Source organism: Chelmon rostratus, chromosome 11 (assembly GCF_017976325.1).
Source record: "Chelmon rostratus isolate fCheRos1 chromosome 11, fCheRos1.pri, whole genome shotgun sequence".
NCBI classification, from domain to species: Eukaryota; Metazoa; Chordata; class Actinopteri; order Chaetodontiformes; family Chaetodontidae; genus Chelmon; species Chelmon rostratus.
In genome coordinates, this window is record NC_055668.1 from 7,065,100 (window position 1) to 7,186,739 (window position 121,640).

At 42.1% G+C, this 121,640-nt stretch overlaps 9 protein-coding genes across 20 annotated transcripts; 4 read left to right on the plus strand and 5 right to left on the minus strand.

Annotated features, from left to right (window-relative positions):
* The first annotated feature begins 19,956 nt into the window (after nucleotides 1-19,956).
* ikzf1 (IKAROS family zinc finger 1 (Ikaros)) lies at nucleotides 19,957-37,801 on the plus strand. 4 transcript variants are annotated; one of them, XM_041948144.1, is made up of 8 exons: nucleotides 20,120-20,266; nucleotides 24,832-24,885; nucleotides 25,055-25,168; nucleotides 31,313-31,582; nucleotides 33,211-33,378; nucleotides 34,896-35,021; nucleotides 35,535-35,669; nucleotides 36,221-37,801. In XM_041948144.1, exons 1-8 carry the CDS (start codon nucleotides 20,122-20,124, stop codon nucleotides 36,922-36,924), a joined length of 1,716 nt encoding a protein of 571 aa, XP_041804078.1. In that variant the 5' UTR covers nucleotides 20,120-20,121; the 3' UTR covers nucleotides 36,925-37,801. The 4 variants fall into 4 exon arrangements, with proteins under 4 accessions (XP_041804081.1, XP_041804078.1, XP_041804079.1 ...); XM_041948145.1 differs by lacking the exon at nucleotides 35,535-35,669; XM_041948146.1 differs by lacking the exon at nucleotides 31,313-31,582 and having other exon boundaries at nucleotides 20,121-20,266.
* Nucleotides 37,802-41,256: 3,455 nt separating this feature from the next.
* fignl1 (fidgetin-like 1) lies at nucleotides 41,257-44,674 on the minus strand. Its single transcript, XM_041947805.1, has 2 exons — nucleotides 44,546-44,674; nucleotides 41,257-43,843 (listed from the first exon to the last, which is right to left on the minus strand). The coding sequence occupies exon 2, from the start codon at nucleotides 43,824-43,826 to the stop codon at nucleotides 41,880-41,882; it is 1,947 nt and encodes a 648-aa protein (XP_041803739.1). The 5' UTR covers nucleotides 43,827-43,843; nucleotides 44,546-44,674; the 3' UTR covers nucleotides 41,257-41,879.
* A 785-nt stretch (nucleotides 44,675-45,459) lies between these two features.
* ttl (tubulin tyrosine ligase) lies at nucleotides 45,460-52,086 on the plus strand. Its single transcript, XM_041947604.1, has 7 exons — nucleotides 45,460-46,194; nucleotides 46,418-46,496; nucleotides 46,633-46,865; nucleotides 47,136-47,271; nucleotides 47,370-47,639; nucleotides 48,775-48,918; nucleotides 49,442-52,086. Exons 1-7 carry the CDS (start codon nucleotides 46,026-46,028, stop codon nucleotides 49,638-49,640), a joined length of 1,230 nt encoding a protein of 409 aa, XP_041803538.1. The 5' UTR covers nucleotides 45,460-46,025; the 3' UTR covers nucleotides 49,641-52,086.
* Nucleotides 52,087-54,702: 2,616 nt separating this feature from the next.
* LOC121613545 (cytochrome c oxidase subunit 5B, mitochondrial) lies at nucleotides 54,703-56,052 on the plus strand. Its single transcript, XM_041946987.1, has 4 exons — nucleotides 54,703-54,881; nucleotides 55,469-55,539; nucleotides 55,614-55,713; nucleotides 55,803-56,052. Exons 1-4 carry the CDS (start codon nucleotides 54,782-54,784, stop codon nucleotides 55,913-55,915), a joined length of 384 nt encoding a protein of 127 aa, XP_041802921.1. The 5' UTR covers nucleotides 54,703-54,781; the 3' UTR covers nucleotides 55,916-56,052.
* A 40-nt stretch (nucleotides 56,053-56,092) lies between these two features.
* herc4 (HECT and RLD domain containing E3 ubiquitin protein ligase 4) lies at nucleotides 56,093-69,718 on the minus strand. Of its 4 annotated transcripts, XM_041946985.1 has the most exons (24): nucleotides 69,547-69,718; nucleotides 68,315-68,585; nucleotides 68,075-68,234; nucleotides 67,844-67,920; nucleotides 67,520-67,741; nucleotides 67,351-67,442; nucleotides 65,916-66,046; nucleotides 65,629-65,783; nucleotides 65,309-65,385; nucleotides 64,719-64,843; nucleotides 64,485-64,544; nucleotides 64,082-64,193; nucleotides 63,157-63,346; nucleotides 62,868-63,040; nucleotides 62,651-62,770; nucleotides 62,462-62,560; nucleotides 62,114-62,281; nucleotides 59,856-59,999; nucleotides 59,411-59,577; nucleotides 59,123-59,189; nucleotides 58,937-59,019; nucleotides 58,167-58,350; nucleotides 57,703-57,805; nucleotides 56,095-57,597 (listed from the first exon to the last, which is right to left on the minus strand). In XM_041946985.1, the coding sequence occupies exons 2-24, from the start codon at nucleotides 68,538-68,540 to the stop codon at nucleotides 57,389-57,391; spliced, it is 3,144 nt and encodes a 1,047-aa protein (XP_041802919.1). In that variant the 5' UTR covers nucleotides 68,541-68,585; nucleotides 69,547-69,718; the 3' UTR covers nucleotides 56,095-57,388. The 4 variants fall into 4 exon arrangements, 3 of the variants coding, with proteins under 3 accessions (XP_041802917.1, XP_041802918.1, XP_041802919.1); XM_041946983.1 differs by having other exon boundaries at nucleotides 56,093-57,597; nucleotides 62,462-62,770; XM_041946984.1 differs by having other exon boundaries at nucleotides 56,093-57,597; nucleotides 62,462-62,770; nucleotides 69,692-69,710.
* A 2,980-nt stretch (nucleotides 69,719-72,698) lies between these two features.
* On the minus strand, nucleotides 72,699-74,388 carry LOC121614241 (androgen-dependent TFPI-regulating protein). Its single transcript, XM_041948057.1, is given in 6 exon segments — nucleotides 72,699-72,702; nucleotides 72,759-72,956; nucleotides 73,487-73,602; nucleotides 73,711-73,812; nucleotides 73,897-74,022; nucleotides 74,144-74,388. Coding segments are annotated over 6 exon segments (699 nt in total). The 5' UTR covers nucleotides 74,297-74,388.
* A 2,507-nt stretch (nucleotides 74,389-76,895) lies between these two features.
* Nucleotides 76,896-85,424, minus strand: fam83ha (family with sequence similarity 83 member Ha). Its single transcript, XM_041947829.1, has 6 exons — nucleotides 85,209-85,424; nucleotides 83,718-84,169; nucleotides 83,436-83,600; nucleotides 82,213-82,337; nucleotides 77,934-82,062; nucleotides 76,896-77,841 (listed from the first exon to the last, which is right to left on the minus strand). The coding sequence occupies exons 2-6, from the start codon at nucleotides 84,159-84,161 to the stop codon at nucleotides 77,830-77,832; spliced, it is 4,875 nt and encodes a 1,624-aa protein (XP_041803763.1). The 5' UTR covers nucleotides 84,162-84,169; nucleotides 85,209-85,424; the 3' UTR covers nucleotides 76,896-77,829.
* An 8,033-nt stretch (nucleotides 85,425-93,457) lies between these two features.
* mlh1 (mutL homolog 1, colon cancer, nonpolyposis type 2 (E. coli)) lies at nucleotides 93,458-100,281 on the plus strand. Its single transcript, XM_041948206.1, has 19 exons — nucleotides 93,458-93,712; nucleotides 93,970-94,060; nucleotides 94,550-94,648; nucleotides 94,763-94,836; nucleotides 95,768-95,840; nucleotides 95,930-96,021; nucleotides 96,118-96,160; nucleotides 96,332-96,420; nucleotides 96,538-96,650; nucleotides 96,754-96,847; nucleotides 96,932-97,085; nucleotides 97,310-97,638; nucleotides 98,666-98,802; nucleotides 98,989-99,097; nucleotides 99,178-99,241; nucleotides 99,320-99,484; nucleotides 99,640-99,732; nucleotides 99,820-99,930; nucleotides 100,028-100,281. The coding sequence occupies exons 1-19, from the start codon at nucleotides 93,606-93,608 to the stop codon at nucleotides 100,181-100,183; spliced, it is 2,193 nt and encodes a 730-aa protein (XP_041804140.1). The 5' UTR covers nucleotides 93,458-93,605; the 3' UTR covers nucleotides 100,184-100,281.
* A 568-nt stretch (nucleotides 100,282-100,849) lies between these two features.
* lrrfip2 (leucine rich repeat (in FLII) interacting protein 2) lies at nucleotides 100,850-120,994 on the minus strand. 6 transcript variants are annotated; one of them, XM_041948212.1, is made up of 27 exons: nucleotides 120,822-120,994; nucleotides 119,408-119,567; nucleotides 113,875-113,961; nucleotides 113,380-113,439; nucleotides 112,636-112,695; nucleotides 112,454-112,492; nucleotides 112,167-112,229; nucleotides 111,348-111,395; nucleotides 111,136-111,204; nucleotides 110,765-110,854; nucleotides 110,154-110,210; nucleotides 109,724-109,777; nucleotides 109,536-109,592; nucleotides 108,967-109,038; nucleotides 108,540-108,653; nucleotides 108,059-108,100; nucleotides 107,289-107,420; nucleotides 106,763-106,834; nucleotides 105,677-105,847; nucleotides 105,465-105,557; nucleotides 104,965-105,057; nucleotides 104,156-104,257; nucleotides 102,572-102,704; nucleotides 102,106-102,276; nucleotides 101,940-102,019; nucleotides 101,708-101,812; nucleotides 100,850-101,629 (listed from the first exon to the last, which is right to left on the minus strand). In XM_041948212.1, exons 2-27 carry the CDS (start codon nucleotides 119,495-119,497, stop codon nucleotides 101,519-101,521), a joined length of 2,265 nt encoding a protein of 754 aa, XP_041804146.1. In that variant the 5' UTR covers nucleotides 119,498-119,567; nucleotides 120,822-120,994; the 3' UTR covers nucleotides 100,850-101,518. The 6 variants fall into 6 exon arrangements, with proteins under 6 accessions (XP_041804146.1, XP_041804141.1, XP_041804142.1 ...); XM_041948207.1 differs by lacking the exons at nucleotides 104,156-104,257; nucleotides 104,965-105,057; nucleotides 113,875-113,961; nucleotides 119,408-119,567; nucleotides 120,822-120,994 and having other exon boundaries at nucleotides 113,380-113,689; XM_041948208.1 differs by lacking the exons at nucleotides 104,156-104,257; nucleotides 104,965-105,057; nucleotides 106,763-106,834; ... (1 more) ...; nucleotides 119,408-119,567; nucleotides 120,822-120,994 and having other exon boundaries at nucleotides 113,380-113,683.
* Between the last annotated feature and the right edge of the window lie 646 nt (nucleotides 120,995-121,640).

Genomic DNA, 121,640 nt, shown 5'->3' on the forward strand with positions numbered 1-121,640 from the left:
ACCTGCTTGCTGAACACTTTTCAAGGGGGGCTCAATTCAGCAGAACACTGCTGAGCTGCGCACATCTGCATAAGTTGCTGTCAGACTGGAGATAGTATTGTGGATTGTTGGGTTATCATAAAGGGAGCAGCTTTTGTGTCAGCCCTGTGGAATACTAAGTGTTTGTATTTGCAAGACAACATTCATCCTGGGGTATTGTTTTTTTTTATTATTTTATTTTATATGCCCCTTGTTTGGTAATTCATCATCCAGGTCTTGATGCATACTAGTGCCCAGTGCATGTATTAAACACTGGCTTACATGCTGCGGTTGATTCCCTTGGGATATTTTGTGTATGGAATCCAGCATGAAAACTATAAGGACATCAGAGTGATTTTTTTTTTTCCTTTTTTGCATTCGCAAAGAACATGAACAACCCTACTTGGCAGAGAGGAAATGGAGGTTCAGACTGTGGGCGACCACTCTGTGGCTTCTTTACTATGCTTAAGCTTCAAAAGCAGGTAATTTCACTTTGGTCAGAGGGAACAGAAACAGCCTAGGTGGGCAATGTGGTGGAAGTTTAATAATGGAAACCAAGGTCTTGAGGGACAAGTCCATCTTTCTGAGCAACAGAGAAAGTCCATTACCTTCAGTGTTTCTTTGCCTAATGCATCGTCTTATTCGTAATTGAAAATCAGAGGTGCGCACAGATCAAAAGCACAAATGTGGAGTGGTGTCCCGTATGTCACCTTTAGACACCTTGAGACAGAGCCCAAAATATCCCTGAAAGTAGAAGTGATCTAAAGCAGCGGCTGTCTTTCTTGTAAGGACGTACCCCCACATCCCTGCAGATGGGCTCACCCATTCACCACCCCTCATGATTTTAAAGTGGATGTTAAGTGACACCACATAAAAGTGGATGTTACATTTTTTCCCCACAGAATTGAAATGTCTATTCTAAGTTGGTGAAGTTTGCTTTCCTACAACAGTCTCGCTGCTGATGCTCGCTAATTATTTCTGTTGTTTTTTTATATTTAACTGTTTTATGAATTAATTTTAGGCAATTATTTCAACTGTTTTTTTTTCATTACTTTTAGCTATACATTTTAATTCCCTGCTCACTGTTGGCCAGTTTTCATGCATTTTCCGTGGCAAATTATGAAGTACTTGAGCTGACCTGGGTTAGTCTGAGGTATATTCTTTCCAGTCATAGCCGATTTTCTCCAATGTTATTTAATCAAATCATAATTTCCATTTTTTCGTAATTAGTTGAGCTATTTCACAATCTTTCCGCATCTGCAGTGTCTTTGCAGAGTATTTTTCTGTTTACTGTGTCAGTTATGTGTTTCTGTGCAAGTTAAATGGTTTAAAGCAGTCCATCTGAAATCGTTACAAATATGCCAAACCTTTGTGATTTGCGTGATTACTTGCCTCTGATTCTTTTGGAACGGCACTTGTGCTCATTTGCATTCATCTTTGGACCGCTCTGCCGCTATGCCTCCCTTTCATACTTAATAGTCCTCCATTTCTGGAAGCTCATGGGTGTGCTTCCCTGTAAACTAATTAATTACTGTAATGATGTGAGACCTGAATGGGTGACTCACAGTACAGTAAGAGTCCCCCCCCAGTTATTTCCTGTGCGGCTCGTCTTCTTTGCAAGGAGGACGGGCACTGTTATCCCAACGTGCTCCTGATTTACAGCTGCTTGTATATCTGCTGTAGTCAACATATTCATCATTGAAAGTGACATTGCATTATGCTGACTCTGCCCTGGGGAATGTTAACATTAAACATCATGCTCATGCAGCATCATGATAGCCCAGAGGGTGCTTTGCGGGGGAAGAGTGTGTGTGAAAACTTCCATATTAAAAGCATTATTAAGAGCAGATTTTTCACTCCCACCACCCTCATGAAAAATGTACAGCGGCATATTCATTACTTCATTGAGCTAACTGAGTGTGACAAGCGGAGAGCTGCAGCAACCGAGGGCAGGGAAGCAGCACTACAATAAAGCCTCTGGCCACTCTGTGAGGACATGGCTACCCCTGCCGCTCATGGGAGCCTCGTCTCTGCACTCTGTTTGGATTTTTCCGAATGGGTGAGGGTGCCACACACTGCATGAGATAGAGTTCACTTCAGCCAATTTGCCCTCTAATCTAATGCATGCATGGTCAACGGGCGGTAATCAATTCACTGCCTTTACAGTGTGATGAATTTGACCCGTGATGAATTTGACCCATGAGCTATGACTTAGGGCCCTTGTGCTATAAATATGGTCATGCATTTTCATCAGTTTACAAGACACGCAGACATAATCCCAAAAGTGGATGCATTGAAAATCAGAGATAAATGGGGCTCTTTGTCTGACCTGTACTGTATTTCATGGCTTTATATGGGTTTGACTTCCAATGACATATAGCTTTACAGGTATCTGCAGGCGCCTCATGCATCACAGCTTTATATAGAAATAACATTGAACATTAATATCTGTCAGTCATATGTTTCCATTTATCCGTTCAATTTCTTGAAGCGCTGATTTTCCAGCGTAGCTTGTGATGTAGGATGTTGTCTGTCTGTATTTTGGAGCGTCCTCTCCACTCGTGGATGATCAATTCCATGCACCCGGTGGCCATATCTCCTCCCGGCCCTGTCTGTCTGATCCTGAGGTGTCATCCTGGGTCACCCTCAGCCCTGTTGTCTGATTAACAAAAATAATGCCCTGCCCAGAGCAGCATCAGCCCATACCGTCTTCAGCCACAACACTACAATCGTGACTTTGCTTTGATGATCCTCTGCAGCAGCAGCAGCGGCAGTGACAACAATGCCTCTTAATACAGAGCAACAGTTTCCCTCAGATGAATGCAGCCTGCACAAATTAAAGGCTGCTGCACTGTGGCATTGGGCCTAGCACCATGGGCGAAATGTGAGATTTAAATAATTTCTGAGACTGTGGAGGAGTCTAGAGAATGGCAGACAAGCTGACTAATAACACAGGATTCAGTAACAAGGGCTGCTCCAATGGTAATGACTCCTCTCTCCAGAAATATCTGATTCCCTGTGAAAAATACAGTCATTGCAGACTGAGGTTGATATTTAAACTCCTGCAACGACAGAAAACTCCCTAAAATAATTGGGACAAAAAGCCATGGGGGAAAGTAATATGGTGTATGGATGAATTTCTGATATGGGAATAATTAATGGAGTTCAAATGCAATAAATCATGTGGACCTCTGGATCTATATAACCTCATTCATTAGAAATGAATATGAATAAACAATCAACGCAGATCTCATGAGACAGAAGACTTTCTGCCAACATCTTTTTTTAGTTCTTTTTTAGTTTTAGTAAACACACAAGCATTACAGCCCACTGAATATCCTCACATTCCCTATCCCTTCCCTCCAATGCCGTACACCAAAGTAGACAAAATGCAACAAGAACAAGATGAAAAAACAAAAACACACAAACAATAAACTGTGTACTGAAGCATATTTTCTGAAACTGCACTTTATATAGCTTAATGTAGCTCCCCATATGCAGACGGTACACTAAAGATGTGTTAAACTGACACCACTCAAATTGTATTTAATGTGTTGGAAGTTGTATTTGAGATGTGCTTAGATGTAATGTAATCATACTATTATTGTGGTCTTGGACTCTTCTGCCTACATAAGATTGATGCAACAAATGGTATGGTTTTTTATATCTGAAGAGCCGTTTCAAAAGGAGCCCACATCAGATCTCACAAGTGTCATTTTATGCTCTCCTTTTGTGGAGGCACATTATGTGGGAGTCGGGCATACGCACCACTCAGTTATCAGAATAACTCTAATTAGGCTATTTTTAACACATCCTTTTCAACAGCTCTTGGGTGTTTACATTTGCTAATGACAGCCTGAGTAAAAATCATCTTTCAGCAAGCATCACCATCATCGCAACTGACACATTAACATGGATCCTTTCCCAAGAAAAAGGCCACCTCGCCCGGGTGCTTTCACTATTTATATAAAGCGTGCATATGTAGCTCCAGAATGTGTGCCTATATATCTGTGTGGCATATTTACATTTGCACACTGCATCTCAAACAACCCAAGCAAACTAATTAATAGGCACTGAGGCACGTAGTATTTGGTGTTTTTTTGCTCCAGTGAATATAAGACAGCTCTTTCAAGCCAGCGTATTCACCAGATTACACCCTTTGTAAAAACACTTTTTACATCCATGTGATTTACATAATTTTCATTTCGCTTACTGCCAACATTCAAAACACAGCTTACATTTTAAGTTTCTCTGGCAACTAACACCACCTCTGGTTGAGAAAACACCTTGTTTAGCCTGCATGCACAAAGAAAAATCATTTTAATATTTCTTCAGCGACTTAAAATGTCACTGCGTCGGGTTTATGGTCACCTTGTTGTACTATAAAGATATTTTGAATCTCATAATGTATCATCATAATATCACAACAGGGACTTGATATTTGTGGACTGTCATTTAATTCATAAGGGACAGGGGAGGCTGGACAGGCCTGTTTCTAGTGTTACCTTCTAACAATACAGGCTCTATTACTCCATCTAGTGGTCACTTGGAGTAAAAGCAGACAACTGCCACTTGAAGAGGAGAATAAACAATTCCTAACCCATCACCAGAAATAATGTAGCACTCTCTCTGGGGTCAGTTCTCTAAACCCTGAGGCGGGGCCAAGCCTTCTCATTATTATTTCCCACCCACAAACACATTTGTGTGGAGTAATTTTCCAGGGGACAATAGCTGACCCTGACGACTGACAAAACATTTTTATTTGGTCAGTGTGATAAATTAGTAGTTGTAGGTTGCCAAAATATATAGCAGCTCAGAGGAAACATTATTGCTTGTGAATGCTCCCCTGAGGTGAATTATTGGTGTGTGGCATCCAAAATTGATACAGAGGATCTTTATTATATCTTTGTTCCCCATTATGATAACAAATATGGAGGGAATGTTCACACATAAATGCTGCGCTGAGGTATGCGGACCTCCACACTTCCACAGCCTGCAGGTCATGTTGCCTGCCTGCAAGTTGGTAATTTCATCCAAGCAGCAAACAAAGACAGTCTCTGGGCAACAATCGCTCACTGCATCATTATGGCTGACAGCAGATCTATGACCTACTCTACCAATCACACACACACACACAAACACACACACACACACACACACACACACACACACACACACACACACACACACACACACACACACAGACAGACACAAACACACACACATACTGAGTTTCTGGCAACAATGGCTGCAGTTTTGGATCCCTTCAGGCCATTCTCTGCAGAGCTACATGTCAAACAGTTTGACTCCAGCCTGTTCGGGGCTGGTGGTGGAACTGAACCTGAACCTGGAAATGCTTCTGCAAAGTTTCACCCCCCTACTGACCACGTCACCCTGGCTGCTTTACAAGATGACGTCCCCCTGCTGGATCCGTGCTGCGGTCAGCTGAGTGCCGGAGCAGAGGTGGACCAAGGGGTAAAAGGTCGAAATTCAGAGGTTTCAGTCATGTGGCCTCTGCTCTGTGGGTCCCTCCAGATGTCAGAGAGAGGGCACAAACACTCAAACTCCTCTAGTACCTGTGTAGACCTGTGTGAAGACAAGGCCTGGAACTCCAGGAGGATCTCTGATGCACTCTTGAGAGCAAGGCACAGCGGCAAAATAACAGAAGGTTATATTTACCTTCGCTCCAAATAACTTAATTGATATTAATACTGATTGTACATCCATTGCCAAAACAATTATATAATATGCTGTGCAGGACAGAGCTATGAAGTTTGACTGTGGTACTACTCTAAAGAAATCAAGGCTGGCTTAACTACAGGGCAACTGCCCCTAAGTAAAATAAAAAAAAAAAAAAAAACCTGAAACTAGACTGGAGCTGATATGATTTCTCTTATATGATAACAAATTGAATATTTTTGGACATTTTACAGACCAAACCGGTAATCGATTAATCAAGATAGTAAATAGCAGATTACTTCATATTGTCTCAATCGGTCACACCCAAAAGGGCAATCACATAGCATTGCTGTAGTTTGTTCTGTTGCACCTATAATGACGCACAACAGTGATGTCAGAGTGTACTGGAGTACACATGTATGTCCCATCAGCACCATCTCAGCATGGTGAGAGGTTGAATTGCTGGAGGTCAGCAAAAGAGCAAAAAGGGTGCCCTTAAAAATGTTAAACAAGATTTTGGGCACTGCAGTGCCCCCTCCTGGCCAGTGGACAGCATTAGTATTAGTGAACAGCTAAATACATCTTTTTACGTTGTTCCTTGGCCACTATTTTCTAGTGTGTAAGTATATTGCTTGCTCAAATATTAGATACCATAAGCAGAGTATAGTTGCCGTATTTTGTTGTGCTTCAAATTCAGCCTCAAATTGAGCTAGCTAACTGCTAGCTAGCCCAGGTGTAAGCTGGTAATTAGCTAGCAATGCTAGCCTCGTGACTCAGCATTTTCTGTCTCTAAAAGTTGAAACTTGAGCTCCATAATAATCAGTATGTAAGTATATTGATTTTGCTTTTATTTCTGTTATTGCTGTTTTACAGATATGAGTCTTAATGAGTATCTAGGAAAGGTTTGGCCTCGTGTTTATTGAAAGACCTCACACTGGTGGCTATAGCTAGCTTTGATAAGGAAAACTCAAATGCAGAATATTTACTGTGTGAGTTAATACTGTGCTTATATGTTGCATACATTTCTGTTTGATCAAACTATCACAAACTGACGCACAACAAACCTGGGTCAGGTAGCACTCCAGAACAGGAGTGCTAGTTGGTATCTGCATCTCCAGGCAAAACACTGAATTATTAAGCTGCCATTTGTAGTCCGCCATGCGCTCTGAGCCTGACAGGCACTAAAAGGCAACAGGATTCATACACAATTCACAGAGAGTGCAAGGAATAGGGGTCCAATAGTTTTGCCCCAGGGCCCCCTCCAGGGTAATCTGGCATTGAGAGCAGCTACTACTGTGCATAAGTATAGTTATAGTTCACAATTTGCCTGCTTGTCCCAGAGACTTCATTGTTGTTTTGTCATCCTAAGGTTCAAGCAATCCTGTTAGAGTTCAATCACAGTCGCAAAGACATCGACTAAAGCAACTTTGCACAGCAGCTTCCCAGATTAACACACTGGACCTCAGGTGAGTGATGACTGAACCGGCTCTCCTACTGACGTGTTTTGGAAAACAGCACTTATTTACTTGGGGGTATTCATATTTTCTCTCTCATACAAACTTTGTGTGAATCCCAATAGATTTTTGTTTTCATTTTCCTTCATTTTTCCTGTTTAACTCTCAAAGCACATGAGCCCTCATTGATTTATACATTCAATTTACTGCTGCACAGACACAGAAAACATTTGCTTGAACTAATGCGGCTTGGTTTCTAGACAAATTTGTTGTTATTGCATTTCATCACATCACTGGTGAATTAATCACTTCACTATCATAACACAAACTATTAAATATGAAGAAATAATCCATTAACACATGCGTCCCTTTGGGTGTCTCCACACATGTTAAAGCATCACATTTGCCCACAGTTATGTGGGCAGGTGTTCTCTGTGAGAGCATAATCATGCTTTATTACTGTGTATTTTGTTTCCAAGTCGGCTAATTGAAGTAGTCATAATTACAGACATAATTGATGAACAGCATTATGGTTTAGGAGAAGCTTTACAGTGCTCAGTTGAAGTGAAGAGTTTGAAGTGTTGTGTGGTGAATGGAGGCTTGATTGGTTGCAGGAGGAGAGTGGTGACAATGGTGCTGCCTGTTGGTGAGTAAAAACATCAGATGGTTTGATTGGCTCATTCAGATTCACTTTACAGATTATATCTGGAGTTTTGTCTTTACTTTTGTTTTGCGTTAGTTATTTAGACAACATCCTGACTTTTGGGGTTTCTCTGCACACTTGCAGCACGGCTCTGTGGAGCATTTCAACAAATATTGAATGGATTGAAATGAAATCTGGAACAGATATGCATGGTTCCCTGAGGATTAATCCAGATGACTTTGATGAACTCATGAATCAAATCAAGCAAAAATGGACTTTGTCTAATAATTTATGCAAACCTTTTGACATTCCCGCCAGCATCAGCGGTACTTTGTGTTCAGTGCTATAAATGTTAGCACGCTAACACGCTAAACTAAAATAACATGGTAAAAATAATAACTGCTAAATCAGCATGTTAACACTGGCAGTGTGAGCATGTCAGCATGCTTCCGTTTAGCTCAAAGCATCGCTGTGCCTGAGTGCAGCCTCACAGAGCTGCAGGCATGGCTGTAGACTCTTAGTCCTGTTTTATTATACATGCTGACATCTGATCTCAATATCCACGTGTAGTCATCTGCAGAGATTTTAACGAAGATGAATTCCGTCTCAGAGATCATTTGTAAGATCATAAGGCTGGTGTTGCAGGCATGACACTGCTTATATTAAAAACTAATGATCTACTTATATAAGAAGTGAGAAGTGATGTTTTTTTTCACATGGGTGCTAATATGGTGCTGGTTAAAAAGAATATATACACAGTATAAACAGACATATTAAAAATACCTAATCTTTATGTTAAATAATAAATATTTATGTAAGACATAAAGAAAGACAGGAGGGCAGAAAAAATGTCAACACTATTTAGTCACCAAGAATTTTTTTTTTTGCAGCCTAATCTCTTTTTTTTTGGCTGTTGCTGCCTTTTTTTAAAGGGACACAAGATGAAACCGCTGACAACATAATACATAATAATAATAAAAGATTGTTGTTTTTTAAGGATGGCCTCTCTTCTGATCTGAGACAGTGGATGAACAACTCACCAGCAGCTTAATGCTCCGGAAGCACTTCAACACAGAGGTCAGAACACAGTAACTTTCAATTGTCTCATTTCAATCATAAAGCAAAATGAAGCCCACCTCCCACATCATTCATTATGTACAGTCCACACACACACTGATTTTGCTTTTGTGGTACAGTGATGTCATCAGGGAAGAGCGTGTCCTCTTGTTTTGTTAATTGGTGCTCAATGAAATGATGTAGATGAACCGTAGCCTTGTTTAAAGCCGCTGGGAAGAATTAGCTCCCCAGTCAATAAGCTATCTAGTGTAGTTTGTGCAAAGAACTGGGCTGTTTAAGAATTCAGATCAAAGCAAACAACGTTTGGGAATCAAGCACAAATCAATTACACTCAAGGCGCTTTGTGCTGATGTTTAACGGCTGCAAATTTCCCATCCGTGTGCAGGAGTTATGAGGAAGTTGGTTGGGATGCACTTGAAGGCACAAGAAACAACCCTGGAGAAAATGGCAGACCCAGTGAGTGAGCGTCCCTCATCGAGGCGCCACAGGAGTCGACCTCAGCTGTGGCAGGTGAGCCTTGGAGAGCAAAGAGCGACAAACACCGCCAAGGCTGGAGCTGAGTTGTTTTCTTTTTCTCTGGCTGAGGCTCCTAAATCTTACATTCATTTCCACAGCTGGCTGAAAGAAACAGAAGTGCTGTGCTGAAGAAATTAAACAATGCTTGTTTTCAAGGTAGTAATTTACTACCAAGAAAAAACAATGTAATTGGGTTACTAGATAATTACTACAAGAATCAGACAAACTGAAAACCACCTTTCCCACCAACACATGCACAGGAATTTTATTGTATTTTTAAGTCAAAGGGATAAATGTGTTAGATAACTTTTCTGCATTACTTTCTCTCATTCCACCATCACCACAAACTCTGCAGTTCCAGCTGAGTCTGTGCTATTTGTGCTGTACGACTAATGCAGCACATTTACCAGGTGTGACCTGTTGGCACACAATATAAAATGCAGCCTAGAGACTAAGGGAGGCAGATGAAGAACATGTTTGGAGATGTTCTATGTTCTTCTTATTTCCGTCAAATACCATAAAATAGACCACCAACAATGAATAGATCCAGTTTTGTACTGAACGAGTCTTGTCTGCGTATCCAAGGCCTGATAAAGCTTATCAGGGGTAAAGTGGGGGAAAAGTGAAGTTGTCAGACTAGAGCTGAAAGGAAGACGAAAAGGAAGGAGAAAAAGATTTACATCTTCAGTATGAACAATGGGCTTGCAGCTACGAGCCACAGATGGGCTGGGAAATGTTGAGAGATAGACTAACAAGTTGGGGTTTTTTTTGTCTTTTCATGGATTTGTTAAAACTATGAAATCTAGAATATTACCCGGCTTATCTTTAAATGTCTTCAAGTCAATGTGGTAATAAGATACTGATGGTTAAACACTGCATGCAGCATTTTAAAAAAGCTCTGTCTCAGAGGTGACTGACTTCTCACGTTTTAATTTCTAAATTCAGCTCAGATTACAGATAACCAACGTTAACATTGTCACGTGTTTGTTTATGCAGTGTAGTTACAAGAACTGAGTTTCTTAATAAAGGTGCCTGATAAATTCTGCTTAAAGATCTGTTGTCACTGTCCTTTCCAAGTCTATTGGAGCTGAGTGGAACCGACAGCGGCTTCGATCGAGGAGTGATGCCAAGAAGCCCATTTCATTGTAAGTTTCATACATACTGACTTCTGTCTCAAGAGCCGCTGCATTGACGATGTTCCTCAGCTTTAAATCAATATTGTGAATATCTGGAGAATGTTTCTTCGTTGAAAGAAGAACAAAGAACGCCACTGAGGACTCTTCTCCATGGGGAAGATTATTTCACTCTTCTCCTAAATGACTTCCGTTTTGCTCTTTGGACCAACATGAAACTGAGGCAGACGATGCTCAGACAGTTGCTCCGTATTTGTTTCTGCCTCAGACATATTCTACACTACATTTACGCTGGTTGCAGAAATTGTGTACTAGAGCAAACGAGACGCATTTTATTTCTACGATTTAGGAGCTGATAGCAGATTCTCCTTGTAACGTTAATTTATGAACTCAGCAGTAACAGCACACAACACTCTGCAGCAGCTGATGCTGCCATGACGCTGATGTCAACAATCGAGAAATAAGCCACAATAAAACCACAATCATCTGGGCACAGGATCGCTGTGAATGATCTCCAGCTACATATTCAATATATAATGAATTTTAATAAATACATGACATAATAAAAAAAGATATTACATTCATAACAATTGGATTCATAACAAATAAGGTAACTGTACAGCCTCACATCCCTGTGTCCTGTAGGGTTTAGAGGAATAGGTGAGTTGGGGTTATATCATTACATTAACAAGCCCGTCTGGATAAGAGGGGTTATCATTGCCGCGATCAGCCCGTATATAGTGAGTTGAGGTTATCACTTTATTAATAAGCTTATTAAAGGATTCTCTCCCTACAGAATAAAAATAGGTTATCTCCTCCATGTCATGAGTATACCAGATCCTTTGGGTCTACAAACTGTATGTGGGTGGCTCAGCCTTTAATCACGTAATTGTAGTACATTTCATTGCTGCAGTTAGTAAGAGCTGCAGTAAATAATTTGCAGCTGGTATCTCTATGCCCTCAGGTTTTTCCCCTAATAAGGCAATCTGTGGGTCTTATATGTGTCTAAAAGCTCAGTATACCTAGAATGGTTTAAGTTTGGAGCATGATCAGGATATGTGGAAATGAGTGGCTATGTGTGCTTCACAATTCTCAATTCTCCAACATTTTTAGTGCGCATTGGGCCCATCTTTGCTGTTGTCTGTAGCGTTCAAAAATATGCTTATCTGGCAATAACTTTCCATTTGTTTACTTCAATGTGTTTGAGCTACTTACCAATTATGCTTCAGAGCATATTACCCTCCAGTCCTCCCTTGATACCTCTTGTGGCATCTCAGCCTCCAATCTTTCTTTAATTTGTACTGAATTATTTGTGATCATAAGCAAAAAATCCTGATCTAAGATAAGGATTTTCTACCCCTCATCATCCCCATTGTAAAATTAGAATTTCTCTGCTCCTGTAGGATTTTCAATTTTGTCCTAATCTTTGTGTTTTGCTTGAAAAAAATCTCATTTGTAAACCTAAAAAAGTCGTGTTTTTTTTAATTATTATTATTAACTGTTAGTATGCCGTCTGAGTGTCTCTTCTGCACAATTGGTTTTACATAGTTGAGTCCATATTCTGACCCTCTTTTGAATCCTATATCCAGTCAGGAAGCTGTGGATGTCCTAATTGAGCCCATTCTTGCCAGAGGAGAAATTGATCTGGGTAGCCTGAATGAGGATTGTATTTCTCTCCATATTCTTAAGGTTTAACACATTCCACTCTCCATTTCAGTCTTTTTCAGAGAACCATCTTGAAAGGGCAGCTCAGATAAAGGTTGCTGCCACTGGCGTTTTTCAGTGTTAAGCCACCGGTCTCTGAGCCACACTGTCAGAGGTTTTAGTTGTGCTGCCCAAAAGTAATATCCCGGGTTTGGGCCCTAGTTCTCCTGCCATTTTTGGAAAGCTGAACAGTTTTATGTCGAGCTCCTTTGTGTTTCCATCTATGTCAAAATAGCCATTATTAAAAGAAAGAAGAAAAACAATATAACAGGTGATTCCAAACGTTAGCATGAGTTCATGAATCCGACTCTTAGCCATGTTTCCTCAGAGCTGACCTTGCCTTACGTGTGTGTTCTCATGTATTTGCAGTGGTGCGATCGGCTCTGAGAACATGGATAGTATTGACAACATGGATGAAGTCTTCCACCCACTGACCCTGAAGAGGAGCATCATGCCCCCGTACATACCCACATCACGGTAAAACACACCTTTATCGCACACACATGCATGCTCTGTGGAGCTCGACAGCTGAAATGTATTTTGCACTTATAATATATTTTATCACCTTATGAAATCCTCTGACATGGTGAGGAGAGGATGTCTGAACTTCACTCCATGCCTGCTCTCTCTGACTGATGCTGCAGTCTCTGTCCCAGCTGTCTGCAGACCTGCACTCTCCTCTGAGTCTCACACACCATCTCTAAAGTGTGTTTTCGGCCATCGCTAGCAGTTATTTAATAAGTGTGTCATCTTCTTTTTGTTTTTCAATTCTCTTCTGTTGCATCCACTGCTGCACACTGGACAGTGAATATTTCTTCTCCCATTGAAAATTGAACAAGAATGATCATGAATGTCCACTGGAGGGCGTTCTAATGCACTTCACTGACATCATGCCTCAGGTTGTATTCTGACTTCACCATGTGATGTACTCATATTTTACTCCTATCCCTTTGAAAATTGAATGTTGAATGTAACTCAGCAATCATCAGCGGTTTACACTGAGTAAATGAAGAATTTAAAATGAGACATTTTTCAGCCAGTATTTAGTTTAACAGTCATATTAAGCCTTTTACGATATGGTGCTTTTAAAGATGGGAAAAAAGCCAAGTAGTCCTTTTACAAAGAGTTAAGCTTTAATGACAACCACTGCACAAGGTGAGACAGGTGTCTAATGTCAGATCAGTAGGCTTTGAATCCCACTTCTTTGAATGTTGACTGAACAACACACAGGCTACTCTTCATGGAGTTTTGATGGAGATGGGGATGGAGCTCATTCATTCACAATCGAAACAAGATTAAGCCTAAATCATTTTGCTCTAGTTAGAAGAAGGATGTGGGTGTACAGTAGCACTTCTGCCTAACTCAGGTCTAACAAAGGTACGAATAACAAAACCAGTTGTGTCATATCAAGAAAAACACATTGTGTCTGTTTCTTAAGAGAATTAAAAGAGAATAAAATGAGAATGAATAGTAATGCACACAGTGTTGTTGGCAAATGGGCACGAAAGATAAAAAATAATAATAATAATCACTTTTTTCTTCCTTTTAATTTTATTTGGATTTATTCTTAGCTTTCTGTCTTTTTTGTGCCTGTTTGTGTTTGAGTGTCATCACTTTGAGCTTCAAGTATTTGCATCAGCTAAACGTGCATCTTATTTTTTTTGGATGAGCGGGCTGGTGACATAACAAGTTAATGGTCAGTTGTTGAAGACTACAGTAATTGGAAATGTAAGGACAGACATTAAAAAAAAACAGTGGATGTCATTCCTGAAGACAGACAGGAGGGAAATTGGAAGTATTGGAAAACTGGGGAGAAAATGACAAGAAGGTTAATTTGAGGGCAAAATCACATTCTGGCATAGAGGATATTTCACAGCAGATTTCTGATTTCCTTAGGTGGCATCAAACGACACAGAAAATATTGCATGTCAGATTTTTTTATTTTAATTTAAAGATGATGACAGTTTACGTGAGTGAAAATGGAAAGCACTTTTACACGTCTGACTGTGCGGAGCAAACAACCCTCTGCTCTGGGAGTGTTGGTGTCTGTTAGGGAGGTGTAAACCTGTTTCCTAGTTGGGCCCCAGTTGAGCGAACTTTACCGGCTTTTGGAGCAGGCATCTCCAGATGGCTGAATCCAGAGCAGCTCGTGGTAATCGTGGTTTTTCACAACCTAGATCCATTTTCCTGGTGCCCGACACCCCCTGAGATCTGTTTCCTCTGCTGATTAGGCTGGCCTCCCATATTTTTTCCCCAAAACAGAAAAAAGACAAGCACTTGGATTGATTAACTGTCTGCTGCAACGGTCAGACGTCCTCAGGATTTTTGCTTGCCAAAGCTCTCTCATTACACAAGTGCCTATGGGTATTTTTTAAGTAGCTTTCTGTAGCAGTCTTAGTTATTTGGTGTTTCACTCGGAAGTTTAGTTTAGATTTTATTTCGAACAAAGTAAAAAAAGCAAAACAAGAATATTCAATAAAATTAACAGCAAACATGCAGCAAACTGACAATAAACATAAAAATTTAATTCATGTCCAAAAAGGAGGAGGAAGGAAGTTTACTGCTCGGTTCTTGGATTTTTGCTTAATCCAAAATGATTCATTATTTACTCAAGTGATGACTGTGATATTTTCACAGGACAATCAAAGAAGCGCGGCATGCTACTTTTGGCCATGCAGGGCCCCTGTCTCGAATGGTGACCACCATGACGTGACCCCCTCCAACCCCTTCCTGAGACCTGCACTTCCTGCCTCACACACAAACACACGAGGAGCCATTAGACAAAACAGATGAGAAAGTTTTGAAGGTGTCAGCCTTCTTTTTATGCCATCCAATCTGTTTATATGAATATGTCTATAATGATGTGATGTCAGTGACTGATTCAGAGTGAGTTGGAGAATAATGAGATGCCCCATTATCATAATTTCCCTGATTTAGATGAGTGGTTTTCTAACTCTGGGTAGTGAGCTCTTGCATTGTCCTTTTAAACATTCGCTCTCTCGCTCGCTTACTCTGTGTGTGTGTGTGTGTGTGTGTGTGTGTGTATTTCAGCCCATTTCAGTGTTTCTGTCATGAAGGGCAAAGAAAGGGGACCAACCGCAGAAAATATTTAGGGAAGTAAGGATTTACTGCATGTTCCATATTAAAAAGTATAAAAACTAATGTAGGTAGAATAGAGCCATTATGAATAACGTTTTGGTATTAACCTAAGCTCATTTACTGAGGAAATACATATTACTGCACTCTATGCTGCACACATCAGTTAGGGCTGTTGTTAAGTGTCTGCCAGCTATAGCTTTATGTCTGTGGTTTGTGCAGCTTCACACTTTGACAGGAAATAGGGATGAGCTGGTTTTCCTGTTTCTCTTCATCTATATTTTGTTTAGATTTACATTTAACAAGGATTTTTACTTGAACACACTGCAGACTTTCTGAGGAGTTAAGGTCGCATGACCACTAATGCATCATAATAGTAATCCACATCTGAGTCACATTATATCACATTTATAAGTTATTAAAGAGGCACTTGTCTGATTAAGTATTGCACTTTCATAAAGTTGGGGGTCTCACAAGTGACAAATTTAAAGAAGAATGGTCAAAAATGAAGCCGCACAGGCTGAGGTATCCTGCCTTTTAGTCTCTGGTATGGGTCAAACTCTGAAAGTATTATATCCTACATTTCCCATAATGCAGCTCAGTAGCACCTATCATTAAACATTATCATGGTTATTTTGTCAAACTTTGGAAAGCTCTCTCCAGAGCTACAGGACTCATTATGCACCTGTTTTCACAGGCTGTAGTACTCATTGTGAAGAGCTCAGTTGGGCAAATTACTTACCAAATGTAATAATTTACTCATTACATATTATGCACTGAAAACGTAATTACATTACTTTACAAGGTACTCAACAGCTGATTAGTGAAAGTATTTTTACTTTACTTTAATAAATGAGCGTGGCTGCACCAAAGATGCCTTTAAACAACTCGAAACTGAGACGAAACATGATTATGACAAGCAGTCTTAGTCAGTTTTAGAGGCATAAACTGACCATCAACAGCTAGCTTAGCACCAGTGGGTGCACGCAGCAGCCATGCAGTAGTCCTGTCCTCGCAGTGAGGCCACGGGGTTGTCCCAACCGTGAACAAACCCAGGCAACTCCCACTCATTTAAACACAACAACTTTGGAGTTCCCAGGAGTCGCTCCTCTCCTCTTTTGATAGACGATAACCGCAGCAGCATGTCCCAGACCAGTGAGTACAGAGAGGGAAGTGCTACCACAGCACACAGGTCCACTCTCAGACTGTCAAAGGAACATTACAGCGTTAAGTAACTAATAACTTTAACTAATAACTGTCACATTACTGTGTTAAGTATTGTGTTACTGCTGAACACTGTTGACAAGCAAACTGAACTTCATGTGGTAAAGATTTGGAATTCAGCCTTTTAATGGTTCAGAGCTATTAAACATACCAACATGCACTGTAGATTCATGACGATTTATCTGAACCTTCGCATTGTAGTGAGTCCAGCAAATCTAGACAGGGCACTCTTCCTTTTGGCATGATACCAGCTAACAGCTCCGCTGGTGATTGATGTCGAGCAACCAATAATTAATGCGCTGGACAGTGTTGACTTTAGGCCTAAATTTAGACAGCCAGCATTCTGTATTAACCACATTATTAAATTATGGAGGGACCAGACTTAGCTACTATTAACTAAATCATTTTCAAACTGATTAGGGATTATTATTTCACCTATTTAGAGCCTTTGGAGATGTTTTAGGCAAAAATATAGTTTGACATTTTGGAAAATGTGCTTTTTTGCTGAGAATTAGATGAGAAGATTGATACCACTCTTTTACTTGTAAGCTGAATAAGAAGCTACAGCCAAGAAACAGTTATCTTAACTCTCTTAGGCTAAGAAATAAGCACTTTTGGCTTTCTGTGGTATCAATCTTGTATTAAATCTTCTCATATAACTCTCAGGAAAGAAAAAAGAAAGAAATGGATTTCCTAAAATGTCGAATAGTTTCTTTAAAATTGCTAAATTGTAAAATGGTTAAAATTGTAGCCAAGTTTGTATGTTTTCCGTTGTGTGTAAAACCAATAAATCTGTGTAAACCTTCTCATAGCAATCATAACTCTATTTGCTAAAGAAGAGCCCCCCGCTTCCTCCCCCTCCTCAGATTTTCCAGCCTGTGGTCTGAATCTCATCACTGGCTCCTTTTCAAAACAGGCTCACAAACATCATGATTGATTCAGCCACTATCCTCCAGGATCTCTCAATGCCTGCCTGGGCTGGAGATTAATTTCCTTTTCCTCATCTTAATTTTTACTCATCGCCTCTCCATAAAAAGGCTAAATGTCAAGCATGCCTGACTCCTTCTAGTGACACGTCTATTCCAGCAGATAATTACCATAAGGAAATAGATGCTTTAGTGTGCAGAGGGGGAATTTAATTTACTCTGACATCCTCACAGCATAATGCATTCCTAAAGAAAGAGAGTTTTTCAGTTTGCAATTGACTTTTTAGATAAATTGGACTATTTAATGTGATTATCAGCCTTGAACGTCTTTGACTTATTAAGGTGTTGAAACCAATTAAGGGTTACATGCTGCTCATGCTTCCAAATGTGAAACAGTGAATACTGCTTAAAGATCCATGAAATAAGAACCAGCCACTGCCTTTTGTTCGGTAGTCGACCGGCTACATTGCCTGATGATGTTTTGAGACTTCCCAGGTAATGATATTAATTACAGCAACACGGCTTGCTTCAGGTTGTGGATTAACCCGAAGGAGCAGAGGGTTATGTTTAGTTTGATTTGCAGCCGTGGATTACAGCGCGTACGTGTGGTTTAATCTTAAATGCTGCAGAGTGAAGTAATCCTATAAAACCTTGAAGCCCTCTGTAAAAAATGGCTTTAATTTGTAGCCATTTCCACAATGTAGAACCAGTATAGAAGTCAGACGTTTGGATAATGATCAGCAACTCAGCCAGCGGTGAGTATCGAGCCCAACTCTGCAGTAACTTCTCGAAAACCTTGGCTGAATCATTGTCCTCACCGTGTTTTGCCTCTCAGACCCACAGTGAGTGAAGCTGCTGTGTCACTGGGACGGGACAGTATCTCTGGGTCCTGGAAGACCACAGTCATGATTGGACTCCTCTGCGTTCACTGATAGCGCTCAGACACATTTCAGTCCCAGTATTCCCTCTGCGTGGCCTCAGGAGCCTCTCGTCCTGCTGCTGTTTCATACCTGCTTGTGTCCAAAAGCAGCCCCTGACCTCACAGACGAAGCAGCACCGGCCGCGAGTCTTTGAGGAAGTCAGCGAGTGTTGCTGCAATCCACATTATGGCCGTGAAGACACAGCAGGCCACAGGGCTCCTGCCCAAAGTTCCTCCTTTTGCAACCAACTGCCTTAATGTTGTGCTTCTTAGGAGATAAGGGCAACCTCCCACGAAAGGTGACTCAGCAATCCAAGACACACGGCCTCTCCTGAGATAAGAGCTGCTCTGCGGGGCCTGAGGACAGTGGGATACCGGGAAAAACAGTCACAAGCAGAGAAAACAGTGCAAGGTACATTCAGTATTACCACTACTTATTCAGGGAAACTATAACTCCTTTAACTTAATCAGCGGTGGATATGTACATTTCTGGATGGCAGAAATCTTGACTTTAATTGCATAAAGTTTTGGCACATTTGTAATCTCAAATACAATAATTACAGCAAAGGTCCCCTCCATCAGATATTCGTATGAGATAATAATGACAGGACATGTCTGAAAATGAGGTGAGATATTTTAGCTAAAGCAGAGGTGTAAGTCATTATTTATTTAGAATTTCCATCAATATTAATCCACAATTTCTATTTCTTTGAATGATTTCAGACAGTATAGGCTACCGTGGGCACCCATCACTCTGTGGCTTTAACTACATGAGTGTGAGATTAACACTTAGATGGGCATTACAAGAAAATTGGAAAGTAGTTATTAGACATCTTAAAAGGGTGTGCAGCTGCTGCTGAGCATTGTCCCTGCATGTTCATACTATCAGCGTGAATGATAACGGAAGGGAGGGAGATGAAGAACTGCAGCTGATCCAGTTATACGTGCTGTGGACAGCGGGTCTAGCGTGTGGCGACGGTTTGCTTATTTACATTCGATGTTGTGTATCTCAGTTTCAAGTCACTTCCAAGCAGTTTTGAATTTAGATGATTGGCGGCAAGCAAAAACTCATATTGGAAGCACCTGAAACTGAAATATCTGTGATGAGTCTGGACTCACAGGTTTGAGTCCTGTGAGGAAAACCACATTTCAGTGAATATAATGCACATGTGGATGGTACTGCAGGACTCAGTAAGTCAGTGCAGAGGCACCTTGAAACAGAAAGTAACAAAGAGTACAATGTTGAAAAAGGACAGTTTGCTCAGATTCATGCATAATCTGGATTGTGGACACTTGAGGTAGGACAGGAGGCTTTGCCACCAAGGGGACACTCACTGGAGAGAAAGAGCAAAGTCAAATGGATGAAACATTGAAGAGAGAGAAGAAGAAAAAAACTCATTATATGGGAAAGAAAACAGTTGTGTTAATTTCATGGACTGCTTCAGCGTGCCAGAACAGGTGACAGAAGGGGAGCTGTCCAATATGCAAGTGAGGAGTGCCCCCCGTCAGCTTCCTCGGTGAGAAAGAAATAAATAAACAATGAATGGTCCACTCTCCTCGCGCGCCTCATCCCATCTCATGCATGGCTGCCAGTAATGGTCTACTGGGTGTCAGCTTTTATTGGCACGGCACAAAGCAAGTGCCAAGGGCTCGGTGGCTCGACTCCCCGCCGCAGACTCGGCCTGTGGATAAAAGCAAGCAAAATGCCCCAGCCGAGCTCAGAGACATAGTCATGTTGGGCTGGAACGAGGAAGTGCAGTGGAGAGGGGAGGGACTCAGGGCGCAGCTCCATGGGGCCGCCGCGGCGCTGCGACCTTCTGCACATGGAGCCGGGGAGAGTTGGAAGAACTTCATACTGCAAACTCAAGGAATAGCAGGTACAGTGGCTTCCACCGCGCTTTTTAGCTTTATACTGATATCAAAGATTAGTCCAAGACCTCTACATCGAGCTCGTTTCTTCTCAAGATTTATTAGGAGGCATTTGCACCTGACTGGAAAAGACTATCCTTTTAGTTTCGGTGCAGGTGCGCCGCAGCATCAGATCCCGTTGAGTGCGCGTTATTCTGCGCTGGTACAGGAAATGTAACGGAACAACAAACCAGAGCAGCTTTAACAAGTAAATACAGAAAACATGCTCTTTTTTACGCGTAATTTTTAACTAAATAGCCAGCAATTTAACGGAAATAGTGGAATGTTCCCCATTTTCCATGTGTCTTTTTCTTTTGGGAACATATGGATAAATAATTTCATAATCACTTATATTTACACAAAAATACTAATCTGATTTCTAACAGTTCCCACTAATTATCTACGGATGTGCGTATGATTTTAAATGTTAAATACCTTTTTGCCCTCCTGTTCTAGCACCTGTTGCAAGCGATGTGCGCACTCAGTAGACTTGAGGTTGTCTCTCTGTGTCTGAAGTTGGCCCAAGTTTAATAAAATATTTTGTTGTTTTTTTAAAAAAAAAACAAAAAAAACAAACACATTTACAGGAGAATAAAAACGCTTTTTGATGAAGACGTGAAGCTGTCGGGGCCAAACACAAAAGCGTATGTGAAAGTATTTTAGCGCTGCTTAAGCAGGAAATCAGTACGCACAGACTAACGCTGTATCTGATGTTTGTTTGAAGCTAATAGTCGATCAATCTGATCATTTCTCATACCGTTAAGATTTGTATTCACCTGTTCGAACCACAGTCTCAGTCGTTAAACGTCTGAAGGGAAGAAACACACACACACACACACACACACACACACACACACACACACACACACAGGGTCTGTAGTCAGGACTGATGAAACTTTTTACACCGATGGCAGTGATGTGGAAAGTTGTTCATCAACGCCACAGACGAAAAAAACAGAAAGATTCCCTCTCAAACTGTTGAGAAAATAAAGTGTTTTCATCTTTTTAACACGTTGCAAAACCTAAAGTTCCTGCTTGTAGAAGCTGAGCCTGTCCAAAAAAAAAAAAAAAGAAGAAGAAGAAGAAAAGAGACAATGAGCAGTCTTTAAGGTGGCGTTTGTGTGATGTGGAGTCAATGAGTTGCCAGTTAGTTTGTTCCAGTCAAACTGAAAGTGAGCATCTTCATTTTATACCATCTGTACTCTGTTTTTAACCAGTAGAAATGCATTTGAAGTTTAATTTTAATTCAAATGTTGTTTTTCTATGAGTGTGAAACATTTCTGGGAACTTAATAATTCTGTAAATCCCCTCGAATTAGACTGAAATGCAAATAAAAAATTAGCATTTGGCGAAAGGAGCAGAACAATACGTTTGATTTTCAGAATTTACATCTATTTAAAACTTGCAAAGGAACGGCAGTACCTGCACCAATAGGACTTTTTCATAGCTGGGTTGGAAAAAGAAGCGCTGAAAGTGCTGCAAACCTGCCTGTAGATACATCATCTTTCTTGTCAGGAGAAACAGAAGTAGGAGGGGGTGGGGGGCAGAGGAAGGCAGACAGTTATTAAAATGATTGTACTGTCTGAATAGCAGAGTAGTGAAGTGTGGCAGATGCAAATGAAGGAAACTTCTCTTCAGCGTACCTTTACTCTCCCCTCACCCCCTCGATAGGCTCCCAGAACACATCCGCTAACACTATCTCCCCACTTACACCCATACATTTCATGAATTACTGATGAGAATCTCTGTGTGTTTGGTAGTGTAGGATAATCTCTTCTTCTAATGGTTGATAAGAAAGCACCAATGGCTTCATTACGTCTCGTAAACCCACAACAGTGAAAATTATTAATTCAGATATTTTCATTAACCGTCATTAAGTCTGCTCAGTAACTGTCTAAAGTGGAAACTTTTAGTCGAGCCTTTGAGTATAAATGACGTGAAATATGATTCATCCTGCTTGTGCATGAAATCAGAGTGAGGTCAGCAATAGTTTGCGATGAAACCGGATTCACGTAGTAGTATAGCCCTGTGATTTACATTGTGCTGCATTTAAATGTTTTAACACGTTTAATTGCAGCCAAAAATCTAAATCGTCATAAGCAGAAACATATAAAGATGTTTAACGTTGGCTTCTTCGGCCTTAAATCACACTTTATTTCGTTTTTAAATGTTTAATCATTCCATGAAAGGCATCATGTTATCAAATTATGCTTTTCCATCATTATTAAAAAGAATTAAATGTACTGAATCTTAATGACATGAAATTTAATTTAATTATGACTGAAACACTCAAGAAATGTCTTTTTTTGTAACATTTCTATAGTGTTGCTTCATCAGTATTTATTGCTGATTTTAACTGTGTATTATGTATCTTATATATAGATATGAGACACACAGCAGTGTTTGCGCTTCCTCCTGGGTATCCAACCTCTGCTGGTGTGGTCCTCAGTATCTGTTAACGGTTTCGTTGTTTCTCATCTCCACCCTGCTCCCCTGCTCCCTGGTGTAGCTTTTGCAGCTCACTTTGAGCAGACGCCTCTAACCTCCCCCCTCTAACACACCACCACCATCCACCAAACACACACACACACACACACACACACACACACACACACACACACACACACACAGAAGGAGGACCGAGAATTCTGTCAACCCACAAGCCTCTTCCTGCCTCTCCTCACTTGACATACTCAGACCAAAACTTTTCCAGTCCCCCTGCACTGTTTGTCACAAGTCTTCTCTGTGACTTCTAATTCGCTGGCTAAAAGATTCCACCTGCCCCCAGTACACACACACCAACACACACTCATCTCTTTCTGGTTACAACCACAACATGAGCCATAAGGGGTAAAAAAAAAAAAAAGTACATTCTTGCTGTTTTCACAATGTCTGTTTGATTTGATTAAATGAATGAGAAAGAAGTTTTGACTGGTTAGCTGGATGAAAGCATTTAAATTGCACGGCACCTGCTCTCATCAAAAAGTATGTTTTCATGGTAAGATTTTAAACTCTGGCAAAGGAACGATACAGTACGGTGTGTAAAGATTGAGTCCCAACTGAAAACAAAATGGGAAAAGTTAGAATAGTTCCAGAAATGTCTGTAACATGTAGGAAATAGAAACAGAGTGAGAATCGTAGAGTGCGGTGCTCAGCAGCTACTTCCTGAATATTCTGCGTGCACCTTACTTTCCACATGCCTACACAAGTGGGTTGTGGCTGTATGTAGGATCTCTCTTTTTTATTTCTGTCGAAGCCCCCCCACCAACACATCCGTGTTTCCCCTCGCACCATCTGCCCAGAAAAAAAGGGCACATGAGAATATACCCCCCTCTGCCCCCGACCTTCAAACTCCAGATGCTGAAGAACGGCGCTGCAGAGCCGTAGCTCGGCAGAGTAACACGCAACACCCCCGTGTTGTGCTGAACAAATCATCTGCACCAGTAACCTTTGCCCCCCTCCTCGCCCCCCACCTCCTCCTCCTCCCCTCACACTTGCATCCTGGGCGTCTTCAGGCCGTCGAGCTCCTGACTTGACTCCGCAGAATGCTGCGACGTTGCGACAGAGCGGCCCGGTCGCTTCCCACTATTTGTTCCAAATGTGTGGAGCCATCTGTCAGTAAAACAGGAAGGCCTAGGTTCCCCTTCTCCCTTGGGCTCGTTTCGCTATTTTCGGGAGCTTCACTTCTCCCTGAGTGGTTGCTTGGACTGGGCAGCGGCCCCACCAAGGGCTTCTTGAAGTGGCGGAGCTGGGGCTGAGGCTGTCGGGCCCATCTGCTGCAGGCTTGAGGGCCATCCATTATTAATGGGGCCACAAGCACTGGTGACTCCTCAGATATTCAGCCCTGGCCGAAGGAGCGCTTCTAAAAAATAAATAAAGAGAACTTCTCTGTCCTTCGGCCTGCTTTTCTGTCTCTCGCCTTTTCTCTGCACCTTCCTGTTGCATTTCTGACTTCTTGCCCTCCCGCTGCTATCTACTTCTCTGCCTCTGCCTTCTCTCGCTCACTCTCCCTCTCTTTGTTTCATTGTGCCTTGCATGCGTCTGTGCTCAGGCCGCGGGCTCAGTGATGCATGCTCAGTAAATTAGAGAGAACATGAGTGCCGATCAGCTGGGCACGGCAAACGCCCGCATCCCCGTGACCCGGGGCCAGTTAATTTTCTGCTTAATTTTGCGGCAGTCAGTTTGCATTTTTGGATGATTACGTGGCAGGAAATTAACAATAAATAACAAATGTGGTCTGAAAGCCCATTCCCGGCAACCCCGCTCTACCAGCGGGCCCCATCAGCCGGAGCCAAGCCGCTCTCCAAGCTCAGTCTCTCTGTCAGACTTGTAATGAAAATGTCTGTAATTCTTTGTAATGTCGTGCGGGGGACAGTGGTGCGTCTGCAGCTGTGACAAGACTGATCTCACTGAGGTGACGAAGTCGCGCCGAGAAGTACACCTTTTACTCCACTCTAGCTTTTTATAATGTTGTTTTTCAGCCTGCACTTGATTAAACTTACACACATCTACATCTCCATCTCTCTCCCATTAGAGTACTTGCACCGCATGGAGACAGAGGAGGCCCAGGAAATGGCCCAGATGCCAGGTAAAAGACTACCTACTGCATGATTGAGCCATAGAGTGCAAAAGGTAGATACAATAGGCCCACAAACAGGCTCTTACACCAGCCGGAGGTAATTTTGCTTCTCTTGAATGAGACACGTTACAGGTTTGTGTGGTGAGTGATGGGTGTTTGCTGGTGTGTGTCTCCCCAGGCAGGGACAGCCCCCCTGCCAACGAAGCGTCCGAGGAGGCAGAGGAGCCCATGGCTGTCCCTGAGGACCTGTCAGCCAGCTCCACCCACCAGCAGAACAACAGAGGGGACAAAGGTACGAGGCAACATCTCTCCAAACGCACCCACAGCCAGAACATCACTGATGCTTGCGCAAATTATGAACAGATAAATTGCCACGTTAGGGTGAGTGTATCCTGTGAAGCAGCAGTCAGAATGAGTCAGATCCACTGCAGTGCCTTTCCCAGCAGTAATGTATTCATACCCAAAGCATCCAAATCAGAGTGAAATGGTTAAACGAAAGTGATGTCAGTATCAAAAGCATAACATATATATAAAAAAGCATTAAAATGTTTTCACAACTTAATCCCATACACATCCAGTGGGAGATATTTGCTGTTCCAAATCCCTTGGAAAAATTAATTTAAAGCTGCAAAGAGACACATTTAGGTCATTGGCAGAAAAGGTAAAAAAAAAAAAAAAAAATCCCTTTGATCCATGGCATGTCATTAATAAGCCGAATCTTAAGGAATAGCTAATGTGGCCTTGATTTGAGTTTGTCAGCATCAAGCCAGGGAATATCATGGTGAAAATAAGGATGAAGCACATCGGCGGGTATATTTATCTCAAGTCTCCTAACACGGGTGGCTCGTTCATGTTCAAGGTGGAATCATTACTGGTCATTAATAGCTCGTCGGTTTTACGTGACAGCAAGATGAATCAGACGCAACAGTTTTCACTGGATAAATATAGGTGTTATTTTGCTCGTTCCTGTTGCTTATTCATGAAATGCACAGCTTGTCAGCACTTTGAAACACAATGAATTTACAAAATGTTCGGGCGGCCACAGCTTTCAAGATGCTTTCAGCTCAGCTGTGAATCCACATGATTGTCATTTAATGAATTAATTTATTAAATCTTTACCAATCACAAGAATCTTTGATATAGGAAATAGAGATATAAAGAATTAGGAAGTTGGAGGAAATGTTTTAGGCAGTTAAATGTGCAAAAGAATGGGTGCAAATCACAAAGATGAGGGTTATATGTATTTTGTTTTCATCTACTTAATGGCAAGAAACAAGCATGATCAGACCATCCTATCGGTGTTTTTCCACTTATCCAGATAGCGGCATAGATTAGCGACACAGTCAAAAATAAAATGTTGAGAGGAAACTGAAATAGGATGTGTAAGAGTTTCCTAAGAAGAACTTGCCATCAGACAGTTTCAACACTCCTGGAGATAAAGAGTTCAGGAACAGGGCCAAGCTCAGAGAGATCAGCACATCACTGCACCACATAGGTCACACACCTGCACACACACACACACACACACGCTTACTCACAAAGGCTCTCTGTTTGACTTTACAACTGTTGAGCTGTGTGGCACCGAGCACGACGCAGGAAGGACTCTCTAACACTTCTGAGCAAGCGCTGCGATGACATCTGAACAATTAAAACAGAGTCATGGAGCGTTTGTACGTTTTAATCGAGATGTGCGTCTCATCTCAGTCGACTGATGTTTTTGTACAACATGGAAAGAAAATGGGAGATAGTCAAAAAGCAGATGATTTAAATGTTTGACTTGCATCAGTGGTATAAAGAGAGCAAAGAGGCCGCAGCTGGCGGCGTGGATGTATGACTTTGTGCATCATAGGTGGGTTTCTGTTCATTCCCTATACAGTCTGATCACTTCACATGTGCCTCACTGTGTCTATATAGGGACAGAGAGAAAGAGCCCCAAGAGCGATAGAAGGGAAGTGCAAGTATCTGGTACATCTATGCGTCGCTGCGTCTGTGATAAAAGCCAGAACGTGTTATAATTATCACTCAGGATCATGTGCTGCTCAGTTCTCTGTAGTGAAAAAAGGCAAAAAGCAGGGGGACTATATGTGGGACATGGGACCTCAAAGTATCGAAAGCTCAAAACCTCAAAACCCTGGTTGTTTCCTGTTGCAAATAAGGTGTTCACAGCCTTGGATCGTCATTGTTGCTATAATATTCACAATGCTGCAATCCACACATATGCCTCAGAGCGAAGGGAGGTTTGTAGTAGGCAGGTCCAAGCCTATTGTATTTTGTCATCCATCTTATTCTGGCTCAGCATGGCTCGTAAATTGTCACAAAAGTGCAAACTAAATTCATTTTATCGTGTTATTTAGCTTAAACTGTAAATAAACACAGAGACATCGTATTTTGTCGAAGTCCCGAGGCGGTAAATGACCTTCTTAAGATCCCAGTGAAATGATTTCTCTTTCACTTTCAGTGATTCAGACACAGTCTTCGCTATTTCAGAGACCTGAGAGGGAGACTGAGCCGAGTCTAGTTCCCGAAAACATGGAGGCGACTTTTTAAAATAAGTGTGAGGGGAAAAGCAGGCTGTTTTTGGTGTTCCTGCAAGTCGTGTCGAGTGTGTTGCTAGCGTGGTTTAACACATGTGGTTCCACTATCTTGCACACAGGGTTATTTTCAGGCAGTGAGAGCAGCACGAGTCAGTAACAGGAACCTCCAGCAGGCTCCCTGCGTTTCCACACTGCAGAACTAACACACTTGCTAAGTTCCCTCCTTTTTCTGCTATCGACCTTTATCAATATCACTTGATTATTACTTCTTTTTTCACCCAAAAATACATCTTTTACACTAATGCTACAGCTTTTTTATATGTATCAGTCACCTCTCCCATTATTTGTCATTGTTTCATTCTCTGTGGCAGAATTTGGTTCTCTCTCTGTAAACTGAGCATTAGATCCTCATCAGGTTATAACCATTTTATTGCGCCCTGCTTTGTTTGTCTACGATGTGATCTCACACTTGCTTCCCAAAACGAGCAAATCAGGATGTGTGACCGTGACAAACATGATATAAAGTAAAAAGCCTTCTTCCTTCTCCCAATTCAGTCACAACTTCCCCATATCCATGAGAAGTGGGTGGCAGCCCAGCGTTCATGGTTCCCTTCTGTCTGCTTTAGCCGACTGCCTTGCTGGTGTGTTTGGTGTCTCAGGAACTGACGACTACTGATCAACACAAAGGTTTTTTAGTGTATTCCAGTTGTGAAATAAGGGAGAATGTACAAGATGTGTTGTGCACAATATTCACCTGCTTTAGGGTTTAAATGGAGGAGATTATCCTGGATCAGTGGCTGTACTCCCATGTCTCTTTTGCTGATACTGAGCAAGGCAATAGTCTCATCAAGCCTTGTTATTGGTACATCATTTTACAACTCCCTGTGACATTACAAAAGTACCTCAGTCACCCAGAACACCATGGCAACCAGAGGTTTTGTGGCTAAAACCATAAATTGAATTAGGAGTGCTGAAGAGGTATAGCCGCTTTGTGAGTTTTGCTTTCGAGCTCTATGATATGCAAATGGCACTTGATCACTCAGAAAAAATCCCTCCAGCTCGTATTAATTTTTTCTGACACTTACATCATCACTTAAGTGCCGAGGCCTGACTGAAAAACCTTCGTGGTTCAAGTGAGAAATTCACATGCATGTTTTGCAACATTTGCAATGTAAAGTCTCCAAAGAAGACGCCAGCTGCTCGATGCAGGTTGTAATTCTCTCTCACCTCTGCACACACAGTGAGTGGGACACGTGCACAACTTGACTGCATTACACAAAATGTCACATAAGAGGTAAACAGGTCTTATCTTTAGCTCCCCAGGTACCGCTAAAGTAATTAAAAAAAAACATAGAAATTGAAAGTAGAATTCTATTCTCATGCTAATTTTTGAGAGTGTGTGTGTGAACTAGTGTGTGAGCAGTTAGCTGTAATGGATTGACTTAAAAGTAATGGACAAATAATTAAAGTAAATATCTAAAGGTAGTGGGTAAATGCTTAAATTAGTAAACTTTAGCTAAAACCAACAAATGCATGGTTAGAACAGATAATGTTAGCTAAAAGTAAAGGATAAGTAGTTAAAGTGGATCGCTCACATTAAGGGAAAACGAGTTGTTTGATCAAAGTAATGGAAAAATGTTTGAGATAAACAGTGGTGTAGATAACGGGGTACTCGGGTTAATCTGACGGGTTCTATCTGTTAATGCAGGCTGTATGAAGCCTCATCTTAACTCATGTGAAATGAAACTGAAAGCAGTGAAAAGAAGTGGCATTAAAGGCATAATGGCAATAATAGTTTTGTTAGTTTTTATACTAGGTCCCCACTCACGTATATTGTTGCCATCGTTGCGTTGCCATGACACTTTGGTTGCACATGTAGCACGTTTGGCAACTAATTCATCCACACTCTGTATCGTAACTCATCATCAGATTTTGCACTTTAATAGAATTTAAGCACCATTTGTGAAGCTTTTTCTTCCCTTTGCGTGCATGACTGGTGTCTCTTATCTCATCTGCTCACCAAAAGACAAGAGAGTTGGTCCAAAAAATTTCAACAGTTGAACAGATGAGCAGATTGTTTGTCATGCGACAGCAAATTTAGAAAGAAAAGATGTGAGGAGATGGACGCTCGGATTATGTGTCGACCATAAACAGCTCGTGATCCCCTTTTGCTCCACCTCCTGTTCTCTATGGCTGTCTGTGCATTGATGAGGGGATTTATGTTCCCCTGGTGGCTCTCAGTGAACACAAGACTCCTGTAAAGAAAAAAAAAAAACATGTTTCAGTTACAGGCTGTTTTACAATTCCTTTCCCGTGCTTCCCTTTCTGTCACTTCTCCATAATTCTTGGTATTTCAGTTAGGCAGGCCCTCTTTCTGAAGCTTCCCCTTTTCCATAGATTCCTATATTTCATGATTTCCACTTCTTCCTCTTCAGTTGTACAAACAGAGGTAGAGGCATGGGGAAATCAGGCTGCCGCCGTGACATGCAAACCACAGGCTGCTAGCTGTGAGACTTGCATGATCTGTCAGTTGTTTCTAAAGCTCTCTGCTGGGAAAAGAAGGAGCTGGTAGGTCAACACACTTCTCTTTTTCTGATCACTCTGGGAACACCAGACTTCGAGCAGACGTCTGATTGCTCCACAAATAATAGTCGGCACTCATCGATCCAGCATTTACACTCGCAGGACAGGAATAAGACCGCTCTGAAAGGCAGTGCGTGTGCTCATCATACTCTGCCGCTCTGATCGACGCCGCTGTCGTCCCTAGTTTCACACTGCTTCCTGTCTCTCTATTTCCTGTTTATCTTGCTGTCATTTGTTTCACCAAAGTGTGATGGTGCGAGATGATGCATATGTTTCTTCATCTCATCACTGACGTCCTCAAACAGCACACGTGTTCTCCACCTGTGTATCCTTGTGAAATACACCATGCTGCTTTGAAAAGAATGCGCAGTGGAGTCTACAGTTTAAATGAGTGGGCTGTGGGTTGATCTTATCTGATGTTTGTTGACTTTTCACAGGCTGAATTCACAACACTGCCTGAAATAAGGGGAAGTTTTTGATGCGGCATCCCGGTAAACATGAAAATGTATTGTGCACTAAAGGAAGTTTGCCATTACGAAGCCGTTATTGCTCTAGTTATCTTACAGTGCAGTTGCAGCGCTATTACACACACAGTGTCTATCCCGACAGGAGGAAGAGGGAATGAACAGAACCATAATGACTATAACACCGTGCTGAATGAAGGACATGTTAAAGTTCAGTTACTCATCAACACATTCTTTATAAAATGACTAATTTATTTGAACATGAAACAAAAACAATTTCCATATAATATGTCATGTCTCATTCAGAGGAAAGAATGGAATTGGCAGCATGAGATTGAAAAATAAAAGGTCAAACAATAAGACGAAGAAGAATTTAACAATGACAGCCGGTCAGGTAAATTAGGAATTAAGCATTAAAATTAAAACAATTAAAATAAAGAAAATAAGAACAATACCAAGCAACAATAATAATATCAGCATATTTTCACTCAGAATGAACAAAGGTAGTCCCAAACAAAATGAAACAGAGGGAAAACAAAATGTCTTTTACCTTTTTAAGAGTGATCAGTCAGGGACAGTGACCAATGACCAAACATCTGTTAGAAACATGCGTTCATTCAGTGAAGACAGTCAAAAAGGTTCCCGAAATCGTTTCACTTTCCTATTATAGAGCCTTTCAGACCAGGACAAAGGCAACTTTAAGGCTACATCACAATGTTACAATAAGCAGCTGTATCTATTCTTCTGTCACAGCATCAATATCACACTGGTAAATTGCCCATCTTCAGTATATAACATCATGAAAGAACCTTGCTCGTATTCTAAACCGTGGCCCCCCCTTGCCCTCTTTTCCAGCCTGTAACATTAAAGTTGAGGCTCGCAGTGATGAGGAGAATGGGCTGGCCTGTGACATGAATGGCGTGGAGGAGGAGGAGTGCGCGGAAGACTTGCGCGTGATCGATGCCTCGGGGGCCAAGGTGAACGGCTCACAGCCGAGCCCCGAAGCCAAGGCCTTCTCCTCGGCCGGCGGTATCCGGCTGCCCAACGGGAAGCTCAAGTGCGATATCTGTGGGATAGTTTGCATTGGCCCCAATGTGTTGATGGTGCACAAGCGAAGCCACACTGGTAAGCCGTCTGCAATACTTCTTGCCCTTCCTTTGCACCCATGTTCACTGTTAGTATGAGAGGATGGATCAGGGGTAGAAAGGTGTCTGCTGTGGCTCATGTTTAGAGCATTTCTTTAGACTTAAAATGGCAGAAATGAAGTGAGTGGTTGACTCCTGCTCTTTTTTTGGAATTAACACAAGCAGTATCACAGTGTATATGCTGTAGCTTTGTATTCCTCTTTGCCTACACACAAACATTAGCGATGGAGTGTTATAAATAAGCTGCAGAGCTGAATAAACTCTTCTTATGTTTGCAGCGACTCTTATACTCTGCAGCAGCAGCTGCAAAGGCATCCTTGTGTTTGGCTGTATGCATGTAGACCCTCCTATCGTGCGTGAAATAGGCTTTGAGCATACCATTAGCATCCATTATTGTTCATCTTAATGACTCTGAATTAGCACATGACAAGCAACGGTAACTGATCAAATTATTGTGCGATAAAGTGGCGGAGACGAAGTTGGTCCGAAAAAACACGCCCTCACTTCAGAAACAGGATATCTGCTGCAATTAAATGGAATCTCTATGAGCTGGCAATTATCTGGCTATTAAAAGTTTTTCAAATTTCAAAATTGATATTCTATTGTAGTGAAGCCAAACCAGTGGTGGGGAACATTTTTGAAAAAGGCACTTAACTGTCAAGCTTTAGAAACTAATGAAACTCAAAATGGAAGAAAGGAACACTAGACTAATGTAAATGCAAAAGAAAGTACAATAAAAGATATAATGAAGTGCCTCCTATTTAAATAGAAAATATTCTGTGGTGAGTCTTTGCTCCTGAAATGCATTTTTAATGAATTTCCTTTTTTATATATTTTTGCTGCTTCACTGGTGACTCTTATTTTATGGGGGGCCTTTGAAAAAAAAAAAGCCATATTAAAACGTTCTCACAGAATGCCACAACACTCGGAGAGGCTGGATATTGGTTTATTCCAGAAGCGCTGATCAGGAAGACTGGCTCTCAACACAAAGTGTTTCCTTCGCTTTATTCAAATGAGGCTGAATTTGCATTGTGATGTGCCGCTCTTATTTTAGAGACGAAGAAGGGGAAAAAATGAGATTTTCAGATCAAATTGACCTAGGCAATGGTGCATTACGGAACTGGCAGGCTGAGTCTGAAAGGCTCTTGTTCGATCAGAGTGCCAGAAGTCGGTGGGGCCGGGGGAGCATGGAGAGATGGAGTGTCACTCTGCTGTGGAACCCTCCCGCAGGCTGCTGGATGGCTCTCTGCCCCGGAGGCGCTCCATCATCCGGCTTGTTCTGGCGCTCGGGATGCTTGTAGCGCAGTGACCCCGGCATTCCCACCGCAGCAACGCGCTTTTTCACCCACGCAGAAAAGACAAAGACTTGCCACTCTTATTGTTGTCAGTGGAGGGATCAAACGTAGTGAGATCAGGGAGAGCAGTGCAATCGAGAAAAACATTATGAACATTAAATCATGAACTGCCTGGCAGGGTACATAAAAAACATATAAAATGGGGTGCCAGTAAATCATACAACTTTTTCTTTTTTCTGTTTTGCTTTTTTTTCGGTGTGTTTTATCTGCATGTCTTTACAGTCGTGTGCGTCTGTTGTGTTCTTGTCCTCAGGAGAACGCCCCTTCCAGTGCAGCCAGTGCGGTGCCTCTTTCACCCAGAAGGGCAACCTGCTGCGTCACATCAAGCTCCATTCAGGGGAGAAACCCTTCAAGTGTCACCTGTGCAGCTACGCCTGTCGCAGGAGGGACGCCCTCACCGGCCATCTACGCACCCACTCGGGTGAGTATGCAAAGCTCCCGCGCGCTGAAAACTGCCGCTCTCATGGTAATTGTAGGACCTCTGGGTGGAGGCCCTCACAAAAGGCATGACATGTTCTGCAGTACATACAGGCTCTGTAAGGGGAAGTTGACAGGGTGTAGATATGGTGTCACCTTTTTTTTTTTTTGCAAATGTTTTGCAGAAGTATGTGTTAAAGACATTTTTGAGTGTAAATTGTGCACTTACAATGGCTGCTCTGAATCCTTTAACTGAACAGTGCAAAATAATCTTTGAACACCAACTTCAGCTTAAAACAATTTGAACGTTCCGAAGCCTTAACTAGACAAAACAAGTGACAAATATTAAAGCGAGCATTTTGATTGCTGTGTAATGAAAAGCGTTTAGTTTTATTTTTTCTTTCATCAAACATACCTGTCAACATGTGAAAATACAGAAAATGTTGTGGCACCCTGCCTTGGGCCGTCTCACTACCCTGACCACTGTCCACATACCTTCTTACATTTAGACAATGCTGAACCACTAGACAACCATTTCTTTAAAATATCAGAGCAGCAAGGATGTGGGAGAATCCCCGGTAAAACAGGAGGGTTGACAGGCCTGCATCAAATCCCATGAAAGGCTTAAAACCAGCAGCATCCATCTCCCAGTACTTTCCAACTTCCCCACTATCTCTGTGACTCAGCTCAGAGCCCTTTCATTCCTGCTGGAGCCGGTCCTCATGAAAACAGATCACAAAGCCTTTTTTAAAAAGGCTTCAACAGCAGGGCACTGGAGTTTTAGGCAAAATCCCTATTTGTAGTTTTTGGTCTATACCAAAGAGGAATAAGCTATAGAAACAGCTCATGCTCAGGGTTGTAGCCAGAATTTTACAAATACTTTTTTTCTTTTTTGTATTTTCAACATTGTACTAATATTGGTCATTTATATTTTCAATAGATTATGTTCCACTGTGGGTCTATGTTATTCATTTTAAAGGCCTTCTCAGCAAGGTCAGGATAAATTACTTTTACCTCCATGAGTACGTTTCTATTGTAACATGTAAACTCTCCCTGAGTTGTTTTCTGAATTCCCCAAAAAAATCCAGAGGACGTGACCTCAGTGACCTCTGCAGTAGCTACAGCCGTGATGATGCCATAACAAATACCAAATGTAAAATGATCCATGGAGGAGGAAGTTATTACTCTGGACTTCCCAGAGAAAACCTGTCCATCAAACAGTGTGGGCGGCGCCGCCAGGCCTTTTCCTTGGGTTTTCTGTCGATGTTTTTTTAGGTGATGCCCTTTCCTTTGTCTGACCGCTGTCCATGTTAAATGCTTCAAACTGGAAATCTAAAATCCAAGCACTACCAAAGAGGAAATTTACAACAGCAGATTAACTTAGCTATAATTTGCATCACTGTTGTGTGACCCAGCCAAAATGGATTCATTTGAAAGTGACTTGCGTTATTACTTTAATATCGGCCGCCACACAGATTATCGCACTGCCATTTTCGCTGACCTAGCGTTATTTTTTTGTAGTTGGAAAACCCCACAAGTGTGCTTACTGCGGACGGAGCTACAAGCAGCGCAGCTCTCTCGAGGAGCACAAGGAGCGATGTCACAACTACCTCCAGTGCATGGGGCTGCAGAACAGCATCTACACAGGTTGGTGCCTCACGAGACTGAGCTTTCAACCCAAATCTGATGGCCTACTTTACCTTGAGTGCAGGACTGGCTGTGCATGCAACCGCAGTGTATCACGCTGATAATGTTGCTGTTACTAAATGCCCCAGCCGTTTAGGTTAAATTACCACCATTTTCATTTGAATAAAGGCTCATGCAGAAGTTCCTTAGATATTCAAAATAACTGCATAGCTCATTAAGTCATTGTAATTATAGTCAGTATAAAATTCTGTATTTGTCTATTTAAATATACTCAGCAGTTACAAATTGAATGAACACATGATAAATTCTTGAGAATCTACACGTCATCTGCGAGCATGAATAAAACAAACACTGTATTTATAGACCAAGTGCTTCACATGTGTCAGAACAGTCCGCTCTGTGCTCTGTGAGGAAAGTACCAGCATGTGTTATCAGGCACCAGTGCATCACTTTAAACCGAACAAACTCAAACTACTTTGACTCTGAAATCTACTTTTCTGTCTTGCTTTCCAGTAATAAAGGAAGAAAGCAACCAGAATGAGCAGAGGGAAGACTTAAGCCAGACGGGATCTGACAGAGCCTTGGTGCTAGACAGACTAGCTAATAATGTAGCTAAACGTAAGAGCACTATGCCACAGAAGTTCGTGGGTAAGGGCCGAAATCTGCTTCCTTTGTGTAAATTCCAATGTCGCTACTTTTGCTGAAAAAGAAGTGTAACGGCTGCACCTGTGGAAGCTGCATAGGCGAAGCTGCAATGTGTTTTGTGTTCATTAGCCTTGCATTTTTCTTTGCCACCCTGGCTCTGCAGAATGCATGCAGTGTAACAGACAGACTATTTTTGCAGTTGAGCCTGATCAGGAATTGTGCCTTTAACTTGTTGAATTACTATTAGAAGAAGGTATGGTTTAATATTTACTGAGTGTTTACTCCTGGATATTAATTTTGTATTACGATTACGATAATCTCCAGAACAAAATAAATTATTAAGAAGCCGAGGGAATGCAAATATCAGACTAGAAATGCTAAGAGGAGCTCATGAGACCAGAAAAAACAACAAGCATGAGTCATTTTCAAAGTCAGCTAGAGAGAAGCGGCCTCAGTATGAAGATGGAGGAAGCACAGGATGTAGGTGAAAGTTTCTGTGTGTCAGTGAAGTGTAACCCTCACATTGCTTCTCTTGTCTCTGTCTGGCCCCTTAGGTGACAAACGTCTGTCAGACCTCTCCTACGAGGGAGGAGCAGGTGAGCTGATTCAGCCCCACGTCATCGACCAGGCCATCAACAGCGCCATCAGCTACCTGGGGGCCGAGTCGCTCCGGCCTCTGGTCCAGACTTCCCCGGCCTCCTCTTCCGATGTGGGCCTCAGCTCCATGTTCCCCCTCCACAAGCCGACGCCCGAGGGCCACGCGGGGTCGGCCCTGTCAGCCAAAGACAGCGCGGCCGAGAACCTGCTGCTGCTCTCCAACTCCAAGTCTGCCTCCAGCGAGAAGGACGGCTCGCCCAGCCACAGCGGCCAGGACTCCACAGACACCGAGAGCAACAACGAGGATCGCCCGGGCGGGGCGGCCCCCGGCCTCATCTACCTGACCAACCACATCACCTCGGGGGTGAGGAACGGAGTGCTCCCTCTGGTGAAGGAGGAGCAGCAGAGGCAGTACGAGGCCATCCGGGCCAGCATGGAGATGGCCTCTGAGGGCTTCAAGGTGGTGACGGCAGACGGGGAGCAGGTGAGGGCGTACCGGTGCGAACACTGCCGCATTCTCTTCCTGGACCACGTCATGTACACCATTCACATGGGCTGCCACGGCTTCAGAGACCCCTTCGAGTGCAACCTCTGCGGCCACCGAAGTCAAGACCGATACGAGTTCTCCTCTCACATGACGCGAGGCGAGCACCGCTACTGATCCCCGTAGACCAGAGAAGAGGTGTACATATGGAAAACATGCCACACACACTGACTCATTGACATGCACCTGAAATAAATGCATAGAAATACAAAATGTCAAATACACTGTTGATGTCTTAGAGTTGTGTTTTTTATGCAAAGTATGCATGTTTGTTGGACAAAACTATTAAAAAATGCATTTATTTTCATGCTCAGAAGGAAGACTAGTCCATCTGTCTGTATGAAAAAAACAAAGTAATGTTCAGTGAAGACAACACAGGTTTTAAATCATGTATTTACAGTCGGCACATGTATAAAATGTATATATGGTGTCTTTTCTTCTGAAAACTAGGCGGCAACTTTTTTCTAGATTTAAAATAGAAAATATTTCCACCCTTCCATTTACATATCTCTGTACGTCATCTCTGAAATGTCAAGAAAATATTCTCTTCTGCAGCGATTTTCAGTGCAGGAAAACCCATTTCAATATCGGTATTAAATACAATCAATATAAACTTAACAATCAATGTAGATAACCCCACAATTCCTTCCAAAGTTCCAACCTGTTCTTGTCTTTGTACCAACCTACATATTATTTATATCACATTTACACGCCTGTCTGTTTTTGTATTTATTACAGTGATCAATGTTTGTCTGTAGAGTAGTGAGTAAAAGCTGCATCTCTTTCTGTCCAATTGTACTAAATGTGTTTGAGGTGAAAACATGACTGCTGCTGGAAGCTGTGTTTAGTTTTATCGAAGGAAAACGTTATCCCAGCCTTTTGTTTTATACCTGATGGCTACGAAATGTCTCACTCACAAAGTGAAAATGAGCCATTTGAGGTTTCAAGGAGCTCTTATGCTTGCGAGATATCAATAAAGGATATTTTATATATGCACAAAGAGTGGGGGAGTGTTTTATTTTCCAGCGAATGCGTGTATTATTAAGGAAAAGGAAGAGTTTATAGTTGATGGAATTGTTAAATGAATGAAGGTTTACTGCTGACAGACCAGAAGATACTTGGGATTATCTTCATGGCAATAATAAGATCGTTTTTCTTCACTGGACTATATTAACCACTTGTCAAAGAATACTGAAGTGTCCACATGATGGCCAAATAATTCCTCGAGTTAATACAAAGTTTCTCTGAGTTTTACTTTATCATCTCACCTTGTTAAGAAATACAGAGATTTCATTTCACACTCTAGAACCGTCTGAAATAATTAAGCTTCGATGTCATTCACAAGTCTGCTCGCTCCTACCTGTCAAGAAAGAGCCAAGAAAGAGCGAATGACTGGCATTTGAGTACGAAAAGAAAAAATACAAAATCACTGGAAGCACATTTACAGTGAGAGGAGAATAAATAAACATTTCTCCACAGGCTGTATGTGTGTACGCATGTGTGGTTGCAAAGAACTTTTTCCTTAAAAAGCCAATTTCCAACTGCTATTGATCTTCAGTGTTTTACAAAGCATCATTTGCATAATTTCTGACTAAAAAGATTCCTTCATATTATCTCACTAATTTGCCAAAGATACCAAACAGACAGAGAGGACAAGGCTAACACATGAGAGTGGCATTTGTCTGCACGGAGACCCTCGTGTTAAAACTGTGACACCAAGGGAGTACTGGTAGCATACGCAGCACACCCACACACACACACTAGGGTCTGTATGAGTGTGGAGACTTTCCATGTACACATGCACACACACACAGCAGCACGCTGACATGTGCTGCGTCCAGGACCTGAAGAGTCCCGCTGGTCCTCAGAGGAGCTGCAGCAGCAGCAGAGAGCTGGGACGTAGAGGATCAGGCACTGGAGCAGAAGGCAGGGGCCGGGACTCTGAGGGCCAGGCCTGTCTGGAGAGGCTCAGCCGAGGCCGGCGGAGGAGCTCGACGGCGTTGTGCTGCGACAGCCACGTCCAGATGGCTGCTGTGTGATTTAGCGGAAACGGGAAGCAGCTGTGGCCAGCGCTGAGCCCCCCCACGCTTGACTGGGACCCAACAGGGGAGGGAGGGCATTTGCATGAGAGGGATAATCTGGCCAACCAACTCTGGCCCTGCCAGAATCCCAAATCTCACTTCCCCTTTCAGCCAGCTGACTGAAATACTCCTTTAAGAAGTAGACTTAGCCACTTCCAGTGTGCTGTTAACAGGGTCCAACCAGATGTTAGTAGCTTTTCACACTTTACATGCCTGTGTCCCATAACTGGAGGAACATAACAGATAATTCACTGCAAACTTTGTGAAGTTGGTCACTGTTTTTCAACATTTGGGACCAACTGCACCATTAAATATCACACTTGACTGTCTCTCTGGGATTTTCTTCCCATCACTGGATGCCCCTTTGGTAATGAGCAAATCTGTATATGTGTGTATTAAATATAAGGTCTGTCACCACTTTCACAGTGGTGGAAAGGAACAAATTCAATCACTCAATTACTGCATTTATATACAATTTTAAGGTACTTGTACTCCAGTCTTTCTATTTTATGCTACTTTATACTTCTACTCCACCACATTCCAGAGAGAAATATTGTACTTATTACTTCACTATATTTATCTAACATCTTAAGTTACTTCTCAGATTAAGATTTTACATGAAATATATTAATAAATTAAATCAAACCAGCGGTTCCCAACAGCTGTATACTGAGGGCCCCTTGTCATGCATCAGTTGTCTATGAGTCGTTATCAATTTTAATTTAATTTAAACTTGTTACATAGATTCATGTAGAGTGTTTGAGGCCAAAAGAGGTCAAATTATCCAATATGTCATCACAGAACTTTTTCCTTCTTTCCTACCTCGTTAACTATCTCACAACCCAATCACTATCTGATTTTTTGCTGCACGTGGCTCGAGGAGAATATAGGTAACTCTGGATTACATGCTGCATTGCTTCCTAATGAATCCCTCATGCGTGTAAAGGCAATTTAAATCCAGTGCAGACATGGCAGACCCGCCACCAACAATGAAAACTACTATACAGAGAAGTAATTACAGAATGTAAACGTATTGAATAGCTATTGCTTGAAAAAAAATCAATCCATATATAATATAAAAAACTGAAAGATTATACCTTTAAATATATTTTGTTTAAAAACACTTCTATACTTTCACTCAGGTCAATTTTTGGTGCAGGACTTCTATTTGTAAGTGAGTATTTTTGCATTGTTGAACAGATACTTTTACTTTAAGGATGTGAGTGCTTCCTCCACCACTGTCTCTCTACTGCTGAGATAGTAACTGAAGTCTTGGTGACACATTTCTACCTCAATTTTGTCTTTTTTCCACATTTGAATGACAAACATATGGAAGCAAATTACGCTATCTTTTTTTTTTTTTTTTTTTTTAATATATGTACTGTGTAATGTGTTTGTGACCACACAAACCCTGATGTGACCACTGCTGCACAGTCAAATTGAGGTACAAGCTTCCACCATATGGCACTATTTTCAGTCCATACTCTCTGGATCCCGCCAGCACCAGAGGAATTCTGTGCATCTGTCCTGGTCCAGCTGTGAGGAGTCCCCGTGTGCGGAGACGCCCGAGGGGAGCTTGTGTGACTACTTTCACTGCTGGCTAATTCAACAAAGTTTCAATCCAGTGGCCAACCACACGTCTGAAATATTTATCAGCAACTTGACAAAAAGATGAAAAATAAATGAAAATCTTTTTTCATGATCTTCCAGATTTTCAAAGATTGTTTCATTAAACTTACATGAGATTTTCATGTGGGCACACTCTATAATGGTCCTCTTCAATAGCAGCGTATGTATGACCAGTGAGGCGTCCAGCTCAAAAAACATCAACAATGAATAAGAACCTCTGTTGACATCTACCACTTGGCAAAGGATTAACCAAGAGTCTGCTGTGTGGAGGAGAACAACTGGCCATCTTATGAATAATGATAGCTGAGACATTAGCTGGACAGCTAGTTTGAATATATACATCTACACCAGCCATGAACCTGTGGATCAGGGTCAGTATTGAAATGATGGAGTTCATGCTTTTTCTAATTTTCTAATAAAAGGGATTTATTGCAGTAACAGATTTTCCTGTTGAGTGCACTGCTGTCTTAATCACTGACAGGAAGGGAGGCAAAGAATAAGCAGGGTTTTCTTTTTCTCTTTTTTTAAACATGAGATCCTGGATATTCTGTGTTGCTCAGCTTCTGTAGATATGATTCGCTCATCCAGACTCAGGAACATTTCAGGACAATGAGACTTCAGGCAAAATGTTAGAGATGCGCAAAAAAAGCTCTTCACAAAGTGCTCACACTGCCCTCTGTGGATTATGAGGAGGAGGATCAAGCAGGGAAATGCCACGATGCACTGGAGATAAACGTACTGTTGATTTATTCCAATTCTGATACGTAAACAAACTGTAGATCATGGCAAAATACATTTTATTAGGAAAACATACAATTTTAGCAATGAATTCAACTGAAACAAATTACAGCAATGGCAAAAGTTAAGTCTTAACAAACTGTGTGTGATACCGGTGAGAATGTCTTTGGGAATGATACATATGCTGAACATCAAAATATTCAAAAAAAGATATTCACCACAATGAAGAAATTAAAACACAGTTCATGTGCTTAACATGGTGTCTAATGCTTACACCAAACCACAAAGGAACAGTAAATTTAAGACCTGAACCCTTCACCTGTGTGCCCCTTGGACACACAGGTGCGAGACAAAATAACAGAAACACCTGCTCCGTATAATGCAATTTAACACATAGCTCTACATTTAGAAAACAATCTTTCTGAAGCTTTCTGTCAAGACTCTAACAGAGCTGTCCAACTGTAAGCTCGTGTTTTTAGGCAGTGTGAGGTGCTCTTGCTATTTTGTTGACAATATTTAAGATCAATATTTTTCTCCGGAGCTTAAATGTTTATCTCAACTCTGTTCAAAATAACATCCCTAACTTTAGTAGAGGTGGAGGATAATCAGGATGAGGAGCCACGTTTAACGTCCACATCCAAATGTCTTATTCCACTCTTCATACAGCTCCAAGTCTTTCGATGAGACGCTGGGTCGTACCGTCTTCAGGGCCTCCTGGAAGTCACTGTACAGGATTGGTCGCACCTGATCTGCAGTGATAGTGGCGATGTCACAGAGCTGGATGCTGCGGATGGGCCCCAGCGCTGCCTCTCGACACAGCTGAGTCATGTCAGCCCCCGAGAAGCCCTCGGCGGCTGTTACGACGCTCTCCAGCTCCTGCTCTCTCAGCTGGTTCTTCTCTCGAGCCATGAGGTTAGTCACTATCTGCCGTCGGGCGGCTGCCTCAGGGAGGGGGATGTATAACCTCTTTGCCAAGCGTCGTCGGGCAGCCTCGTCTATCTCTTGAGGCCGGTTGGTGGCGCCCACCACCAGGATGCGGTCCTCCGCTGCCGTTGCCGCCCCGTCCAGCTGAACCAAGAACTCTGTCTTTATCCTACGTGATGAGTCGTGCTCCCCGTCCGTCCGCTGGGACAACAGCGAGTCAATTTCATCAATGAAAATGACAGCAGGCTGGTGGCAGCGGGCAATGGCGAACAGAGCTCGCACCATTTTTTCTCCTTCACCCACCCACTTGGATGTGAGCGATGACGCACTGATGCTAAAGAAGGTGGCACCTGACTGGCAAGCTATGCACTTTCCTATCAGAGTTTTTCCAGTCCCTGGAGGTCCAAACAGCAGGATGCCTTTGGGTGGACCACGGAGACCAGTAAAGATGTCAGGTCGCAGCATGGGCCAAACCACAATCTCCTTTATGGTGGTCTTGGCAAACTCCAGGCCTGCTATGTCATCCCAGGCAACAGGGGGGCCGTGGTCCATGATCTCACTCATGATCAGCTCAATTATCTTTGGCTCGATGTTTTTCAGACGCTCATCCAGGATTTGAGGTTCCTGATTGGAATTATGGCTTGTCCCACCTTCTTCCTCCTCCTGTCGTGGAATAGGTGACACAAATTTAGAAAATGCACCTCGAGGCCTGTTGGCACCCAGAGATTTCTTCACAGTTGGTGCCATCCCAGCAGCCTGACCTCTCTGGGGCTGATGGGAATGTTTTTTCTGTTGATCAACAATGAACTGCTCGCGAGCCGATTTGAAGTTGCTCCCAGCTCGCTGGTCAGTGCCTGCTTGACCTCCGTGTTGCCCCCTGCCTCCATCCCCTCCATCTGAGTTATAAAAATTCTTCCGCTTAGATGGGTTGGCAGTTGAGAAGAAGGAGGACTGATAGTTTTGCATGCCCCCTGCAGGGCCAGGGTTTCCCTGTGAAGGAACTGAAGAGGGGTGACTAAACACAGCCTGTGGTCGGGCTGGAGGTCGGGAGAATGAGTTTTGATTACCTGAGATCCCCTCAGAGCCTCTTGGCCGATCCGACATAGTATTAGTAACAGGGTTACTGGCAGTGTTGTCAACCTCTGTTTTAGGCGCTGGTGGTCCTACGGGTTTGAATAATGCAGCCTCTGACCTGACACCGGTAAAGGGTGCAGTCAGGGAGCTGCCTCTGTTCTCTTGCCCCACAGATATGTCAGCATCTCCTGGTGCCACCAGGGAGGCCCCTCCCCCTGTCCCTGCCTGAATCATCTTCTGCACGCAGGGCAGCTCCACCACACTGTCCATGGTCAGGGACGACTCCCATTTGTCACTGTAGTTCCTCTGACTGCGGGCCAAATGCAGTGCGCTCTCTGCATAGTTGTTAAGCCCGGTGCGGGGGTCATCCGAGTCCAGCACTGCGGCATAGCGCTCCGAGTAGGTCCTGAGCAGGCTGGCCATGCCGGCCTGAGAGAGCTGGGAGCTTGCCCATGCATACTGAATGGAGAGGATGTGGGCCCGGTAGGCATCGGCCGTCTGTTCAGGTGTACAGTTGCCAGATGAAATGTCAAAGGACCTCCTCTGCCATTCGTCCAGGTGTGCGCCACTCATGCCTGGCCTGCTCCAGTCTGGTGAAGGAGAGGGGACGAAAATTATTAAAAATACATGATCTCAGTAAAAGCCAAGGCACACATTATCCCTAACCCACATACACACACAAAAGGTACATCCCATGACATTACAATCTGTGATACGTATGGGCATATGATAGCGATCTCTTGATTTAGTAATGCACTTTGATGAAGTCCAGGGACTCAAAAGAACAGATTCAAAAAGCAGGTTAAAACTGAAGCAACAGAGGCTGAGATATCCTGACATTTAGCCAACAGAATAGAGCCAAGCTCCAAAAACACTGGATCTCACTTGTGAGCATACTAGCTCAATAGCATGTCTTCGTTAGGACAGTCACCTGCCTGTAACTGCCCAAGTCTTTGAAACCCCTCAAGTTTTAAAGCAGGCCACAGAGAACAATATACATCAGTTTAATTACTGACCACGATTAGTAAAAGACTGCGTAAAATTGGTACAATGCCCCTTTAAGTCTATGCAGCTAGGCTGAATATCTAATGTGATGGATGCTGCTGCGGTGTCCTTTAACTTTAGGTTATCATTTATTCGACAAACAGGGAAGCATAGCTTAGCCTCCATGACATGCAGTTATAAACAAACTACGGACGGGACCTACTGCAGGCTACAGGCAACAAGTGTTCACTAAACTACCCCGCACCACACAACATGCCACTCTACTGAAGAAGAGGGACGTCACTTACTATCAGTGATATCTCCTTAAGATAGTCTGACATAAATAAATAGGCGCTACACAACAAACACAAGCTTTGGTAAGTTTAGTTGCTGGAAACTGCTCCACTTAAACTCGCCGTGAGATCGTTCCCGCCTCCCGTTTCTTCTTCAACGCTGCGACTTCCGGCCACGTTCCAATTCGTTAATCGAAAACCTAAATTCATATTTGAGCATCGCTTTCACCTAATGTATGAACCCAGCCAAAACAGACCCAACTTTTATCATTATTGAATTGACAAAATGACGTTAAAGGGGAAAAGATAGGAACAATACGGACCTAAACTGAAGCGCATAACTCATTATCTGAATATCTGAACGGGGCCCATAACTTGTCACAACTAGGGAGTGCTCCATTTATCCTCCAGGTTCGCCCAGAGACTGGTCGGTATCTGTTCGTGTGTTATTAAGCTCTATCAATATCCACTTAAAGATTCTTTGTTTATGATAATTAGTTAAAAAACTACAAGGCAATCTTGGCTTCTTTCTTGAGTTTCAGAACACATTTTTCCGGACTATGGTTTCAACAATAGGCTCCTGGCTGCTAACTTGTGATCTCTGACGCCATCTTGTGTCCGCCGCACGCTAAACAAATTTACTGATCAGAAAGTCGCTTTATCGTGTTGTCTTCTGGGAAATGTAGTACCAAGGTTGTTGACATGCAGTCGGAACTGAATTTCGACATGAATTATCTTTTAGTAAATTATGCACATAGATACACTGTATTCCAAGTGATGGTCTTTTGATTTTATCATTATAAGAAACGCTTGAATACAAACGACCCGTGATATTAGTGTGCTCGTAAACTACAGTAACCACAACCTTGGGGCTTTTTGTTTATGCCGTCCACAGTGGATGACATCGTCTGCAGAGTTTCTGAGATTAAGGCATACGATGCCGGTGGGAAAATAGGCTGCGTTTGACATATTGTGCAGCCAACTAGCTAGTTAGTTAATGTTTAGCACTATTTATCACAAAAGTCTTTGTCTTCGAGTGGAGGTACCGGAAAAGTTTCCTGGACAGCGGCTCACAGTGGTCGCACCGTTAGCTAACGTTAAAGCTAAACTGGAGACGGGATGTAAATTAATCCAGACGGGACCAGCCCCAGGAGCCGGTAGCAGCAGTCAGTCACACCCTTGTCTGGGATTTCTGGCGGAACCCTGCCTCCTGAGCAATATCAGCCTGCTATCCTTCACATGTTGTGATGTTTTGTGTAAAGAAATGTTAGCCCCAGACGTCTGAATTGGGCGTCAGAAAAGCTGTGAGTTAACTGGGAAGTGTGGACTGGATATGACTGACTCATCATCATGGTACGGACAGAGGAGATAACCCTGAACGGTTTGTCTGCTGCAGGGCCAACCAGATAGCCTCATCAGCTAGCGAGACTGCTACATTATTCGCGCATTCAATCGTTTTCCACTCTATACTGCCCCTCGTAGTCAACTTGGCATTATGAATTCCCCGATGTACACCTTTGTCACCCGTGACGACAACAGCACTGTTTATGCAGAAGTTTCCAAAATCCTCGTCTCAACCGGACAGTGGAAGAGGCTGAAAAGAGACAATCCCAGATTCAACTTAATGCTTGGTGAACGGAACAGACTGCCCTTTGGACGTCTAGGTGAATAATGTTCTTTCTTATTTCGTTTGATGCTAACAGCAGACAGACAGAAAAGTGTGTCTGTGCTATATTTGGTGCACACCCACTCAGTATGAGACAGCTGCTGTGACTGAGCTGAGCTGCTTGCTCCAGCATCCTGTGGAAAGAGTGTGTCTCACTGAGCTAAATGTGCAGGGTGTACACATGTGGTTGTTTGAATGCATGCCCCCTTTGGACTTCACAGGTCATGAACCAGGACTGGTGCAGCTGGTGAATTACTACAGAGGTGCAGACAGGCTGTGCAGGAAGGCGTCTTTGGTCAAGTGTGTATCTGTCTTTTTAAATTGAAAGTCTATATCTTTTGCCTTGCTATGATTCATGCCACTGATGTACTTTTCAGCAAATGAATTATTTAAATGATTGTTACATTAGCTGAACATTTCTCTTCTTTACCATTAGGCTAATAAAGACGAGCCCAGAGCTGTCCGACTCCTGCAACTGGTTCCCAGAGTCCTACATCATCTATCCCACTAACCTCAACACCCCTGTTGCTCCAGCTACAAATGGCATCAGCCATCTGAAGAACAATCCCAAGACGGATGAACGGGAAGTTTTCTTGGCCTCCTATCATGCTAAAAAAGAAAGTGGGGAGGGCACAGTGTGGATTGCCAAGTCCTCTGCCGGAGCTAAAGGTAAAACCTATTAACCATTTTTCACTTAAATCCAAGATAAAAATTAGCCTTAGTCAGATATTTTCCCTTCAGCGTCTTATTCAGTGATATTAATTTGAGTCAAAGAGATTACATACACACTCTCCCTGAGCTAGTTTGAATATTTTTGCTACGCTATAGGCAAACGTTTTCTCTTTTTGAAATCCCCCTATGATGTGATCTACTGCTTGTATTGTTTGCCGTTTTGAATTGAGATGGCATGCATTACCATATTTGTTTTTACTGCAACAGGTGCTGGTATTTTGATATCCCATGATGCTAATCAGCTGCTGGAGTACATCGATAATCAGGGACAGGTTCATGTTATTCAGAAGTACCTGGAGAAGCCTCTGCTTCTGGAGCCGGGACACCGCAAGTTTGACATCAGGTAAGTCTTTCATGTTTAGCTCACACCCGCAGAGTTTGTGCTAGTTTGTCTGGACTTTGTAACCGAGCCTTTTATGTGTTACGTTATGCTACTGTTAGGAGCTGGGTGCTAGTGGATCATCAGTACAACGTCTATTTATACCGGGAGGGTGTGCTGAGGACTTCCTCAGAGCCCTACAACAGCTCTGACCTCCAGGACATGACCAGCCACCTGACCAACCACTGCATCCAGAAGGAGCACTCCCAGAACTACGGACGATATGAGGAGGGGAACGAGATGTTCTTCGATGAGTTCAGGCTGTACCTGCTGAACACTCACAATGTCACCCTGGAGACCACCATATTACCTCAGATCAAGCAGATCATAAAGTAGGTACTACTTGTTTTTGCTGCTGTAGTTTTGGATTTCATCTAATAGAAAGCATGTATATATATATATCAGTCTTTTACTGAATCCCAAACCACTAAAACTAGCTTATTTGTAAAGTTGAAGACATTCTCCAAACTTAAATATTGAAAAGTGCTGACTGAGTTGTATGTATGGAAATAATGAATTCTTGTTCAAGTTCCTTGGAAGATCAGTAACATTTTACTCAGTAGGCAATATGAGGGTTGGAAAAATGAGCTAAATGCATCCCCCTTGTTAACCTGTCACCCCCCCCCTCTGCATCCTCCAGTAGCAGAGAGCATGCAGGGGCAGAGGGGTTGTTTAGTTGAATATGTGTGCACGTTACAATCTATGGCCCCGGCCACAGCACTAAAATACCAGTAACGTAACTGTGCTGCGTATTGATTACTCCATTGAGCTGTCCATGGTGCTGAAGTAGCAGATGGATTTGTAGCTGGACCTTTTTCTCTCAGTCCCGCCCTTCTGACAGTTTCATCTTGGATCGGTAATATTGTCCCAACTAAATACTATAAACACCCAATTCTATACTATGTCGTAGTCTACATAGAGCAATGTCGCATTCATGATCATAGTAACAAGTAGCAACGTATAGTCACAGAAGAGAGACAGGATCATAGAGACACAATGCTGCCTGTATTATTCCTATCATATGCCTATAGTATTTCTATGAACACCTCAGTAACATCTGTGTTGCTGAAACTACACCCTCAGAACTGTCCACCTGTGTAACAGTATATTTTAGGAAAGCCACGACTACAGATATAGTTTTTACTATAAGGTTAAGATTAGGGTCACCCCCCCTGTTAAAATCACCTACTGATTTTACCCTTCTAGATAGCTGGATACAAACAAGAGAGATGAGATGGGACAAGTTTGCTCTAGTTTAAGGTGTGTGAAAGCCACTGATTTCAGCTTGTAAATAAAGTCATGTCGTCTTTGTGGAACTTTGTTGAAGTAGAGGTCTGTAAAGGTTTGAACGATAAACGATTGCTTAATGCCTGAATGTTTCTAACGAATTCCTTCACTTGGAGTTGTTTAGGTGCTTGTTATTAACAGCCACATGACTTGAAATGATTTTGCCATCTGGTTTCACAGGAGCTGTCTGACATGTATTGAGCCGACAATCAGCACCAAGCACCTGTCCTACCAGAGCTTCCAGCTCTTTGGATTTGATTTCATGGTGGACGAGAGCTTCAAAGTGTGGCTCATTGAGATCAATGGAGCTCCTGCCTGTGCACAGTCAGTAACATTCAGCTGATTGTTGACATGAAAATGTTCCTTACTTTGCATCCCTTTCAGTTTTCCATGTCTTTCACCACTGATTTTTCCATCTGTAAATCTTACAGCCTTGCACTCTGTCTCCTATTCATGTCTATTCCTGTAGAGTACAGTTAGACTTTTTTGGCTTGTGTTTACCATACGAGGAAAACAAGCTTTTAATCAGTTTGCCTTATTATCTTAGATCATATGGGGGAAATGTTGGAATAGTTTTCTGTTTTTCTTCCATGGAGGCTCAGATTCAGAAATGGGGAAGCTTTGAAAATGTTACCATTGTCTTTTTTTAGCTAAACATTTGAATTTTGTTCCTCATGAATTTTAATGTTTGACTCCTCAGTGAACCTGAAGTTTCCTATGGTAGATATTAAATGAGTGACAGCTAGCTGTGGGATCAGAGTGATTCCTATAGACTTCATTGAACTCAGTAAGTCCATAACGCAAGTGTAAGGGCAAGTTGACACTTTTATTGTCCCTCCCCCACCAGGAAACTATATCCAGAACTATGTCAAGGTATCGTGGATGTGGCCATTTCCAGTGTCTTCACCCTGAACAGCGGTGGTGACTCCTCGTCTGCTTCCTCTTCTCCTTACTCCTCCTCCCCATCCTCCACGTTCACCACCAACTCCTGCTCCTCTCCCAAACTGAGAGCGCCTCTTCACGTGGGCCCTTTCACACGACTGTAAGCACACAGATATCCCCCTCGTCTCCTCCGTACTAGAAGCGTCTTCATCCTCTGTCCTCACTCCTAAACTGTACCTGAAGAGTAGCACATGCCAGCGAGCCGAGCCTTTAATTGTAGCTTGCCTGTCATGCCTGGAGGTAGTTGGTCTTTCTATGGAACTTTACTCAACTGCAGAAATGATCTCTCCACTCCTGATTATGCATATTATGAATGTGAGGATGGTTATGATTGGATCAACAAACTTCCTGGGAGTTTCTGAATGAGGACAGATAGCCTTCCATCTCAGTTCCACCACCAGTTTCTCCCCAAGCAGATTAATGGAGTTCTGAAGGATGCAGACATGCTCCAACTGAGACTGTAGTGCCTTACATTTCCAGCCATGCTCCCTTAAAAAGACTGCCAGTTAGCTTGCTGTGTTACTGTGACTTGTACATGTTCTATAAGCCTTTGCACTGTTGCTCTATAAAGTCAATGCGGTCATGATCAGTCCATGAGACTTAGCATAAAACAGATTCCTTGATATTTGAGATCTCATTCAATTTGTGTAATTTCGAATGCTAGTTTTCTCAACAGACATTCTTCTCATTTTTTCATCCGTGAGGAATGCTAACAGTGATCAAGGTTTGCCTTGAAAATCAACATTCCTCTTAACTTTGACTGTGTGGACGCTTCATATTATTCACATTCAGGGCAGCAGGGTGGCAAAAGTGACCAGGGAGGCTGTCCTTCATCCGTCCCTGCAAGTTCTGTTCAAGTGTCCCTGACCTCTGTATGGCTGAGAGCAAAGGGAAAAAGAGAACTCCATAAGGGGGGCCAATAAAGTATTAGCTGACATTATTCTGTTCTCAACAATGTCTTTATACAATAGTCCAGCTGAAGATGTTTTGTCATTTGAAGAGAGCATGTTTGTGTGACAGCATGTCGTAGTAGTATGCATCCTCATTTAAACCTCCACAACACCTTTTGCCCCGGTTTGTAAAGAGCTGCCCTGATGTTTTCTTTCTGATGGATAAAAAAAGCTAGACTGTCATTGTAAAGTGTTATCAGCAAGTGGGTTATGTTCTTGAACTGCTGAAATGAAAGTAGAATAGATTGTACAAAGTGTGTTTCTGAAGTATTTAAAGACCCCATGAAGTGAAACTGACTGGACATAATAAACATTTTAAGATAACAGAGTTGCCGGAGAGCAAAAACACAGCCACAGGTCTTCACCACACTTCATAAATGCCTTTTTTGTTTCTTGGGGTCCTTAAAATACTTCAGTTTTCCTTCCTTTGATAAATCTCTTGTGAATAGATAGGACCGTAGGAGTGTACCTGTCCAAGATGACTTGTGTCAAATGTATTTTATGTTAGACTGTTTGTTAGAAAGGAATGTTTAGTTTTTTTGCAGATGAAACTCAAAATTAGCTCGAAATTTGCACATTGGGTAGTTGACTCCACTGTTGTTTTCCAGGGGCTCATTTTAAACAGAATAAATCATCATAGGAGTTTTACTAGGTATGTCTCTAAGAATTGTATAATCCCTGCTGCTCCTCTGTTTTAACTTCAGTTCAAATGTGTGAGGCATTGCTTCCCAATTTATGAGTAACATAAGTTAAGGGACACCATTACAGCATTAAGTTATGTTTTTAATCCCTGCGTATTTGTGTTTACAAGCTGACTCTGGGGAATGAAGGATATGTAAGTGGCAGAAGGTCGGAAAGATGGAGTAGTTACAGAGCAGGTTATACTGATAAATTCAACCTTGTTCTTTGAAAGAACATGGCTATTATAAAGATTAATCCCAGTCACTAACAATATATGATCCATTTCTGTGATGTACTACAGAGCCCTGCTGCAGCTGAAATTGTGTTTGGAAGTTTGATGTTAGCAGAAAAAGGGTATGTATGACATGATTGTGTTGGCAAATGAGTTCCAAATGTTTGCTATTTTTTGAAGTATCAAAAGCAAACTATCTGTATTTGTTTTTACTAAATTTGTAGGGAAATGTCTTTCCATCAAAGGGAAGGGTGCCTTAGAGGGAATTGCATATTGATAACAAGAAGCAATGGACCTCCAGCATTTAAATGCACCTTCATTTGTTTGTTTGCATCAAAGTGAATTTGCCTCATTCATTATTTGACCTCTTAAATTTAATGATGTCATTTCCTCTAATTCAGTTTCTTTGCACATCTGGCTCAGTTTGTTGTGGTTTTTTTTATGCGTGTCATGCTTTTCCTGGATTTCCTCATCTTTACCAAAGATCAAATTCATGCTGTATTTCCAGTGTCAAATAATGTTTTGTAGCTGCTAAAATCTGGATATTATCACGTTAACTGGCCAACATGCTCCAAAAGCAAGTATCACATTCAGAGGGATGTCTGTGCTGTGTTTTTGTTAGGTGATGTTTTATCCAAAATCTTGCATGAACGTTTGTCTTTATCAGAAAAAAATATTACTACAATAAAAAATATTACTACGATCAAGCTTCTGTCATGTGTATTTTTCTGTTTTACACAGTCCATGTGAGTGTGTGTGTGAGGTTCTTCTGTATCATTTTCAACTGTTAAGAGAAAGTATTCATGTCATTGCTACGTGTTGTACATGCTCCCTTACAGGAAAAATGGGACACTAATAGTAAAAAACACCCAGCAGCAGCACAATAAGACAAAAGACAACAGCTGAAAACAATAGGAAAGAGATTAACACTAACAATAAGTGTGGTAAAGTGCATATAAAAAAATGCATTACTCAAGAAAGCACTGAGAATATTGACCCATCCTTCATAATCAAACACCGATCACATCAAACACTGATCACTGTAGATATCTTCAGGTGTGTGCTACCTTCAGACTATAAAGGTGCTGATGCAGATGAACCTGAAGATGCTTCAGAGCCAGACAATAGGGACACAATGGTGCTGCTGCCTCACAAGGCGAAGCCTTTAAAGTTGTAACTAATGGCTTCATTAATAGTTAGAAAGCAGTCTTATAGATCAGTAATAAAGCATTAAGGACTGGGTGGTGTATATCTCTTTAAACAGCATAATTTGTTAAATAACTTTGTTATTTTCTTTCATTCTTCAAGAAGAACGTATGTATGTACACATAATGTAATATTATTATATTACACACACACATAATCATCTTCTGTGGTTTTACTCAGCTTTTCCTTATTTCACTCCCTGGCATGTTTTGTCCGGCTGTGCCCTCAAGTGGTGGTGGACTGCTAGGACATCTTGATGGGGGGGCAGCTTCTCCAGACAGAGATCACAATTGTCGAATATGAGCCTTCCTGACTGATTTTACCTGAAGTGTCATTAACACAAGGAGAGATGTATGCAGAATATCAAATTTTCTCCATCTCTCTCAGATAAATACAACTTATTTAACTAGTTTTTTTTCATATTGTATAAAGCACATCATGGTCACAATAACTTGTTGGGGCCCTCAGAGCAAAGTTTATTACTGGGCTCCAGATTGATCACCTCATGCTCTGCGTGCTTACCTGCTGTCTCTAATTAGGGCAATTATGAGACAAGGCATCTTTACAAAGCAAATGAAGCCACATGCATAATATGTTGCAAAATACGACTTTAAATCTCTTAGTAGCATTATAACAGAGAAGTGCAAAGATTTCAAACACAGTTACTGTGGACAACTTTATTTTTGTATATAATCAAGGAATAAAGATGAATGCTATGAGACTAAAAGCATGAACCAGACAAATCAGTGACTTTGCTTTAGCTCAGATTTTGTTAAAATGTTTGTCCATGTCTGTTATACAAAAATGTTGGAGAAATGAATTTACTGTAATGATGCACATTGTCAGATCAATTTAAAATATGTAGTAAAAAAGACCTACAACGCACATAAAAGTAGACTCCTCTGCTGTGTTTTGAATCCTAATGCAGATGAAGCAGCTTTTAAAGCTTAAAACTAAGCATGTCTCTTTCAAAGAGGGTTTTTATCAGGGAGGGAGCTGTGAAAACGTATAGTAGTATCGTAGCTGTAGGTTTTCTCATCATTAGATACCACCTGAGCGTGCTCCATGATGACGTCACGTGCGACACCTGAAAACCGCTGTGAATGAAGCCTCCCCTCGCCGGGTGCGGTGGCGCACGCCTGTAGTCCCAGCTACCGGGAGGCTGAGGCTGGCGGATCGTTTGAGCTCAGGAGTTCTGGGCTGTAGTGCGCTATGCCGATCGGGTGTCCGCACTAAGTTCGGCATCAATATGGTGCTCCTGGGGGAGCCCGGGACCACCAGGTCGCCTAAGGAGGGGTGCACCGGCCCAGGTCGGACACGGAGCAGGTCAAAGCCCCCGTGCCGCTCAGTAGTGGGATCGCGCCCGTGAATAGACGCTGCAGCGCAGCCTGAGTAACACAGCGGGACCCGGTCTTTTCACGCTCCGTCTGCTGTTCAGCAAACACACGCCGTCAACAACGACGTCTGCGCGTGTTGCAGCGGCTGCAGCACCGCTGCTTTGTTTTCTTGTTCCCATGAAGGAGCTTCAGAAAGCAGGTGTGTGTGTTTGTGCTGCACCGCCTCCACCTGGAGGACAGCAGCAACGACCGTCAGTCTCTAGTTTGATGTCTCATTTTCCCGACACATGCTGGAACAACAACTAAATAAATCAGAGGTTATTCTAGTCCTTTCTCCACGTCTCCACTGTCATGCTTTTGGTAATGCTTGTTTTATCCGCCGTGTTATACGACAACAGTATATTTGCTTAAGTACTGTATTTAAGTACAGTTTTGAGGTACTTGTACTTTACCAGAGCTCTCTCTCATACCACACACTTATACTCTACTGCATTTCAGAGGTAAATGTAGCAGAATACCTGCTCCTCCACTAAATTTATTTCATGTATTGGTTGCAGGACGTTTTTACTTGAACTACAGTACGTAGACTGAATACTTCCTCCACCACTGCTATCACTCTCTCTGTCTGTCTCTTGGGTCCTTGGTGGCCTTAACGACATCAGAGTTTCAGCAGTATTTACCGCCTGTGTCTCGTGCCGCCTCTGCTCAGTTTCATTGCTCAGCGCAGCCGCGTGTCTGCTCTTATTGGTCCGCCCGCCTGTCACTCAGACGGTGGTCGGGGTCATTTCAGTCCAGCTCGTAGTGTGTCAGGTCATTCTTGGTACCTGTACGTGTTTATTATGGCGGGACGTTTTCTTCTCCGAGCTTGTACAACAACATTACAGCTGAGGGGCAATGCGGTGGCCAGACCGCTACACCGAGCCATGGCCACGGCGAAAGGTAAGAGTGTTTATAACCGACCAACTTCAGACTTTAGACCGTGTGACAGGCCCGCTGACTGCGGGAGACGCGCAGCTGTCCTCGGCCATAGGAGGTAAGTTTAGGGTGGTAAACTGTCCTCAGGTGGTCTGACAGCGACGTTTTAGATCATGGCGCAGTTTGTTGGCTAAAATGCTGCATCAGACACGAAGTCTGTAATATGATGTTAGCTAGAAAACTGTTTTATTATGAAGGGATGATAAAAAAAAAAACAACATTTTCACTAGTGGTAAACGCGCTAGTTTAACTTGTTTGTGTTCATTTTATGCGCTGTTTAAACGTGACTACAACATTTGAATGAAGGTCATTTGGACTTGAACTCGTAGACAGGCCTTTGATAGACCCACCTCCTCTGGCAGCCGTCTGTTGGTGTGATGCCAGTATCCTGATAGGGGGCAGGAGCAGGTTGGTGTGGGTGGCGTCCAGTGTGGACGTGCAGTTTAACTGGCATTCAAGCAGACCGACTGCCCCACTGTAATGTGCACACAGCACAGCCTGCTCATAAGACTTTGATTAATCATTTGCTCCTCTGCCTTATCATTTTTCAGGAATACCATCAGATGAAGAACAAGCCACTGGACTGGAGCGACGTATCCTGCAGGCCCTCAAACATGGAAAGGTAGGCTGTCACACACATGAGTACACAGTGCCTAAACCTTACATGTACACATTTTCTTTAACTTCACATCACAGGATCCCTACAGTATACTGAAGCCCAAGACGTATGCTGGCACCAAGGAGGACCCTCACATTGTGCCGTGCATTGGAACCAAGAGGCTGGTGGGCTGTCTTTGTAAGTGATGTTCATTAAAGGCAACATCCCGTGGTCTCTATGATTGGGTCCATGACACACCAGGTGAACCATGTCATCATTCTCTGCAGGTGAGGAAGACAACACTGCTGTTGTGTGGTTCTGGCTTCATGAGGGAGGTGCCCAGCGCTGTCCTTCCTGTGGTTCCCACTACAAGCTGGTCCACCATGAGCTGCCACACTGAAACTAAACTAAACACAAGCTCTTCAGAAACGGGACGGCACAGTCGTGCCTTTTTGCCTCGTTCATGGCCATATACTCCAATGTGTGCTTATCATTAAACATGCACAGTTTATCATTAAAATGTAAACCTGAACTGTCTTGATAGAAATCTGTTGTCAAGTTTTTTTTTAATTAGGGAGCAGATGAACATCCATCACGCTGTGATAAAGGTTAAAACAAACTATTAAAGCTAAAGCCAGCTACCTTTAGTGGTATTTCACTCATTGATACTGTACGTCATAAAATAAAATGAAACGAAACACCTGGTAAATGCTTGAATTTCAGTGATCATGTTTGCATGCCTTAATAGAGCAAAACTGTGACCTGGCCTATAAACTGGAGAGTATACATCCAGGGGAGCAGTGCTAAATTCTGGACCCTGTGCACTGGTATTCTCTATGGGCCCCTTCCATGTTCACAGCTATTCATTCTAGTATGTTTGTGATCCCAGTCCTACAGTCCTCTGAACATTTTAATTGAGCCATCTTGCCATAGTTTAAGTTGTACTACGTTGGATCTGCAAAAAAAAGTTTTTTAAAATTACTTTTCGCCATAATTCGAAAAGGTGTTGCAAGACATAATTATAACCATCAAACAACCAATGATCCAGAAGACAGTACTTTAAAAAAGCCTAAAACACGACAGTATTTTATCCCCAAAATAACTCAAATTTATTTCAGTGACTGTACTTTGTTTTTATTTGTGGATTGTTTAAGGCTTATAGCCAAGAAAACTCACTCCCAGTTTACGTTGCCTGGGTTCAAACATGTAATACACAGGGGGTGGATACATCATCATTAACTCCTGTAAGATATAGTGTAATTCATTGCAGTAGCTGTGCAGCAACTACTACCACGGTGCATCTTAAAATGTTACCCTATTACTAAGACCCTGTCAGAGGTTCTGATTTTAAAATCTGGTCATTTGGAGGACTGTGTTTGCATTACATTTGGATTATATTTTGAGGTGTTTCTGATAAATTTTCCACCAGTATAGACAAACAGAAACATCTCACTGTTACATCACACTATAAGCTTCAGAAAGGTAATGCTACTGCATTTCATTGTATTTTACAGGTGTTTATGTTGCTGTATGCATGCCCTGTGTTATATATCCCAATAGTTTGCTTCATCATACTTGTCATATCCAAACATGAATAAAAGCATATCTACAAGAGCAATATCAAATGTAAATTGACTTGTAATTGGGCATCAAATACTGTGATGGCATGAAAAAAAGCAGGAAAATCAAAGTCAAGATTAAAGTGAGACTAGACATCCATCTCTTAGTCGTTTCTAGCGTCGTGTGGCCGCCTCCTCTTTCCACCCAGTGTTAAATTCTTACGGCAGGATCCAAGTCTGTGAAACTTAACGCTTGGGAATGTGGCTGTCATCAACCGCCTGAACACAAGAGTTTGAGGCATTTCTGTTTATTTTCAGGCAAGATTAAAGCCTTGATTGTGATCTATGGCCTGTATAAGCTTCTCACGGAGTGTTTCTAAATTTGTGTACTTGGGCAGGTCCAGCAGGTTGAAGCAGGTGTGGGCAACTGGTAAGTAATGCTCCCCTCCACCGGTGGGCTGGATCACCAGCTTCAAGCTTTTCATGCCCAAGATGGGTATGCGGTCGCTTCCTGTGAGGAACACTGTACAGACGAGATACTGTTTTACTTTTCCGGCAGTCAAATCCACTTTTTCAAATCATCGCTGATATTTTTTAAAACAAATCAGGCATGGTGAACAGCACTTACATAGAAACTGTTTTTTCTTCTCTAGAGGAAGATCATGGAACACCTCCCAGAAGAGCTTGATGGTGGGATGGTCGGCCCAGTACTCCCCTTTGTATTCAGTACTCTGAAGGGTGAAGGCAAAATTTATACAATTCAGAATTACTCAGTAATATGTCAGTTTGACACATTCTGACAGTTAAGATCTGTTTCCTTCAATAATGATCAAAATAAACATGATTTTAGATTTGAGGTTAACAAAAGCACAAGCCTGAGTGAACTTCAGAAAATAACTAGAATGTTTTTCTCTTTATACACAGGTAAGAGTGGATTCATTTTATCTACTTATACAGTACATACTTCATTCTGGTCATGTTCTGTGATGCTGATTAATACAAAAGAAAAAAAGCTCTCTTTCGAGGATTACATTACAAAGTCTAAAAATGAGTTGGTGACACATTTTCATGAATTGTTATTTGAAACAAGACCTTTTGGAGCTCCGTCCAGTCATAGTTGGTGTTGCCAATGACCATGGATTGCAGTTCATTTGGCTGGAAGAGCTCAAGAACTTTTCCACCACACACCTTGTGGAAGCCTGCATAGAAGCACTCAAACAGCGGGGCCACTGATGTGTTGAAAACATAGTCTACATATGCATTGACAAATTCCTGCCTAGAGGAAGAAAAAATTAATTAATATAAAGATAAGATGACTTTGTAAACATGTTAAGTGTAAAATCCAGTGGAAAGACTGCAATATGACTAGATTTACAAAATTTAAAGAGTTAAGCAAACAGTTAAGGAGCTGGGAAGAGTTTCAGGATGAGTTAAAACTGTAAACTGTACTTAAAAAATCTGAAAACTTAAGCAAAGAAATTTCCCTTTCTTAAAACAATAATTTGACAGTCTGGGAAATGTCCAGAATTCTGAAAACATATACCTTTTACACTTCAATCTTTGAGCAGATTGCACAAACACAACAGATGACACAGATGTTTTAATTGGTGAGCACTGGATGTGACAGGTGGATTTTGTTACAGTACCTCTGGACAGAGCCTGGCTAGCACTTTCCCTCTGTTTCCAGTCTTTATGCTAAGCTAAGCTAACTGGCTGCTGGCTCCAGCTACATATTTACAGTGCAGACATGAATGGTATTGATCTTCTGGCAGTAAAGCAAATAAGCTTATTTCCAAAAATGTCAAACTATTCCTTTAAATAACATCTGCTATAGGTGAACAGGACGATGACGAAAATTTTACCTGTTTGATTTGTTGACATTGATGTCTTCACCGTTGGGTATTAGTTCCAAGACCTCTGTGGCGCCATAGTTTTCCTCTGTGATCTGAAATATAGAAATTAACTTTTGATACAATGACAAACAGATATCACAGCTATTTTTTTCCACCTCATGCACCACAGACAGTGTTGTTTGAACATCATCTTACTGTGAAGTTCAAGCAGAAGGTTTCCTCAAGGTCATCTTCTGTGTAGTCCAGTAACAGCTGCAGACTCCTAGTTTAAAAGGAGACAGAAACAGACATATTTTACAATATTATTTTCTTAAACAGACATTTGTTGAACACCTTTGACATCTTTCAATTAGCAGTCTGTTTGGTCACATAACTGCAACATTAAAATGTTCAATTTTAGATGCAGTTCAGAAAATACCAAGGCAAACTGACATTCGTAAACATGTTAAATGGGAACCTCAGATGACTGTTCCTTGATCTGACCTTCCCACATCTGGCATTAGCTCTTTAAGGTCATCTAGTGTTGGCTTCCTCTTCAGAAGCTTCTTGTAAAGGGCCACAGGGAAGTGGAGCTCCACTATTGTGAGATTGTAGATGGCCAGACCACAGATGACCCCGATGAGGTTGAACAAGTCAATGTCCTCAAAGGTCTGCAAGCGACAGTCAACCATTGCCATCAAATATTTTATAGAAGGCAGACTCAGTGTGCATCATACTTTCATTTATCTACAAGCAAACAACAACAGGTGCATATAAAGAATGTACTGTGTCTTCTGACCATACCTGGTTAACTGTGAACAGGATGTGGCACTAATGTGAACCAATTCATAAGTGTCCTCATTATTGAGGGTGTTTTAGAGTGTACTTTCATACAACAGGAGACATTTCAGCAGCATGAGCAAACAAAGGTGAATTAAACAGCAAGTACCTTGTTTGAAAACCAGATGAGCCTGGACTCCTCGTAGTAACGAAACATCCCATATTTGGGGTCCAGCAACTCTTTCATGATCAGGAGAAAGAACTCCTTTCTCACGCCTCCTGCATCGACTGCCTCCTCTCCCACGAAAATCACCTGAACAACAGCAGTACCATTAATTGAAATAGCAACAGATTTGTAATTAAACTGTATACAGTTTACTTGTAGATACCGTATTTTCCGGACTATAAGGCGCACCTAAAAGCCTTTAATTTTCTCAAAAACCGACAGTGCGCCTTATAATCCGATGTGCCTTTTATATGGACCAATATTGGTTAATTATGGCTATCGTAGTCAGGGGGCATGGCCGAAGTAGGAGCGGTAAAAGTGTAAAGGGCGTTCCACTCTTTACTGGCACGTGCAGTCAGCTTTCAACCTGAATAATAAAATGACTATTTCACTGAACAATGAAAAAATATGAATATATGCTAAATAATAGGCAATTGAAATATTAATCAAACGTGGTTAATGTGATTTCTGCTCCTGAACCTCAGCGCACAGCGTCTGCACATCAGCAATGTGCGCCATCACCTGCATCTTTACGCAGGATAAACTGTCATCTGTGAGCGTGTGGTGTTTCATAACGAACAAACTAAAATAAAATACATTTTAAATAAATGCTCATCAATTATTTTCAGGAGCAGCATCAGAGGGATGAAAGAGCCGCGGGTTGCCGTCCCCTGATCTAGTGGATGCATAATGCAACCCAGACACCACAGTACGGTACTTTCTGTCTATGCGCCTTATAATGCGGTGCGCCTTATATATGAAAAAAGTTTCAAAATAGGCCATTCATTGAAGGTGCGCCTTATAATCCGGTGCGCCTTATAGTGCGGAAAATACGGTACATTTTTTATGAATCCACTCTATCTACCCCCATCTACCCTCACTATTTAATCCAAAACATAAGCCCTTTAATTAGACAAGCTGCAAAAATGTAATCATTACAATTTTTTTCAACTTAGGCACAAGTCAGTTTTATGAAACTGTTTAGAATATAAATCTAAGTTTGGCAGATGTTTGGTTACTTGGGGGCAGTGGAGACAAGCTGGTAGCACAACAATGACATATTATAAAATTGATATGGCATATACCTATAGTCCAATAATGACTCTCTTTTTTGCTCTGTTTTGGTTTCTACCAACTGGTCATATCTGTCTCCATAGCAGTTAAATGCTCCACTATGTACAGTGTACTAGCTGCTTACTCTGTGTGCTGAATGGTGCTGGGCAGGTGGTGTACAGTGGATTTTTAGAGTTTAGGGAAACAGCTGCCTGCTGCAGTGACACTGAACCAAGACATTCAAATTTGGGGCCTGCAACACCAAAACAACAAGCTGAAAAACATTAAAGGAACCTTAACACCGACTGTTTGTTTGCTCTGGACTGCATCAGTTGATAAGCTTGAAGTTTATATTTCTTGGCTCAGTTTCTTTTCAGACACAGAAAAATCCAAGTGGACCAAAATGCATCACTACAAACCATGTAACGTTCACTCCACTTATTGGTCAAATGTGTCTGGGGCGGGAGCAAGAAAGTAAATACTGGAAAAAGGTTCTCTATTCTGGACTAATGCATATTTTCGTGAGAGATACACTGCTATGCAATTTAACATGGAGCAATGGCGCAGATGGTATTTCCTCACAACCATTGTAATTATATTGGCAATATTCCAGGCAGAGGTATACCAGCAGAATGCAGAATGCACTTTGAGGAAATGTTTTGAAAATGCCTCACTGATTCACACTTTGCAAAGACGTGCTACCTTCAGACGACTGAGCAGAACAAGAGTGCTAATTTTGAGCGTGTTGAACGACTTGCCGTTTAAACACTCTCTCATACCAGAGTACATCTGGTATTTGGGTTTGATCACGTTCCCATCACAAACAACATGCTTTACAGTTAATTTGGGACTGGACCACCACCTCTTCCTCTCAAGGGTCTTGGTGCAATTGTTTTGGTGTGCTCCCATGTGCGATTACTGTGTTCACACCTGCCCACATGACTGCACCAAGGAGGAAAAGGAACCACAGTCTGATTGAAGCGATGGTGAGAAAATGCCCTAAAATGCTCCATACAGCTGACGGTAACCACAAAGTCACAGGGTAATTTTTTGTGAGTTTGTCACTATGAGCAACACCTTTCATAATCACTTCATCCGATCCATTGTTAGTACAAAAATATTAACAATAATATCATTGCAGCTTTTACCTTGAGCGGTTTCTTGTAGTCAACATTCTTTGACTTCCTGAGGACTTCCATTGTGTCTCCGACAATATTTTCCCTCCGAACGATGAGGATGAGGCACGGGTTGACTGATTCCACTGCTGGCATGAACATGGAGCTGAAGTTCTGCATCTGTGCCTGGTCCACTGCCATCTATCAATATAACAAGGAAAAGATGAATGATAACATGTTTATATGTTTCAAAGATGCAACGGTGCAGCTGCTATGATCCCAAATCATTTCACAGCACCTTTCCAGGGAGTGAAACCAATCAAATAGAGGGAAAAAGCAACAGAGAAAGAAACCTCCATTAAGTGATTTACTGCATATTACCTGCATCTGTATGACAGCATCAGTCTGAAGCAGTGTGGTCTTTGCTTGGGCATCAAATACAAAGGGATACCTGCACAGAGTCACCACACCATCATGACCCTGAGGATACAGAGGCATAAACAAATGGTTCATACGGACGCCTGACCATAGACAAATGTAACAAAGTGAATCGTGGGACAGCAGACTCACCAATGGATACATCTGCCTCTGAATCCATGTGACGTAGTCATTTCTGATGTCTATCAGGTCATCCAACTCGTGGATGTAGAATTTATCGTACTGAATGATGTGTCCCGCTCTCTCACTCACCTGACGCGACAGGGAAATTGATGTAATCACCTGTTCTTCATGGTACTGTATGATGTACTGTATGAATCTGACAGCTGGTCTAACACAAATTTCTCACCGTGTGCAGGATCTCCAGGAGTCGAAGGGACGTGTCCAGGAAACAGGTGAAAATTCTCTGTTCCACTGAAGGAATGCCCACCTTGTGCATCTGAAGCAGATACACCACCACTTCCTTGTACAACTCCACCAGCCGCTGGAAGACTCTGGGCTCAAACGTAGACCACCAGTTTCCTGATGCAACAACATCAAACATTATGAGAAAAAAGATGAAAATAAAAAAAAAACTGTCGGAGAAAATGTGGCATCATGTGTGGCATAGAGCATAAAAAAAGCCTTCTTCATCCTACCTAGCACCTTCAGTGGAGCCTCTTTCAGGCTGATGAGTGACTTGGCAAATGGGATGGTGATCGTCACATAATTATGTCGTTCACTGAAGAGAGGGCATTCTGGAAGAGTGAGGTAGAGTCTCAGCGCTTCAATGTCTGGAGGAGAGTTACTTAGTCTGGGAAGTAGGTTCTTCTCCAGACTGGCAGCAATCTAAGGGACACAGAAGAAAGCATACAGGTCTGCTGTAACTTATGTAAAAATCCCTAACTGATGCATCTCCAGACTAAACACTGTGATTAAAAGATGATGGGCAAAGTGCAACAATGGCACATTCAAGCAGGGCAGAGCAGTAATCACAACATGTTGAGAAAAGAGGGATGAAATATGCTGAGACTGTGCAGACTTTCTTACATGTGTTATAAACAGCCACGACGGAGGTATGTGTTTACTTGTTAATTCAGTTAGGTGTATAGGTGTGACAAGGAATGTATAAGAAGGAAGGGAACCCACTGAGGCGCCATACTGTATGCACACAGCTCAGAATTTTGTGCTGACAGTTATACACACTCTATCCAGATCTAAATAAAACCCAACTGCTTCCAGTTGTTCTGACCATATGAAATGTATATGATCATCTTACAAAAAGAAAACCATGACACAATCCATGAGACAAGTCCAGTTTAGCCACACTGCTGAAAAGACTGTAAGAAATATTGGTTTGTAGGAACTGAAAAACCCATTTTTCCCTACCCTGCAGTTTAATATATGTTTAATACACTGACAAGAGTAATTTATGTGGAGGGCTTACATTTAAAGCAAATACAAAACCATATGAAACAGTATTAGTACAATTCCATGCAACTGTTTTAATAAACTAGTGGGTAAATAGCAACATAATGCATAGATATAGTGCACAAACAACAGGCCTTGATTGTGATCACTGACCTGCTGAGCCATCTCAGGGTGATCTTGTTGGACCACTCTGTGAAACAGGATTCGAGCCATGTTCATATCCACCCCTGAACATTTGCTGCTGGTACTGTAGTGATCTGGATGACTGTGTAAAAGAAACAAACGGATATGAGTACACTGTATACACAGCTTTCCAAAAAGTCAAGCCACAAAGTCAAAGAAGAAATCAAGTAAGCAGAGCCCAACCTGGGAGTAGGTTTGATACTTCAAGGTTACTAACAAGTGCTAAGGATGTCTCCATTTTGACATTGTATGATAGCAACATGTATCAGTTGTAAATAGTGTGTGAATAAGAGGGACCAAAACAGTGAAGAAAATACCTTTGATTTGGTAATAATGAGTTAAGACTTACGGCTTTCATTTAAAATTCCATTACCTCGTTGACAGAAAAGATCCATTGAGGCAGCTTGCTGAAGAGAACACGAGGTCAATCTCACTAAAGGAATCATAAAAGGCAAGTAATTAGTGTGACTACTTTTCCCAAGCGAATCTCCATCAAGAACTTCAAATCGTAACAACAAGTTTTAAAAATGTGTCTACAATGACTAAAACTAGCCATAACACCAATAACATGTGGTCAGTCAAGGATCTTGGGAAGAGAGGACTTTACTTGGAGATTTCTTGTGGGAGTCGTTGTGGTGAGTGATTCAACCATTTTTGTATGATGTTCTCTTTTAAGGTGCAAATCTTTCTGTGGGAATCTTGTATCCTCACATCATCTGTGTCCTGGAGCGTCTACAACAACAAAAAATTTTAAGTAAAAAAAAAAAAAATTAAATGAAAAGTACGAAATTATGTAAAGTCAATGGAGAGGGAAAATCACAAAAACCATGGCTCTAAATGTGCAAAATCTATGTGCTGTTGATTTCAACCATGTACCATATTTGAAACAAAACAGAAGTGCTACTTGAATGAAAGAATTGGGTGCTCCTGACCCAAAGATGAATCGTGTTATACTAGAGAAAGAGCACAACCATGCAAGAAAATTAATGCTTCAGTGTAGTGCAAATTAAGTTCCTCGTGTGGTTGTTAAAAAATGTCCCATGCACCTCTTTCTCACCAAATAAGGGTCTAAAAAATAATTTTATTACTCAGCAAGAGACACAATTCTTGCAATTTACTGAAAAGTTGGACGCATCTCAAAGAAACTTCATCGTCAGGCCTCGATGTGTGAGAAGTCTTTTATTTCTGAAGACTTACATTGGCAGTGTTATAGTGAGCAAAGCTCTGGTCTCCTCCAGCGTAAATCCTCTTGACACAACAGCAGTGCCCCGAGTCTGCAATGTAATGAAAGCAAGAAGTAAATGCACGGATAAATAAAGGTCCGGAAAGACCTAAGCATGCGTAGAAGAAAAGTACATGCCATTTAAAGCTCCTTCAAGTTCATTTTTTCGTCAGCTTCAACCAAACCAGGAATAAAATGATGCCACACATACTCAGAAAATCTTCACAAAACCCACTGCAGCCCTACTTCTACTCCTCAGAAAGTATTTGATACAGCTTTTTTGACTGTGTCTCACCTGTATCTGTTGGAACATTGCAGTCTATGAAGGGACCTTTGACAGGGGCGGGGCTTTTTCTGTTGCAGGTGGAGCGAGTACCAAGCTGCCCGTTACCACCAAGCCCAAATGAGTACATCTTTCCAGAGGAGGGCGTGAAAGCCAATGTGTGCTGCCTGATAAAGGCACAGCAATTTGAAAACTGTTTAGTTTCATGACATTTCAATAAAATGGCGATACAGGAAAAAATGTAGTCTGTATTCCAGGCTTGAGATACAATGTGTAAAAATGCAAATGGTAAATTTTACCTTCCACATGAAATCTGCGTGACTACATTTCCCATGAGCTCAAACACTTTCCTAGGGTTGATTTCATGGTTTGTTGAGTTATGTCCAAGTTGTCCGTATCCTCCTGCTCCAAACGTAAACACACCTCCTTCCTGTGAAATCAGCAACACCAGTTGTTCTCAAACACGAAAGTTCTGTAAGGCCACAATGTCAGCAGACACAGTATACAGAGCTGGGACAGGCTGAGAAAACATGTAGGATCCTATCATAAAGCAGGCATCCTCTGCAACATCAGTCTGCTACAGACACTTACTGCACTTGGGCAGGAAATGGGCCTCGTCAGCCACCAGCCATAGAGATTACAAAATGCACAACTACTTAATCAGCTAAACAATGTTTCCGTTTGTAAAATATTTTTTTTTGTTTTTGTACAACTTGGGTTTTCCGTTTTAAAATTATGTCCATCAATCATATCAATTATTACAGCATTACTTAGCAGCCTAATTGCTGAGATATGGGGTCATTTGTAAGACAAGACTAAGATGGATGTTAAGGCGATTACCAAAGCAGTTAACTTAAACTGTCTATAACATTAAGAAGGGCTCCTTCGTGGTTCAACATTGACCTACTGCACTTAGCATCATTATGCCATACAAGGTTTAACAATGCAACTTGGAGAGCCTTGGTAGCCAAATGGTTACAGCGCATGCTGCGTGGTCACAACTGTCGATTCCAGTGGGAAACCTTTGTAGCATGTAATATTCTCTCTCCCTCTGTTGTTCAACTTAATCTTCAATTTGAAAGCCCAGCCCCGACACTGAGAGCCGAGGAGATGCTGCAGCATGATAACAAATTGCACCAAAATGTTAAAAAGTACTGATAAAAGAAACAGTAACGTCTGATCTTATCAATACTAACAATACTGCCCCGAGGCCCGTTTGATAGCAGGTGTCAGTACTACGCCTCTGCATTGTGCCTGAGGATGCCGTTAGTCATTTGAAGAGGTTTAGCAAACCCATACTTCAGTAGCCCCAAGATAGCCGGCAACAAGTACTGTTGGCTGTTTTTACAGAATGCTGAAATAAAAGGCGCAAATGAATCGGGATGTTTGTGGAACTGTAATGCTGCACTGGCAGGGGCTCATAATATGGAGATCTTTTTATTTACCTTTATTCATACAGATAATCTCATTGAGCAACACAGTCTCATTCTGAAGAGAGACCTGACAACACTTGGTGGCCACGGTTAATGTCGAACCCTGCCAGATCTGTACTATACTATAATCAGAAAAATTAGGAATTGTGGTCAAAAGTATAAAAACAAGGCCAAGCCTGTAAAAACAACGAATCTACAACCACTAATCACACACCACTTTGATTTAAGGTAACCACAGATTCAAATCTGTCTTCCACAGAACACTGCAGATTTATCAAATAACCAAAGGTTAATGACTTAACTTGGTTAGTGCTGCTGTGTGATCTTCTCCACAGGAGATGTAAATCACTCTCTGCGATCTAAGGGACTTCAGCAAGGCTGGGAAAGAACGATCTGAAAAAGACCTTCTGACGATTAGTCTGAGTTGAGGGCTTGAATGCTCACAAATACTTATGGTTTTGACCACCCACCATTACTGTCATTAAGACCCAGCTGACCAAACTTGTTCCGCCCCCAACCAAACACGGCTCCTGAGAGAGTGAGGGCAAAGCTGTGAGCACCACCCGCTGATATCTGGGCAAAAGGAATACCCTGCAGAGACTGAATGATTTGGGGTGTGGAAATGCTCTGTCCGTTTATTCCCAGCCCAAGCTGTCCATATCGATTCTGGCCCCAGGAGAAGACCTGGCCTCCTATGAAAAGAAAGAGACAGAACACTCAATGCCTTGTCTTATGAGGAAAACATAATACGCTGAACGGAAGATGTGCATTATGTTGCTACAAACCATCCTCACCTCTTGAAAGTGCATGGGAATGCCAATGCCCACAGGCTACCTGAGCAATTTGTACATCTGACAAACTCTTGATGTTTCTGTTTTACAGGGAGAAAGAAATGACGGTGATTGTGTACCAGAATCTAATTCAGAGAGAGTAAGTTTCTTTACAGCATGAGAAAATGGCACATTATGCAGAACAAACAAATAAAGTTTTCATACAAATCAGTATCAACACATTGCTGAATTTACCTAGGCACACGAACACATTCTTCAAAGTTATTTAGGCCCAACTGTCCATCTGAGCCCAGACCCCATGAGAAAACCTGTCCTTTGTCATTCAGGGCAAGCGTGTGGGACTCTCCACATGACACTGCCACGATGATCTGTGCATCCAGAGCCACAACCTGTTCTGATAGAAGACAGAGAGAAATGTGGTGTGTGATTTTACCAACTGCATCAATCATTAAAAAAATGTTTTTAATCACCAACCTGGTTTCTTTCTGGACTTCTCGTGTCCCAGCTGCCCTAGGTCATTGCAGCCACAGGTGTATACTGTTCCATCCTCCAGCAGAAAGGCTGTGTGTCTGTGGCCACACCCCACATCACACACTTTCTTCCCGTGAAAGAATTCACATTTTCGTGGTTCAACCACAATCTCTTCATCAATCCCACCCAAGCCTAACTGTCCGTAGGAAGCATTTCCCCAGCACAGCATTGTAGCTCTCCCCTTTGGCTAAACACGCCAGCAGGATCCCCGTCCCTGTGAAAACGATAGACACACCTCGGCTAATAAAACCTTTCAGAGCACATTCAGAGATCCATAGTTTTGGTTTAAGATACACTTCAACTGATATCGCCTAGCAAGGTAGCCAAAAAACGAGATAGCTAAATAACATTACTAACGCAACACAGAATAAACGCGTACATATGGTTAGCTTAATTACTGTACTTAGGATTTAACACAACCTAGTACAAATACTAAGAACTCTTGGCTGGTCAGGTAACGTAAACAGATTAGCCAAGTAAGCTACAGTTAAATAAACGGTGGTTGAGATAGGTTAGCTAAAATCATCAAATAACGCGACTTCCGTTTTGGGCGTCTGGAATTCCAAATTAAAACACACGTCTGAACATATTTAAATACAGGAGTTGCTAATATTTATATTTAACCATATTTGTCCCACAACTAAGAGTTCAAAATAATGACCTCTGTCATAAAAATAACAACTGCCATGTTTCTACTGACATTTACATGAATAACTGAAACGGAAGTATTATTGTCGTTCTAACGGGAGGACCGCGGATAAAGACAGCTAGCACGCCTCTTGACAGTACCATGATGATAAACTTACAAGCGAGGCAGAGCTGTATTGACTGATGCAACTTAGCGAAGTTAATTTGGCATTACTTAATGTTAACGTAATGGCATTACACTGATGGTAGCTAACGATTTAACGACACATTGTTGGGAAAGCGTTCGACACGTGGCGGAAATATATCATAACTTAGCTTTTCACAAACAGTGCTGTAATGTTAGCAAGCTAACGTTAGTCAGAACATTATGTAGTTCGCTGGAGTTCATTTAGTGAATTGACTGCGCAGCTAAAAACAGCAACATAAATATATGTCACTCTTTTAGGATTTGTAAAAGCCGTTAACAAGAAACAACCATGTGTAAAGCTTTTATAACGCAAAGGTGAAAGCCAAATAGCAAATCTTACCAAACCCGCCAGATTTGACAGTTACTGTCTTCCAGTGTTTTGCTCGCTAGCTGGTCAGACTGTTAAAAACGAACACACCGGCACATTTTCGGCATGTAATAACAAAAGCCAACTACAAGCTAGCGCTAGTTGTAAAATTTCCTACCCAGTCCCTCTACTCCAGTCCTCTGTCAACAACTGCTGTCCGCTGCTGCTGAGGAAAACCGTCGAGTGTTTATAACACACACTGAAGGTCCGCTTTTTCTTTTAGAAATAAAATTCCTTTTGTAGTAGTATAACAGCCAGACGTACAAAACAACGCAACTATGCATTCCAGTTTCACTAGATACTGAGAATACTGTCAGTGTAATTTGAACACCTTATTTATAAAGTGTGGCGTAAATGTTGCTAGACCTTCTGAGCTGTGTGCTGAAGTGTAAAAGTGGTGACCTTAAATTTGAAGGCACACTCATTTAACCGGAAGTATTCCTGCTTTTACACACATCTTACTTTATGGAGGGGAAAAAATCTCGCGAAGCATCTACAACGTTCTAGATGGAGCGCTCACGCGCATGCGCATCCCAGCAGCGACGTATGTGCACCCAGAGTATACTGAATGCACAAAAACACCCCAACCCCCCCAACCACGCGCACAAACATTTTGCTTATATATGTGGAAGTCTAGCCACATATAACTTATCACCATATTTGCCTTTTTCACACTGTATTAGTCCCCTTAATACGTGGCAAATAAGGTAATGTCGTGTATGAAACATCAGTCTGAAGAAATTTCTACACAAATAAACTCACTCACTTACTCACATTTCTGACCAACTATACTAGTTTGACTATTAAGGACTATCCAGAAGAGTATGTCTATATTCATACCACAGGACAACAACAAAACATCTTTACCCCCCTCTGGTGGCGGCAATGAGCAAAACTAATAGTAGAATATTCATGCCACATTAGTAAAAGGTGGATAAAGGAAAAAGGTATACCCACCCTTAGCAATACAACAATGAAAACAAAGTAATGCTAAAATATGGCTCTGGGGTACAGTATAATTAAAAAAAAATGATTAGATTGTTTATCAAGGTATGAAATTGTTAAAAAATATAGTAAAAAATATAGGATATATTACATAGTAATATAGCATAGTATAGTGTGTGTGTGTATATATATATTTATATAGATAGATAGATAGATAGATAGACACACGCACGCACATATCAGAACACAGATTTTTGGTTACAGAACATAAGTAAATCATTGCTTTCCTCACATCTAGGTTACAGGATGAAACTATAGGTCAGTCGTAGTTCTTCTCTTTTGTTATTTGCAGGTGACAGTGAGGTAGAGTCGAAACCAGAAACTACGTAATCACTGAAAGGCAATGATGGCCCTCTTTTCATGACAACAGCCCATTTTACGCAGACATTTGCGTAAGAGCACATTTTGTCTGCTGATTAGCGTCTTTCAGGTGTCGTGCTTCTTGAAATGCAGTGTATCCTGTACAGCTGGTTCTTCCTGGGTGTTTTCCCATGTGACTTATGCACTGGGGCCTATGTCTCAGAGCAGGAGGAACTCATTTTACCTGACAGTAAGTTACAAACCAGGGCACCAGGAACCAACAGAAATACACATGTTGCACTTGCTTGGAGTAAGTAAAAAACTCTCTATGTATTATTTAACTTCCTTTTAGCTCTGAGAATACATCAGTGTCAACTAATCAAAGTTTTTGTCTAATGAGTCGACCGATTATTCACTGGTGTTTTATCTTTACATGCTCAGATCGTTGTCGGCCTCCTCTTCATCATAATGTGCTTTTCAAAAGGACTCAAAGAGGTGAGTAAACCTTTACAGTGTTTCTCTATAGCATGATGGAAGGTTTTCTGTTTTAAAATGTAATTTGGATAAAGAAAAAGACATAAATCAACCTTTAAAAGACAGAAATACAAAAAAGCTGCAACAGCCAGAGAAAGTGACCAGTGAAACAAAGTGTGCTTTTCTGTAACGATTATTATCATATACAGGGAAATAAACCTCAAAAACCACAACCTCCCGAATCATCTGGCAACAACAAGAAGGTGAGTAATCATCCAAAGTTAAATGCTGTAATCATGTATGATAACTGAGTTGAAAATTCTTTCATTCATCTCTTCAGCAGAAGGATCTGAGCGAAGAAGATGTGCATTTATTGGCCAGGATCCTTTCGGTTGGATTGGTGGATGCGGATCCAAACTATCTCCACCATCTTAAAGGTTACAGAGACTTGCATGGTGGATGAACTCCTTTACAAAGAAAAAGTCATCCAAGGAACTGATGGACAAAACGCAGCTGATCTTGGATATATCATTGGATTTTTGATGGCATCAAATCACGGCTCTTTGGTGCATTGTGTTTTGGATTACCACAAGTCACGTTATTCTTCCAACCCCTCCAGATGTTCCACGATTAATGGAAAAATGTGCACTTTATTCAGGTCAAAGACGACACTGGTAATGAATGCTATGCTGATATGGATGTGCTAATTTTGAAGGTGGATCCCGACTGCTATATTTATGGCCTAACTTTATCATTTTCAAATCTGTGAATATGTTAAAAAAGCGCCTCTGATACACCACATTCAACGCCCACTTCTTCTTTAATGAGGAAATTGCATAAAATGAAAATATAGTAACATGATGTGCTATTGTTGCATTATTCAAGTGATGTGCAATGTTAAATACCCCTTGTTGAGCTGCAAAACTGTAACATTTACATCAGTGGTGTGTGTGTGTGTGTTACACAATTCAGCAGCTGTATCCAGTTTCAGTGGCCACAGAGAGCAATTAACCTCTTCAGAGTGAGACTGTTACTTTTGCTTAACAGCGACTGCTGTGGCTCCAATCAGAGGCGTGACACAACATCAGCACAAAAACAGTTGTTTTTGCTAAACAGTAGCAGTGGAGGAGAATCATGCAGTCGGTGAAGTGAATTAGTATTGTGCTTTATACAGCAATGACGTCAGTCACCTTAATCCACTGGTCATACCAGACCAACAAGGGCTGTAGCGGCAAAACCCCTGAGTGTATTTAATTGAGCAATGACGCTTTAAGGGATTACTGTTTGACCATTTTTATGTGACAGAGAGGCTGAATTACTTTCCTTGTGTCATTTTTTTCATGTCCTTACCTAAAGGAGACAAGAAAGAGGAAGAGAGAGAGAGAGAGAGATTAGAGACAAAGAACATATGATCCTTTGTGTATCTCCAGCTGTAGCGTTATTGTCTCTTACTCCAGATGTGGCTGTTGAGCTTTTCCCCTAGCATGTAGAGCAAAGTCACCACCGACATGTTGAAAAAGAAGAAGCCCACCAGACCAGGAGTGCTGAAGTTCCCAAGAAGGGGATACACCCAAATCCCGACTGACAAGTAAACCCATATAATCCTGTGGAATGTGTTCAGAGAGAGAGAAAAGAAACCGTCGGTATCAACGTTTCTATCAGATCATCTTGTACTGTCTTGTCTCTTGTGCAAATATTCAGTGGTTTCCACCTTTGACAATGAGGACAATGATTGTAACAGCAAAACGCTAAGCAAATCTCATTCTCAGCATACAGCCTGTTTACGGTTTGTACCATCAGACAAACGAGGATCTGTAGGTAGGTTTAAAGTACATGACCCGGAACTATTGGAAATTCATAGGAGGCTTTTACCCTCAAGCTTTTTCCACCATGGACTGATAAACGCTGCTGCACTCAACTAGTCTGGACTAGTTACTGTAGGAGCACAGACACAGTCAAACACTGCTGTGCTTTCGGCCACATTAAGATTCAGTTAGCCTCAAATTTATTTGATTTATTAAATCAAGATGGATTCAATTGCTTTAAAATGCTGTGATATTTGTGTGTGAACTTTATGCCTATTAAACTTTGGAATTGTTTTTGCCATGATTCTGCTGTTTGACTCTGCACTTACCAAAGCAAGTAAGACAAGCCCACGACTCCTAATGCTGCCAGCGCATGTTTCGTCTGTGGGTAGATGTGAGGCTGCACCAGCACCTCTCCAAGTAAAACAGGAAGGACAAACGTGTGCTGAGAAAGCAGCGCAGGAATAGCTCATTACGTGCGATGGTTTGTTACAGGAGAGTAGGGTTTATTTACATTTTGGCACACAACTGCTGAAAATGTAGTTTTACAGACCATAGCATGGTTTATCCAGGGGGGGAAGAAGGTGTCAATAGTAGCTGGGTAGACTAATTCTCTGTCGTAGGCAAAGATGGACCAGAAAAGTAGAACCACAAACTAACAAACGAAATGCAAAGCACAGAGAGTTAATGTGGAGAGCAATTCTTATTTTAGGATGATTTTCAAAAACCTGTTCCTCACCGTGCCCACAGGGAAGGCAAAGACAGAGAAGAGAAGGTCTTTACATTTGTTCAGAGTACTCTCTGACTTTTTCCCAGGTTGAAGGTCATTCACTGCCGCCAGTCCAAAGAATAACATCTGTAATAACTAGAATATTAAAAGCAGCATTGTAGTTTTAGTCCAATATCCTTTCTTTTAATATCTGCAATATGTCGATGTTATTGTGCACTAATGTAGTAATGATATATTCTAGGGGTAATGTACTCACCAAGTTCAAAAAAGTAAGGTACTTCCAGGGTCCTCCATAAACAAAGATTCCTGGTGGTAACTCCTCTCCATCCTTAGCAGCGAGACTCTTAACAATGAAAGTATACCAGCTCAGGGCTGCAACGTGGTACACTCTCCTCAGGGTTAAAGTCATTCTAGTGTAAACTTACAGCGATCCCCACCAAACAACAACAATAAACTAAACACTTGCAACAACTGCTCTTCACAGTGTGAGTTTTCCCTTCAGACTGGGGGTCCTTCAGGCGCTGAGGGCTCTTTAAAGATTAGTGCAATTCAGCAAGAGCTTATCAAGACGTCTGCGAGCAGTGGAGGCAGAGCGACTCTTGCGGACAAGAGGTCCACTGTTTCCTATGAAACACATGGAATCATTCTTTCACAACCAACGCACTGCAGCATGTGACAGTTTCAATCACAGCAAGAGCTTAATCGGTTGCATAGCGTTTCGCAAGAGAAGCCCCACCATGTTCAGTAGTAAATCAGTTGAAGTGAGGTAAATAGCATCTTCTGAAAAACAGCTGATTCTGTGTTGTTATATTTGAAAATGTCCTCGATCAAAACACTAAATCCCAGCCAGCGTCAGGTATGCTGCTTATTAGTTGACCTCCCCTCCCTGAGGAGAGACACTAATTTAAAACGTCAAATTTTCAAAATGAAAAATAGACAGTGCCATTTTTTGTTCCTTGCAATATAAATGAGGTCATAAGGTAGAAATACAGCCCTGGCACACACGGATGCACACACATACACAAACAAAAGATAATTCTTAATTTTTCTGCTCAAGAGATCACAGTCTTCAAGAGCTAATGTGAGCTCTGTCAAGCTAATGATAATAACTTAATGACGTTTAATGGTCAAAACAGCCTTAAATGTCCAACGTGGCACATCATCTAACAAGAGTCGGAGTCTGCAGCAGGCTAGCAGCCTCGTGAAGCTCTGATGCTCCTGTCACATCAGGAAACAGCTGTTTGACAGATGAAATAAGACACAGTTTTGCCTGTCTTAGGTCCTCATTGGTGGCGGGCCAAAAAAATGTTCTTTGGTTCTCATGAGTGTGAACATGTCCAGGGATTTGCATGGTGGTAGTGACCCATGCTACTGGCCTGAGGGTGGTGCTAGAGGAAAAGTCATTGTGGTGAGATGCTCAGGAGGTTTTGGGATGTCATGTGGAGGCACGGGAATCACAGGATTAAGTCAGTCATAATAATAACACCATGACATGTTGCCCAAGATGTTATCAAGATACAGATGATTCCACAATATGTAGTTATTGCAGTCAACTACAATCCATTACAAAATCTGTTTATATTAAGTCATCCTTTATTTTATATGGCATTCATACATTAATTATTATATATTAATAATATATATATCCTCATAGGGAAATTCATTCAGGAGCAGTGCCCGGGGACCACCTCCAGTTCTAAGTCAGTGCCATGGTCACTGACATGAGAATTAAGCCCTAACATATATGTTTTTGATGGCAGGGCAAACTGGAGCACCCAGAGGAAACCCACGCTAACACAGAGAACATGCAAACTCCGAACAGAAAAATCAAACACAGAGCACCTTCTTGCTGTGAGGGGACAGTGCTGCACATGCACAACACATCTGAGAGATGACGCAATATTACAGCATCCTTCAAAGCACAAGTTGGTCACATGTAGTTTCATAGATCATCTCAAGCTGAAGAAGAGAAAGAAATTTTCATTAATTCACAATGAGCACTTTCAATCATGTGCTCACAAAAAATAATGAATGTTATTTCTGCAGGCATTTAAGACCTGATTTCTTGTGAAACTGATGCTTCTTCAAAGTTCCGTCTTTTCCAGAATCAATTTTTAGGGATTGATTAAAAAAGAAAAGGCCTTTGTCACTGAAGGCTTATTGACATGTCACAGTAGGAAAAGCATAAGTATAAGCAATAAAAATAAAAGTGAATCCATGAGGCAAGTTTCAAGGTCCTGGTATAGCCCATGTTGGTTCACTGTCATGGCTTACTGATTGAAAACACCAGTGCTTTCTCTGCTGTGACATATCAAAATGTCTATAGTGAAAAGCATTTATGCATATGTGTGAATTACGCATTTTTCCCAATATAATTAACTGAACCACTTTAGCTTCTCTCAGTAACTTCCTTTTGCAATGTCAAGTACACAGATATCAGAAAAACACATTTTGAATATGTTTTATTTACAACTGGCAAGTGTTGCTGTATCATAAATCCATTATAAAAGCTGAACTTTCAAAGCAATATTCCACATACTGTTAAATTATTTGCAGTTTCTGAATTTCTTGTTTTCTGTGTACAAGTATGTAAGTTCTGATTTAAAAAGGCACATTTTCAGAGACAATTAAAGGGTTGCAAATTACAACAAATAACTCCATATTTTGACACTTACCACTACTGGAATTTAACCATGCAACTAGCTTTGGCTTTGCATGGCCAACAATAAAATTTGAATGCTTAAAAAGCAACAAATCTTGGTCTGTTTGTTTCACAAATCATCTAAATAAAATAAAAACAATTTGAGGGATGCGGGCAATTTGGGTGAACTGACCCTTTTAAGGCAACCAGGTGCAGCCTGAAAAATTATTAACACCTTCAGATTGTAGATGAATCATCTTTAACCTGCAATTCTGTTTTAATCTTAGATTTATTTATCAGTTCAGTTCCTTGTTTCATTTAGATTCCAAAAAAAAAAGTTGCAATGTATTTAAAGCAGAACAGTAAGTCATGCAAGGATATGAATTTATATTACCACTTGTTTCACAAACACATGGAATTATCAAAAGCTTTGTTTCCCATGATTATGAAATACTACAGTATAAACCACAGTATAATACAGCTTTGCAACCTCGGCCTACTTTACATAATCTATTATACTTTAACGTCACATCTTGTCTTAAAACCAGTGAACATTAATCTAATGGCTGTCAGTGATGTACAAAAAGGCAAGGACAGACCTCATCATAGAAACAACCTGTTGCACACATTGCACTTTACCCATGCAGTCAGTAAAAACATATTTGATCACACACATATACTCTCATGCCTAGTCCACAAGTACACATGTATTTCTCTAAACTTTTTTCTATGTGTTTTGGCCTTTCATCCACACACAAACACAGTTTTAGGTCACTGAAAATGGACCTTTTGGAAAAAAAATATTCAGAAACTGCAATGGTGAATGTGGCTAAAATAGTGCTGGTGCTAATCTTGCTAACAGGAATGCATGCTTCCACATAAATATACAGTTACTCTTCCACTTTTATTGAAGAACAGAGGCAACAAAGGTCACTGCTACATAATCCAAGACTCACCCAACACTGACCCCCGCTGCCAATGTCCCGGGTTTTGGATGAGACCTAGTTGGACCACTACTTGCACAAAACCTTCCGGTAATAGCTTTTTTTCAGGCTTCTGATTGGCATCAGGTTTGTATTCCTTTGTATTTTAAGTACTTTTACCCTTTAAAATTCTGTGTCGCTGATACAGGTCACCCTGCCTCTTCATCACATAACATGCCTTGTTTGCAGGAAACCCACGGTGATAGCCCATTTGGTGAGAAAAATGTCTTGGTCATAATTTCAGCATGTATTTGAGTTTGCTCCTCTTTTCACGTGCTGGATGAGCTGTTTATCCTCTCGGATTTCTTTGGATCCCATCTAAGGTGCCATCTGTGAAAGTAACAGACAAACAAAATGTACAGTGGCAGGAAAAATGTACTTTTAAATAGGTAACAGTAACAATGGTGCTGATGCGTTCATACCTCAAATCGACTGTAAACTTTCCTCTCCTTCCTCATGCTCTGGATCTTCTCCAGCACCTTCTCGCGCTCCTGATTTGACTTGGGCTGTCCTCTGCTGAATGACCTCATCCCTCTCTCTTTCTCCCTTTTGGCATTTTTGTCAGCTTCGTCTTCTTTCTCGTCATCGGTGACAGGAGACTCTTTGGTAGCCTCGTTCCTGCTTTGGCTATTCGCAGAAATTTGCTCTAGAAGCAGCTTCGTGTCGTCTCTGAGGTTGCTGCTTGAGAGCACGTTGGCTGTTGATGAGAGGTAGCGAGACTGGCTTGATTTTGGCTGCTTGGACTGTGGCGATGGAGGAACTGCTTCATCTGACGTGATCACTGGCGGTTGGGAGCAGTTATTTTGCCTTTCTTGGTCGTTTGTTTTCTCACTGCAGGCTGATTCCTGTACAGCAGTTGTATTAATCTTATTTGCAGTCTCAGTATCATCAGTATTTTTCTCAACAGGGTCAGGTGTTTCAGGCTCCTGGCTTACTTCATTTTGATTGTCCATATCACTATTTTCAGCAGGTGCAGATGGCTCTGATGGCTGTGTTTCAGAAGTCACAGATTCAGGTGTTTTGCATGGCAAATCAGTCTCTGTTGGGATGTTTGAGGTAGGCTCAGTTGATGGGAGCATTGTGTCTGTTGTAACCTGCTGTGGGAGAGAGTTATTATCCGAGGAGCTGTGCAATGCAGACAATGTTGTTTCAGCCTCAGGGGACAAAACTGAGTAAACTGACTCAGAGGGAGAAGAACACGATACTGTCTCAGCTAGGGAGCGGGTGACAAGTTGTGTCAGGTTAAGTTCAGAGGGAGGGGTCACTTGTATTGGTGTATCTTGAAGAGATGCAGTTGTTTCTGACTGGGAAGCATTAGGAGTTAAGTCTGGATGGGCAGGAGAGCTAGTCTCTGCTGAAGAATGCTCTGGCAGAGGGCCTGCTGCGGAGGGAGTAGGAATAATAATCTCTTTTTGATCAGACCTGGATTTACTTTCCAGATCAGCTACATTAGGTAAACATAACTCAGGCGATGAGGGGCTAGGGCTAGGAGGTGTGCTATCAGCTTTGACATCGTTTGATGAACCAAGAACCTCATATTTCTCTCCCTCAACTTTTGGAGCACAAGATTCTTCAGAGTCTGCCTTTGTTGTGGATTGTAATGAGGATGCGTTTGGCTCTGAACCAGCAGCATATGTGTCTAGAGAAATATCAGACGCCACATGTGCAGATTCGACTGCTGAAGCGGTCTCAGATGACGTCAATTGGGAAACAGAATCTAGATGATCTTGGGTAGACTCAGATTCTGTTTGGATGATGGAGGAAGCTGCAGATTTTTGTGACGTTTCCTCAACTGACTGGGCTAAGGGGCTGACAGCTTCCTGTGCATTTGGGGACAATATGGGGGAAGTTAGTGCTGAGCTCCATTCGTCTGTGGTAACATTAGAGGATATGGTGTCCGCTGGAGAGGAAGGGGGAATAGAGCTAGAGGGTGAAGAACTTGGATGTATCCGTGAACCAGAATCTGGCAGAGTGTGATCAGAGGAAGAGCTTTGTGCTATTGGGTTAGAGGAGCTGAACTCTGGTCCACTGTGTTGCTCAGACAGCAGTGGAGGAGAGGAGATGCTGGTTTCTACCTGCACTGATTCAGGATTCGAGATGTCAGAATCCAATGCAGATGCAGATGGTTGTACCTCCACTGAACTGGTAGTGAGTGAACCAGAGTCCTTTGAGGTAGAATCAAGGCACAGATTTTCACTTTCATCAGTGCCTTGTGCTAGAGAAGGAACATTAGGAGGAGTAACATGTGTTGGTGTAGGTGGATGACTGGAGCTACTCTTTTCCACAGTAGGATTTGACAGCTTTGGTTTTTCTGATGGTTCGCTCTGAGGTGCTTCTGGTTCTGCAGGAACAGTCAGAGTTGCTGCTGGTTGGCTATCCTTCAACTCTATCTTCTCTGAATCAGCTGACACTCTGCTTTGTTCTTCGTTAGGGCTTTGGCTGGTATTGGGATCATTCTCGACCTGACCGTCATCCTTGTCAGTCTTATCACTGGCAGCTAAAGACAGACTGACTGATTCGCATTTTTCTGTGGATACTGTTTTCCCATCCTCTGCAGTAACATTTTGTTCTGGACCCTCAGATGTTGTAGTGTCAGCCATCTTTTCTGCAGTTCCTTGTGTTGCAGGTTCTGCCTTTTTAAGAGTACCATTGTTTTTTAGTTCAGTTGGTGGTTTCATTGGTGCTTTCTCTTTGCTCTTTTCAGCTTCTGCAGCCTTAGCAGCTTTGCGTTTTGCTGCCAGCTCTTTGAAAAACATTAGCCTTGTATCAGGATCATTCATATCTACATACAATGGACTGGTGAGCAAAGATTTGGGTGGTTTTATTGGTTGATCAGTTTTGTGCAGCTCAGCTTCAGCAGGCTTGGACTCAGGCACTGATGGTGAAGAATTTGCTTGCTCTACATCTGGCGGTTTTAATGACTCTTGTACATCCTTTGAATTTTCATCCTTTGACGAATCTTTATCTTCTGCTTTACTGTTTCCATTGTCTGGTTTGGATGGGTCTGTGGCAGAGTTGTCAAACGTGGCAGACTTCATGTAACGGCTCCATTCAAAAGGTCCTTTTGCAGTAGACCTCCTTTGTCCCAAACCTTGAGAAACAAAAGTTTGTTTCGTTTGTTCAGCCTCATTTTTCTCACTTTCCTCATCCTGCTGGCCGGAAGCAGTTTTAGTATCTTGAGAAGTGTGCTGCTGCTCCATAGAGCTGAATATCAGAGAATATCTTAATCTAGAGCTCCTTGGTGTTGCTGCATTGTATTTCCTACGGAACGACTCTTCCCTGTGAACAACAGCAGTTTTTGGCTCCATTGGCTCTACCTCCTCTGTCTTTTCACCCTTAGCTGTGGATGATAATTCTGAAGGTGTCGGAGGTCTTTTAGTTTCCACTGCCTCAGCTGTAGGTTCATCGGGAGATTTCTTTGTCTGCTCTCGTGCAGTGCTTTTGGCATAAGCTGGCATCTGACTTGCCCTAGGTATTGCAGGAACCTTAAACTCTCTGACATTGGGAATTTTAGGGACTGATAAATCTATGCCTGGTGTTGTTTGCTGTGTGATGTTAGAAGGTTCCTCAAAAGGGTCTGCAGCATTAGGTGGTGCTAATGGCAGACCTTCATCTCCTGGATTGTCATATGCACTGAGGTATGAGCTAATCCTCCAGTCTCTTAGCCCCCGTTTCACAACAGGATCCTTGCGGTCAGTGTTAGGTTCCAGGAAAAACGGCTTCTGCTCAGTAGGATTTGTGGGGGTGGGAGATGTTTGACAGGCATATGGCTGGCCTAAACTCAATCTTCTAGGATGAGATGAACCAAGAGGCAAATCTGCTGCAGGTGGTAGTTTATCTGAGCTCTGGTCAAAGTCTACATTTCTGGTAGATGACAAATAGTTTAGCACAGGATCAAAGTTATCAGGTGGCTCCATCTCTTGCAGTAGACCAGGTTCAGAATACTGATCAGATAAATGATCTTGGTTCCAGAACTTGTCATAGGCACTGTAATCTGCTTCTTTTCCTGGGTCATGTCCTGGATAAGGCTGGTGCCCCCTGTGGAACTGCCTTCCCTGATTCTCAGGCCCTGGCAGGAATGAGTATCTACCATAAACACCTTCAGCATAACTGTGACGTTTGAAGGCAGGACTTTCCATCATGGGCATCCTGGAAGGGCCCTGCTCAAAAGATGGATCCATGCGTGATTGCTGGAATGGAAACCTGCTGTAAATATCTGCAGGGTCGTGGACAGTTTCCTTCTTTTTAAGGGGCATCATTCTCCAATCCATATCCATACGTTCATCACAGGAATGTCTTGCCCATTCCTCAGAATGAGCAGCGTCCATAGAGCGAAATTTTCTTGGCTCTCTGTACAGTGAAGTTCTTTCACTTGGGTACTGCCTCTTTTGTAAAAGGCTATGATCCTCCATTGTAGCAAGCACATTTTCCATCGTCAGCGGCCGGGACTGAGCAAACAGAATACGAAACTCTTCATCAAAGGTCGAAACAAGCTGTCCCAGGAAAAGGTGTGCCATGCAGCGATGGAGTTTCTCAAAAGACCACATGAAGCTGGACAAAAGAAATGACAGCAAGTAGAATTAATATAATCACGGAATAGAAACAGCATGCATTCATAAAAACATAGATGAATCACTAAAATCCTTGTGTGGTGTGATATGTAGAGGTGTGGCTTTCTGTGGCAGTTTTAAACAGGCTCACCTGTAGTTTCCACTCAGCACAGCCCTGCAGTCTGTCAACAAGAAGCAATCCATCATCTGACCTTCAAAGGATTTCCCTGAGCGGCAGTGATACGTGATGCCAGACACTGTTCTCACACGCAAAAACTGCAAGACACATCAGGTCATCACAAAATGAATATTAAGCCAAGGCAGTGTTAATGTTTTAATTGCAATCCAAACTAGGTGGCAGCATTGCATCAGCATTACCACTGGGAACACCAGGAGATAGAAAATGGCCACATTTCAAGTTCCCTTTTACAGTCATGACCAGTGATTTATATCAATGGGAAAACACTTTACCCTTAATATACTGTATATATCAGAGACAATACATACTAATTGACATCAATGTTGTGTAAATGTGCCAGATTTGTTCAGATTTCATCTGAGCACAAAAACAAGCATGACTGAACATTTCAAAGGACGACATAGCATAGTGTTACACAAGAGGCACGAAGCAGACATACAGTGAAAGCAAACATGTCACATTCATCACATAAAGCAAATGACAAACACGATAAAGCAACACACAATAAAAAACATCTTAGGCTGCCTTGAAGCTTGACAGAGTTACTCCTGATTTAGAGCATGTAAGATTTACATTGTTGGACAAGGCAAAATGAAGGTTTTATAAATAAATATCTTGTTCATTGTTTTCTCAATTACTTTCTCATAATGGTATATGAATAATTACAAATAGCTCTTTCAGATCATTTGGAAGTGGATGCCAGCCAGTGATGTTCAGAAAGAAAAGAGTGTTTTCTATATCTGTATGATGGGGTCACCTCTAACAACAGCTGGACTTGTGCTTTTTTCTGTTAACATGGAGGGAACAGCCTGTTAACCCATTTAAGAGTAAGGACTCTATTTGGTATATTAAGGAAACCCCCCCCCTAAAATGTTTCCTGTTAGAGGTGAAAACAAAAAATTTGCTGTGAAAACTGTCAAGACATGTGGCTACACATGACAAGTTGTTTGATATAATAGTGTGTCTTTTTTAAAATCCAGCCATTTCGATCCCATGCTAAATTTAGTCGTTAGTCACATGGGGTTACTAATTTTCTCAAGCGCCTTTGGCTTTGTCAACTAATCCAATGAATAAGGACCTATAACAACAATGTGTTAGTCTGTCTGTCTCAGAATTAAAAATTATAACACAGCTTGATTACAAATGTAATATTTTTTAAAGGAATATGTACGTACTTGAATGCTCTGCAGGTTGACTCTGCAGTTGGACACCATTTTGAGGAAGTGATGGGCATTCTGCTCGTCCAGAAGGACGTAGACGGCAACGTTCCTCATGGCAGCATTGAGAATATCATGAAAAATGTCAACATCGGTAAACATGTTCATCACTATAGCAATCACCTGAGGAGATAAAAGATGCAAACAAGATCCGTGTAAAAACAACACCGTCAGGACAAAGACACTTCAAAGACAAGTTTCCAGTGAAGCCTCCTTCCTTAAAGAAAGTGAAACATCCACCTGATGAGCATTCTTGATAAGTCGGCGGGCCTGCTCCTTGATACTGGGCATGTCAGGTTCAGGGGGGTTGACCAGAGTGGTCACCTCTGTGGGGCCAATGAAGTGATGCAGATGAGGCCAGCCAAGGTCCAAACCTGGAGCATCCAGGTCAGAGTGAATGGGCCAGTAAGTGTCTGAGGAGCCATCTCCACCAGTCTCCAGACAACGTTGTTCAGGGTGGTTGCTCTGCTGAGGGTCATGGACAGAGTCCTGAATGTACTGAATCTCCGGCGAGGACAGGAAGTCCACCACATCTGCTCTTTGGAGGAACTGATAGTATCCATCCAGGTCCTCCTCAACCAGTGCGTCAATAGCCAAACGGTACTCTTCCCGATAGTGAGGAGGGAGGTAGTTGGGGTGCAGGGGGTTATCCCCATCAGAGGAACACTGAGAGCGACGTGCCATGCTGTAGTCTAAAGAGAAGGCGAGGCCAAAAGCAGACGTGGTGAATTTACAGTACACAGCATGAATAGTTTTCACACTACACATCACTATTAGTGTCACAGAGCAACATAACGAGAACACCGGCTGGATGTTTGTGACTGACAACTCAATTACAGTTGACTGGAAAATGAACGCAGGAAACAATTTTTGACATCGACAAACTGTTCAACATCCTTTTCAAGCAATAATGCTGCTTCCAGCTTCAAAAATGTCAATATTTGCTGTTTTTCTTAAAAAGTAGTCAGAGCAATTACATGGTGACATAATCACAAACGCACCAATTATTACAAGCAAGTACGTGCCCAGAAACGAATAAAATGCATTACGGCAGTTGTTGTTCTACATGTTGGAGGTGTTTTGTCAGATTGTGGGCACAATAATAGTGATACAAAGTTCACTGGCTGGACTACTTCAAATGTGATTTTGCATCCATGTGCCACATTATGACATGAGAACAGTGATCCATGCACCCATGCCACCCAAACCTACAGCTAAGCATACGCTGCAAACATTGCCTCAAAGGGCTCAGCTCACATCTGGAGCTTCTGCACGGCAGCAGGGATCCTCTCACTCATCAGGCCGCTGGGAGCTCAGTGAATGAGGGGAGATGGAATCCAACCACAGGACAGATGGGTCATGGGTGTGGCTTCCCCCTCTAGCCAAAAAACCCAAAGTCTCCATTTGCAAGTTCATATGAAACCTCATATAAGTGCCGAGAGAAAACAAACAAACAAAACACCTAGAAAAACCTTTAGACGAGACAATCCAACGCGCTTCAGCCAATGAATTACCCATTATACGACCGCCGGGCACCGTTACGTGCTTAAAGTCCAACCAGACTTTATCTGCGACCTGTTTTCCCCCTCTGACGTGAGATAGCATGTCAGAAACCTTCAACTCCAGCGCGGGTCAGCACACGCTCGCCATATGTTACACTTCATTCCCTACAACAACAAAAAAAAGCACAGAAACCGGCTGAGGCCAGGTCCTTCAGGAGGACAAACTCACCCCGCTGACATGAACTCGTCAAGCCTTTCGTCCGTTAAACTTTAATCCAGCCATCTCGCCTCCTCCTCCTCCTCCTCCGTGTGGTCTCTCCGCCGCCGCGTCGCGCCTCTGCTCCAGGTGGGACTCGTCGAAAAGTTTTGTTACATTGCTTTTTTCCCCCCCCGACACCCAGCTGAACCAGTTTGCTGTCACGCTTGAGGCATTTCAGCGAGTGTGTTAAAGAGAGAGCGAGGGAGGGAGAGGGAGAGACTGGTGTCGGCCCTCCTCGCCCCGCCTCGGCTTCAGCTCCTCCTGAGGCTCCGTGCTGGACTCCACACGGCTGTTATCTCAGCCGGGACCGAGCCGCCCACTGGCTCATTAACCCCCAGTCAGACACACGGCCCCTGCTCATCTTCATTCATCTGCAAAACTGCACCTGAAAATAATAATATCGGTTCATCCTGTTCAATTAAAGTTTAGAAAGGCTTGAATGTGGAGCTATTGCCATTCAATGCGACCAAAAGGGGCGGCCTATAAAGCGTTTATAAACTGTAGCTAATGGCTGATAAATAATTGACTAATGTTTGACTATGCTGATTAGCTATCAATAAGAAAAAAACTCAGGTTGGCAGGTTGAGAAGAACTATACATAGATCCACTACAGGATTACCAACAGGTTGTACCTGTGCCCTTAGGCTCCAAGTTAACCAGGTGACAAAGTTGCTGTTATTAACTGAAAATGCGAGCAGTAATATGTGCCGCTAAAGCACAATTTAAACTAAAATGAGATAACTATTTCAGGCCCTTATAATTTCACGGCACATATCCCTAAATAATGTTTTGCTTCGTCAAATCATCATAAACTAATTACTCGCTTCTGCATGTACAAAACAACCACGGGGTTGTAAGTAGGGGCCCGCGGCTCATTTTCGCCCAGGGGCCACATAGCAAATTCAGTAACTGATGACTTCTGACACCATTAAGAAAAAGGGTGGTGCCTAATTGTAGGTCTTAAGAAACAACATCTGTTCATAATTATATTTGCTGAGGGAAGATAAATAGCAATGAATTACTAAATTAAATTCTTAAAGACTATTATAGGATTTTCCTTGGTAATTGTAGCACTGGAGACGAAATTGTACATGAAGTTACAGGAAGAAAAAAAACAGTCTATGTCTACATGTCGCCTCTTAAGCTGTATGAGTCTCTCGAGTTTTGCTTATTTCATACTTATTACACAGCCATTAACTGATGACACCATACAGCCCGTAGACTCTGTCCCATTTAGCAAAACAAGAGCATCTATCACTGCATGGGGACATGGCCAGCCAAAAATGATCAGATCTGTAAAACAGTTTGAATTGAAAGTCTAATAAGCGGTTAAATGATAGAACGGCACTTAAGATGGTAATTACGTCACGTAGTGAAGAGCATAGTGTGACATGCATCTGACTTAATTGACATGATGGTAAGAAGGAAACCTTGGTTAACCTCAGACCTCTTAATACAATGAGTACATCAACAAACAATGGAGATGCTGGGTGAGGACGATGACTACAAAGACTACTCTGCCATCCGCGTATGAGGGTGTAGCAGGTAACACAAACAAAAGAGTGGAGCAGCAGAGGGCCCGTGCAGAAGGCTTCTTGTGCCAACACTGTGTCAGAGCACATTCTTTTGTTTCTTTACATGGTTCATTAACAATTTCTCTTGCACAATTTACAATCAGGGCCACAAGCTGAAGTGATATGTATCTGTGGTTTAGTGAGAGCACGCATGTGGAAACCCAGCTTTGAAGTTGGAGGAAGGTCATCAGTATTTCCAAGATAGGACCTTGGAGAACATGTTTTGTTAAACCCTGAAAGGAGAGAGGGAGGGAGGGAGAGACTGAGTACAGTGGTTTCCCTTTAATGGTTGTTCCATGCTCAGACCTGAAATAGCCTCTTCAGGATGAAATCTGATGTAAGCAAAGCAGAGGAAGTGATGCAAATGTAGTTGCTCAAGTGAAGACTTGAAGACAATCCTTCATTGTTCCCTTCAGGCGCCACCCAAGGCACACAGAGGAGCAATTGGAATAGAAACATCCAAGTGAGCATTCACAAAGATAGTTGCTACACTACATACCACAGGACAGCATTCACCACTGCAATCTTTTAATCCCTGTAGCTCTCAGACAAACATGAATGTGGTGTCCTGCCATTTGCTGTTGTGACTGACAGCTTCGGTTACGAAACATAAACTTGGTCAAATGCTGAATCAGAGCCGGAACCCCTCCCCCTTCATATAACTTCTCCAGGAATGTATGAATCACACACACAAAGTGTAACTCATGTCGATAATGTGATAACACAGCGTCCCTCGAGACGAACCGCTATTGTTAAAGTTGCGGTGTGTGTTGTGGTAAACACACAGTAAACAGCAGAGATTGACGGCCATGTCCACAAGGAAGCCTTGCAGAATAAATCTGGTTAACCAAGGTATTAAAGGATACAGTTCATAATGTGGATGCCTTCTTCAGCTGGGGTCAAATTTAGGACATTTTACTGTAAACTGAACATTTTGTTAAAATGGGGGCAGTGCTTCTATTACGCAGTGCAGATGTGACAGATGCCAGCCTGAGAGGATTGGGCGTCAGTCATTTTGAGACTTCACACTGAGAACAAAATATCTAAATTCGCATTTTCAAAGCAAAAGAGGAAACATAAGGATGACTATATGGCTTCAAAGCAATAGCCGGCCACAAAATGCTTCAGTGATGAACATAAAGCGTAGCTTCAACTGTGGGGTGGAGCTGGACAGGTGTTGGCAGGTCTTTTGTAGTGTGGACACTCACATGCCCAAACAAGTGGTGAAAAAGATGTTTTTCAGCCAGACTAGCTGCACAACTGTCAGGATAGCGATGCTGGTCGGTTGGCATGTCCACTGTTCTGTTCCAGACTGAAATATCTATCAATTATTGCATAGATTGAAAATGTGTACAGACATTCACAGTCCTCAAAGGATGAACGCGACTGTGACGATGCTCTGACTTTTCCTCTAGCGCCACCACGAGGATATTATAAGGTTGGATTTACTGCCATGCAGTTTGGTACCTACATGCATATGTCCCTCAGGATGAATTACAATAACTTTCTTGATCCCATGACCTAGCGGCATCATCAGGTCAAAGTTTAATTTGTCCAGTACTTCGGTTTATGACACTTTCAAAGCTGATGACATTCCCATCAGCCTCAGCTTTGCTATACAAATATTAGCATGCTAACAGGCTCGACTAAGCTGATGAACATGGTAAACATTGCTGCTAAACTTCAGCATGTCATCATTGTCTTTTTGACATCAGCATTTAACTCAAGCACTGTGTCTAGCATAGAGCAGACACTACCGAATCTACAGATTATCAGCATGCAAGCTTTAGAAAATGTCATCAATTGGACCTTTGGTCAGTAGAATAACTTGAACAGCTGCTGGTAAAATTCTGCTCTGCCACCACCTTTTTTGTTTGCGCAGGATAGCACGTGTTCGTCTTTCACTTACAGCACGTCTCAAGGCTTTTGACGCGCTGATAAGGAGAGAGCAGGAAGATTGTCGGAGGGGAGGGAAGAGGATGAGAAAACAACGGAAAAGGGAAGAGCAGCAGCTGCAGAACCCATTTCTAGATGCATCATTTGATTGAGCGAACAGGAAGTCTGAGCAGTTCTCGAGGAGGTGAGATCACGCTTGCTTGCAGAGATAATGAAGGCAGGATTTAGAGGATGATGAATTAGCACAAGTCACTAAACTTGGACTGGTCTGTTATTTGTAATGTGCTGATGGCTGACTATGACAAAATACATAATCTAATAGTAATCAAATTAAGATAATAAAATTCTTGCACATACTAAAAAGTAGAGGAGAACTCATTTGATCTGATTTTAGATTAGTAGTGAATATGTGAGAGACCCTTATCATCATAGGAGAGACGGGCTCATCTATATTTGTCACTTGGAGAGGCCATGGCAAATTCCACAGGTGATTGTATTCCCACAGCATTTTGTGTCTGTAAGAGATACTTTGCACCTTTTAGCCACCCTGTCATGGGGTTTGATGGCAGTCGTCACTCCACCGCTTTGTTGTAGAAGGCGCAGGGTGTTCTGCCAGAGATCATCACCTCACTGGTAGAGAAAGGAGCAGACATAAACACAAAGGTGAGACAAAACCACAGCAATAGAAACAACAGGCTCTTATCACTGTGGAATGTATTGACACACAGCAACATGGAGGTGTGGAAAGGTTCCAGGTTGCCCTTCAGGTTGGGCACCTCTGTTTCAAGATGCGCTTGCAGGCCATGTTGGGGCAACTGCAACAGGGGGGCTGACCTTGCTGCACTCAACTGGTGTGCTGACAGCAGCAGGTGTGCATTTGTATTTGATTTGACTGTCATTTACCTGCTGACTGTGTTTGTGTAATTAGGAGTGCATTCTTCTCTGTGTATCAGTGGGTTATCAGAACAACTTTGGAACAAAAAATGTGGAATTTCTTCTAGGAATCCTTTTCAGCCTCACATGGTTTCTGTTCAGAGTGCATGCACGCATGCACTGTATGCATGCGTGCATGCTTGTGTGTGCAGTCACAGTATCATGCGTGCTTGTGTGTGGCTGTCGTCGCGTGTGGCAGGTCCCTACAGGAGTGGCAGTGGCTGCTCTTTGAAACTTGTAATCGGAGTTGCAGTAAGAAAGGAGACAGAAACCTGCTAAGAGAGCAATAGCAGCAAAAGAGCAGTGATGCCTTTTGTGACCGGTGAGATACATACACAACCAGTTCTGACCCCACCCAGACTCTTGTTGGCTGAAGTGTTCCGTAAGACATTGTCTGCAGTTTCATAATTTCAAAGAGTAAATTTACCTGGACTAGGTGAATAAAAGCTGGCTACAATGATGTCGTAATCGCTGCCTGACAGTAGAAAAGGTGAAGAACAGGGAGCAGCAACTGTGCTTTATATTTCAGTTTGCAGTGTCGTCTTGTGTCCATCCATTTTTTTTTTTTTTTTTTTTTTTTTTTTTGACTTGCCTGGTTTCTTTCCAGTTCTATTGTATTGCATCCTGTGGCGCATCCTGCAGCCACACATACAGGAATGTCCTGCATTGAGTCAGGGACACGTGTCTCAGGACAGACATCATATCCCCCAATACATCCTAAATGCAAAGACAACACAATGGCCGGTGTTTTCCATCAGCCTAAAGGGAGAGGTGGAACAACTCGCCAGAATGATATAGCACACATCTGGATTTCATGATTGCATAGTTTATATAGGAAAATGTGCTTGACGTTATAGTGATATCACTCCCTGTGGTTAACCTCCAGAAAGAAGTGACACAGCTGAATGAGCAAATCGCTGAATAAAACAACTGTACATGTGGATTTATCACATTTGTGCCTCTTGTTTGTCGGTTCCAAGGTGACTTCCTTTCATACTTCCAGTGACCTTTCAGGTTGTGTTGCTTGCTTTTGTCTTTCTGTGGTTAGCTGAAGTTGTGTTGGCAGGGGCTCAAAGAGCAGCACAACAAGCTGCTGAGCTACTAAACCGTGCCAAGTTAGCTCTCGGGGCTGCCTGGCGTAGGCTTGTACTTCTGCATAAAATGTGGTATAGGTTACACAGTAAAACCCAGTTTTATAGCTAGTTCAGACGCTCTTCCTGGAATGTGGTGGGATTGGACTGCTGCATTTAATCCACACTGGGCTGTAGCTGGCCTTGTGTGGTGGAGTCTTCTAATCAAGCTCCAAGACCTCTCCGCTGCAGAGAAATAAAGACATGGAGCCTGAACACTGGCAGTAGCTTTCTAAAGAGCAATCAAATTAGAGAGTATTATGACAGCACCTTTACTTTTTGTACTCACAATTTCCTTATATCTACCAATCTGACTGTGGAATCAAATCAGTTCTCTATGGTTCTCTCAGATATGCATAATAAATATCTTTCTTTTCTGTTTCACATATAAATCCAACTCAAATATCAAATTGAAAATTGGGGTTTGAGTTTTAAATATAGACTGTAAGAAACTCAACCCAGATTTAGTTTTCACCACCTGTCCTGAGTTAATTTGCCTTGTTAATGTTGACGTTTGAGGATAGTGTGATCCTCTGATGACTCTCATTAAGCCAGAACTAAGTTCAGGTTGGACTGCATTGAGAAGCCCGACCATGACGTCCAAACAGCGACACTCCCTGGACAGCCTACTCGCAGCATTTCATTCTGTTGAGGTCATTGTGCCTGAGGCCAAAGTTTAGCAGCCTAGCAACATAGGTTTTGCAACTACTGTAACAATCACAGAGGAAGTGTAGTGCAGGTTAGTTTTCATTTTAAAAAACATCATCACAAAAGATCTTTGAGAACTTTTGGACCACCACAGTTCTGCTGATAGAAAAGCTCCCCCAAAAGACATGTGGCTCTCTGAGGAATGCAGCACAAAAGTGGTCTGGCCAACTATGTGCACAGTTGAAGATTATAGTGAATCCCAAATAAGTGAGTGTGTTGTGGAAGACAATGTAGAAAAACTGCATAACCACTGAATAACATCTAGTTTTTCATGTTAAAAAATTAAAATTTTGTAGTCATTTTTTTCTGCCCATACTAACATAACACAGTAAACGCTGTGAGATTTGCAGTGTTATGTGGGTTAAATTTTCTGGTAGGAGTGGATTCATTCGTGTATAGATTAATGGACTTGGAATTTGAACTTTTCATTGTGTTAATGTTATAAATTAAATTCTTCAATAGCTCACAGTTGAAAGAGGCAGTAAAACATTGATAACACCTGGACTGGACAGTTTCGTAACTATTGGCAGACATAGTTGTTCAAACAAGTATTGATCTGTAATTGATTCTGTCCTCTAATCCTTTTTGCAGACCAAGCAAGAGGCTTTCCCCACACCCGACTTCATCTTACTACTGTGCATTATGGCCTAAGAAGCCACTTTAAAGTCATACATTGTACAGCTGGACATATCAGAGACACACTTACCAGTGTATCAGTGGATTACCAGCAGTAAGAGATAGGACAGAAACATAAAAATAGCTCATTAAAAATAGTTCGTTTGTTTATTATTCTACCACACAAATTGCAAGAGGGGGGCCAGAGTCGCCTCCACCTCCTGAGGAGACTGAGGTCCATTGGAGTGTGCAGACCCCTGCTCAGGACTTTTTATGACTCTGTGGTAGCCTCTGCTATCCGGCCCGGGACAGGAAGAGACTAAACAAGCTGGTCAGGAGAGCCAGCTCTGTCCTGGGCTGCCCACTGGACTCTGTGGAGGAGGTGGGTGAGAGAAGGCTGTTGGCCAAGCTCTCAGCCATCATGGACAACAGCTCTCACCCACTGCACCGGACCGTAGAGGAGCTGAGCAGCTCCTTCAGTGGCCGACTGAGACACCCCCAATGCAGGATGCGCTACCACATGTCATTCATTCCCACCGCTGTCAGACTGTACAACTCCAATGTATAGATTTTATGTGCAATAACCTCTGTTATTTTCTGATTACAAACATCCAAACATCCAAATCTGCTACTGCTCTTTTTGTGGTTTGCACAGTTGTAGTTTATTGCTCCGTTTGCTCTTATTTGCACCTTTATGCTGTTTGCAGCCCCCCCCCCCCCCCCCCCCTTGTGTGTTCTGAAGAGCTTCTGTAAGAGTCTCCATTGTGAGATTAATAAAGTTTTATCTAATCTAATCTAATCTAATCTAATATGATATATTATGTGAACAGAAACGTGTGTACAGTACATAGAACATATTGATAGAAATTACCCTTTATTCTCTTTTCCGTTAGGAATAAGAGAGGGTGTGGTATAATGTGGAAAGATAGTGTAATCATGTCTCAAATAAAAAAATAACATTTGTAGGCCAGTGTTAGGGGGCGCTGGACAAATTTTAAAGCGACCATGTACCAAAATATTCACCAGAGAAGAAGACTTTCAGCGAATGACGTCCTCCCTTCTGCAGGACGCAGACCCCGCCTCCCTCATTTTCTCCCCGCGCGGAATCATCAAAGATTGTGTATCGTTGAGATGAATCGCGTTGTGACAAAAATGGAGGCTAAAACAACATTATTTTTATCAACAGTCACGCAGTGAAAATGAGAAATTTCGTGTTTTCAGCTTTTTTGTGCGGATGTAAAGCAAGTGAACTTTGTCAATAACGCCCATACAGCTGGCGTATGGAAATATGAGCGAATGACATGATGACTTTAGCTGTGCTGACAGTTGGAGGCGGAGTGAGACGCCTCAATGTTATTTTTTTACGTCTTTAGTCCCACACGTTCTGTTTCTTGTACAGGTCGTGATGCTACATTAGCCTAAATATATACCCTTTTATCCTTATATATGCGTCCTCACGGCTATTATTAGCTGTTTAACCGCCCTGTAGCTAAGTCAGCAGCGCTGTAAACATGGCAGGAGTTATCCGGAGGCTCGACGAGACCGTTGTCAACCGCATTGCTGCAGGAGAAGTTATCCAGCGTCCTGCCAACGCCGTCAAAGAAATGATTGAAAACTGGTAACTGAGCAGCTACACGATACGGTTCACGTTGGTAACGTGAGCTAATTTTGGCGTTTTCACTTGTGGCTTCAAAAACTAGCAGTGGGACAAGTGAAAGTGACTGCGGCAGGAGCCACGTTGTTTGTGGCGAAGCCGCTTATCAACACCTGTAATTTAGTCACAGTCCTGTGATACTGCGCGCTGCCTGGGTAGCTCCAGCTAAACATGTAATACGACTGTATTGTAACTGTTACTTGTATTTTAAAATGTTACAGTTTGGATGCCAAGTCCACCAACATTCAGGTGACAGTGAAAGACGGCGGGCTGAAGCTCCTGCAGATTCAGGACAACGGCACTGGCATCAGGGTGGGTGACAGGGGCGTCCACAGGTGGCGCAGGGGCCAACCTGAGAAAGTGTCTTTCAAATAAAAACTCCTGCCAGGAAGCTTAGATATGATAGAATGGAGGTGGGAGGAGGTTTAGGTTGGACAGAGTTTTGTGTTGGTTTTCCTCTGCCAGAGGGTGTATGTGCACACCGCTGGTGTGTGTGTGTACACACACACACACACACACACACATATATATATATATAAGCATTACACACAGTGAAAAAAGTCAAAATGTGTGAAATAGGACTATAAAGAACAAACTATATATAATATCAATATCAAAATAGCAAGCAGTAAAAATTATATACATAATAATAAAATATAAAAAGTAGCTTACAGTAGTGATAAGAAGTACAAAAAGAGATTTTTTTAAGATGTTATTGTACAGTGGTAGGTAGGACTGTGTCACTGTCTTTTAGTTCTGTAGTTTTCTTTGACGAAGCCGTCTGTTTTGTTTCGTCCGCAGAAAGAAGATATGGAAATCGTTTGTGAAAGGTTTACCACCAGCAAACTTCAGACTTTTGAGGACCTCTCAGCTATTGCCACCTATGGATTTAGAGGAGAGGTGAGCAGCGCTGCTAACTCTGAGCTCCGGAGCAGCATCAGCCTCTAGGCTATTGAAAAAGTCGACATGTATTTAGTCGGCCGTCACATTCGTCGTCTGTGTTCTTGTTCGCAGGCCCTTGCTAGTGTAAGCCATGTTGCACATGTGACCATAACAACTAAGACGGCTGATGCCAAGTGCGCCTACAGGTATGCTAACGTTATAAACCACGGTTCCCTCATCAACTTCTCCTCTTGCCTCTTTGATTGCACTTACATTATAATAGAGAGAAAGTAAGATAAGATTTACTTTTATTGTCCCCATGGGGAAATTTTTCCTGGACTCCGTCCAGCTGCAGTCTACAGATGTAAATAGAAAAGAGAGAACCATACAAAAAAGTACAGCAGCGACATACTTCACAGAAGTAAATATATATCTATATGTATATAAACAAGTACCGGTATATTAAAAATATATAAATACACACACGTATATATATATATATATACAAACATATGTATATACATACATACACACCCATATACAAGAGAGATATAAACAGATTACCGTATATTATATACTGATAGGAATTTATTGCACCATGTATCTTATTGCACTAAGAGGTACTGTTGGTTGCTTAGCAGTCTGATGGATGTTGGCAGGAATGAGTTTTTATAGCGGTTTAGCCTGGTTCTGGGGACGCTGAGTCTCCTGCCGGAAGGTAGGAGCTGGAACTCATGGTGTAAAATGTGAGTCGGGTCAGACACAATTTTCTGTGCCAGTCTGGTGACGGACTGCTCATAAAGCAACTAGAGGGGAGGATGATTCCTGACCCCTATAATCTTCATGGCGGTCTACACCAGACTGGCAATCTGTGACCTCGACTGCACAGTCAGGTTGCCGTACCAGACCGCAATGCCGTATCTGATGATACTTTCCAGTGCAGCCCGGTACAAGAGCAACATGATCCTCTGCTCCACTCTATAGACACTTAGTCTGCGTAGAAAGTAGAGACGCTGTTGGTTTTTGGAGCAGAGGCTTCCAACATGTACCTTCCAGCTGAGTGTGCTGTCAATGTGGTAGTAACCAGAGTGGCAGAGCTCTTGTGATGAATGGATTGTCTTACTGTGTATTGTGCAGAGCCAGCTACAGCGATGGCAAACTAAAAGGCCCTCCCAAACCATGTGCTGGCAACCAGGGAACACAGATTCTTGTGAGTTTGTGGAGCACATCAACTATTACAGAGTGGAGTCTGTTGTCGGATGTTTAGAACCTACAACACTTTGCCCTCCTTGTGTGCAGGTGGAGGACCTCTTCTATAATGTGTCCACCAGGAGGAAAGCCTTAAAGAGCCCCAGTGATGAGTACTCCAGGATTGTAGATGTGGTCAGCAGGTCTGTCATCTTTGCTCCTTGTGTCTGGTGATTCCTGCTCTTTTACTGAACATCACTGCGTTTGGATAACTCACACATTAACATGTTATTTTGAAGGTACGCCATACACAATTCAGGAAAAAGTTTTTCGGTCAAAAAGGTGAGATGTGATTTCTTTTTCTTTTGTAAACACCTGGCAAAAATGAGTCACTGTATTACTACATTTGTCTGTAGGCTTCTCTTGTGTGTGTTTGTCTGTGAGTGCACTGAGGAAAACCTCAGAATAGGCTACAATGAATTTTTCAGGATGACATATGGTCTGTTTTTCCAGCAAGGAGAGACTGTGGCAGATGTGAGGACTCTCCCCAACGCATCTGTAGTGGATAATATTCGAGGAGTGTTTGGCAATGCAGTCAGCAGGTATGAGTCAACCAAGAAAGAAAAAAATAATGCTTTGATGTTCTCTGTGCTTATGTGACCTGTTGACCATGTCACCTCAACGCTGACTGCATGACTGGTTCTGTGGCATGTTCTTAGGGAGCTGATTGAAGTCGGCTGTGAGGATCAGAAGCTGGCTTATAAGATGAAAGGCTACATCTCTAACGCAAATTACTCCGTCAAGAAATGCATCCTGATCCTCTTCATCAACCGTACGTATCGTGGAAAAGCCACCGGAAACGTAGCTCGCTGGTGAAGATAATTTCATCTTATCAGTGCTTTGCTAAATGGAACATTTTATCTGTGACGCCTCAGATCGTCTGGTGGAGTCAAGTGCTGTGAAGAAAGCAATCGAGACAGTTTATGCTGCGTACCTCCCCAAGAACACGCACCCTTTTCTATACCTCAGGTAACTTATTGTCCCTTTGTCTGTTTTCTACTAATTTTGTTGTGGTTAAATTTTATGTTCATTGGTGTTTTCTAATCACCACAGCTTAGAGATCGCACCGCAGAATGTAGACGTCAATGTCCACCCCACAAAACACGAGGTGCATTTCTTGCACGAAGACAGTGTGATCGAGAGCATCCAGAAGCACATCGAGAGCAAACTTCTCGGCTCCAATTCGTCACGCACATATTTCACTCAGGTATGATGTGACTGTGTCAGTATCTCTGTGAATATGCTGGCATTGTCACATTGGTAATTAATCGATCTCCATATCATAACATGGTAACATGTTTGTAGTAAACATCCATTCCTAGAGATTGTCTGTCATTTTTACAATTTGTCCATTTGTGTTTTTTTTTTTTTGCCTCGGAGGTACAAGAAATGACACGTTGTGATGACGCATGACACTGTGTGTTTGTGCAGACGTTGCTGCCAGGGCTGTCAGTCTCAGGTTGTAGTGAGGTCAAGTCCTCCAGCGCTGCAGCAGAGTCCGGCGAGCGAGTCTACACACATCAGATGGTGAGGACCGACTGTCGTGCGCAGAAGCTGGACGCCTTCCTCCTGCCAAAAGAGAAGCCGCCTCCCGATCCTGAACCAGCTGACCCCAGCGGCAGGGAAGCTGCGACTAAAACCGCCCAGCCTGACAGTGTAGAGGTGGATGAGACGGATGATGCGGACATGCTGGAGGCCCTGGCTGAGCTGGAAGCAGAGGTGCCAAGAGGCGGCGAAGATGACGCTAATGTTGTTCAAAGGTGAGCGACTTCCTTTAAATAAATGAATCATGCCAGCACTACACTGGGCGTAATAAAAACAGAATCAACCGTAAAATGTGGAGTATGGTGGAATTGCCCCTGGATTTCATTGGGCCCTGTGGGTGGGTGAGTCAGTCAGTCAGTACCATCATGGCTCGTCTGAACAGATCAGGACACGTCTCAAACATTTGATTGATCCTGTAACATTAGCAAATCTGAACATTAGCTGGCAGCAGATGAGTTGAGTAAGAGAGCAGGAAGAAGAATGCAAAAGTAAGCAGGTATCATCACAGCGAATTACATAATCCTCCTCTGGGCCAATCAGAAGCAAATGCCACCTTGTGTTTCCTTGGTACTGACCTTTAATGAGTTTGCATGTTCTAGTAATACAGTTAAATAGTTTGTATAGTTGAAAGATTTGAGGGCTTGCATGCACTTGAAAAACTAATCTGTTTTTAAAGCTCCACCTACCGGGATTTATTTTTGAAAGGCATTGCTCACATTGATGAACCAACACAAAATTACACAGCAGCACCTTAAGACCCTGATATTACTCTCAGTAGTTGGTAGAAACCAAAAACAGCTAAAGAGAGGGGGAGTGTTGGAGTGACAGTCATCAGATGACCGGAAACAATACTCCAACAGAATGCTGATGTTCCTCTGTGTATGCTGGATGTGTAAATTGGTAATGTTTTGCAATCTTAGTCACTGCAACTTTATAAACTGATCAGATGGCAGGGTTACAGTCATCAAACTGTGGCTTTGCTCTGCCCCCATGTGGCTGAAAAAGTAACTCACGCAGCCGTAACTTGCCAAGTTCATGTTGCTTTTCTTATTGCTAGACAAAAAGTCAAATCTGTCACCCACTGAGCGTGTGATAAAATGTGTAAACATTTTTTAGAGCCCGTTAAGTCTAACAGTGTGTCCACTCTGAGCCGGCGTGAGTTGTCTGGAGGATGCAAGTGTTACACAGACTGTAGTGTATGCTGGAGGTGTGACAGCAGTGTGTTTGGTCACTGTGAGCCAGGAAGCGACCCAGGAAGGAGCAGCAGCAGGAGGAAAAAGACGAGGGCGACACGGCTGCAGCCACGCCGAAGAGACGAGTCATAAAACTGAACAGCGTCAAAGAGCTCAGAGCTGAGATCACCGAGAACACACACACAGGTAAAGAAAACGTAGTTTTTCATGAGAAACACCACTGACACACCCTTTTTTTCCCTCTCACACACTACTAAATTTTCCAGTAATTGTACTTTACAGGCCACAACTCATCTCCATAGCTCGTTTAAAGCAACTTCCTCTGGTACCACTTCATGTTCATGCATCCACTTATGCACATATTTTCTCCAGGTCTTCAAGAAATGCTGCAGAACCACTCGTTTGTGGGCTGCGTCAACCCCCAGTGGACTCTGATCCAACATCACACCAAACTGTACCTGCTCAACACCACCAACCTCAGGTCAGATCCGCAGGAGACACACACCAGCTGCTTTCAACCTGCCGCTTCCTGTCTCATGTCACTCTTTGTCTCTGTTACAGCCAGGAGCTTTTCTACCAAATACTCATCTACGACTTTGGGAACTGCGGCGTACTAAGACTATCCGTAAGTGAAGTCGAGATTGTAAATGATTAGAACATACTGTACAGGTTGTGATTTTCATTGTTGATCATGGGAATTCAGACACCAGCTCCACTTTATGACCTGGCCATGCTGGCTCTGGACTCGGAGGGGAGCGGCTGGACAGAGGAGGATGGTCCTAAAGAAGGCCTGGCTCAGTACATAGTGGACTTCCTGAAGAAGAAGGCTGAGATGCTGGAGGACTACTTCTCTATGGAGATAGACCAGGTCGGTTGGAACAGGGTGGTGTATGTCTGCATGTCAGTTAAATCTTTATAAACCCTAAAATCTGAGGTTTCATTTTTGCTGCTGGTGTTTTTCCTCTTGTTTTAGTAAAACATGAGTTTGTTATCACTCATGCTGTAAAACTTTGTGCATTGTAGGAAGGAAATCTAACAGGGCTGCCGTTACTGCTTGACAAGTACACTCCTGTCATGGAGGGCCTCCCCTTGTTCATCCTGCGCCTGGCCACTGAGGTGAGCTTCTGCTAGGTCTCTCATTTATTACGGGATTCTGGAAACACAAACTGCATTTAAAGGCTTCTGCTTGATGGTGTTGTGCAGGTGAACTGGGACAGCGAGAAGGAATGCTTCAGAGACTTCAGTAGGGAGTGCAGCATGTTCTACTCTATCAGGAAGCAGTACATCCTGGAGGCTGAGTCCGGAGAGGAGCAGGTACGAAGAACACCAGACTCACGTTTTGACTTCCTTTGCAATACCATTAACGACAAAGACCTGACCTGACAAGTGTGATGTGTATCGCTTGTTTCAGGATACCGAGGTGAACTCGTGGCGTTGGAAAGTTGAGCACATCATCTTCAAAGCTTTCCGCACCCTTTTCAGTCCCCCGAAGAACTTCAGTGAGGACGGTACTGTGCTGCAGATCGCCAACTTACCTGATCTCTATAAAGTGTTTGAGAGGTGCTAAATGTGATCGTAAAGTCTGAAGAACGAATCAGCCTCATGTGCTGCTCTTTTATACTTGATGTAACCTGTAAATAAATGTAAATAAATACTTTGTATGAGACTTCAGATGGTTCGTCTTTGAATGAAAAACCATATTCCATGATGTATGAAAGGGTGTCTATGACAGGAAATCCTTGTTCTGAATAGCCTATTTAAACGTGCCAAGCGTTCACATAGTTTTCTAAAAGTAAGACTCGGGACATGCGGCCAGGAAAAATAGAATCGGGTCATGAAGCCCAGAACGATACCTAAAATGTGCCAACACATGGGTTGACTTTTATTACAGCCTGTCAGACAGAGACACGTGCAGTGTGGAGGGATCAGAGCTCAGCGTGAAGGAAATTAACACCACCACCAATGTTTCCAAAGACCTTATGGCAGTTAGAAGTTTGCAACCTGGGAATGAGTGAAGGAAACCTGCAAAACTGTATTTCCATGAGTCATTTCGTTGCAACCAAGTTCCTAACTGTACCTTTGTTCCAGTTACAGAATAAGTAATCTGGAAACCAAACAGTGAAGAATAAAAAATGTGACCTCTGGATTTGACAATGTTGATGATACTGATCTGAAAAAGTAGAAAAAAAGCAAAGCTGAATCATGAAAAAGCAAAGAAGACCACACACAGTTCTGTAAATTACATTTATTTTCAAGAAATCTTTTAAATATTTGAAAAATTTCAATGAAACCGCAGCAGACACAGTTGGTTCTACATATTTTCAAATAATGACTGCACCTTGTTAAATACATCATTCTGTACCTGTTAAAACCATTATTGTTTCATTGAGAGGTGCAGACCCCTCCAGTCTCCTAGTGTGAAAAGGCACTTCACTGTGTGAGGGGAAGCTGGGAAGGTGCGGGGCTGGAGCAGCCGTGAGGGTTGAATAGTTTAAAAGCAACATTATACTCATTCATGCAACTTATCAAAAAAAAAAAAAAAGTACAGCCAAGCACCCAGCCAGAGAGAAATAAAATCTCATGGATAACATGATGTAGTACAAAGCTCTGAAAAATTAAGTAGTGACTAGAGAAGTTTCCTCAGATGTATCTCCCAGCAACTTTATAGTTTTATTAGTTAAGTTTCTGAGTCATTCCTCCAAAAACACAGGCAGCTTGCCAGACAAAACCAAAGGTTTTGAAGAGACATGGTTGAGCTTTTTGCCTGCGCTACGAGGTTTTTAAGTGTTTTTGGTTAGCTACAAATCTTGATGTGTTACAGCTAAAATGGAAATGTACTCCAGATGGCAGTCAGAGGTCTGAGGTGCGAGTTTAAGGGCTTCCGTGGTGATGCTGCCTTGCCTCACTGCTGTGACAGAAGGGCGTTCCTGTTGGCCTTCATCTTCTCAAGGCGCTTTACTAGGTGGTTATTGGTCATCTCCATCTCCTCTATCTTATCAAGAGCTGTGCGCAGCTGTGGGGGAACAGAGGAACGACGTTACACTCAGCCTGCAGATGTTTCACACTTTAAAGTGCAAGCCTGTGTCTTTACCTCTCTTTGAAGTTTCCGTTTTTCCGCTTTAAGTTCGTCTTCTACTTTCTCTGCGTTGTCTGCTGATGCCTTGTACCTGGACACTTGCCCTTCAAGTCTGTTAATCTGGAAAACAGACACAGAAGAGTATTTTTTGGTGACTTGGAGCCCTAAAACTTACAACTTAGTGAATATTATTATAATTTTATGTGAACTATTATTTAGTTTGCCAAGACATTTCTATTTAACTTACATTTTGTTCCATTGTACCCATTTCCTGTTCTGCCTTAGAAATCTTAAATTTGTATTCACTAATCTGTCTGTTGGCATCTCCTACAGAGAAAAACAGAACCCAGTGAGTTTGACAATACAAAAAATCATTTCATGTGTGCTGGTACAAAATTGTGAGGCCAACTTACTCTGCATCTCAATGAAGTGTAGGTCTGTACCGTTCTCCATCCTCTCTCCGTCCGTGTACGTACTGTCCATCTTTGAGTGTTTCTGTCTCTCCTCCTCCAGCTGATTCTTCAGCTTCCTGATCTGAGCCAACAGTTCATCTTTCTCCTCTGCCAACTTCCGTAGCCTCACATCTACAAAACAAAAGCAAAATACTTTAAACTTATGCAATGTAGCTTATAGGGTAGAAGAAGTTTATGTGGTATAGGATATATTTTCTGCAGAAACTCCTGCTTGGACAAACGGAATGTGTGCAGCAGGTTGGCAAAGCTAAAATACAGGATCACCAAGTAGTTTTTCTTACTGTAAGTGCTGGTGCTTGTAAATACACACCTTATTGGATCAGTTTATTTAGCATCCATGTAAACACCTTATTAGTGTTCAATCAAAAGGTCTGCTCTCAGGGACAGAATGATATCCTGGACTCACCCAGCGGGCCTTCCCCTGCAGACTCTAGCACCTGGGCGGCCTCCTGGGAGACCACAGTGATCCCTGAGGACTGAGGCTCATGGTTGACATCTCCATTTGGTGTGCCGTCTGGGATGATGACCAGCCCATGTTTCTGCGGTGAGAGAACAAACATTACTTAGGACTGGCTCCATTAGTACAGAGGGTATGCACTGATGTCACTTTTTCATGATGCCGACCCCCTCCCCACCACTGAGTGACCAAACAAACCAACAGTGGCTGAATGGATGGAGCTCTGGCATTGAATAGCAAATGACACTGACCTGTATGACATACTGAACAGTTAGTGGTCTGTGGATGTTGAAATGTATGGAACACAATATGTCTATGGCTGACATACTGCCAAATAAGGAATAAAATGTAATAATTATTGTTCTGATGATGAAATTTAAGCCAATAATTACGTCCGACAATGTGGAGCCTTGCCCGCAGCCTACGGACGGCAAAACCTGGTTCTGAGTGGCTTTTTGCCTCCCTGCTCTGCTCTCAATTTATCAAACACTTGTTGAATAAGCAGAACATGATCTTCCAGGAATCCGATGTCTCCGACCGCTCTGAACGCAGTCCTCTCTCCATCTACAGCCGCTATGTTTTACACAGCCATACAGAGCTCTTTATGCTGATATTGAATAGTTATGGCCAAGCTAAAAATAAGTGCTGATTCTATGTAACGCTTGAGCCTAATAGCTATGCATCTTGAAAGATTGACCAGAACCTCCTTTCTCTCAGCAGTGTCTTCACATCAACAGCAGAGGGAGGAGGACAGGGAAGGATGAACGATGCCAGAGGACAGTTAGCCAGTTTATTCTCAACAGTGGAGTCCAAGGGCTTCAGACAAGCATGAATCAGTCCAACAGTATGTCAAGTTACTCTAATGTTTTTTATAGCCTATACATGTGTGTCAATAAGGAGATAAGGTCTGGAATTAATTATTCTACATATTAAAAAAGAAATAAGCAAAGGTTATTAAGAACAAAGATAAAATAATTACATGTATTCTTTACTCTAGGGATGGCGAAGGTTTTCTAAACATTATAAATTCAGTTATTGTATCGGTACCGGCCACAACAAACAGATTAAAATGTAGCCAAAAGTTAAGGTTACTGAGTCAGTCTATATAAACTTGTATTCTCTCTGACTCTGTTGTACAGTCATTTGCACAACATCTCTTGTAAATGCGCAATAGTAGATGACTGTTGTTTGTTTGCCACTGTAGGAAGTTACCATGGTGACATCTATGTCCAGTGACATGACGTGCATACCCTCTAAAAACAAATCCACCAGTATTTTGATATAGCACACTGTAATCATGGTCAAGTACAGATTAACATGTTCCAAATGAGTTATGCAAAACCAGCAACTACTGAAACCACTGACAAGAAAAGAAACGGAAAGAAAAATAAAGTAAAAAGTACAACACAGTGTCAGATCTGATAGCATTAAATGGCTTAGTTCCAACCAAAGGCAAAATATAAAAAGCAGATTTGGGCCAGCAATTCATTCCTTTAAACCTGGTTTTTCTTCTGTGGCTTTAGGAAGACCTACCTCTCCAGCTTTGGCCTTTCCCTTGATGTCAGCTAGCTCATCTCTGAGCTCATCTCTCTCATTCCTAATGCAATCAAAGTACTCTTTCTGCCTCTCTAGGGCCTGGCCACACATGAGAAAAGACAAGAGAGAGGAAAAGAGGCAGAGGAGAAGTTGGACAGACTCTGGACAGACATGCAACACCACATGCTACAGCAAGACATGCAGTGAAACATGCAGTGTGCACATCAAGCCAACGAGGACGCAGAAACAAACAGTACACACAGATGAGGACAAGGCTACATGCTCAGAGACGATGCTATTGGGAGAAGTTAAGATGTGGAAGAGCACAGGGACTGATGATACAGAGTCTGTTAGGAGGCAGATATTTTTGACTTCGCAAAAACTACATGTAAGTATGATGCTTTTATCATAAAGAGTCTGACTTTATGGCCTAGCTTATGAACTGATCCACAGGTGGAACCATGCATGTCATGCTAGAATATATGGGTTTCTTTTTAAGCTTACATGGCAATCCAAAACAAAAACATTCTTATTTCACAGGCTGTCCACTGCACGCTTTAACACAGTGCAAGAACACTTGCATTGTTAGCTAAGGTCATGGGATCCAAACTGAAAAACGCCAAAAACGTCATTTGGACATGCAAAAATCCAAACTTGTGAATGGTGATGGGTCCAGGTACGTGCTAATGCCTAAGGGTCTCCATCATGCAAAGACAGCATGAGAGGCAAAACAGGTGGACGGACAAGATGTCTGAGCACCGATTGCCTCTCACGTTCTGTCAGTGCACCCACATGGGACCTCCTACCCCAATCTTTTTGTCCTTCCAGTTTATCGTTTCCTGCAGGTCAAACACCTCTCTGGTGAGGGCATCTAACTTAGTCTGCATTCGCTGGCTCTCCTGGAGCGATGTGGAACAATACCAAGATGACACAGTACAGGATAAGAACACAACAGGAAAATTGAATGGAACAAAGGCAAAAGAAGTGAAAATGCACATAAATACATACAGACACAAAAATTAGATAAACAGATGAAACAGGGTGAGAAAACACTAATTTGAGGATATAATGTTGAGAAAAGGAATGAAAGATAGTGTTCAAGTCAGATAGGACAATGAGCAAAAGACTGGGAGAGGACCTAGAGGCAGGCCAGTGCCAATCAATCCTTATCTCGTTCCTGCAGAACAGTGCCTCCCTGGCAGCCTGCACAGAGCCACAAACACCTTCCAAGGTGTTGACAGAGTAGCGGCCTAATGTGGTCACGCTGGCAGAACAATTTGTTTTTCTAATGCAAGGGCAGCCTTACCTCTATAAGCTCATCTCTCTGGCGGATTCCCTCTTTCAGTTCTTCTTGTTTATGCTGCAGGACTGTACATGTGTGCTTTTGTCTCTCTAATTCCTGAAACCATAGACAGAACATTTAATTCTGCAACTAAATCTACATGAAACTGATTTATGGCAGGTGATTTAACATGATCACAAGCTTCAGAACTTTTATTTGAGAGACAGATACTTTACCTTTGACTTTTCTTCCAGCTCCCTCTTCATCTCAGCCATTTGTTCCTCCATCTCCTCTATGACGTCCTTTAGTGTGTCCACTTGATAGATGAGGTTGGCTTTGTCGTTATCCAGCTGTGCGTTCGATACCATGGCTTTCTTATACTTCTCCTCTACCTCTGCAAGTGACTCCTGATAGGGGTGGGAGCATGTTTATAAACTGAGAAAGGTGATTTAAAGCATAGATCACCTACATGCACAAGGTATAAAACGAACTGGCGTATGTAACACACTTAACTCACATTGGCCAAACGTACTACACAAATATTTTCCTGTTTCTAAATGCAAAACTAAACAAAAAGGCATAATTCTGTGTCACCTTTTGTGTCTTTTTTTTTACATTTTAAACAAGTCATTTGGGACTAATATGCCATGAGCAAGTGGTGACACTGATCACACAATAATAAGAATGCATTGAGTCACTTTCCAGAGTGAAACAAGGCAATGGTGTGAAAAGGGGATCTGAAAGAGAGAAGTGCAAGTGAACCAGGAACAAGATGATGAAAAGTAATCTAGCTAAAGTGCATCAGCTGTATCACACTCTACCAAGAACAAGCCAGGAGTCAGATTTGTTAGTAAACTACTCTTATCAATATAAAATAGAGTGTCCTTTCAAAGAGAACAGGAAGCTGCTGAAGGTGACTGCAGAGCTGAATCAGCCAGTAGGACATCCAGCACTGTGGCAATGAAAGCCTGGATGGAAGAAGAGTCTTAAAATTGAAAGCATGACCATCATCTGTCAGCAGGTGGAGCATTTTAACTCTTCTTCTTACAACTCTGAACCCAGCTGAATTGTGGGAGCGTCTTCATTTCAGGCCACAACCAGTGAGTTGGATCGCAACAGGAAGTAAGGGAAGATCATGCAAACAGGAGGATCATTATGCAATTCACACTGGGAGCACGCAAAGACACGGCTGTGGTGTTAGGAGCTACGGGTGGTAGGGCTACAGAGGGGTATGAGTTGGGAAGCAGGGGGTGGGGAGTTAGTGATGCCATACTGCTCCCAGAGAACAAGAGAAGGCATGCTGTGAGCTCAAGCCCCTCTACCTTCAGCTCTTTAAGCCCTTGCATGTACCGCCCTTCTACATCCTGAATCTGGTCCTTTAGTTCATAGATATCCTGTAGAGCAGATGGAAGGAATGGTTGGGGTGAACTGGGGCATCAGAGAGGGTAGGGAGTATCAGGGAGAGATAAAGCACCCACGCTGCCATCTCAAAGACAGTCCAGCTGGCATACACATGACCAGCCCACCAAGATATAAGGAACAGCTTCACAGGACACATGTCACATCCAGTCCTCCCGTGCATACATAAAGAAAAACGGTTAAAGCAGACAAATAGAACAGCAGGGAGGGCACAACAGAGGAAATGCTGTGGGAGGTTCATATGCAGAGGGAAAAGATGTATACATATATTGCTCAGACATAGAACATTAGCATTTAAGCTCTGTGATAGTGTGATGATGGACATTTGGAGCTAAAACAAGAACAACTTCATTCATATGCTAGCATTTTTCATCACTTTACTCAGTGACATGTATAGAAGGGTGGCACAGTTTCTACTGTACACCTTACCCTAAGTTCACTCAGACTTGTGTCGGGGTCATAGACGCTACCCGTGTCTGTACTGCCCCGTCGTGATGAGGTGCCACCCAGCGATGCCAACGTGGCTGCCGAAAGGCCTGGGGTGGCACAGCGGGAAGATGGCTGAGGACACACAAAGTGGCACAGAACTCCAGTCAGAAAAAACACAGAAACCGCACAATGCAACACAACTCCGGCATGTTGTTCAACACCACCCTGTGACACTGAATGGCTCTTTAGTGATCCTGACCAATTCATATCCTCTTGTGGGAGGTATTGTTACTAATGTGTGCTGAATTGTACTAAACTTGACAAACTCACTCACTCCACAGGCTGTGTATATGAAAGCCAGATAGTTTGTTTGCTGGTGCATTGTGGTTACATGGTAGCTCCCTAATATGTCATACAAATCAATTTAAAGCTTGTGTGAGGTTTTACTCACTTATTACTGCATTGTCATGCATTACTGTGCATTAATATTTCCATTCCAATTTGTTATTCTCTATGTGGTAGAGAGTAAAAATTGCAGTGAACAGAAGAAATAGCTTTGCCAGACCACAAAATACAAATCTGTCTATCTAGCTTTACTGTGGTCTCCACATAGGCATGGTGTGTAGTTACAGTCTTGAAGAATCTGTTTCAGTGGTCCCTATATGTAGCTGCTGAGTTATGAAACCAAGACACCACAACTCCTTTTTGGTGCCTGTTGAAGATTTTGAATGAATGAAGTAAAGTAAAATGCAAAATAAAGGTGCACTCACCCGACTATAATCGGAATACTGCTTGTCACATTTTTCATCCAGCTGAAAGAAAGAGCAGAAATATTAAAAAGATATAAAGGCACAGACGATTCTGGGAACACTGTCCTGTGTGGTCATGCTTGGAGCCGTTTCCTCATCTGTAAATCAGGCCGTTAGTCCAAAACTTAGTATGGGTCTGGTGTAAGTGCTGCATGTTCACAGACCCTTAAGTGATGACAAGCAAATGAAACACTGAGTGAATCACACACGTCCATTAAAGAAGATACCTTTCTAAGGCCATGCTGCTGCAACACTGCAGCCACATTCACTTCAGCCGACCTTATTTCACTCAATCCATTTAAAAGGTTGTCAATAAACGAGGATACATATCGAAAACCAAATGTTATTTGTAATCATGCACCAGTTCTTAAATAATTCACCCATCACCGGTGTTGCACTGCACTCTCCAGCAAAATGTTGTGAACTTAGCTTAGCCACTTACAGCGTCCAGATCTGGAATGCTCAAATCATCGAGGTCAGACACAATGCTGCCCCTTCGGTTGGAGCGGCTGAAATAATCAGCAGCCGACTCACTAATGTCCGAGAAGTCAGATGACTGCTTACACCACATACAGGAGGAAGAGGGCAGAAACAGAGGGAGAGAAGTAAAGAATAATAGAGGGCAAAAGAGTAAGCATCATCAAAAAGGAAAAGGATAGAAGGAAAATAATGATAAATACAGCCAGAGCTCTTTAAAGTCTTTTTTTTAAATGCATGATAGGCATTAAGCAGATACTCTTATGCATTACACTTCAATAAAAGAAATTGTTGAAAAAGCTTTGATAACTAGATTATCTAATATCAACTGTAACGACTGTGACAAAACTGCATCAGTGTAGATTTTGTGCAGCGCAGCCCCTACAGCTCACCACACTGTCCCTGCGGCCTCTGCCAACGCGCTCCTGGGACACGCTGCTGACAGTGTCATCATCTGAGGAAGACTGACAAGAATATATACACATGCACACAGTGAGGAGCTAAAGTAATGTAGGATGGCCGCATGCCCAAGACTTTCTCTGACACACAAACACACACACGCGTACACGCACGCACAAACTGTTCAAACAGCAAACATTCTCTGTATTAAACAGATTATTACTCCAAAGACTGTAACCATGGAAGAAATGCCAATTCATGCAATTAAGACTATTTTGTCAAATGCACCAACTGGAGATAAGTCAGATAAGACAATCTTGCTACAACATCTTAGCCTGAATAGCACTACATAAGAAAAGCCTTAGATCACACACTTTAATGTCAATTGTCTATACTGTTCCCTAAAGCAAGCTGTAGTCAGTTTGGTATGGGTGATCAACATTGCTCCTAAGAGGAGGGAGGCCTGGTGCTGAGAGGGAGCGAGGAGAAGCTTGTTAGCTGTGGGCATCTGTGTGATGTTAGCTGATATCGTGCAGGGTGGCAGTGGTTCTACGGTGCTCACCACAGGGCTGCTGCGGGTGGAGCTGGCACAAGAGGAGTACCAGCTGTATTCAGAGGGCTGTGGATGGGGGGAGGAGGACAGGACAGGGGATCAACATAAAGAAAAACATCAGGCCACAGGCACAACAGTAAGCTGCTGTGGTGGTGACGCTGCCCAAACGCTGTTTGGCACACATTCAGAGGACTTACAGCTCTTGAACTGTACCCCGAGCCGTAAAGACCCGTGTCGTCGTAAATAGAGGCCTGAGGGGACATGTGGGAGACAATGCAGGTCTTTAACAGTCTTTAAGAAGAGAGCTAAGTCGGTTGAGTAGAATGACTTTCTCTCGGTCATGCAATAAACAGAAACACTCTATTTCCAACATCAAGTAGGCCATTTGTTTCACTGATCTACAACAAAAGTCTTGGCTTAATGCAAACTCCTTCTTTATCTAACTCAAGCACAAATGTCTGGCAACAGCCAAGTGATCAAGAGTGTCCAGGAGCTAAATATAAGCGGTGCCGCCACCCTGGCCATCCTATCAGACGCATATGGCCACATGAGAGGGGGAAGTTCTACTTCTGTAGGTAACTAGAAGCATGCAGACAAATGCTGGTCACTCAGTGGACAGAAACTGACCGTGCTGTAGCTTCGAGACAGCCCTGTGCCAGCGGTGGAGGCTGAGGAAGTGGTGGCCTGTCAGAGGGGAGGGGAGCAGGGAAATGTCACTTTAAAGGATAGAGGAAAGCTGTAGCGGGAATGTGAGGTGGAGTGAACCTAAGAAGCCGCAGCAAGTGGAAACAGGATGAATGTTTTGCTGACCCTGTAACATTTAGGGCCAAAAGTGTTGTGGGAAGTGAGGTCAGGTGACACTGCCCCTGTCGACTGCTTTAATACTGGAGGAGCTCCACCTTTGCCAGTCAGCTATTTACTTAAATTCAAATGATCACAAAAACTGTTTTAGAGCAGAGAGGGATCTCAGTCTAACAGTTGAGCTTTGGATTTCTGTGACATACTAGAGACCATTAGCTACACTCCTTACAAAACCATGATCCTCTCTTTGCTTTGATGCTATTCTGACACAAACAATATAGTTTATTGCAGTTATATAACAAGTTTGTTAGGCACATAAATATCTAACAAACTAGACCATGCAGATCGTAATAAACTGCTTCATGTGGCTCTGGTTTCACTGAGTGTCCTTTGACTACAATGACTGAAAGTTGGACAGCACTGATGGGAGGACCAACCCGAGGCTGATAGGTGGAAGTGGATGGAGGTGGTGGTGCTTTGGTCTTCGTTAGGCTGGTGTAGTTCCTTTTGTCATGGTACAGTCCAGTCTGAAAGGGTAGTGACATAATATGGCCTCAAATAAACAACAACATAAGAAATTTTATCCTCAAGTGTCAGACTGATATCCATTTCAGACACATTTAACACTGGGCCAACATCTATGTGACGCCTCACAAGACAATGAGTTGTCAATCTTATCAGGATAAAGTCAATCTTATGATAAAGTCGATCAACAGTAAATTACCACCGCAAGCCACTCGGGTTAGTCTACACTGTCTCCATGCTTGAGGCTGCAGCAAAGACAGCAACACTAAAGGAGTACACTGACCAGCAGGTCCTTCTTCGAGGAGCTGGATGAAGCCCTTTTATGGCCATGCAGGTCATTGTATACAGAGCTCTGTCCAACCGAAAAAAAGAGTAAACAAAACAAACAAACAAACAAACAAACAAAAAAACAAAAACAGAAGAAGCTTAAATAAGACAAAAGGCAAAAAGGCATAGAGGCAGTGATAAACAAATGATCATCACATAGGTACATACAGTGGAGCGGGAACTCTTGAGGGTGGAGCTAGTGGCGAGGCCATCAGACTGAAGCAAGAACAGGAGTCATAAAAATTACAATCTGATGAAGATCAAACATCTGAGAAGCTGTTAGGCCTGTACTGGCAGCATACATTTCATGTCTCTCACTAACACTAAGTTAGTTGTTTAACAGATTAGAAAATCCACCACAGCATCTGCTCAAGCAAACCATTTATTTTCTACACTTTGCCAAGCCCACAGTGAAGGAAGGTCAGGGGCAATCTGCCCATTACGACGGTCGTGTGATGTTATTAAACAAAGAAAATACGATGTGGAAAACAGAGTCAGGCCAACCTTGAACTTCTTTGCATATAATCCTGTTGAAAAGGCTACTGGCAATGTGTTTCTGTGTCCACACTGCTGTTTGATGGTCTTATCAAGACACAAAAAACACCATCAAAATCACAGCAAAACCATGAAGGATTATACAGGGACCAATTCAATGAGGGGAAGAAAGTGAAACAGATGTTTCTAACAGCTGCCTCAATGCAACGTCTTTTTCCAGGTAAACATTATCTGTCATACGCAAATCTCTGATATGAAAAGGGAAAAGTGGAGAAGTACAAAGATGAGAAAGATTGAAGGAAAGTGGATAGGCCAAGAAAATTTGAAATTGGAAAACAGTTGCTACTGAGCACATCCTTCGGAATCTAAGTCAGTTCTGCTTAGCATAATGAAGTTTGCCTGAACACATGCTGAGAATCCAGGTATTCAATCAGTTGCCAAACTCCACGCAAATATACATTATCCTCTCACACACATGCACACACAACGCACCAAGGCATCTTTTCTACGGGAACTGGATCGACTTCCCAAGTCACGTACTGCTGACGAGGTTGACTTCAAATAATAAAAACAGGCAAAAGCAAACATCAGTAGAAATCTTCTCTTGGATACATATTTTATGCTGTGACCCAAATGAACACTACCAAATTGAAGTATTTCATCCAAATGTATTAACTTAACAAGTGCTTTCCGAACAAGAACAATGGCTTTCACACATCAGTGTGGCCCTATGAGAATGCAGTCTTCATAAAACTGGCAGGGATGTATCATGTACGCACCCTGTAGCTGCGGACTGACATGACATCATCATCCAGCCCCTGTTGATGTGGAAACATGGAGCCACAGCAGAAAAGCAGACAGAGAGGAACATGGGTGATGAGAGATTAACTGCAGGATTAAAGGAGAAAGAAGAAAGGAAATACAGGCAGACAAAGAGGAAGTGTGTGGGGGAGATACAGACCCGGCGATGACGGCTGCTGGATCTACTACTACTAGAGGCTCTGGCTTTTTCTGTGTCAGCCTGGAGCAAGGGAGGAAAAGTTTGTAAAGATTATAGAGTGAAAGTAAAGAGCCTCAATCGCACGAATGAGTAAGGTTACTGCAATATTCAACGGTTGCTATGCAAAGCCCAAACCATGCAAAACAACTTCAGTCATCGTGTTTACAACCAAATGGATGTCATAAACATTTGCAAATGTTATCCTCTTAAAGCACAGCAGCAAGATTAATGATATACAAGAACAGATAATATATTGCACATTTTTGTCTCATCTGTTCTTTTAAAAAGGCAGCATAACGGCACACGATAAACATCTCTGCTTCTCTTTACTGTGTCGATACACCAACATACGTACATACATATCAACTCCATGCAAAAGTTGCTCATTAACATCCAAAAGCATTCATCATCTCTGAAGTAGCTGGAGGTTGGAGTAATAGAGCTTAACGTCCAAACCACCTTCTTGCATGCAGACTCACCCACTCTAAATAAAGTCAAAGGCCAATGCTTGCTCTACAAATACACACAGTCACAGATTACGGTGTCTCCAAAGCAAATACACTGCAGAGGCATATTTCCACAGTGAGGTACAGTGTAGTCTGTGAGTCAAGTGTAGCTAAACGGTCAGGGTTGACCGGGGCTCAATCCCACACGACACGCTGTTAGTGGAGTGAGAGGCTGCAACACTCTCTCACGCTCGCCTACCATCCACTGGTGGATCTGACCCCATTTTCTGTTGCTACCGCTGGATGAGTGGTAAGAAAGCTGGACAGGGGGAGGAAGTGCCAGGAAAAACATACAATCATACTTCACTAAAAACTGCTGAAACGTAAAAACTGGGTGACATTTACTTCAGGAATAGAACTTTTGGTTTCATCTGTGGACATGCAGCACTTTCATTTTTCTTTCTGTGGCAACAGTTTGGTGTATGAACTGTCAGATTAATCTTTCAAGGCATAAAGCCAAACAGCTCCTCTGCACCAGTGACAATGGACGCAGATGAGCAGCTTAAAAACAATAAGTAAGTTACTGTAATAATAGGCCTGAGTTCATGTAAACCAGCAAAATTATAAAAAAAAAAGTCCAATCTATAGTGGATCTGTGTGGAGAGCAGCAGTTATAAGGCATTACTCCAGCTCACTTGATGGGTTGAGTATTGGTCACAACATATCCTTGCCAGGTCATTTTTGTGTGATATACCTCTTTCTGTTGTCTTTCAAGTTCCCTCATTCGAATATCCCTGGCTTCCGCCCGAGCGGCCCTCTTTGCTGCCAGCCTTGCCTCCGCCTGTGAGACACAACATGAACACACTTGTTAGCCATGAACAGAAACTTGTAAAGGTGCCTTTCTCCGAGGACACGCCCAACAAGTGCAAGGAATAAGCACAAGGAATTGATTATTAATTTTTTTTGTGTGTTAACAAAAAAAAAAAAAAAGAAGAAAAAGAAACATGGAACAACAAATAGCTTGTTTGGATAATCCATCCATCCTGTAACAGAATAGAGACAGTGGAAAACGCACACATGCCTTGATTTCAGCTGAGCTTCTTTCACTAGCTGGAACGTGATTAATGATCCTTTTGATGATGAGGTTGACTTTATGGTAGCACTGCATAGTTTCAACAATAAATTACATTTAGATACATTAAACATCTCAAAAAAAAAGGAAAAAGAAAATATGCAGAACTGCTTTGTTTTCCAAGATGTACACTCTAGTTTAGAGGAAAGTTATGCACAGCATCTGAATAATGTGTCAAGTCTACAGTACGTTTTCTGCTAAAACTGTATTTACTTGCAAAGTAATACTGCCTTTTCAGTGCTTTTCTAAAAACAACTGAATACTGAGAACAGCAGGCCACACAGTTTTAGAGACTTGGTGGCAACCTCACACTAGTAATAATACAGGTCACCAAAAACAAATAGAAGCCAACCAGTAAATCGGCCAGGTAGACCAATATAAGTACAGGTATCACTGTATATTCTGTATATACAATAAATAACAAGAAACTGCAGTACAGAAATGCCAAAGATATATTTGAGGCAATTTAAAAATAGTGACTCAGTTAAATACTTTATCCACCACAGCTCACTGGCTAGTTCACCTTTCAACTGTAGAATGTCCCACTAAGCACATATCTTAGTCTTTAATAAACAAATTTAAGAGTTCTTAACATTAAAATATTCTTTGAATGTGTGTCAAAAAATATATATCAACATTGACTGATATACTGTTTCATCATCTTCAAAAAAAATCTATCTGGAGCTCTTGTCAAAGTCATAAGCCATTGTTGTGTTGTACGAATTTTTACTCTCAAATATCGATGTCAGCCTGACAAATCCACGATCTGTCTAGCAATAATATGGATGGTGTGCCCTGTCTGACCAGTTTCGTCCGTGAGTCACTGCTTTGTAGTCCTGTCCAGGATCAGTGTTTGCGATGCCTCATCACCAACACCATGCACTAACCAGCAGTTTCAGGAGGGATGACTGAAAGACCTCATAGGGGACATACCAATAGCGTACAGACAATCTAACAGAGAAGTACAGTATCAACAGAAAGCAAAGTGAGTCACAACAGTGTGGTTGTGCTCGGCCTGTAAACATGGAGGCGATTTCACAATACCTAACTAGCTGAACCTTATGAAGCACAAACAAGACAAAGTCAAAGCCAAACTGAGCCCAATAAACTCTCCTCTGGGGGAAAAGTTGGGAGAGTAATCACACAATGTTGCCCCCAACTGAGTCACAATATGAACAGGAGCTAATTTTACAGAGTACTTCAGCAGAAGGAGCTAATTTAGGTGAGCCAGTATACAGCCCGGAGCAGTCAAATAGGTGACTATGTAGACTATCCTTCCATTATGTCCGTAATACCAATTACATTCCCTCCATGGTAAAACTAAAACTAAAACTGAACATTCCACCTACAAAGAATGGCACATGTGCTCATAGAGCCTAGCCCTTTATCTCCAACTAAAAGACAGTCCATAAATACAGTGTGTGGTGTGTACAGTATCTCACTGCAGACAAACACTGTCAGCATTCCAGCAATTTCTTATCTGCACTGCCAGAATAGTCGGCCCGTGGGTATAGACTATTCCTGTTTCAATAATAGCCTGGAGTGAACAAACACTATTGGACAGCAATGCTGAAAAACTACCAAAATGCAGGTTTGTTGTACCTGCACATCTAGTGTTGTGTAAAAGGAAATCATTCCACATACTTAAATACGACAGAAAACGAGACTTGTGACTGAAGTTTGGGTAAGAGCTGAAGTAGGAGGAAGTGACCTGAATTCAGTTGGACAGACCACAGTTTCAAACAACCATCTCGTTTTACAGTGATAAGATATCTTCACCCAACTTCCTAAGATGAGTGGCAATGAGTGAAAACCACGACCCATACTAATACAGCCCAAGCAAAGTTGGGGTGCTGCATGAGATATAGTTATGAGCATGACATAAAAATGTAGCTGATACACAAATCTTAAATTTAATCATAACTGTGAGCAAAGGAATATAGTCACGTGATTTTTCTTTTCATGTGTGAGAACAGGTTTTCCAAAACTGCATGAAAACCAAACCAAAACCCTAGGGCATTTTTGCAGCCATTTCCTATGGCTGCTCTGTCTGATTCTGGAGTCCAGTGGATGGTTATACAATGAAACCTGCTATGTAGAGGGTGAAAAAGGAAGTAAAGTTGCGAATGTATGATGAGAGAGAGCAAAGAAGGACGGCTGGCCCTGTGCTCTGCACCTGTTGAGCTGTCTGACAGTATGACCTGCCCTGCACAGCAGCACAGCTGAGCTCTCTGTCTCTGTCCTATCTATAGCCTGGCCCATCCGGCCCTAGCTCTCTGACAGCCATATCATGGGGCTAGGAGGGTAACCTGAGCAGCAGAAGTTCACCATCAAACACACCTCCAGCACTCTGGGCAATAGGAGTCCAGCAATCCACCATGAGATCACCTGGAGCGCTTCACTGCTGAATTGTGGACACACTGAAATTATGATATACCAGCTAATACCCAGTTAGGGTAGTTCTAATCAAATGTAGGGATTTACTATTTTCTTCATTTTAGATCACTGTAAATGATACTTTAAAAATACATTTCATTTATCATACATTTATTTATTTATTTTCTGACTAACTGCTCAAACTCAAAATAGCAATCAACAGACTAATCAATAATGTAAATAATAAACACAATATTCCAATATTAAAAGCAAAATTTGTAAGAAATACATTTACAATGGATATATTAAATGGAAGGTGCTGATATGTAAGTGGAATACTTCAACATCCTCCTCATGTGTAAATACAGAATTTGATTTAGCATTAATCCTTGGCAGTTTAAAGAACAAATACTCATCTTATTGCCAATACCATATCAAAAATTCTTGTCAATTTAATCATCAAAAAGCCACGACAGCACACTAGGTATGAAAAAACAAAAAACTGCTCCTAATAATTGGTAGATTTGTTTAGATACAAACAGATATAAAAACAGGCCTGTAAATATGGCTGCACTATAGATGCACTGAACTTGTTTTGTTATGTAAATGGATAACCTTTGGGTCTCTTATGCAACATTAAAATTACATCAGGCTAGTCCTTGAAAATGTTGATTGTTTCCTTCTAATAAGACAAGACCATAACATTTGAGCTGTGCCATAAAAAAATACTACAAGTGTTACAAAGTTTGCATTATCTGGGGATCAAACTGACCAATAGTTGTTGACAGACACTGTAATATGTGCTTTGTTCTCCACAGCCCTAACTGTCTCCTAAACATATACAGAAAAAGAAAGGGAAACACTTTGCATTGCAGTAATGATTTAGATCACAAATAAAATCATATGGACTATGAACTACAGCTTCCACACAAAACACACACCCTCTGTATACTGAGGAAAGTCAATGATTGCCCTGTTCCATTAGCTCCCTTAGATCCTAATCTGAGGGACAACGGGTATGAGATGATCATCTAATTCTAACACTTGGCTACTGTCATATTTGTAAGCAAGCTGCTGGTATTCAAAAAGAACTGACTGCCCGGTAATGTAAGAGGCCTTAGAACTGGGTTGGTGACGGTGAAGGCTCAAATTCACAGTCATTCTCGGCAGTGATCCGTGCCAAGCACAGGCAGGCGGGCTGTAACTTTTCTTAATCAGGCGCAGACAACACGAGGCAGAAGCTGCAGTGTTTTGAAGATTTGTTTGGGAGGGCGGTGATGTGCAACAAGTCAGACACTGACCCCTTGAACTCCCTGCACAGTTGATCTAATCTCTAGTTTGCTCCACAAAGAGATTCAGATTTAGGACCTGACTGGGAGGGTCAGATGACTCATGTTTCTATGATCAGCCTGCATGACTATAAAGAGAGCAAATGGAGCCTTGTGCTTAGTGCCCAAGAATGAGGCACTGAACAGCTTTTAAACAGCACAGATGAAGCATTCTTAAAATGGGCCATGGAAAAAAAACGGATTTGGTCAGTGTTACATTTCTACCCGTAAAGGCAAGGAATCAGTTGACTTGACCTGAAGTCTTCACAGACCAATCTGTAGACAACGGCTATTTCACCCATTCCTACCAAACCTAAACTCTGAAAAATGATCTTTGAATTTCATGCTGTTAGCCACTCCATTCTGAAAAGAGGCAAAGGAATGACAGCCCTGCTGTGGAACAAAATGGAATAATCCCAGGGCATGTCGTTACAGGCTAGGCAGCCTCTCTCCTCGGCCCGTGTTTTTCCCCCCCAAACAAAACACTACACGTCAAGTCAATCTCCCTGTGGTCCAAACCAGCTGTCTCCACTGAAACAAATGTGGATATTCAGGTTCTGCTGGTTAATTTGTAAGTATGTGCTTCAAAGGTCCATTTGCTGACACAACTTGGACCATCATGTCTCAAATCAACATAATTTATTGTGTAATGTTGTGTTTCTGTCTCAAGTTGACTAAACACCTGGTTGTGGAATAGTGAATTTTGTAAGCGAGCAGGAAGTTTGATGCATGACACATTATCAGCAAGGCTGCACTCTCCATTAAAATCTGAATCTATACTCCATCTTCAAAAAAAAAAAAGCAATCTGGAGCTGTTGTTGAAGTCCATAAACCAAATACTATTAAATTGCAGAATTTACAAAGTTTCCTAAATTACCATCAGAATAACCTAAGCTAATTCCATCAGTAAAGTATATAGCAAAAAATATCTTTATATGCTCAAAAGCAATGACAAATGACTGCAAATATTAGTAAAATATATAAATAAATAAAATGAACTTTGCAAGTGTGTCTGAACACATTTTATTTTTTTTTAAATCTATTAGTAGATTTTTAGTTCTGTCAATTTCAAATTAATTTTTGTTGGTTAAAATACTCCAGTTTTCTAGAAACACATTTAGAAGACAATCAAAGTGTTTTCTCTTGTTTAGGTAATGATAATGATACAACATGGGCTCACACATTAACATTTGTAGGCTTTGACAGGGTAACCTTTCATTCAGCCATAGTGCAGCGTCAGCCAATCATATCAGTGCTGATAATGGTTTCATCCGTCTACTCATGATTCCTTTATTTTAAAACAAGATGATGCTGCGGCCCAAATTAACAACATCTGCGACTGACAAATCAATCTTCTACTGATGCATAAAAAGCCCATTATCTGGTTGCGGATAACTTTAGCTGGATTTAGCTGGATAATATCACATTAGTGAGTATGAGTATGAACCTACCTCTCGGGCAATGCTACTCAAGGCCTCATCCTCTGCTGAGAACCGATCTTTCAGAGGGGCACGCTTTCTACCAGAGCCTTGTGTCCCCATGTTGCCTCTGCAACTGAAGCTCCGCCGATGATGATGAGGCCAGAGAATACACAGAACTGTATGCAAATGACTAGAGGAAAAGAGACAAAAGAAACTAAGTTGAACAGGTTGTAAACAAAGCCAAGTGTTAGAGCAATCTGACATATGCATAAGGGTTGTGTCCCATTTCAATGTATAGTTTTAGGCACTCTCACTAACAACCCATACACTCCCCATCTCCTCCATTCTTGCAACACACAGTCACTCATGTATGGCACCGACAATGGCTTTAAATAAACAGTTGTGGCTGACATGAACCACCTTCCTGTGACATGCATGACCACTGCAACCTTGCAAATCAGCATTTAAACATAACACCCCTATAAACAACAGCTAATGGGGTCTACAGAGGGAATGATAATATTAAATTATATATCTCAAATTTATCTCTAGACTCTTGTTTGATAAGGGTTGCATTAATAGCTGGTGAATTTCTCAAAATCAACATGATGACGCGCGTTCGACGGACATCCAGACAATATCAAAGTTAAAAGATCACACAGACAAAAGAGCACCCTCGCTGGTTGGTAGACTGGGGAAAACGCCTAGTTTAGGACCCGACTGAGTCAGAGGACCCAAGCGAAGCATGAGCACTCCTTTAAGACGTTAGGATACAAATCCCGTGGATCCAAAATTCAAAATGACCAGTCTGACCACCTCAGAAACGCTGGCTAACGATTCAATGAATTCGGACAATCTTTGATCAACTAACTAGATACGTTACGATTAGCTAACTTTAACCAACAAACTTCAGTTAACTTACTGAAATATTATCGTTTAATCGGACAATTTTCCACTCACTAAAAAAAGCTAACATTACTGTCCTTATAACTGTTATCGTGCCCATTGTGTAAAAAGTGATAGCAAATACCTTAGGTTAAAGCTAAAGTTACGCCAGTGTACTGCCTTGTTAGCGTTAGCTAGCTAATTATACTAACGTTAACGTTGGCTGAGGTTAGCCAGCTCGTTGGTACGCTAACTACGAGTGCTAACTAGCATTTCGTCCTCCCGAAATTCTCATGAAAAAGTTACCCCTTTCGGTTCTCACTCGGCTGAAAATAACGCTTTCCAAAAACCAGAACTATCAAGACATGTCCTTTCCACAGCAATGACCCCCAGCACGGACGACAGTCTCTGAGAGCCAAGCCTAGTTATCTGATCAGTTCAGCTGGGTAGTTAGCTTTGATAGCCAGTGGGGCTAACCTCGACTCTCATGAGAGGCAGATATGGCAAACTGGCATTGATCCTCCCGTCATCATTTCCCACCCCAAAAACATAACGTTACCTTCGCGACACCTTTATTAACCCGCGATACTGCCAAGGTGTTGTCCCCTTTCTCCAGCAGGTTTAGGGAAGAGCCATTCGGCTTCTCTTCAGAGACTGGTGGTGTTTTTGTCCACACTGACAGCTGTCATCAGTCCGCCTTTCCACCGCTCTCCACTGCCCTCCTTACCCAGATTCCACACACACTGGTTAGCTTCAAAGGTCCCGGATGTTGGGAAAAATTAGGGTGTGATGCTGCCTTCATGGGGCGTCAGACACATCTTAATGCTAACTGCTATAACCGACCGGAGAGAGTGGTTTTCCATTGAGTGAGACTTAATCGTTGTTGTATAACTGATATGAGGTGACTTTCCAGTATTCGGCTTTTAGGAGCTGACAGCATGGAAATTGTTTAAACGAGTAATGACGCAAACTGCTGGTATTATTGTTGCTGCCTAAATTTCTTGCCTCTGTCTGTCTTAAATAAGAAATATAATTTCTGCTCATAAATGGTTTTAAGATTTGGTAACGTTAGAGTCGAAAAGGCAACATATGAGTGTAGGCCTACAGTGAATTTGCCATCTTCTGTATGAACAGCAGAAGCTGACCCCAATAAACTGGCCACCTGTAAAAATGATGTGGACATCAGCTGGAAATAATTGGAAATTTGAATAAAAAAAAATGTTCAGGTAATTTTTCCAGTTAATTGAATTACGTAGCCTTAACTCACATTGGCGGAAATGTTTCTTGTTTTTGAAGAATTATCTATTGGCTACTTTTGTACTTTTCCTTTTTACCTCAGAACAGCTGATATAGGTATATAGTATATAGTAGACAAGTA

Bases quoted from the DNA above. Each gene is read 5' to 3' on its own strand.
- ikzf1 (XM_041948144.1), top strand. From the start codon at position 20,122: ATGTTGGGCTGGAACGAGGAAGTGCAGTGGAGAGGGGAGGGACTCAGG. The intron at 24,886-25,054 runs GTAAAAGACTAC...GTGTCTCCCCAG, and splicing joins GGAAATGGCCCAGATGCCAG to GCAGGGACAGCCCCCCTGCC. The intron at 35,670-36,220 runs GTAAGGGCCGAA...CTGGCCCCTTAG, and splicing joins TATGCCACAGAAGTTCGTGG to GTGACAAACGTCTGTCAGAC.
- fignl1 (XM_041947805.1), bottom strand. From the start codon at position 43,826: ATGAGTGGCGCACACCTGGACGAATGGCAGAGGAGGTCCTTTGACATT.
- ttl (XM_041947604.1), top strand. From the start codon at position 46,026: ATGAATTCCCCGATGTACACCTTTGTCACCCGTGACGACAACAGCACT. The intron at 47,272-47,369 runs GTAAGTCTTTCA...TGCTACTGTTAG, and splicing joins CACCGCAAGTTTGACATCAG to GAGCTGGGTGCTAGTGGATC. The intron at 47,640-48,774 runs GTAGGTACTACT...CTGGTTTCACAG, and splicing joins CAGATCAAGCAGATCATAAA to GAGCTGTCTGACATGTATTG.
- LOC121613545 (XM_041946987.1), top strand. From the start codon at position 54,782: ATGGCGGGACGTTTTCTTCTCCGAGCTTGTACAACAACATTACAGCTG. The intron at 54,882-55,468 runs GTAAGAGTGTTT...ATCATTTTTCAG, and splicing joins AGCCATGGCCACGGCGAAAG to GAATACCATCAGATGAAGAA. The intron at 55,540-55,613 runs GTAGGCTGTCAC...TTCACATCACAG, and splicing joins AGGCCCTCAAACATGGAAAG to GATCCCTACAGTATACTGAA.
- herc4 (XM_041946983.1), bottom strand. From the start codon at position 68,540: ATGCTGTGCTGGGGAAATGCTTCCTACGGACAGTTAGGCTTGGGTGGG. The intron at 63,041-63,156 runs GTAGGATGAAGA...TTGTTGCATCAG, and splicing joins GGCTCCACTGAAGGTGCTAG to GAAACTGGTGGTCTACGTTT. The intron at 59,020-59,122 runs GTAAGATGATGT...TCTATATTTCAG, and splicing joins CCTTCTGCTTGAACTTCACA to ATCACAGAGGAAAACTATGG.
- fam83ha (XM_041947829.1), bottom strand. From the start codon at position 84,161: ATGGCACGTCGCTCTCAGTGTTCCTCTGATGGGGATAACCCCCTGCAC. The intron at 83,601-83,717 runs GTGGATGTTTCA...TTATCTCCTCAG, and splicing joins TTATCAAGAATGCTCATCAG to GTGATTGCTATAGTGATGAA. The intron at 82,063-82,212 runs GTGAGCCTGTTT...TCTTTTGTCCAG, and splicing joins GTGCTGAGTGGAAACTACAG to CTTCATGTGGTCTTTTGAGA.
- mlh1 (XM_041948206.1), top strand. From the start codon at position 93,606: ATGGCAGGAGTTATCCGGAGGCTCGACGAGACCGTTGTCAACCGCATT. The intron at 96,421-96,537 runs GTATGAGTCAAC...GCATGTTCTTAG, and splicing joins TTTGGCAATGCAGTCAGCAG to GGAGCTGATTGAAGTCGGCT. The intron at 97,639-98,665 runs GTGAGCGACTTC...ACTGTGAGCCAG, and splicing joins GACGCTAATGTTGTTCAAAG to GAAGCGACCCAGGAAGGAGC.
- lrrfip2 (XM_041948212.1), bottom strand. From the start codon at position 119,497: ATGGGGACACAAGGCTCTGGTAGAAAGCGTGCCCCTCTGAAAGATCGG. The intron at 112,696-113,379 runs GTAGGCGAGCGT...CCCTTGCTCCAG, and splicing joins GTCAGATCCACCAGTGGATG to GCTGACACAGAAAAAGCCAG. The intron at 107,421-108,058 runs GTGAGTGCACCT...GTGTGTCCTCAG, and splicing joins AGTATTCCGATTATAGTCGG to CCATCTTCCCGCTGTGCCAC.